The sequence below is a fragment of the Salarias fasciatus genome, chromosome 16 (genome assembly GCF_902148845.1).
Source record: "Salarias fasciatus chromosome 16, fSalaFa1.1, whole genome shotgun sequence".
Taxonomy (NCBI): domain Eukaryota; kingdom Metazoa; phylum Chordata; class Actinopteri; order Blenniiformes; family Blenniidae; genus Salarias; species Salarias fasciatus.
The window spans coordinates 10,311,436-10,453,075 of NC_043760.1; the positions used below are offsets into that span (position 1 = coordinate 10,311,436).

Below are 141,640 nucleotides of genomic sequence, written 5' to 3' on the forward strand. Positions count from 1 at the left end.
ATGTTCGTATTAAGCTGGGGTCATAAAGGCTTTGGCAAACAGACAGATTTTCAGATGGATTCAAATCATTTTGGAGTTTTACAGTTCCAGAAAAAAAAAAATCATTTTATTCAGTAAATGTTTAAAGATCACTGGTTTGTTTGAAGAGGTGAAGTCAGAGGTAGATTCCTCCTCTTTACAATGGAGTTTGTGTTTCCAGAGATGAGGCCACATCTACATACTGATCCTGGCTGCTTGTACAGCAGTTTGCACCAATGTGGCCCCACACAAAGCGTCTGCTTCAGAGGAAAAACTGCTGCGAGGTCGCCACATGAAGGTCGATGGCTTGAACCACATGGCGTCAGGAATATCAAAATGTATAAATGTATAAAGCTGAGCAGACAACAGTCTGCAGCTCATACATCTTTTCTGAACTCAACACTCGCCCTCCTCTTCAGGAATGTATTTTCGAGCCAAGGGTTGTATTTACTTTGACTCAGAAAAAAGAGTGACTAATACTTTTGACTGAATCTACTCAGTATTTTTAATGGATGAAAAAGATGACATGTTAAATTTGCAGACGATGAGCTGATAAATTTTGGGTGCTGAACTAAGAAGAAATTGAATTTAGCAAAGTAGAGACTTAGAATAAATGGAAGACCAAAAGGCCACTGGCTCATTTGATGAAATCCTCGCAGTATGAATCACTTCCTTGCAGGCTTTGTTGTAGATTTTCCTTGAACCACTCATCCATCAGTACATGTGTTCCCTGCTTTACTTCCTCTTCATTGAAAAAGGTTGAGATCACATGTACCCACAGCCGTCTTGTTACTCTCTATATGACTCTACGAATAGTCTTAAGTGTCTGTCAATCTCTCTTGCCATGTATTCTTCCTGTCCAAACTGAATTATTCGTGCCACAGTTGTTTGATCTGTAGTTTGTAAGTGTGCGGTCACAAACGTGCATCATCTCATTGTGATGTGACAGAATCGTGCTTTTCATGTTTATAGAGCTCCTACTGCATGCTTCGCTGTTATAGCAACACGGCAAGATGGTTGAATCAAAAATGTAACTTTACAGATGAGAGATGTGCAGCACTTCAGACATAAAGACTCTACATCAGACTCCAAAAGAAATGTAATGGCAATATATGAATTATTTGGATAAATCTGCCATTATTTATGGTAGATCTGGAAAAAGTTGGATTCTTTTGGTAAGTAAGGGATAAAAACACCTGACATAAAATCTCTTCCAGAAATCATGTGACACCTTTAAATTTCACGAGTGTAATTCTTTCATTCAGTCCGTCTTCTTCTCGAGAGGTGGGTGACGTTAGCATCTCAGCTCTCTCAGGCCCCTCCTGCTGCGTTATAAAGCTATGGCAGTTCAGGAAGGTGCATCGAAGAGCAGGTGAGACATCCTCAAAGACCTTTTCTCATCATCCTCAAGGCAAAAAAGATGATTGTTTCATTGTAAAGAGAGGCGAGGGGTCGAGCCGGGTCCTTTTTTAACTTCAGCCAGAATTTGGTGAAACAGCCAGAGAGGACTCTCATACTTTCAACCCAACAGTAAGTCTTTATGTCGGCTCAAAGATGCTTTAAAACTAGACAGTAAAACCATGGCGAGTATTGTTTGGATCTGAATCAGTTTGAAAAGTGTTCAGGAGGATCTGAAGACTCCTTCAAACTGATGACAGCTTTCTGCTTTTTGTCACAGATTGTGTTGGCTTTGTTTTTAAACTATAGCGGCAGATTATTGTGTTGATGCTGTCAGTGTGGTGTAAACTCCCCAGAGCTGGAATGCCTTTAAAGTCCAATCTGTCCTGACACAATGCTGAGTTTACATGTGAACACCGGATTGTTTCTGTCTTCCCTTCAGTTGGAGCTGCAATGAGGCGGCCAGCGATCCTCTGCGCTGCTGTGCTCCTGCTGCTGAGTCAAGTTATAAGTGGATTTGAGGAAGATGATGCAATGCTTAGCAGAAGTAAGGTTTTGTCAAATCTCCAGTGTTATGTGACTACACAGTGCACAAAGATTAGAAAAGTCAATCGTAAAATTATTTAACTTATATAAAAAAAGAAAAAAATTGTGTGTCCAGCATTTGAAAGCTGCAAATAAACACATAAACATACACATGCAATACATTAGAATACACCAAAGGTTCACTATAATCACATGGTTCAATGGATGGATGGTTTGATGGATTAATGGTTGGATGGATGATGGATGGATGGACGGATGGTTGGATGGATGGACGGATGGATGGACGGATGGATGGATGGATGGATGGATGGACGGATGGATGGATGGATATGGATGGTTGGGTGGATGGAAGGATGGAGGGGTCATTCCCCTCACTCTCCTTCAGAACCTTTTCAGGGTCACTGACCATCTCATCCTCCCATCCCAGGTGGTGGGTTTTCGCCCGTCTTTCTCATGTGTTGTTTTGTTGTCCGCACCGCTCAGGTCCCGACATCGACGCTTCCTGGTACGCAAGCCGAGGGGTCAGACCAGTTGGGAGGTTTGGCCGGAAAGTCCTGAGGAGCAAACAGCGTCTGACTTTCATACCAGGCAGAGTTTACAGACCAGTAGCAGTGCTTCTATCGAGCACTGAAGAGGACGTGGATGGCTGAATGTCTCCTTTGTTTTGGGGTTTTATTGAACTGGAATTACATTTTGGAGGTTTGCAAGAAAGCATGTTGAAGTATTAATATTACATACTATCACATGTCACATACAGTCTACATTATTTTTTTAAGGATGTTCTGAAGGAAATATATAAAAAACATAATGATAAAATCACAATTAAAATGCAAGTGTGAATACATGCGCTTTGTCTGCATCCTTTAATTGTTTTTTTGTTTTTTGTTGTATCCTTTAACTTTTAACCTGATCTCCTTCTGTGAGTGAAGAAGTTCACACAGTGGCGCTTGAGCTCTACTGAACGTTTCTCAGCAGCTGAACATTTCTTCTATATGTATGCATAGCTCGTGAGTATTAGCTGGCACAAAAGTACGCTGATCCATAATTTCCACTGTACTGAATGTGTATTCAACATATTCAAGTTTCCAGCCGAACTGTTGGGGGTTTTTACTGGTTCCATAAATGTGGGGCAGCGGGGCGGCGGCCAGAGATTTCACCCAGGAGACCTGTTACCAGTCCTGTGAGAGCATTCAAGTGCAAGTAATGCATTTTTCAGCTTAAAGTATGATGTTTTCCTGACCTTAACTAACTTTAGAAAAATGGAAAAAAAAATCACCATATTTCAGTAAAAATATCAAAAATACACCATTGTGCACCATTTCAGGTTGGCAAATAATGTTCACAGTAATGAAAATGATCAAAAATCATATATACATAACATTTAATCACTTCGAATTTCTTTCTATATGCATTTTGAATCTTGAATATTCCTTTTGTCATATCTTAAGCACGACACAGTACTGCTGTCCCCCCCTTGCATTCAACTATGTTCATGAAAAGGGCCAAATTTACCTCAACAGGATCAATTCACGTTCATAAATTAAAAAGACCAAAGCCAACAATTAAAACAAAATCTAGGACAAAGTCCAGACCTATTGTCAATACTGTTCGCTGCATATGTGTGTGGTTTCATTACAAAAACAACCAACAGACTTTGGTTTTCATCCAACCAACAAATTTTATATTAAAGGACTTATCGAAAGAAAGCAGTGTTTTGTGAAGAGGTTCATCTCCTTTATAATATCGACATGTTTGGGAAAATCTGGACTACAGATGTTACATTACTCAGCCTTTGAAAATAAAATGACTCTAACATATCCAGCTTTTTTAAACCAGGTATGTAGACAGAGGCTTTGTTGCTTCACAAGCACATCCAGCATGAGCACTTCTATAAATACACTATAAGAGAATGTAGCTGTGAGCAACAACTGGACATAATTCTCTAAGGTAGTAACATTCTCCACACTGAAACCGAACCAAACACTCCGTGAACACTATAAAATATTTGGATTTGAAAAGCTATTATCCCAAATACCTTGTGTTCACTAACAGCTCTGTATTAAAACAGAGGTCTGTCTGTAATGAGCCTCTCACATGCAGCTCTGCTCACCTACTTCATGACTCTCATCACACATTTTATAGCCTGATGCAAACTGTACTGAGGGTGTTTTTGCTCTTACCAAGGTTTCCAACATGATTTACACGACCGCTCCGCACAACAAAAAGCTTTTGTGTTATCTCAAAGGAGCATTTCATAACTTCTGAGTTTAAAGTTTAAAGCCTCCTCATTTCGCAAACAAAGCATCTGGTTTGGTTTTGTATTGTTTTTATGGTGTGTGCTTTATTTGTTGAGAAAATATGTTTTCAGTAAATTTGTTCCAACATACATCTCGCATCAGAAGCAACTCATGAATGCACTGATGTTTCCCCGGTGAGGTGACCTGGGGTCATCCAGTGTTTCATGAGTCGATCCGGGGTGGATCGCACCCGGACTCCCATCATACTGATCAGCCTTCACTGATCAGCCCTATTTTACACCCGCTGCTGGATGGAATGAGCAAATATTATGAGAAGATGGTTAAAGTCAGTCTCTATCATATTCAGAGCTCAGTGGCTCAGTGAGAAAAACAGACGAAACCAAATGAACCGTCTAACTCATTCATTCACTCATAAATGCAACTGAATCGTCACTGTGCTTCATTTTGGCTCCTCATTTAATGATGTTTCTTTGTAAAATCCATACCAACCACAGGGGGTCTCTCAGCCTCTCTGGGATCTGAAGGAGGTTTGGGTTCATTCTAATATCTCGTGTCCAATCTCAGCCATGTTTTAAATCAGTAAGCTGTAAAAACTTTCACTCTTGGAGGGAATCTGCTGAGAAAAACATGTGTGGAGAAAAAAATGCAAGAACATTGTGCAATTGGAAGATGCTGACTGCATGCAGGCTGAAAGTCCCTTTATGTGACAACTTCATGAGTCCAAATAAGAAAACAGAAGGATGATCAAATCTGATGTTAGGAAGGCCACTTTTGTTTTTTGGTTATTTATGATAAGTGCAGTTATTTCTTAGAATCATTTTGGTCATTTGACTGGTGATCACTAATCACTCATTTTACTAACTAAAAGATGTGAGCATTGGTTTAAATGTTATAAAGTAAAGAAGGATTTGAGGATTCTTAAATCCCAATGAGAATGATGAGAGCAAGACATATTCTAAAAACTATTCTGTCAAAAGATCAGGAGGAGAAAGCTAGTTCATAACAAGGCCAGTAACTTAATCACCAGAGACTTAAATCTTAATGACATTTAATGAGTTCGTATTGATACTCAGTATTAACAACAAGCTGAAGGTTAGCAATTAAATTCATACTCCTCCTTTAAGAAAGTAGTGTCAGTGTATCCCTAATTAATGTTTAACTGTGTGATGATTATTTTAATTAAAGAAAAAGAGCACCTTAATGTTTATATTTGAATTTTACATTTGTAACATGAAGACAAAGGAGAATCATGTTTAGCAACTCAGACGAATGATCACCAAACGTTTACGAAGGCCATTATACAAAAAGATTTTATTTATTTACTTCATTTGAATCCGTAATGAAAGAGTAGGACACTCCTTTAAATGCTCCTTACAGAGGGACCACACAGGAGGAAGACTGGTGAGGAAGACCACCAAGACACCTCAGACCACCCTTTAACAGCTTCAAAAAAGAGCGAGTGAAGCTCGGGCTCTTCACCAGCCGAAGAGCAGCAAGGAAAAAACGTTTCTCTGAGCTTCACCCAAAGGTTTGTGAACGGCTTCAGGATAAAGTATGGCGGTGGCAGCATCATGCCCACAGGGCGCTGCCTGCCAACAGATTTATTAAGACTTTTAGCGTAACCATTTGTCCCAGATTTTTGAAGAGTCCCTGATTTTCCTCCTTTAAAACATTCTGCTCCAACTCAAAATCCAGTTGTTATAGTAGGTAGTTAGTTACTGTGCTGACATGCTGCTACGGACAGCAGCAGAACACACACAGAGCTTGAATATAATTCACGTATACTCACATATGGATTAAATTGAATTAGTCAGTACATTCTTTCCCACCAGTTTGTATCACATATGCTGTTGCACTAAATTTCTGTGAACTTTTTTTTTTTTTTTCTACTTTTGAAAAGTCCGTTTCCCAATTTTACAAACATCAATGTTGTAAAATCTTGGATCAACTAACTGAATGACAGAGCCCTGATTTCATTCGCCACCAAACTGGGAAACCTCTTTTTTGACTTGGCCTCCAGTCAAACACACGTCAGATTTCAAAGTGAGAACTTCATGAAAGTGACAAGTCTTCAGCTGAATTTGTACAGAAGTACCGAGGTGTGATCAAGCTTCAGGATTAAAGGCAAACATCTGCAGAGATTAAGGTCCGACTTTGCAGCAGGAAGAAAGAGGATTGGAGGTGTCTCTGTGATACATCTCCTCCGGTAGCGTCTCCTTCCACTCTGTCAGTCCGCCCTGCTCCTCTCCAACGTGCTCGTACACTCTGTGGGCTGAAACACAAACACACACACACACACACACACACACACATACACACAACAACAACATGCACACACGTCACCATGCAGAAGGTTCAGTGGAAGAAAAGGAGACTCCTCTGACCTTGACTTGCGCTGTATTGTGTTATTTCTGCATGAAATCGTTGCTGTCTGCTGCACTCTTGTGGTACATGAGTTACTTTAGTTTTGACACAGATGGGTCAAAATATGGTGACAGGGGAACTGTTTAATCACCTTTGAGGAAACTCAGTAGTCTATAGAGCCTGGATCTGGATTAATGAGGAGTTCGCCACTTCTTTTTATCTGGAGGGCATATTGAAGGATCCACTCACCAACATCCAGCATCAGCTCGTTGACTTGATCCCCGGACAGAGCGGAGGTCTCTGTGAAGAACAGACTCCTGTCTTTGGCCAGCTTCTTCCCTTCCTGTCACATGACCCCAGCAGGTCATATCCTCTTGTCTCTGATTAAATCACTGTGTTTAATAGTAAGAAGTGATGCCTGTCACTGCACCTGTGCTGACACTTGTCGGTCCTGGTCCAGATCTCCTTTGTTTCCGACCAGCCATGTGAGCGTGGACCCCGGGACGGACTGTTTCTCCAGCTCTTTGAGCCACAGCTGAGCTCTGATGAAAGACTCCTGCAGGGGAGCACAGCGCCGTGTTCAGTAGACTCAGCGGTCTGTGGTCAGTCTCTTACCTCTGCCTCTTACCCTGCTGCTGATGTCGTAGACCAGCAGGGCAGCGTGGGCCCCCCTGTAGTACAGCGGGGTCACGCTGTGGTACTTCTCCTGCCCCGCCGTGTCCCAGATCTCAAAGCGAAGAGTCACCTCGCTCAGGTGGACCACCCGGGTCAGGTAGGCACCTGAGGGAGGGGGAGGGGCACACAGCAGGGGGGATCAGACTGGGTCAGACGTGTGGATGGATCATCATGTAAACACAGCAGTGATGGTCAGTGTCAAAAATATGTTGAGTTAGGTCAGATGAAGGACACCAGAGCAGCCAGATGAGCATTTTAGGCACCACCAGATTCGCCATTTCATTCACAAAAACTTTTTTTTTTTTAATTTGTCTTAACTAAAATCTGTTTCAGTAGATACTAAACTGTCAGAACAGGACTTGATGAAGTTTCACATATTTGAGTGAAATATGATGTGTAAAATACAAATGAAAACAGTTTCCAAAGATGCAGAATTTACTGATGTTTAAAGAGCAACTTCTGCAATACTGATTTGAGACATTAGGTGGTAGCAGTCCTTTCTTATTTTCTGTGGATGCCTTTTCCCATAATAGTAATCAAAATTGAGTTATGCTCAAGGTTAAATAATGAGTTAAACTTGTGACAGTAGCAGGCTGGAGACAAAGAATGACCACATATCTCATACTGAAACCCTCTAAACCTGGAAGGTGAAACTGATGGTTTTGGTTAGCTTTTAAAAAGGAGGTTGTGGTTTCCACTCTGCTTACATGTAGTATTTAGCATACAAGCAAGAGAAATGAGTTTTCATTAGGTTTAGTTACATAAGAAACATTTTGTGAGAACTTTCTGGAGTGACTGAGTTTTAAATATCCTCATCTAGTGAGCTAGTGAGAGGTCAGGGTCGTGAACTCACAGCCTACAGTAGGCGATGTACTCCTGAACTCATCCTTCCCAAATCGTAAAGCCAGACTGGACTTGCCCACACCAGAGCCTCCCAGAAGGACCATCTTAACCCTGAGGGTCCTCACAGGCCTCCTGAAAGCAGCACCACGCTCCTGATCTCCTCCCGGCACATCTGGGAGACTCTCCCCCATGAAGGAAAGCTTGGTTTAAACCAAACCTGTCAGACGACTCAGGCAGACGACGCTGCAACACCTCAGTCAAATCCGGATCCTTCTGTTGATCTTGTGGGAGAGAAGCAGCTTTAGAAATCAGTTGTCAGGGAGTAAATCTGCACGCTCACCTTGAAAGGAAAAGTAAAACCAAAGTCTGGCTTCACTTGTAAATCAGCATGAGGTTACTTCCTTGTGCACACCCACTGCTGATCTGTTAAAGCTCTAGGTCAGGTACAGTCGCCAACTTTAAGAGGGCAATCAATACACTCAGTTCCTGTTCATGACATTCAGCAAGATTCACTACAAGCAACCAGAGACTGAGATTAATATGGGAAGTCTTGATATATTCCAAGTCATCTTGTGCATGTTTAACTCTGACAGTCACGTTATCCGCAGAAATGCTGACTCGGTGTAATTAATTTGAGAAGTGTAGTGAGTTTACCCGCAGACTGCACACAAGCAGGAGGCTCTGCAGTCTTCAGCTGGTTTCCTCTTCCTGTCTGTCGACTGAACACAAGAGGGCAGCATTGTATATGTTACCGGGTCACTGTGTCATGTGACGGTCTTTGATTCACCTGTCTGCATGGTGAACTCATAAAGATTATTTAGGGACATAAGACTCTTATACCCGCGACCTTGAACAGGATAAGCTGTACAGAAGATGCATTGATGAATGAATGAGTGATTGAATGAATGAATGAATGAATGAATGAATGACATACATTTGTATAAACTTTAAAACATTTTTCTCACAACTTTTTGGTCATAACTTTGTGGGAATTTTTTCTGTTCTTCACTATACTCACAGTTTCTTGTTTTATTTCAGAGATGTTTTGAATTTACTACAAATTAAAAAGTTACAGCGAGTCCTTCATTACGACAACATCTTCAGGCAGTCTCACAATCCAGTTTGATTTAGTAATAAATCTGTTCATGCCGTTATGTCTCTGACATAATCAGTTTTTCTCTATAAAGCAATACATGGTCAATTTCAAAACATTGCTGTTGTGCTTTCATCAGTTTGTTTTTATATTAATCAACACTTCTACCCTTGCTATTTTCAATTTCATGCCCCAATCACTGGAAATAATAGTGTTTATTTGAACTGTCTTTGTTTGTATTATTATTTATTGTGATACTTGCACAGTTCATATATAATAGCATAGGCCTGCTGGCTGCTCTCCTGGCCAGGTCTTATTGAAAAGTGAGCTTTATCTCGATGGGACTTTGTGGTAACTTTTTTTTTTTTTTTTTTTTTTTTTTGTTAAATAATGGTCCACATTGGATCAGCAGTTGATTACATTTACTGTCCTTTCAGAAACCTTCAATTTCTTCAAAATTTTATGCTGAAAAGCCTCTGATAGTCTGATTTCTGACCTCTGCTATAAGTGAATTTCCACATATACTCACACTCGCGTTATATCAAGCTTGTCACTTAAGTATCGCTGGTTCAAATCCCAAGACTAGCAAGACATTTCCAGGGTTGAGGAGTAAGGTCCACTAAATCTTTGAACACTCCCCTGAAATTGCTCAGTGGCTCAGATGATTAAATGAAAAGGACAAGTTTATTGTGTGTTGTCACATACCTGACACAAGCCATGGTATAATCAGTCATACACAGACTGAGGTAAACAGTCAGGAGCTGAATATAATCAGATCAAGATGTTTTCTTTATGGATTTATTCACACACTTCTCAGTTTTCTTGAAAAAAAAAAAACAATGCCAACATACAAGTTTTTCCTCAGATTCACAGTTTTCTTCTGACTGAAGAAAATAAGATGATTCACAATCCAGGCAAAGTAGTGTCATTGTTTCACATTACAACCTGGAAAAAGTCCACAGAAGCCACTGATACAAACATGAAGTTCCAATTGTCACAGCCAAAAATGATAAAAAGCAGTTCATGAAGTCATTATAAACTTCACCGTCTGACCCTGTCATGCACACTTTACTGGACTATTACATCAAGTTTATGGTATCCACATTGTGTTTGACTGGCTGTGTGAGGACCCTGCAGTGGGAGGCCTCCTCTACCTCTTTAAGAAACGCAGGGCTGTTTTTAGAGCTGCTTGGTCATCATTAAAAATAGCAGAGGGGGTGTGACAGAGTGAGATAGCCCAGGCAGGAGCTGTGCTTTCTGCATGAAACCCAACCCCTGAACATGTATGGTGTCCCCATCCAGAGGTTGATGCTGCCTTCAAATGCTCCACTGAAAACTCTGCATCCTGCATGCTGAGACACAGATTGATACACTTTGTAGAAACTCATGAAAATATCTCACCTGAGTAAATATCTGTCTTTAGTTTTTAAAATCACAATTTCTAAGCAGATTTACTGTTGCTGATGTATTAGTCGCAATTAAATTGACAAATTTAAAGGCGTTCTTCCTAGTTTAAAAAATATGAAACTGGAGCTCTTGAAATATCAACCATTGCCGTCTCTCAGAAAAAGTTATATTTGTTTTTAACCACCTGTCCTGAGTCCCAGTATATAAAGGGAAGTCGGGCAATGAATAAATGGAAATCCACAATGTTGCAAAACTACAAAGACGTAAAAACATGTAAATAGCCTTTTTCAATCAAAAGGATGAAAGAAAACTACCTGTAGCGGTGAACAACTGTGCTGCACAGTGGTATACATCATGGCATGGAAATGGACAATTTCTCCAGGTACTCTGGTGTCCTGCCATCACCCAAAACATCAACCTGAGGCTAGGTTATGACCATAAGTTGTAAGTATGATTGGGTTTGTATATACTGGTCACTTTATGTTTACTTCTAAACTGCCTGTAGTCAACTGGAAGCAACAGTCAAATATTGGGGGAAATATGTGTGATTTGTGTCACTCTTATAGTCCAGCTCCAGAAATGACTTCTGAAATAAAATTTCAAATTGTGACTACAAATTTCATGGCCATAAAATATTTCATGCCCTCAAATTACTATTTTAGAGAAATCAGTTCAACAATCAATAGAAATACAATACTGTTTCAAGTGGACAAAAAATAATTTCATTTATCATTCATTAGTCATTTGTAGTCATAAATTAAAATTTTATTTCATATGTCATGTCTGGAGCTCTGTTGTTTTGTGCTAATATGCATGGGATTTCACAGTATAGCAAGAACGCAATAGCAGAGTTAGAGCCTTTTTAATATAAATATATATTTTATAACATCTCTTTAATTCACAATTGTTTTAATGAGTGCTGTATAAAAGATTAAATTAACATATTTATTGAATAACATGCATTCATTTGAGGATTTGTAAATCTTGTGATCAGTGTTTCAAAGTGAAAATATTAGATTCGAAGTCTGATTGAGGCTTGCTGCTAAAATAAGTAGCTTTTTCAATGTTTATACAGAAATTAAACATTTGAATTGAAGTTCGAATCGGTTTCTACACAGAGAAGCCAAATATCCGACAGGCCGTGAACGCGGCTGGTTTGCGCACAGCCTTTGAAGTTCCTGAGTGTCGCTGGTTCGAGTCTGACTCCGACAGGTGGTGGAGAAACACTGCCGCCCCACCACGCCGCTTCCACTGAGACAAACTCTCTCACCCCGCGTGGATTTCTTTTATTTCTTTTATTTCTTTTATTACTTTTCATTGATCGAGGCGGTTTAAGTCAGGTTTGTGGACCCGGTGGACCCCCGCGTGTCAGATGCTGCTGCCGCTGCGGGTGTGAAGCGGCTCGCGCCCCGCTAACAAACACAGGAAGACGCGTTAAACGGATGTGTGACAGAATGACCCTCGCTGTGTCATCTCCTGCTCTGCTTCTGTGGACCTGACGTTTTAGCGACTCTCTCCCGCTCGCTTTGGATTACTGAAGCGCGCTGGTTTTGTTTTTTTTAATTCCACTTTAAGGACGTTTGGAGCGCGTGAGGGGGAGACATGGGGACTCAGGGGACGGGACGGAAAAGATCCACCAAGAAGGACAGGTCGACGGCGGAGGACGATGCCCTCAATCTCATCGCCAGAGAGGTGAGTGTGGAGGAGATATAACACATTCAGGAAAGACTTTTTTAAAGTTTTCACAGTGGCTACAACTCCTTTAAACAGGGGGTTCAAACAGACGGTCGGCGGGCCAAAACCGGCCCTCTAGAGGGACCAATTCCGGCCTGTAGGAAGACCTTTGCAGAAATACATATCTTTTCAAATTCCCGTTTCTCCACTGGCAAAACCACGTGTCTTTAAAAGAGTTTAGTTTTCATTAACATTAGCCTGGGAAATGTTACCAAAAAAATCACTCTTGTCACAAGACTTTCATGGCTTCCCGCAGAACTGTAATAATTTGTTATATTTTTTTAAGGTTTCCACAGTGGCTACAACTCTTTGAAACACGGTCCACGGACCAAACTTGGCGTTGTACTTCTTTTTCAACTAAAAGTTGAGCATTTTTAAGAGTGTTGGTAGGTCATATCCCTTAAATTACTAATATGAACTCGTGCTTGTGGTGACGTGCAGATTATTGTTTTTATTTCACTGGTCCAGAACGACTGAGATTGATATGTACGTATCCCCTGAACTGAAATGAATTTGACACCAACCTGCATCCATGAAAGCAATTCTCAGGACAGGGGTCTATAGTTAACCTGTGTTCCACTTTAAGACCAAATAACATGGTTGCTCCATTCAGCCTGATAGTTTCCATTTACAAAGTAAAGCCTGCATATAAAGATAAAAAAAAAAAAAAATCTTAATCTTGTATAGTCATGGTTCAGACTGGCAAGAATATGGCAGTGTGTTTCATATTACACTTTTTCACAGCCAGAAAAGGTAGAGCTGGCTATACACAGTTATTCAAACTTTCATCAGTGCCAAGTTTAATGTAACACAAACTAATCAAATTAAGTGCAGCTCTTATGAAAGGAAAATGTGTTCAGCCCTCTTTAAGCCACTGGGAGCTAATGAGTGTTCTTAGCTATTTCTTCCACAGAAGGTGTCAGTGAGACAGGAAGTCAAGTTGGGCTATTTGCTCTAGCAACAAAAAAATGGAAACTGTGACCCTAGAGGAAGGTACACCCACCACAGTCTGACAGAATCCAGTGGGAAAATATATCGGTGTGCTGAACAATATGGCAGGTTAATGCCTTAGAGCAATCCTGAAACAGTTGCTCCTGGGGCACAGGACATGCACCTGAGCACTGGTGCTAGGAGTGGGATGCAAAATGGTAAATAACTAAATAAAATAATGAGTATATTTCCCATTTTGTTCTGGATATGTTGAGTTTGTGCTCAAGGATCCAGAATCCTCTGGCTCTTCAGGCTGTGCCTGCTTTTCTGTGTGTGATATGACAGTGTAGAGAGCTCCAGTCTGCAGTGACTGATCCAACAAATAGTCCATTTATGTTTTACTGATAAGTGTGTCATGCACTAACCTGCATGAATCATCAGGCTTCCCCTCAAAAATCTCAGACTGGAGCTGGCACTCGTTAGTTTGTAGTTTCTCCACAGTGCTGAAGGCGTGTTATGACAGGTTTACACTGTTTTCCAGTCTGGGAGTATTATGAGCCAAGCGCTGCATAAATGGATGTTTTGTTGTGGGAATAATGCCTAGTGTGAGTTCAAACAGGCTGCCTTGTTTGAAGTATAACACCATTTAGTCCACACCCACAATCCTGAGGCGTGAAACTAAATATTAATATTTTACATCAGTTAACCCCAAAACAAAATGTACTATTATATTCGTTAGGTTCAAATCAGTACATTTAAATACTGAGGTGCAAAGAAGTGTAGATATAGGTGGTGGCAAATTTTTGTGTCTGTATTTTTAGTGGAGGTATCAGGTAAAAATGTATTGACTTGACCAGTGCAGTGTTAAGCTTTTTAATCATTATGTGAGCTGATTTCAGTTTAATTTAATACTATCTTTTTCAAGTCAGCAATGGATTCCATGTTAATTGCTTTTAGCAATTGCTTTTTTTAAAATCTGATAGTTAGATTTAGCTCCATGGCCGTTTGTTGCTTGTTAGCCAGTTGGACTAATACCCAGAACGTGACTTGGCTTGACTTTCTGTTTCACTGACTTCTTTTCTTCCAAGAAATAGAAGAGAATAATGTGTAATGCTGCCACTTAGTGGCAAAAAAAGAAGGGAATTATGTTTGTTTTTCTTTAATAAAGGCGTATGGTTTCCTTGGCATGGGTTTTTCTCACTGACCCCAGGAAGTACGGGTTTCATAGATTTCAGTGCAGTAGTGAGATATGTTGTGATATTCAGCTCATTGTAACCCTGCACTGTCATACATATCTGATCTCCAGATACATGCAGATACATTTTCCTCATAGACAAGATGTTCTGCCACCTCTGAGGATGAGTGCCATTCAGATATTTTTCTAAAGTTGACTCCTGTTTCCTGTTAAACAGCTCTAAGAGCACAATCTGGCTCAGGTCCACGGCCATCATCCTGACTTATTGCAGCTTTGTCGCTTTCTTCACTCAGGAGGAAGTTAAGTCTGTGCTCACCACAACCCGGATGCTACAGGAAATTTACATATCGCTTTCAACTGGCACGCGCTCATGCTTCAGTATTTTTTTTTCTCTTAAACTGTGAATGGCTGCGGTGCCAATACCCAAGCCTACACAACTGAGCGTTTTCTTCCATTGACTGCGTGGAAGACCATTTAAACTCTCTGGGGTTGCGCATTCCTGTCGCTGATAAAGATTTCTTGTCGTAGCCTATTTGTGGTGGCAGGAATGTTGCCTGGCCGAGGTTTGTGAAGGAGCTCAGGAGATTGACAGAGCCCATTCAGGCATTAGTCAGCAGAAATTCAGAATACACAGAATCAAAAGGAGTTCACTTGGGCCAGTGACACCTTCCTGTTAGAGCTCCATCTCTAGCAACCAGAAGAAGAGTCACTGAGGCCAGGCCAGTGTGTCCCTTTAAGCTGCAGATGGGTCAAGTCCCTCACCGACGGCCCTTTGACAGGATGGAATGTCGGCTCTGATGAGCTGGCCCATTCTGCAAAGAGGTTTTAAAAATAGATTCTCCTGAAAGATCAGCTGTTGCTGCACCCCAGTTTTAGTTTGGGACTGTAAGTGGGGGAGGGGGAGGTTGGCACTGGATCACCATGTGGCCATCCCACCCGCACGGTTGCTGGGTACTGTGAACTCGTGTCATGAGTGTTGACTGTGGTCTATCAGTGTTGCGTTGCTCCACAAGGTTTGCAGAAACTGCAGCTTCTGTAAACCCAGCAGTTGGTGGTGGAGCAAATAAGAGACGACCACACAGCAGGAAAGAATGTAAACGCTGAATGCCCGGGCATTACTTCTGCTGTACATCAGGGAAGTCAGTGCCCGGTGTCTGTCAGACTGTGTCATTCCTACTGTAAGCATGAATTTGTATCGTGGTGTTTATGGTAGCACAATAGATTTAATTTCACTGAAGGGTGGAAATTGCATGGAGCTGTACTTTTTTAATAAAATAGTCCTGAGTATTCACTCATAAGTCCTTAATTCTCCAGAACTGATTGGTGCATTTACTTAAACAGTAAAACATTTAAGATAAGTGATTTCTTCTACCTCCTCTTGAAGATGAATTGATTTGACGAAGTATTCTGCTTCTTCTCCGCTAAATATAACAAGGTCAAAACACTGCCACTTACTGGTCAAAAGAGGAGAGGAGACTTTAAAGATGTTGTTCTATTCTCCTACAATGTGGTCTGATCTTGTTTCCATCTGTCACTGTGGACAGTGGGTGGATTGATCTAATAAAAAAAGGTGCTTCAGATTATATTCCATGTGGATTACCCCACACGGCCGCTTATGCATGCTTTAAAACAGTGCGAAAAGCGAGTGAGTCATCATTTCGACCTGTGGTTTTGAGGAGGAACCTCCCTGGACTCTACAATGGATATTAACCTGGACAAAGTTATTGCACACCTTCAAAGAACCGAAACTGTTGCCACATACCTGCTGAGTGACAATGAGGAAGAATAAATGGATACAGCAGAGAAGAAAGTTTGTAAAGTGGAGATGACACAATGAGGAGAAGCTGTTGAGTAATTTAACTATTGCTTGCATGCCATTGTGAAACTGTCATCAAGCTTATTATGCTTCCTCATGTATAGTTTTGTTGAGTAACTTTTTTTATGTTGCAGGTGAGCTCATGGGTTCATGATGCCTTTTTATAGCCTGATGATACATTGTGAGATCAGTCCGAGAGCACAGGAGGTCCAGATTGTTCAACTCACGCATCCATCCACGACTATCCGATGTGGCTTTTTTTTTTTTTTTTTTTTTTAAGCTCTGAGGAAAAAAGACAATGTAGTTAAAAGGATTAATCGGGATTTCCACCTGTTTATGTCCGACCGTCATCAGCTATGTAACTCCAGGCTTTGAAGAGTCGCTCTCTTTGATTTAATTTTCTGTGCTATAGAAAGCTGGAGGTCTGCCAGGGTAGCTCCGTCTGACTGCGCCAGTTATACCTGGGTGGGTATGTTTGAGAAACAGGCACCCAGCCTTCCCTTATTTCACAGGAGTTGTCTCAACTTGCTGAACACAATAAACCTGAGCAGATTTTCCTACCGATAAGCCACTGAGCCTGCGTGATACATTGCAGGCATAACAGATTTTAAAGTGTGGATTTTAGGAGATCTTCACAAATACATTTTTGAACCAATCTTTCAAAATTGGATAGTTTTCAGTTGATTTTATTCTACCATATTGAAATATTTTTATCTAAATACAACCTTGTTGACCAAGACACAAACCATCCTCCTATAGCAGTCACTGATTCTCAATATAAATGAATTACATGAAATTAAACCAAACAGTGCTGCTTCACGGCTGTGAAAGTTATACCGTCCATCGCTGTCTGGTTTATAAACGCACTGTAATTTAACACTCAAAATATTGAAAGTCCGCTCAGAGACCGGCATTTTCAGGGGGACCAGAGGTCACCCGAAAGATCCAGATCTTTGATCAGGGGGTTTTTCACACATGCATAAATGAAGAGGATATTCCCAGAAAGTCCTGATTTGGTCTATAGTCCAGATTGCACAGGGCTTCAGTGAAAGTACCTTAAGGGAGTTTGGTGGTCTGGTGCTGTTTCAACTTGCGTTGTCAAAATTTAATTCATCAGTTTCCACCATGAAAGATGCACTCAGTTTTAATTTTGTCCATTGCTTAATCTTTGTCTTCAGCCTGACAGGCCTCCAAAAAAATACTATGTCCTTAAAATGAAGAGAGGGCATGAACATTTGCCCTCCCCCGCCTCCCCAAAACCAGAGAAATATAGGAGGTATACAGCCTTTCTATTTTCATTTTATGTAGAGACACAAGATAGACAGATAAGGCCAGTGGGTTCATTGGATTTATTTATGTATCTCAGTATATATTTGTGTGCAAATAAGAATAACAACCATTAAGAAGACTTTGTGTCTTTTTTCGATGTTAAACAATCACATTGCATGTTTTTCTATGGTACTGAAAGGATACATGACCCCAAAACAACAAATGCACCCAATCAAACTTTAGATGTAATGTCTGGTTAATGGCCTTGTTGACATGTCCAGACGAAGAGCAGCTGGTTGAGAAAATAGAAACCATGTCAGTCATGTTGGCCCACTTTAGACTCCAGCCATGAAAATACAGAGCAGGGTGAAGATGTACATAAACGCCGCACGACATAGAGAAGACAAGCAGTTGCTTGATTTCCTAAATCAACAAATTCAAGATCTGAATGATAGGGGTTTTTTTCCAAGCTGGGACACAGCATTTGAGCCACAATGAATCAGTGGTTTTTCTAGTTACAGTGTATCACCCTCAGAAGTTGTAGTTGCATATTTTGTTGGAAACTAAAAGCTTGAAATCTCATTGATCCTTTGCTTTTGACCCATAAGCTGCAAGTCCATAACTCTGTCCAGTTATAGTCAGACGTGGTCACTTCCCTTTGAACCCAGCTGCTGCTCCCAGTTTGGTTCCACATATCAACTATCACTGCGAGGATAACAGAGCTGGAATTTGGCCAGAGGCCTTTTCTTCCGAGCTGGTCGCAGTCATTCTTTCACGAGTGAATTACACTCACAGATCACACCCAGATTTATGTGTCAATGGGTCTGCCTGTGAAAACACACTCAGCCCAATGCTGATGTTAAATTTAACGGGTGTTTTTAGGAGTTGAAGTCCTTACACATCCGTTACGCTTTCAAGTGTCAAAACAAAGGTTGGTCTCTTCCTGACGAAGGGCAGACTGCAGTTAAGGTCATCTCTTGCTCACACATAGCTTCCAGATAAAACTCTTTCTTACTCCGATTGCTATGCTGCCTTCTAGTTGTCTCAGAACTCCCTGATTATTTTATGGTGTTGCATGGTAGAAGAACGATACAGCTAAAATACAATCGGTAGGTTAACAATCTTGATGGCATGCACTCTCTTTGACTGAAAGTAAAAACAAGCCTGTGTTTTTACAAAATGTTTCGATCATTATAGTGATACACGTGTATCTCAGCAACAGCTGTTGCCTGTGGGACTGAAGTAATGCTGTTCACATGGATAAAATGCAATATAATCTTGTCCCTATTGTTTTCTGACTTACAATGTTAGCAATTCAGTTTTACTCACAATTCAAGTCATTCTAAGGCCCCTTTTGTATTGTTTTATATAAAAACATCGTTTTTGCATTTTCATTTAAAAAATATGTATAGCATTTACACAGCAATGTTTTGAAAATGTCCATTTATGTGGGAACGGTAGAGAACGGCTGAAAATTGTCTTGCTAGCATGCCAAGCCATGAATTGGTATTATTTGTTTTCGTGATGAAACCACACACACGTGCAGAGAGGAGTACTGTATAAACAATAATGAGTACACAGACATGTATGGACAGACAACCAAGTTGCATTGCAGGTGACTCTCAACAATAAAACTACGAAGTCCCAGGATAACATGGACTGGGAGTCATAACACTCAGGAGCCAAACATTGTTCTTATTGTCCATCTACTGACGTTTGTGCAGAAGAATTATTTACTACGGTTGCATGCGCAGAAGCAGTGTTTCAGAAAAGGTTTTTTTCCACCGATTTCCATTGAAGCAGAATTGGGTTTTCCATTTTCACTAGAAACATGGTCGTGTAAACGAGGCCTGTTTTAGGAATTTTGAGCTCCAAAGCAACTGGAACGTGTAGAGCCATATGAAATCCGTGTTAACGGAATCGCGGACGGAATCGCGGAAATGGCCAATAAAAACGGAATTGGAATAAAACGCGGAATATTGCGGAATTCGTCCTAATCTGGTCTGAAATTCAGTTTTCGGGAGAAAATGGAACCTTATAGTGCAAAGCAAACATACCGGGGGGACCGCCCGAGCTGTTGCAACGTGTACGTCACTTCCACAGCGCTGCTAACATGCTAAAGCTGCGTTCACAACGCCAAATGCTTTCCACGATTTTGCGTCAAAATACAATTGAAAACAAATGTGAACGCGCGTTCCAGCCGCGACGAGACGCGACGCAACAACACGATATCCAAGCGAGCTGCTCCCTCCCCTCTCACACATTCAAAAAAGTTATGAAACTCCACGCTAAGCGCTAAATACAGAGCAGAACAGTACACGAACTTTTATGCCTCAGGGGAAAAGCTTTTTTCGTAAATGCTGTCAACGTACTGTGGACTGGACCCGCAAAGACGCATGCGACTAATTGAAAATTATTTCTTTGTTGCAGGACTTTAAACATTAAATCGACTGTTATATCCTATTAAATTGTGTACATTTATTCATTTCCACTTACCAGACACCTTTTTTTATGGTAAAAATGAGCATAAAAAACAAAATACCAAATTCAGAAATATTAAAACAGAAAAAACGGAATTTGGGAAAAAATAAAACGGAATTGGGGAAAAAATAAAACGGATTTCATATACCGCTAAACGTGTGAGTCCAGTCGGGAATAAAACTTTCCAATATTTGTGGGGATTGCAGTTCTTTTTTGAGTAAAGCATTTTTTTTAGGTGCAGTCATCGTTTGCAGTTTAGATGGAAATACATAATAATGAAATGCTCTCATTTAGCATCAAAAATGCCCATGGAGTGTTTTGTCATAGTACTTTAGGATTCTACTGAGAACCGGGCGCAGCATTGGGGAGGAACACAATCAGGAGTTCTCTCTATACTGACGAATTCATCCAACTGCAAAGCACCAGAAAACTGTCATTGTCTCTGCTTGGACAGACATAAATATCCAGCACTGAAACTGTGTTGTGTTATGCTTCCCAAAGATGTAGCTCATATGTTATTTCACTGGTTAAAACAAACTGAAGAGAGAAAACCATGAGATTTGTAGCCGTTTCTATAAGCCACATTCTTCTTTTTATCATAACAAGATCTGGATCATGGCAGTATCACTCATTTTTATGTGGCAGTACAGTTTAAAAAGCTTTTTTCCCTGGAGATTTAATTCCTGCTTTTTTTTTTTTTTTGAAGCTCCTCCTGAGCATAGCACATGATCTTTAGAAATTTGCCTCTGAACTTGAATTACATGGAAGGAACTTCGAAGAGTTTCCTCTTTTCATTTCTCACATCATCAGCGTATAATTTCTGCTTGAGTAATGCTACAACATCGGATTTATTGAATAAAGTCTAGATTGCATTGTCTCATTGTTATGAGCCTGGTAATCATTTGACACAACAAATCAGTTGTAAGTGGTTTTGTTTAGAAAGTTAATTATCTGGTATGATGAAAGAACTATTTAGGAGACCTCGTTATCATATCAGCAGGCAGCCTTGGATGAATTTTAAATGTCAAACAGTCCACAGGTAGGAGTGACTTAATGCCCATGGAAAATGTTGCTTATAGTGCTGGCATTGTTGGAGTTGGGCATGTTGCACAGAGTCTGCTGACTTCGATAACGCAGACGTGGACATGATTCGCTGTTCTTGGACTCCTGCCATTAGCCTGGCTGAAAATGTTTTTTTTGTTTGTGTGGCAGTAAAGGCCGAGGGGCCAAAGGAGCTTAGTAAGAACAAGCTACACTGATGTTAGCTTTGGTACAACTTGAACTTTATAGCTTGTGTGGTAACTAGTTCAAAAGTAAATGTAAAGATGTGGAGTTTACATGAGCAAGGAGAAACGATACTATATATGTTTAGTTTTAATTTATGAAACATCATGGAGAAATGTTGGTTTTGCTTTGGTTTATCTGCAAGCACAATGCAACGAAAAATAAGCGGACCCCCTGAAATGTTCAAATTTCCTCCTAAAATCAATCATTGTCGCTCTGTAAATAGAGAAAGGAACAGTACAGTAAACTTTTGAATTATTCAATGTATGTGCTGTTCTGCTGCTAAAAGAAAACAGACTTTTAGGTAGTGTCTCCAGAAAGTTGTAATTGAATTCAACAATCCTTCCTGTGGGATTAATCATTTCCTAACATACCACTGAGATGAAGGTCTGCTAATTTTTTAATTGATTAATTTATTTTTATTTGTAATAGAAAACTTCTAAGGGTTCAGAATTTTTATTTGCTTCAACTGAACATTGTATTTGCACTACATTTGTGATTATAACATTCTAAGCAAAGGAAGTAAACACGGCCATGTTACTTTATCCCTTAAAAACCATTAGTATTGATATTTTGGGCTTGTTAACTTATTGTAGCTGATTTTCTTTTAACAAAGTACATCCTGGAATAGCTGCTCGAATGGCTCAAAAAGGCCCTGAAATTGGTCCAGGAGCTGCTGGAGATGTTCTGGTCTCAGAACAGCTTTAGGTGCCCAATAGAAGTGCAAGAGGATGTTACAAGGACATCTGCGCTTCTTTGCTTTAGACCAGACGTGGTATTCCTGGTCCTCGGAGGCCACTGTCCTGCATGTTTTCAGTGTTTGTCCACTTCAACACACCTGACGTTAATGGATGTATCATAATGAAGCTCTGCAGAAAGACTGATAACAAGCCAGTCGTTACTGTCAGATGTGTTGAAGTCATCCACACAGAATTTGGCATCCCTGGATTCAGCATCTAATAACAAACAGATGTCTATTCTTTATGCATAAAGCCAAGTGAGGCAGACGTTTGTTTTGTCCAGTAATGGTTGAAGATGTGCAACGATCTCTGCGGAAGTGGTATCTTCTACCTGTGTTTGTCTGGGTTGTCTACTCAGCTTTCATCCCACAATCCAAAGATGTGCTTGATGGTTTATTTAGTTGTTCTGAGTCAGTGCCATAGGTCATAGCCCTGCGATAGACATGTACTTCACCTTTTACTGGGATAAGCTTTCACACTTGTAACCTTTGTCTGAGTAAAGCGGATATAGAAGGCAGATGAATGGTTTACGATTTGGTGTAAGCTGAGGTTCTTAGCAGGAAGGCCATGGTATTACACCACACAACCATTAGAGAATCCATATAATATAACCAATTAACCCCAGTTATCAGTTCCAGACATTTGGCTTTACATCAGGTTTACTCGCTCCACAGCAGCTGTTCAGGTTTCTGTTGATTGTCTGTTTTGTCTGCTTAAGCTGGAGGAGACAATGTTAACTGGGGATTAACTTGCCAGGTTGGCGCTGCGTAGCTGTCAGAAGCTCAGTGAAGCGTTGAAGAGAACGGAGTCTTTAGAGGGGATTAGTCTGAGCCTTAATGGTGAAGGAGAGGAAGCCCACCACACACACACACGCATGCACGCACACACACTCACCACACTTCATCCTTACAGTCATCGAGGGATCGAGCCCAAAAACAAGTCATACAGCTGAGTTAATCTTTAATAATGAGACAAGCAGCCAGCACATGCTCAGTGAGGACCAGCAGTCAAAATCAGCACTGAGCAAATAGTGACGTGTGTACTTCTTTCCAACTTAAACATCCACTTTCATGCAGGTATTTTCTTTTAAAACGCCATTCAGAGTTGAGTGCGTCTGGTGCAGAGAGCTCTAACAGCTGTGCCACCCACAGTGTAGCCAGAGCACAATGGCATTTCCCTGTCAGCTCCTGATATGCCACAAAGCAGCCCAGCATTAGAGGACCAAACAATTACATGTGTTTTTCCTGATACGTGCAGGGCACTGGCTTCAGTGGAGCTTGGCCGGTCTGACTCATGTCTCCTTAAAAGGAAGTGGAGTTTCTGTGTGAGTCGGTTTCCTCTTGGTGACATCACCACATGCACAGCCCCTGCAGATTGTTATCACAAACTACTTCCTGTTTACTCAGCATTACTGAGTTTCTTCCAAAGCTCAGGGAACCATAGGGGGTGGGACCCAGGGGATCGAGTGCAGCTACAACAATTGATCAAATCGGGTACACCGAGAGAGGCATTGCACTAATGGCAGTTTATGGTGGGAACCAAGTGTTGCTGCCACTATCCCAGGGAAATCTGAACCAAAACTGCCAAACCAGATATACCGTAGTTTTACTTATGAGAAAACGAAATGTTTCAGTCCAGTTGCAAGTGGATCTCAGTCTGTTCCATTTGTGGTCTAAATTCAGCAAACTGGAAAAGCAACTTGAACAGCAAGTAGTCCTAAATTTCAAAGTTCTAGATGAAAATCAGACCCGAGGCCACACTGACCCAGAGCAACCGCTTTGCTGTAAAGGTATGATGTCTGCTTGATGTCATTCTGTTGAGTTGATTGATGAACAACAGCCAGAGATCAGATGGTATGATGTACATTTGAATTAGTGGGAAGCCATTATAACACAACAAGACATGAATATGTGCATCAAACATGAAAGCTCAAGAGTTTAATTTCTCTACGATAGTCGTAATGATCATCAATGATAAAGGCATCATCAAAATGGAAAATCTAATCAAATCTAAACTCAAGTTGAAAATGTGTAATTACCTTTTAGTTTGTTGACACTCATTGTTAGAATTAAAATTGCAGCAGGTCTTTTCTTTACTCCCCAATTTCTTAAAACTAGTTGAACAAAGTCTGTTAAGAATTAAAGGAGCTGTATCATGCAAAATTCACTTTATGTATGTTTTAACCTTGTTATATAGTTATGTACTAATCAAACACCCCCAAAGCGTTTTTTTTTTTTTTCCTTCGTGCCTGTGTGTTTGAGCTTTCCTCATTTTTCTGCTGCTCAGAGAGGCAGCCCCTCCCGTACCTGTGAAAACGGTCTGTTTTCCCATGTTGATGTCACTAGGAGAAGACGGCTCCCCTGAGGACAAATCTCACAAACACAATATATATTTTTCTGATCGCAAATTATGTCATTATTGCATATTGGATGCTCTCTTGATGTTGTGCTGCTCTGATTATATACATTTACAAATCTCTGCAGCCTCCTTGAGTGTTAAACATGCTAGTAAGGAGTGTGTGTGGATTCAGCTGCCAGCATTGTAACTACTCCCATCACTGCAAACCAACATAAAGCCTTGAATTCGAGGCAGATGTTAGTCCCATCTTTGACGTCACTGAAGCAGTCTTTCCTACTCCTCTAACTTGGTGTGCATCTGCTCTTGTGCCGCATGACGTCTCTTTTCATAAGCCCTTTAGCAGACCACACACTCAAACACTCTGTTTCTTGTTCTGGGGTATAAGGTCCACAGCATTCTGCAGTGAAATCCCTTTAAAGCAGTCTCAAGAAATAAATCACCTATTGGAAGTAAACATGTCACAGAAATTCCCTTCTGTAACTGATCTCCTGTTATTCACTGCTCTCCTTTGGCTGCATTGTGTAACTTCCTGCAAAGTATTGCTTGCTCCCATCATGCCTCAGCAGCATTGACAGTTGCAACATAAACTTGCTGTTGCCTCGAGCTCCCTGTTCAGGCAACATGAAGCTTCCTATTACTTCCACCAAGAGACCCAAGGAGGCCAAATGAAAACATGTGGCCAATATAGCAAAGTATCACATGCTCATCTTGTAAGGCAAACAAAAGTCTAGGTTCATGTATATTGGTTGAGTAGTTGAGAAATCTCAAGGCTTAAATGGCATTGAATATTCTGATCTTCCTGGACATGCAATATTTTGGACTTCCAAAGAAAAGAACATTCCAAAAGGAAAACCTTTTTTAAGATTCCTTACCCTGTTCTCTCTATACGCACACTCACACTCACACACCCACGCACTACTGTAGTTCTATTGGTTGCATCGGATGTCTTCACTGTTCAGATCCAGCTGCCTCCCTGCCTTTATTTATAGCAGCGTCTGCGGCACACTATTTATTTCATTCCTGGCGTGCGATAGCTTGCGCAGTAGCTGACCAGTTTGTTTGCGGAGCGCGGAGAGCTGGCTGTACAGCTGTTCTGTGGCGGGGTCTGGGGCTCGGTTGGCTGGCTTTGTTAGCAGACAAACACAGATGGTTCCTTTTTCCGAAATAGCTTGAAGTGAAAGGTATTGAGGAGTACGCCAGGTTAAGCATGGTGTTTTTCCTTCTTGCTCAGTGGAAGCGTTGTAAATGAACACTTGGATTTAAATCACTGGCTCATTAGTCAGACTGTCTTGAAAAAATCGAAATGATCAGCTTTTATACAGTGACATGCAACTTGTGAAAATGTATCTGCAGTGCGCAGAAGTTAACAATGCTCTATATCCCAGGCCAAAATCCAAACAAGCTAATCAGTTCCTGCTGTTCCCTTTACTGGACTGGCTTATAAGTACAAAACGTCTTCCAAAACACGAGACCAGTTGACCTGAAGCAGTTTCTTTAAAATAATCCCTGACCTGGACAAATGAGAATCACACATAAGCTTTGGCTCATATCCTACTGGTAAACATTAGGTCCTGGCATTTATGTCACTTGTTGTCAAAGTACCTTGTTGGATTATTCTTTTGGAACAGAAGGAGACTTAAATAACCGGAAAATAATATTGTCGCTCAAAAATAATGAGGAATTTGACTAAACTTGCCTTATGCTCTGATGAGACTTCCACTCGTGGTGTGGACATGGAGTCCCCCACAGAGTCGGGAACAACCCGGTCGATGGTATCATGACTGCACTCAGTGATGCTGAATGCTTCAGTTGGCTTAATGACATTGGGAGCGTTAATGTGAGGTGTTGCTACAGTGAAAACAACTTTATAGTTTCAGTAGTGGTTACAATTCTAATTAGTTTCAGTCCTCATGTAACCCTTTAAAAAAGTAGCTCATGACATTGCTCAGTTTAAATACACTGCATCTCTGTTTTTCCATTAATACCCCAAAGGGTATTAAAACTAATTTTTGACTTGTACATAGTTTCTGCTTTCGTCAGTTCGCATACGTCACATCATATGTTTTTTTAGAAACAAGGGCTGGATTTATCCACTTCTGCTCCACGAGTGAAAGAGACATCATGTATTTGGCTCATGCCTGTGGCTTTAAAAGGAACTGAGCTTTTTTCCAGCCACTCCCTTTTGAGGTCAACGTCTGAGAGGTTAGGAAGATTTTACTGGAGGAAAGTGGCTTTTTCCACCAAGTTCGTCATCATCACCCTCAACCGGATAATGTGCAAACTGTGCGTGTTAAAATCCACTTAATGGTCCCACCTCATTTTCAAAAGTCAAAACTCTGATCCAGCTCTATGTCTGTGTGCTCTCTTTGTCTGCCCAAGCAGCACTCGGGCTCATTAAAATACCCATCCATCCAGGCCGCTGAGGACTGGCATGCAGGGTGTGCATGGGAATTCAGCTGACTGGAAACTATCAGTCCAGGCTGGCATTCGATTCTGGTGGCACTCAAAGCTTGGTGCCCTTACAGGCTGTCAAGAACTTCAAGGGACCAGATTGACACGAGCCAGGCCATGGAGGACATTCACACCAATATGCTGACAGAATATAATGAACCTTAGCGTTCCTACAAAGAGCATTTAGGTGTTCAGGCAGGAACAGTTATGAAGTACATGTGTGGGATGTCAGAAGGCATTTGAACTAGAAAGAAAATCAGCAGCTGGATAGATTAGTGCAACAGTGACGTCTTTTTTTTTATTGGAACACCTCCATTGGCGTCGGGATTGGTGCAGAAAATAAACTGTGCTCACCAACAGTTTAATGGTCGTCCTGCTGAAGAAAGCACGTAGCTATCATCAACACATCATCATGCAGTTGGATGAGGCTGGAACTTAACCTGAACAGTAGCAGAAGCTCTCACAACTTGTAATTTAATGTTTTGGCCTGATGTGTTATTTTTAAGTTTCCTATTGTATATTATTGTCGTAATTGTAAAAGTTCATTATGGTATGATGTGTGAGACAGTTCTCAACACACTAGATATGGAGTAAAGTTGGACTTCATGATGCGAACCTCAACCGACATCATGATGTAAAGTGCATCAAGATACAAATGAAACACTCATTCTTCTCTAGCATTTATGTGCTGTAAAAATTAGATGAGGAGTTGGAGGATGTGGTTGTGGTTTTATAATTCACTGCCCACAGAATTTGGGTGCAGCTCCTGTGTCGGGTCATCATGACTTTCCGTGTTGCCTTTGTTTGGTAGATAGTTGTAACGGGTATCAATGGGTTATTTTTGATCGTAAAATCTTAAAACATCATGTTAGTCTGTCTCATTGTGCCTGGACCACTTTTCAGCCTTGTTGACTCGACATCGTTTTCAAGTGATACTGCAAAATTTTTGTTATTGGGTTTTGTTTTGTTTTTTTGGGTGTCTGTTTTGGAGATCGGCCCCTAAGGTGGAAACACTGCTACTGCAGATGTGTCCCACAGCTAGAGTTAGTAGTTTGTCTGCACATTCTCAGTAGATGGACAATAAGAGCAATGTTTGCTGTTTACAGCCATTTCTATGTAAATATACATTGTACTGCTGTCTAAACACAAAACTTTTCTGAAGCAACAAAAAACAAAAATTGCGTTTTCACTGAAAACATCTCGTCATCATGACCCTAAGGAACCTCCATGACCTTTTGTCTCAGACAGCCCATAATTTCAGTTGCTAGTGAGAAATGATAAAATCATCCGTGTGACGGTTGGACATCCAGTAGTTTGCAGTCTTATAAAGCCTAAACCTTAAGAGCAAAAGCTTCTTCTATCCTGGATTTAAACCTCTCAAACATCAGTTACAAAGAATCATGAGAATCAGGACTCATGAATCAGAAGTAGAAATCAAAACTTGTTCCAAGTTTTTTTCTGATCGTCCTCCAAACACTTTTGGTTTTATTTATGTAGCACCAATAACTCCAGAGCCCACCCTGTGACAGTCCCCCATGAACTAGCAAAGGAATTAATGAAATATAACATTTCTCTAGAATATGTCTATATGGTGTTTCCACATTGTTATACATTGCTAAAGCTTTAGGTTAACTGCATTCTTATTTGAATGGAGTCATGCAGGGCTGTTTCAGGGATAAAGGTGTCAGTGGGAAGACAAGATGTCCGTATATTACATTAAAGTTTGTATTTTATATATGACATTATATATATTTTATTGTAATTGTAACTTGGTAACCCCCAGGACTCCCTTGAAAAAGAGGTTTTTAATCTCAATGGGACTTTCCTGGTTAAATAAAGGTTGAATAAAATAAATATTCCTTTACAAAGTTTTGCAAGTCACCTTCCTGAACTCCTTTAAAGCTTGTGCTTTTTGTGTTTGTCTAACTCATAAGTATAGTCCTATTTTTGAACTGAAGTAGCTCACACTGTCTCTGGAGGTTGCTCACCCCATTGAAATGATGTTGAATTAGAACCAGGTCCATGTAGGTCGGTATAAATAGTTGTGAAAGAGGTGGGAAGGGAAAGGAAAGGAGGATTCTGTCTTTTGGCCTAGTTGGGTGCTTCTTGCTGACTCTTGGCCACAGTTCCCACTCATTTGACTGGTGACCTGTCAATAAAACATATTTTATTCTAATGAAGCTGGATGTTTGTGTTTTGTTAGCTGAGGTTTGACATCTATGTTTAAACTTGTGACGAAGTGAGTGCCATCTGCTGCTTTTAAAGGTTTTTAAGAAACTACTGCAACCTCAGACGCTCTGATGTCTCTGAGTTGTCTTTTCTGGTCTGGCAGTTTGCATCCGCACTGCTTAAATATTAAACAGAGTTTAACTATGCAGCCACTGGTCTGTTAATCCGTCTATGGGTCACTTAACGAACTAAAGAAATATACTGTCACTTTAAAAGGATCTCGTTTTAACCCAAAGTACCTCTAGATAAAGAACAACACATTGCAAAGTGCATTTCTGAACAAAACTATTTGATCTGAATGGATCTGCAATAACTAAAGAATGCAGAGGCTTGGTTGAGTCGGTAAAACATTGTCACACATCTTAACACATCCATCCATTTGCATGCAGGATGACACACTGCATGCAGAACTGCCTTAATGTTGGAAACTGAGTAGATAGTCTTATATTCAACGTGAGGTCAGGATGAGTCAGAATCTGGCACCTAAAGATTTTGTGTACTTTCCTGACATGTGGGCGGTCACACAGAAACCATTTATTACACTGCAACTGTCTGCTGAGCTCCAGCTGTCACTTTCACAAAGACTTTGCTCATCTGCTCTTGTGACCATCAGCAGGATCAACACACCTGAGGTATTAAACAGTGGCAGGCAACTCTTTATCTGAGGTTACACCCATAAATACGCCGTATGGTCGGCCTTATCCCCAGAGCGCTGCAAAATCTCATATGCTGAGTGCCAAAGAAGAAATACCAGTAACATTACCCTCTGTTGAATGTAGACGACAGAAAAATACCTTGATCAGTATTTGCAGACTCACATTCTCACTTTTGTATGTATGTGTGTTTTTGGTTTTTTTTTTTGTTTTTTTAAACAGAAAAGTATTATGTTTACACTGAAATGGAAGAAACAATGAAAATTATTTAGTTTGCATGCAGGCTGTTTTTTGAATGAAACCACACATGCATGCAGATAACATTACACTATAAACATGACTAATGCCGACGACACAGACATTCCTATGGATAAATGACCAAGTTAATTGCTTTTATGGATGACTGTCAACTCTAAAACTATCAGGTCTCTGGATAACATGGACTGGGAGTCATGACACTCTGGAGGCAAAAGTTCTTGTCCATCCTGAAAGCTGTCAAACTAAACCTCTTAAATTTATGATTTTGTCCTACAGATTACTTTAAAAGTGTAATTCTCTTCAGGAATTTTCCATTCCATACAGACATCAGTTTGCTGGGACTCATTTCTGTACCCTCCCTGTTTTAACATCAGCAGTAACATTGTAAAGTCTGCACAATGAGCAGTAAGAAGATAAGCATCAGACCTGTAAATAAGTCATTTGCAGGAAATTCTGCTTTTTAATGTGTGATTGTTTGCATGTTCCAATTATTGTCCCAGTGCTTCTGCGTCCCCCACCCATGTACATGTTTGAAACCAATTTTCACCCCTGGCTGACCGACGTCCATTAATCTGTCTGTGAAATGTCTTTCTGCTCGTCTTTCGTCTGGCTAAACAAACCCCTGCTTCTCTTGAGTCGCAGCTCTCAGGCCTGCAGCTTGTTATTAGAAGGAGAACCCGAGCGGGTGCTCAGCCTCTCCACAGAGCAGAGTGTTGGTGGTAATGGAGGCTTTCAGGAGCCGTATTTCTGCTGCTGGAGGCCAAAAAGACCGAACTCCCTCTGACACAGCACTTTAGTCTCCCTGCAGCGCTGGAAGATAAAAACGAGGTCTGAAAGAGAGACCCTGTGCAGACGCTGTTTGTTTATGTTGTGTGTTTTCAGTGCGACTCACAGTGATGTTAACAAGCCCAAGGACAAAGAGCAATCATTGACAGAGAGGAAATGCCACTCAGACACAGCCAGTCGATAAATACTTTCTACTGCTTCTGTCTGAAAGATTGTTGTGGCTTTAGCTTAAACATTAAGTTGCAAGTTTATATATTTTTTTATTTAAATGTCACTTTGTATTCCTACTAATCTCCCCGGTTGGCTTGAAGTTCATGCATATGCACAGAATGAAGCTCAGGGCCAGAAGCATGTCTACTGAAGCAGCAATGTGCCTGCTGTTTCAGCGCTCTGAGCTTTATTGTGCCTTTCTTCACCTCAGAAACATCTTTAAGAGCATGTCGTCCACGCAAATGGACACTGCAAGATCACTGGCTTGAGTTACATAACTGATTAAGAATAATACAAAACTGAGTGTAGTGGAGCAGTGCTGCTGCTGTGTGTTCATGCTGTAAGTCATGAAATGTTATGAAATCATTCACATCTGTCAGTTTTTTGACTTTCATTTGTGTTTTTCAGTGTTATCTGGATTTATAGTTAAAATATTTAAAGTTTTTCATAAGAGGTCATTATTTTAAAGCAATTAAAAAAGAATAGTAACGCAATTTAGAGGAAGAAGAAAATAAATTAAAAGCGATTAATAAACAACAGCTTGTTTTAAGATGCATTATTTGGGTTTAACTTTTGAACTCAGGTACTTTGAAGTGTTAAGCCTTAAAAAAAACATTTTGTCATAACAGTGTTATTGACCATTCATTTTCCACCCTTTGGGAAAAGCCTGAGGCCTCACCTGTGAGCTCTGGCGCCCTCTGTAGGAGGGCCCAGACCTCAGGTTTAGACCCGCTGGTATTAGTCATTAAAATGTGTGAGTAAAACTTTAATCAACCAAAGTGTGAAACAAGAGGAAGGAGGGTATTGTATTAAAAGAAATTGCACTGTTTAGCAAGGCACCTTTGTTCGTTTACTGCAGGAGACAAAAAACCAGGTGAAAACATCTGATTTTAGAATAGTGTTTTTTTTTTCTGGACTTTGTCTCAAATATTTGGTGCATGAAAACTAAAAGCAGCTTGTGCATTTTTGGCTCAGACTTGGGAACAAAAATCCCCGAGCCGTCTGGATGGATCAGAACATGACAGAAGATAGGAGATGTGTTTTGGGCCTGAATCACTCAGCGCTTCCTCAGCAGCAGTTTTATCTCCGAATCTATTTTTTGTGTGGCAAAAGGTCTGAGTGCCGGACTGGTGCAGTTGTTTTAAGGTGAAGGAGTTCATGATCATGAAGAGTGTGTGTGCGCGTGTGTGTGTGCGCGTGTGTGTGTGCGCGTGTGTGTGTGCGCGTGTGTGTGTGCGCGTGTGTGTGTGCGCGTGTGTGTGTGCGCGTGTGTGTGTGCGTGTGTGTGTGTGTGTGTGTGTGTGTGTGTGTCTTCCTGTTGCTCAGTCATGGTGACTGACGAGGGGAAATACATTAGTGTGCAACAGTTGGAGGCATCACAGTTACCCCACCCTGAGACAAACGGGCCACAGCCACACAGCGTCTGCCGCAAAGTTTGAGGAAGGAAATGCTTACACACACACACACACACACACACACACACACACACACACACACACACACACACACACACACTCTGTGAGAGAGTCCTTTTAAGGAAAAGGGTCCGCTCTAGTTCCTGAGTGCTGAGTGGAGCAAAGGCCGAGTCCCTCAAATACACACACACACACATTTACACACTGTTGTGACCATATTTCTGCAGGGTCTTCAGATTCTCACCACACTGTGCACTTCTAAATACAGTCCACAGTCCTGTCTGTGATATCAATTACTGAATATTTCAATATATTTTTGTCTGCAGGAGAAATTCCCACGATCCTCCAGACCTTTGTTTCTGCATTCCTGCATGCTGTAAACGTGTTAATGTTGAGCCTCGATGACTGCTGCTGTCTCACTTCTGCCTTATGCTATTTTCTCACACGATGCTGCTATTTTCTCTCTCTCTGTGCCTCCCTCAGGCCGAGGCCAGGCTGGCGGCGAAGAGGGCGGCCCGGGCCGAGGCCAGGGAGATCCGCATGAAGGAGCTGGAGCGGCAGCAGAAAGAGGTACGCTCGTCAAATCCACTACACTCCTGCAGATAATACTTACATTCAACTCCATGTGGCCGACATCTGCAGGCCTCTTCTCATCCGGACTTTCAGTTTAGACTGGGAGCATTTCCTCTCAGTGTTGCTCCTAAGCTATGACTCTGTGATCCCCGGGGTTAAATGTCAGCGTTGTAAACTGATTCTTGCAGAGGTTGTTGTGCACTCAAACCACAAAGAAACAACTATTCTGATTCCTGCAACTATTCTGTTTTCAATACAGTTTGAAGCCACATGAACAGTCCGAGCTTTAGTTTGGAACGTTTGCAGCTTCACAGCAGTCATTGTGTCACGTTTTGTGACAGGATATCTATTGATGAAAATCCTGTCCACTAATCTACTGAAGCAGCCTATCTAATTGTGTATTCCCAGTTTTATTTTCCATATTCAGTAACTTGCTCATTCTTCCAGCTCAATATTGATGAGTTAATGGTGACCAAATATGACACTTCTGCTCGAATGTTTTCATGAATTTCCATAAAGTCTGATTCTCCCTCTTTGTAATTTTAACTCCTTTTAAAGCATTTCCAGCTGAATTAATGTTCCTTCAGTGTCAAATCGGCAAGACTTTATAACTAATTTACATAAATGAAATTCTTCACTTGCCATTTGGAAAGCGTGTATATATTTCAAATGTGTCAACGATCAATAAATTGGTAACAAACTGAGGAAGCATAAAGGGGTAGAATAAGCAACAAGCAATAAATAATGGAGTATTTTTTACATCAGTGATAATTACACTGTCAATATATTTCTGATCTGCAGAGGGAGCCAGAAAAGTGATGTTACAATCAGTTTTTCAGTGTTATCAGTTTAATTATTAAGCTCAAGTAAAGTTTATGCTTTAATTTTTAATTTTAATTTTTAATTTTACTTTATTATTAATTGCTTCCTATTTAACACCTTAAATCCTATTTACTGTCTTCATTTCTTCACATTTCCTCCAAACTAATTTATGACCAATCACTGAATGCAGAATTAGACACTCTCTACGTAACTACACGAAGTCTACACCGTGCACTCAAACACGGACAGGTGTAGAACTACTGTCTCACTGTTGAATAGTCTTAATCAGGTGTGTGTGTGTGTGTGTGTGTGTGTGTGTGTGTGTGTGTGTGTGTGTGTGTGTGTGTGTGTGTGTGTGTGTGTGTGTGTGTGTGTGTGTGTGTGTGTGTGTGTCTGTGTGTCTGTGTGTCTGTGTGTGTGTCTGTGTGTGTGTCTGTGTGTGTGTCTGTGTGTCTGTGTGCAAAAATGACAGCATAAATTTTGAACAATAGCACGAGAAATAATGCACTGTATTTTATTATTGAGGTCTAAATTCTAGATTATGTGTGATTTTTTTTGGTCAGTTTTTTGTTAATAAAGTCCTAAAATATAATTTTCTTCTTGTGCTACAGCGCCTGTTTTTTAAAAATACTTGAATGATTATTTATCTGATTTTTCTCCCTTTCATTTGCTTTTTGTATTTAGCTTTATCTTTGGCATTTTTGTAGCAGGAAGTTAAAAGGAGACAATCTGATATGAAAATACATCACCAATGATTTTCAAAGTTTTGTTTGACTATCCTTTGAAAGTGATGAAGGCTTTGTTAAGTGTGATTTCTTTGTATTTCTTCCGCTCTCAGTTCCTTTCCTTCTTCCTCTGTTTTCAGTACAAACATCTAAAAGTCTTTGTTGTCAAACCTTGACCCTGACTTCACTCTGTCCTTTAGATTTATCAAGTCTTAAACAACATTTCCCAAATATCTGCAGGATTTACGTCGGTCCTGCATGTTTACAAAGACAGAAATGGGGTTATTTTAGTGTTTGAGGCAACCAAAGAGAGATAAACTGTCTTATAACAGTCAAAAGGACATTTAATCCCCACATGTGCTGCACAAGCATCACCTCACAGGTCTCTTCTGTGGATCAGACCCTCGGCACCATCCAAGCCTGGTAGTGTTGAAACAGGTGCTGTGCGTGTGTGTGGGTGTGTGTAACACCTCCTGACCCATGCTGTGGGGCATCGCTCTTTTCCAGCTCCCTATTCTTAGCCCCGAGTAATCCCAGACACACAAACACTGGGCAGCCTCTCACCTGTTGACCGGTGGACTCCTCGAAGTTTTCCGGCCTCACCCTGAGGTTAAGACCCCTGAGCCTGTAATCGCACTGATCATCGCTCGGGCCGACCCTGATTGTTTGCGTCAGGACGCTGCTTTTTCCAGGTCGTTGGAGCGAAATATGTAAATTAGGAGTGACCTTATTTCTGTCATTCTGCGCATGCTTGTCCGTTGGGATGACGTAATATTCCAAGATGGCGGCCCGCGGTTCAACTCGTGCGGACATGATTTATTTACCAGGAGCCATAGAAGAAATGGAGATAATGAAAAGAGCGGATGGACGGACGCATAGCAATGTGGACATTTTCAAAGCTGCAGCATCAAAGTTAATCGAGAAAGAAGGAAGCATAAAAAATAACCGGCAGCATGCTTTGTTTTCTTCCGGTGGACGTCGCTACGTCACGGCCGCCTCCTGTCCAATCAGAACGCTTCGCAGCTTCCAGCATTTAAGAGAATTTAATCCTTCGTTTTTCCCACGCAAACACCAAGTTCATAAATTTAATCCGGAATTACTTAATTCAGAATGCACCAATTCTGAATTAAAAACACCATGTAACCAAACTCGATCAGTTCATTTAAAATCACTTCAGATTTGTCTAAATCGTAAATGTCAGTTTGGTGCTACATAGTAGCTTGTTTTAGAAAAATCTGAATCTACTCAGTCAGTAAGCCACATAAAAGGTCCTTTTTTATAATGTGAATATTTTTTAACATTAGATATCAAACCTGTGGCGTGAATGATATGAGATATGGTAACAAAAAAGTGCATTTGCTGGATTTCTAAAAGGAAACTTTATTGAACACTGGGCCAAAAATGTTATGGAAGTGTTTTCTGATTAAGATGAAGCTCATTTCAAGCTGGCAGAACTTGAGGTCATAGAGAGGATGGCTGAAAGCGAAAGCTCCTGAATTAAAGTCATTTCTCATTCATGGCAACCGTAGTGCTGGTTTATGCAACAGTGGACACACACACACACACACACACACACACACACAAAGTCATATGTGCTGGATTAGCGGGCATTGTTAAGCTGAGTCTGGTGTGTGTGTGTGTGTGTGTGTCTGTGGGTGTGTGTGTCCCTTAAACCTTTTAGCCGAGTTCTAAAGTAGCTTAGCAGGTTGCGCTCCCTGCTCCAGCCTGCTGCAGCCGGCACTGGGGCAGAGTTGTTGTTGTTGATGTGAGCGATGGGTTGCTGCTCCGCTCCCAGCAGCCTCCGGGACGTTCCAATGTGTCCTCAATCTGACAGCGCGCTCGTCAGAGAAGCTTTCTAGCCGGACGCTCGCTTTCCACCACTCGGACCTTTACTTTCCACCTGCCTGCGGCGCGACCTGCCGACCGCCGGAGGATGCCCCCGCTCCCGGTCCCCTGAGGGCATCAGGACGGCCGGGCGGCGGCTGACGGGGAGGGGGCTGAGGGCCGCCCTCGGCGGGCGCCCGGGAACCCCTCCGGTGAAAAAGGGCAGCTCGGTGAGTGTAACAGAACGGCCGAAACGACCGGAGCTGGTTGTGTAACTGACTTGATGAATGGGCTTATGACGAGGCTGGGCTGGCGGGCTAATAGGCTGTCCAGACACGTAATGAGAGATCAGTGCGCAGACAGGTCTCTGCAGAAAGTTATTAATCTGTTTTGACTGTGCATCCATCCTTCATTTCTGCTTGGGATTCAGATGTGGGTGGTGTCAGGAATGGAAGTGGAGGTTAAAGGTGAGGGCTCATGTAGCACAGGTGAATGGAGGTCAGTGGCGTTCGGAAAAATGCTTCTCAGCTTCTGCTGCGTTTGCTCATACTGGTGACTGTTGCAATATATCACAGCTTCCTCCCTGGCTTTTATCTAAATAAACATGACCTCCACAACTCAGGTTAACCTCCCTGGAGTTTAGGAAGACCTTATCTTCATAACCTGATCTCAGGTCTTTGAGTGTGGCGTGCTTCAACCTTCCAGTTCAGCTCCGTGATGAATTCAGAGCCATGCCGACCACCAAGCAGGTCGTCTTCACGCTGACAGCCATCCAGCCATCGGGCAGACATTCAAGGGAGGCAGTGGCAGGAAATCTGGATTAGAGCAGTGGAACAGGGTGGCGGGGTGGAAAGGACAGTTGTAAGGGCGGGGCGTGCTTTCTGGTTTCTAGCCGGGCTCCAAAAAGGCAGAGCGTGCGCGGATTGGTGCCCTGATAATAGGCACATCAGCAAAAGTAACAAGTCATAGTGAAATCTGTCAACAGCTGGGTGAACGGCACTCCTCCTCCAAACAAATGCTGAGTGGATTTTGAAAAAACTTTTAATTGGTTGTAATTTGCGAACTTCCCTTCTTCCCTTTCTCTCAAACATTCCGCAGTCTGCACAGCAACGCCCACAAGTGACAACACACACACACACACACACACACACACACACACACACTCTCTCTCTCTCTCTATAGACACTGAAGGCCGCCACTGTTGTAATTGTCCATCTACTTTCACATGTGCAGAGGAACTATTCACTATGGCCATGGCACTTGTGTGCAATAGTAGCATTTCATAAAAGATGTGTTTTCACCCGTTTACACTGAGACTGAGTTGGTGCGTTTTCAAAAAGTTGGCTTTTCCCCCGTTTCTATGGAGATGGAGTGTTTAATACCTTAAACAAATACGTCCATCCGTTGTCATGTCTCAGTTGTTGGTTGGCACTTTTGAGACGTCCTTGGAGGAAATCATGCTCCAGCTTTAAGAAGATTTTATACAAATCAAACAAAGGAAACCAGCTTTGCTCCGAGCTATCAGTGTGGAAATCTTTCTTCTATTTCTTCCAAATAGGAAGTTCGTGAAACAGGAAATCAAACCAAACTGTGCTTCAAATCAAACCAAAATAAGTGTTAGCACAATCGGTGAACAAGCCACAAAGGGCTGAATCCGAACAAACTAATTGTTTCATTCATTTGCATATAGTGTTTTCGAGACTCACTGCACCTTCACCAGATGAAATATTGTATTTTTTAAGTGCATCCGGTTGTTTTTCACGTCCTTATGAAACTTGCACATCACATCACCTTTAATTTCAACATATCATACATATGGAGCAGGAAAAGGATGTGGAGGGATCAGCCCAAGGATTACGCCGAGTAGTAATGGAGAGGATTGTTTAGGGCTGCAGGCACTCTCTGCCAATAAAAATCATTCAAATGTGGTCAGTTTTCATAAATCATCTGCAACTTATTTTAGTCTGTAACTTATTTCATATTCTCAATTAGTTGATATTAGAACACATGAAATCATGAAAATGTGTGTTTCAGTGTCAATAGCAGTTTTACCCTTCACTGGTTTCTTTCATTCCTTGATCAATAGGGGCGTATCTTACTGAAGAAAAAACCTTCCCTGACCCACAGATTCTCATGCTGCTTCCTTCTCAGTCTCTTCTGTGTGCCACTTTCTTTAGAAACGCTCATTTAAGGGATTTTTTTTAAAAGCCTACGTTGGAATAGTCGAGCAAACCGACAAGTTTCTGTGGTTTTCTTTTTCACACACTTCCTTGAGATTTGTCATAAAGTTCTCATAACTTTCACTAAAAAAACAAATGTGAAAAGGGGAATTGTCTGTTGCTCAGTTTAAAAATGAATTCTGGTCCTGATGGAATCTCCTCGGCTCCTCTGGAACAGCAGAAGCTCAATGTTGGTCACATTTCTGAGGTACAGTCATGGGACCACATGGGGCTGTGTGAAAGTGACATTTTGGCCCTGGGCAGGTTAGCGCCAACCCCAAAGGATCATGGGAAAACGGCCTCAGCAGTCCAGTCTCGTAGGTCGTTAAATCTCCAGTGAACTTGTTCTCGGGTCAGTTCCTGTTGGCTCCGCTGTGTGGGCAGGATACTTCACATTCCTGACTTCTCTACTTTCTTTCTGACTTTTTACTGTTTGGCATTTTAAACTGATTCTTGTTTTGTTTTTTTGTTTTCTTCCTGTGTGTATGTTCCACACCTCCCTTTCTCTTCCCCCCACTTGGGGGTCCAGATCTTTCAGGTGCAGAAGGTAGGCCTGTTCCTCCTCATTTCCACTACATCGAAGCATGGTTATTTAATAAAATCTCAGACTAGATTCAGACTGTTCCCTGAAAGTAGTCAAACCGGTCAACTGTTTCTCCTCAGAAATACTACGGCTTGAACCCCAAAGTAGACGACCGAGCAGACAGCAAATGGGGAGATATAGAGCAGTGGATGGTACCGTTTCTAAAATCTGTCAAACTGAGCATGTGGTGCTGAGAGCTTGTTTTTTGAGTGTGTGTTGGAGGATTTTTCAGCCTGATCTGCATTTGAATTCCATTTAATTCCTGCAGAAGCTTTTTTTCCCCTCCCTCGTTTTCAGAAAATAACAGATTATAGTGATACAAAGCTCTGGCAGTGATGATAATCCACTTGTGCACGTTCTGCTGTGACTCAACATGACCATCTGCCCCACTGGGGCAAGACCGCAGGGCATTTACACTGTCCAAGTCTCCACTTAAGTTACTTAATTTGGATTGTTTCTAGTCATTGAGGTGCTGAAGTGCTGCAGTGTGCATGTGTAGGATGTGCAACTTGACTAACCATGGTGCGTTTCAATGCACTGAATGCCACTAAAAGAGTGGATGGTGTGTTCTCTTGATTCCTACTTGTTTGCTGTGGTTTGATTATGTGCCTTTTTTATATACCTGACCTTTAACACCGCGTGTTGAATAAGTTGATAACCCACTCATTGCTCTCCTCTGAGGAAGCAGGGAGCTGTTGTATTCCAAAGGTGCTCTTTATGGGACGTCTTTGGTTTCGACCTTCATCTCCGGGTGCTTGGTAGACCGCTTGAGTTTGAAGTTTCAAACTTTCATTCACCAGTTTTCCACCACAGAAGATGCATTCAGCTCTTATTCTGTACATTGCTTCTATGAAGCCATATTCTACGTAACTCTATTTTCTGTTTCGGCTGAACAACCACCATTTTTTTCCTCCCAGTGCTTTAACTTTTAATGTAAATGCTTAAAACTGAGTAGTTTTGTGATGAATTAAATGCTGACTCACCTATTTTTACCAATTGGGAATCACTGACCATAGGCATGAACCACAAAGAGATTTTTAGTTTGAATTCATTTACGCATCAATGAAATATATTCCAGATTTAATGTGATGAATATTAGGACAGATATCTAGAATAAACTGCTACTTTAAGGCTTTAGACTTTTACTAGAAGATATAGCAGAGTTGCTACTAAACATCTCAAAAAGTTCCGTGACAGATAAGACACTTTTTCTACTTCTTCTTGGACACAGGAGAGAAAATGGAGAGTTTCCCAGACCTCCTCTTCTAGAAGGTGTCAAATGAAGGTTTTCTTTAATTCTTGACTCCAGGTTAGGCACTTTAAGGTCAGATATTTTCTCATTATTGTTGCAGAATATGCAGGGACAGAGCAGTCGTTCAGTTCAGCCCGTCAAATGTCCTTGAGGTTTTCACTGGACGTGAAGCTTAAAGCCCAAAAAGCCAAAAAGAGGCAAAAGATTTGCTGCAGGATTACTTCATCTGCAAAGCTTAGGGCTGCTGGGGATTTTATAAAATGACTGTCAGAACATTTCCAAGTACGTGTACGTCACTGCGACTACTTAATGTTACACCCAAATTGAAAAAAAAAAAAAAAAAACCACTCCTTTTTAAATGCTTTAATGTGCACTTTTAAACTGGAATGGATGCAACTTCTCCAACTGGACACTCCAGAAGTCTTCTTTTACCCAGAGTGTTTTTCCTCTTGATCCTTCTGTCTCATTGATGTTTCACATCTCTCTCCCACCCTTCACCTCCTCTCATCTCCATCCTCACCCCTCCCCTCCCCTCTCCTCCCCCTCCAGGAGGACAGTGAGAGGTACTCACGTTCTTCACGGATACAGCCGGTTTGTAGTCCTCCCTCTCTTTCCATCTCGTCATGCTCTTCCTCTCTTCTGTTAAAAATTGTGAGAAAATTCAGACCCATAAACAGATGAGTGTCTCTGTGTGCATGTCTACTTTTATCTGATGTATTTGTCTTAATTTTATTTTAAAGGTTATTTTCACATGGTCACTGTGCTGGACCGGCCTGTCAGGTCACATGCACAATGAGTTTACAGGTTTTAGTAGGTAATTTATGCTTCATGCATGTTTTAGTCAGTAAGCGGTGACTGAACAGCTCATTCTGAGACAATAATGCAAATCTGCAGCTCGCTGGGGAAATATTACTCGCTAGTGTATTTAATGGGTGATACTAATTCAAGATTACAGAAGCTGCCTTTATATGGCTGCCTCTTTGTCAATCCCACTGAATTCTTTCCCATGGAGACTCCATAAAAACCTGCACCAATATCTAATTACTATAAATGCACCAATAACTAATTACTATAAATGATGTAAAATTATGTAAGTATAGTTTCCATTCGGTTACTATATTATTCCCATGATGCTTTGCACTGTGATGTTGGCAGTAGGTCACATATGCTCATGATCCAATGACCAGATTTACCTCTAAGCTGATTAAAGCAGAATTACCTCTGTTAAGGAAGAGACAACAATGTGTGTTGTCTCCTCGACCAACTGCCGTTTATCACATACATGAAGAGTCGCGTAGCGACGTTACATAACTGAGCATACGTCATCCAGTGTGCAGTGTACATGTACTCTGATTGGATCATCCACAGGATTTCTCCTGCTCTGATCCCACCATAACGTTTATCACACAGAACCAGTCTAATAAGATGCAAGTGTTTACATGATAGAACTTTAATCAGAACAGTAGTAAATCTGATTGCTCAGTGTAAACCGCAACTACTGGTAAATAAAAGAAAATTAATTTAGTTATGTACAGAATTTCTAGAAAAGCTAGAAGTGTATTTCTCGAGTATCTTGGCTCCTGTGTTTTGCACAGTGGCTTAATTTTTTTATCCATGAGAGTGTCAAAGACATGTGCTGCAGTGTTAGACTGAGTAGACGGAGACAAAAGTGTGCTGCAAAAGATATAAACTAACCATGATTTTACCATTTCGGGACCAATTTATGGTTTGAAAATACTCAAAACCTTGATCATGCCTCCAATTCTGAGGCAGAAAACTAAATAAATAAGATAAAAACCTCAAAGGTAGGATCGGTTTAGTACAAATAGAGGAACTGAAAGCTGCACTCTTTCTTTCTGCTACATTGAAAAGACAGATGCCAACTGAGTGTGGAAACACTACTTTCTGCTCCTCGTATCTGACATTTAAAAACCTGACCTTTGTTGATTTCTCAGTGAAGATAACGGAGAAAAGAAGCTCGAGTGTAGCCTTGCTTTATTTTCTCCTCTGTTACCTACTAAGTGAGGTATAAAGTATATAAAGTAGAGTTTCTGTTTTCAATCAAATGTGCAATAACTATATGATTTCTGATAAATACAAACATTGAAGTAGCTGACGTTATGTGCTTTGAAACTTCCTCCACTGAACAGCTCTCTTGGCCCTAATTTATTTATTCAGGGTTTTTTTTATTTTGATCTTCATTTTTTTTTTTTGGGGTTATTTTTTGTAGTTTTTCGTGCTTTTTGTCACATCTGTCCTGTGCTCAACAGGTGTAGAGTAATTTGAACTCCATACATTTGTTCTTGGTCAATCAATAGGTTTTGTGAATTACTCACAATCAACAACACCTTTTCTCATTTATTGTGTTCTGCCAGGAGGTACACTGAGGGGAAAAACACACTCATTTTGGTTGTCGTTGATATTCACCAAGACTATTTCTTTTGAAAACATGAAGGTCTGTAAAGCTTGAAACGTTGGTAATGAATTAAGCTGTCTTTCGATGGTGGTTTGAGTCTCTTACAAAGAAGTGGAGATCTGGACTTGTTGTTGCTCCATATGAAAAACAAATGTCCCTCAGAGCAGACGAACTCCGTTGAGCCATGATACATCAGTCCCTGTCTGTTCTCATAACTCTAATCGATTCGATCTCTCTCTCTCTCTTCCCTGCAGCTGTCAGACGAAGATGAGCGGATGTCGGTGGGGAGCCGGGGCAGCGTCAGGGTCAGTATCACTCAAACTGCACACATGCTTCAAATACACAACATATTTCCTCTTTCGCTCTGTTTTGATTATTGCTCTCCTATTCTGTTGATGCGGAGGCTTGTGTCCTCAGCAGCAAAGCGAGGTGCTGTCTGTGTGAACGACGATGATGATTTGATGATGATGTGTCTTTCATACAGTCTGATCTGGACTCAGTTGGGGCTTATGGCGGTGGGGTAAGAGTCTATAGAGGACTTTTTAACCTGTTCTCCTGACGGTTTGGTTTGAATGGATTGTTTTTTGATTAACTGGTGGAAGAATGGAAGTTACATGTTGCATGTGCATTTGAGTTTCCCCTGAATTGACAAGACTTTGGTGATAAAAATCCACTGCGTGGAAACGAGGCCTTTTATAGTTTCTGATCTGTCATTGTTGATACATTTGTGATAAATTGTGGGAAACATAACTCAAACGTTGACGTAACTCCTTCCAGATTGTTTTTACTGTTGTGAGGGAACATTGATTTCCTCTGATTCGCTCAGGTTTGATTTCACCAAAAGAACCGCTGCATGTTTTCCGAGTGTTCTTCCAACCAAAATGCAATCAGGACTATTTTAGACTCTGTTATGTCTCTGTATTTTTAACTTTCCTTTGTAATTGTGCGAACAGTGTTGGTACTAATCCGTCTGCCCTTGTGCACCAAAGCCTGTTTGTTTTTGGAGTTGAGCTCATTAGCCCAATCAGTTTTGCTTGTGTCCAGCCTGTGTGTTCAGTCCAGTGGTCTCTGCATGAAGTATCGCTATCTTCAGATCAACATTTACAATCAGGTGCAGGCTTCTTTCATAGTCTTATTCAAGGCTATTTTTAATTCACAAATGGGGATAAATAGAAAATCAAACTATTAGCTGCACAATATGGTATTTAAATAATATACGATAAAGGTACTATTTACAACAATACAAAGTAGATGCTGTTTTAATTAGCAGCACTCTGTTTTAAAGTAAAAACCTTTTCAGCATGCAGTGGCTGTGGATTTTTACAGTTTTTGATTATTGTTCTCCTATGGTCTGTTTTGAAGGTTTGTTTGTCTCTGCATGCTGAAGATTGCACAGATTGAATAACACCGAGGTCACCTACTCAAAGACTGATCCAAACACTTCACTTTCTTTGTCCTTCTCCTACTTTAAGGGCTCTTCCTTATATAAGAAATCCAAGAAAAAGAAGAAACATAAGCACAAAGACAGAGATGTATGTAAATGCTCCAACGGCTCCAACACTCCACACAGAAGAGGAAGTTTCTTATCTGTGTTCTTTCCTTCCAGAGAAACGGTTATGACGATGATTACAGCGTCATGTCCAGCAGGGTCAGTAGCTGTGTGACTGTGCAGCCTTTTTTTAATTTGGTCTGTTGTAGAATAAAGGAAGACGGTTAAGTCCCGTCACTTCTGACTCTCCTCTTTCTCCCGTGCCGTCAGAGCTCCAGACTGAGCGATGAAAGCCGAGTGTCTCGCTCCTCCAGGCTAGACCTCACGGTGCGTGTTGGACACCTCTGATCCATATCACTCAGCAGCTGGAGGCCTTTTCCCTACAATGATTTATAGCCTTTGCCTTTCATTTAGAGCACCGGATCAGCCACTGTTAAAGGGCAAACTGCAGCCAGAGGCAGAAAAGCTCAGGTTTTATGAATGAAATGCCTCACATGTTGTTTTTTTTTTAAAGAATTTTTTATTAGTTATCTTTAAGGAAAGACATTTTTCTTTTAAAAGTATTTGAAAAGTTATAATCGGCAGCCTAAGAAAGCTGAAGCTAATATTCTACTGAAGGAACCAATAGCACAATAATAAAAGCCTAAATCAAACAATCCTTTAATAAACCCCATGCACATATATCAGGTCTTCTGTCCATTATGTACACTAGTAGAAGAAAAAAAGACTGCCGCTTTGCAAAAAAAAAAAACCAAAAAAAAAAAAAACCTGCACACACAAAAAATCTGTAAACCTTGAATTACTCAGGATGGTTTTTCTGTGTCATTACTAATGTAGAATTATATCACTGTCTCGGTTTGTAATCAGAACCAGCTGTGCTGTGTTCGTCTCTCTGTGATGCTGAACTCACCTGCGTGGTGTCAGAGCTCAGGTACACCTCATTGTTGTCTGACGTTGTCTGTTGCCCCCCCCCCCCCCCCCCCCCCCCCCCCCCCCCCCCCAATATCAGAGCTCCATATTGAGTGACGACAGCCGGCTGTCTCGTGCTTCCAGATTAGACCTCCAGCCGGTGGGTGGCACTGAAATCCTGTGTATTTACTGAGTATACAGCACGTCTAACAGCACTTCCTTCCTGTAGTGGATGCACGGATTGAATCTCATCTGCTCTGAACTTCTGTCGAAGTTCCTGCAGAATATTTCAATAATCTTATAAGTGGATTTCTTGCTACATTTGCTTGACTGCATGTTGTCCTTCAGAGGTGTCAACAGCAACACACTCATCAAGATACTTAATTTATGTACAAAGCCATTGCTTCCAGGAAATCGGGGCAGATGCAGGCTGTGGTAGCAGGTGATTGTGGTCTCTCGTTTCACTGTAATCTGTCGTCTTGGTGCAGCACTCATCGCTTTGATCGTAGCAAAAATTTCCCTGCAAGTCTTTTTAAATCGTAGCAGCAGTTGCACTGTAGGCTGTAGTGAATGAGAAGGGAATTTCTGACTTTGTGTGAAGATGATATCAGGCTTTATGTACTTGCAGGTGTCTGTAACCCCCTTTAACCTCATGGCATAAGATCATTCATTTTCAGTCTTGAGCAGCTGAAATAGCATCTGGTCCAGGTGACTGTGGATATTTTTTATTTCCTGTACAAAATCAGACCAGGTTGCTCGGATCACAATGGATTATTAAATCCAAAAGAATGTTTCATTGATGTACAGAGTTCCCATTCTGAGATTTCTCATCCTGTGACAAGCAAATTTCTGAAGTTTTCCTTGTTTTTCATCATTACTGGATAGATACAGCGCCTCACATGGCACCCATGTGCAGTGGTTTGGAGGTGGCTGTGAAGCAGTTGTCAGAGTGGCAGTCTCGCATTCAGAATATTGTTGGTTAGATTCCCCATCATCCTCTGTCCACAAGTGGAGTTGCCCTTGAGCAAGACACTGAACCTTAAGCTGCTCCCATTGGATGGATAGAGCACCTTACACGGCAGGTGCATCCTCTGATTTGAAAAATCTCCCTGTGGGGTTAGAGTGTTGCTTTTCTATTCTATTAAACAAGTCAAAGCTTCAACAGTTGGTTAAGTCGTTGCAGAAGTGTCTGTGTTGTGGAGAAAAGGCTTGTTGGAGAACTGAATGAATTCCTGTTTGAAGTTTGAGTTTATCGAGAAGTTGACTCTTTTTGAAATAACTGAAATAATGCATCATATCTGGAAACGCAGAGTGTTAAAAATGTGAAGCTTGCAAATACCCTAACTCTGTAAAGTTATTTTCTTGCATGAATTTACCTGTTCCACATGACAGGTCGGCCTTTGGAACCTGGTCTTTATAAAGGACTGAGCACTGCTGCTTCAGAGCTTTACCATGTTAAAACTGTACTATCCTGAAAACTTATGATAATCTTGTTCAGTTGGCGTGACCCTGCATGGTTTTGTTTTGCTTCTTTACTCCACCCTCTTTTTATCTGACATTGTTAGGACAGGTGCAGCTTTAATAACGTACCTCATGAATCTGGAATCTTTCCTTCATTCATGTCGCACGTTCTCTCAGCTCATCACTCTCTCTCTCTCTCTCTCTTCCTCCCTCGCCTCAGGCCTCCTATGCTTCCTCTGACTTGTACAGCCTCAATGGTCTGTCCTCTTCCAGAAACCCGGTCTCAGCTTACAATGGTTATCAGGTCTGTAGAAGTTGAGACAGCTGCACAGCATGTTCTGAATCATTCAGATTTAGACCCCGTTTACACGACGTCTCGATTGAAAATGCATCATTTTTGTGTTTTTGTTTAAGAAAAGTTTCACATTTATGCAGCAATGTTCAGAAAACAATGTCTGTTTATGTGGAAATGATGAAAATGGAGTAGTTTTTGAGAGGAACCACTAGTGGGCACTGTTTGTTTTTGTAGTGAGACCACACGTACACAGAGAACAATACACCATAAGCGCATTTCCTTAAAGTTCTACTTTGGGCACTTTTTCAAAAAAAGTTGTTTAGCACCATCGTCATGTAAACAAACCCCCAAAACACTTCGAAAGTGTTGCGCTTCCACTTGAGATCGTTGTCGTGTAAACGGGGCCTTCATCTTGATGTGGCAGAGGAGTTCATTGTCAGTGATTCGCTGTCGTCCCTTTGTGTAGTTTTACAGGTCTCTCAGTCAGATCACCCAGCAGCTCTATCGGAGGGTTGGTTCCCTTCATTTCCAGCTCACCTTCCTCCCTCAGTCCTTCCTGTCCGCGTTAACAGACACATGCTGAATTGTGCTGAGTGATTCACTGCAGCTTGAATCACTAAATCTGCAGATCATTAGCTCACTTAAATCACCGATTCACATCAGAGTACTTAACTTGGCTTCAGGCACTGAGGACGCGCTGAGTTCACGTCTTGCCAGAAATCTGCACTCTGTGCTCACACTGTTTAAGTGTGATCCTGATCGTGTGTGTGTATTTGTTTGTGTGTGTGTGTCACATGTGCAGAGCTCCCTATATGAAGACAGTCTGTGCAGTGGTTCACGACGAGCCTCCAACTCGCACGTAAGACCTCAAAGGAACTGTGCACCTTGACGTGGCGCGCTGTCGAAGCATGAAAAAGAACCACCTGAACCTTAACATGTTTGAATTTATGAATCCAGTCTGGATCAGTAAGGCTAACAGTCATGTGACCACATGACACAGGGAGATCCGTGTGTTTTCAGTGTTTGTTGTGGTGCTGCATGAGATGTAAAATTTAAAGGTTTAAACCAACTTAAAAGCAACTTTGGTAATTAGAAGTTATTAAATTGATATTGATATTAAAGGTAATGTTATTGGTAGATGAATGAATGTTAACTAGACTAATATACTGTATGCTTACACAAAATTCAGTTATTTTGAAAAACTTCTAATCTCAACAGTTGTGTGTTTAAAGATAACGAGGAATCACTTCAAAATTGTTTTTCCCTGCATGTTTACCATTGAGGTGATATTAGGTGATGTTTAAAAATGGAATTAATTTGTGTTAATTGACCCGTTTAAGTCCCAGTCCTAATTCCTAATTTCTACTAAAATTAACAAACTAATCAACTAGTCCCACTTCGGTGACTTTTGTAATGCCACTTTGTACCTCAAGGTGGTGTTGTGAGTCACTCTTTTAGCTGAAAAACTGCTAAAGGTTTAAGGAACAGTGACTCCCTGCTGCCACCTATAGCTCAGATGTGGTATTACTTAAATATAACAAACTTGCACTTAAAGTGATAATACTGTGTGCGACCACGTAATGCAAAATCTTGTGATACGTGTCTGAGGAATAACAGATGTTTTTTCCTCTGCAGCCTTTAGACTACTCTAGCTATCGAAGTTCTGGCTCCCGAGCCTCCAGCAGGGCCAATTCAGCCCGGGCCAGCCCAGTGGTGAGCAGTGTGTGTGTCCCCCTACCTGCAGCCCCAAACTTAACCCGCATACATACTGAATGTTTTTTTTTTTTTTAAATAAACTCTCAAAATTACCACAAAAAAACTACTTGAAACTAAATCATGGAAGTCACAGGACTAACACAGGGTTCAGAGGGAGACTTTTTTTTGAGGAAAAACTTACATTACAATGAGAAATTAATCTGAAAATGCAATTTTGCTATTAGCTGTGTGATTGTCTTTACGTCAAGTAATTACATTTTTCTTCATCAAGAAATAAGTGCCACAAAACAAAACCATTCTGCCTTTGAATTTGATTTTTTTCCCTTTATCATGTTTTCTGGAAAAAAAATATAAAACCCCCCCTGCAGATTAGAGGCATTGTTCCCCTATAAAAGTTACAAAATGAAAAAGGTTGCTGGAAGTTTTTATCATATCAACCTTTAACCTTCAGCAGACGATCCTCTCCCTCTCAGGTGGAGTGAGACACATAATTAAGCCGTGTTCTCTCTGGGTGTCACAGTACGTTAACCTGGCTTACTCTGCAGAGTCATCACTATTAAAACATAATGTTCCCCGTGCAGCGCCTGATCGAGTATTTCCTGATGACCCAGTCATGTTCTGTGGTTGAAACACCTTTGGAATTGGCTGTTTATCAGTATTTAAAGCTGCAGAACCAGTTTTATGAGTCTTGGATGTGCTGCTGCTCATTTGTTGATCTGATTTTTATCAGCCTGAGAGCTTAATGTGGGATTATGAATCAAAAGTGTCTTTGACACGCGTGGACTGATATGTTATCCGTGTTTACAAAGCTGGGTTTTGTGCGTATTGTTGCTGCTGCTTCCAGTGATTACACATCATCTCCTCTCACATGCTGAAATAATTAAAGTGGATGTTTGGTTGTTGGCTTCCCTGCTGTGAGCCTTCAGTCTCTCTGTTGTTGTGTCGCCCCCTGGTGGCCGCTGTAGGATAACTCCGGCTCAGTGGCCAGTTTCCTGCGGAGCGCGGCCAGCAGCAGCGGGCTGCCCCGGGACCTGGACGACGTTACTATTCCTGACTTTTCTGATGTGAGTGTCTTTGCACGGCGCTGGGACGTGAGCCCACTTCCTGCCTGGCTGCTGTGTTGCCCCCCAGCCTGCAGAGAGGGGCCGATTGTGGTGTCAGAGGTCAACCTGCTGTTTTGGACTCATTACCTGCAGTGTTGGTCCCGTTTAGCTGTGAGATCCTGTCTTGTTGCGGGTTCACCAGGACATGTGAATTGTCAGCAGTGAAGGATTGTGGGACTTCCTTCCTTCCTTCCTTCCTTCCACACTGAGCCCCTCAGCCTCTGACTCTCGTCTTTGTCTCCACAGGTGGAGGACAGAGATTATCTGGAGAAGGTGAGTGCTTCCCGTCCGAACTCTGATGTGTGCGGCTGCCTCTGATGGATTTGAACTGAGCGCGTCTCTCCGTCTGTCAGGGATCTCGTGCTGCCTCTGCCTTAACGGCGGCCACGCTCACCTCTTTAGGCGGCTCGTCGTCCAGGAGAGGGAGCGGAGAGACGGCTCTCACTGTAGACGCCGAGAGCTCCCTACGAGAAATAAAGGTAGGAGAGAGAGGAACTGGGCTGTCCCATTGAGGACTATATAAGATTTACAGTTAATATGAATGAGAAAACACAGCACTTTAAACTTTATTTGACCCCGACCAGGTCAAGAGAATAAATCCCACTCATCTATATACTTTAGTATTAAGGATGGGTCTTATTTTGTTTTGGATGTGATGTTATCTCACTACTCACATCATACAGGAGATGAAATATTCAGTTTGACAGACTGAAAAACTGACAGTTTATCTCTTTATCATGACTTGTGTAGATATTAATGCTTGCTTGTAAAAAAACAGTGCATCAGTTTGTTAAATATCAAGTGGTTGTAATGTAATCGGCGGATCTCAGTATTTTATTGCCTGTCTCCCTTCTGATGTTCTGCAGTTCGTTTTACTCTTCATGCAAAGTTAAAGAAGCTTCTACCATTTTCACCATATATCTGTAGATTTATTCCAACTCAAGTGTTTAAATAGTTTGAGTCAGCACAATTCTGAGTTGACCAGCTAGAAACTACTTCTGTATGGAAACAAGAGCAACTAACTTTCACCAGGAATAAGAGTTTACTTCCATCCAGAGATGTGTGAAGAGAGTCAGGTTTCATAATCACACCACCAAACCATCGTGGGGTTTCTGTGTCTATGCCGTTTTCATTCTGTGCAACAAACTTTCCTCTGCCTCACCCTCACACCCTCTGCTTCACCTTCCTGCTGTCACGCCACTCGCCGCCGCTCACCCATCACCAGGAGATTCATGAACTCAAGGATCAAATCCAGGATGTGGAATCCAAGTATTCGCAGAACCTAAAAGAAGTCAAGGTTAGAAAAAACCCAAAATAATGACTTCCCTGCCCTCTAACTTGAGGTTTTTAACTGTTTTTAACCTTTTATTAACCCTTCACTGCACTTCACTGAAACATTTGTAATGGTTCCTTTAATCTAACAGATGGTTGATGGTCATGGCAGATTAAAAGGAATGTGCTGAACTTTGAGATGGATTTCTAGAATTCAGTAACAACTGCTACATTTTACACTTCTTACACTACATTACACTAATGTTCATTCTTAATTTTTTTCCATATAGATTTTGAGCTCTGTCCATCGTAAGGAAAGCGCTAATTCATTTTTATGTTTGTTTATTGAAAGATGTCCCTGAGTTATTGACTAATGAGGAATAAGATCTGCTCCTATTGGCAGTTTTTTTTTAAATTTTTTACATTTCATATACAAACATGAATGTGCTTTTTTATATTACTGGAACACTGCAGCCACCTTACAATGTACTGGAAATCCATCCTTTCTTTAAGAAACCATAAAAATATGGCTCGCTGCCTTTATGATTGAGTTTGGAGTGTCGTTGTCAAAGCATTAGAGCTGAACTGTTTTTCTTTGAAGTAGCTGCTTGCTAACTGCTAACTTGTGTGTGAAACGGCAAATTTTCAATCAATTTGTCTGTGATGCTGCCATCCGTCTTCACTCTAATGAGCTGCTTCATCTCCTAAGTCTGTCATTTGATAAGTGTGCATGTTTGAGTCCAGTGGAGATTCTCTCCTCCACTCTGCAAACATGCCTCATGCCACAGCGTGGACTCAACAGGGGAAAATGTGGCTCCACTAGTGGGTTATAGCTGATCCCGGCCAGTGGCAGCGACTTACTTAATCGCGTCTGACGTTCTGTTAGGATGCGTTAGCACAGTCGGAGGAGAAGTACCGGAAGGCCATGGTGTCCAACGCCCAGCTGGACAATGAGAAGAACAACCTGATGTACCAGGTGGACACGCTCAAAGACTCGCTGATGGAGCTGGAGGAGCTGCTGTCCGAGTCGCGCCGCGAGTACGAGGAGAAAGCCAAGGTCTGTGGAAATAAGATGGATTTGAGAGAATTCTGTCTGCAGTGTGAAGATGGTCTGCTAACTTTGCGCCGTTCCCCACAGGACTACGAGCGGGAGAAGCACGCTCACGGCGTTCTTCAGTTCCAGTTCAATGAAATGAAAGAGACGCTAAAACAAAGCGAGGAGCTGCTAAACGTGAGTATTTGTTCTCCGCTGTGAGCCTCTGTTACCATGGCCAGATCCTGATGTCAAACATTTCAGGGTTTCCCCCAGAAAACTTGCTAAGCCCGGTGGTTGGACTGATAGAGAAGCCCACCGTGTTTATCTAAAAAAAAAAAAAAAAAGTTAAAACTTGACAGAAATTTGGAAATTATGACTATTTTGTGTTATTGTAAGCATTTATTAACATTATTAACAATTTATTAACATTACTTAAATGCAGAGTCTTACAAAAAGGCATAATCTGAAATAAAGTTTTAACAAACACAAAAAATACAATTAAAATAAATATCAATTGTTTTCAATTAAGTTAAATCCTAATGAATCTTAAAACAAGGCATTGCTGTTCACATTTAAAGGTAAAATAAATAAAAAAATAAAAAAGTGCAAACATGATCAAGGTGTAAAAACAGGGCACTCAAAGGCTGAAGAGGTATCTGCTGGACTGTCTGACCTCGTCTACTTTTTGAATGAAAAACTAAAGAAAAATTACTGAAAAATTATTAGACTGCTTACAGTTATTAATATTCTTATGTTCTTTAAGTATTTGTTGTTTATATGGAGTCCACAGCAGTGCATAAGTCCAGCAGTACCTCCTTCAGTCCAGCAGAGGGCGCATTGTTACAGTTCGACGTATAGTGCAATGTAGAAGCACGTAGAAGAATGTGTATGAATGGAATCCCCCAGACTGATGAAGCATGTTGTTCGTGGCTGGTTCATTAAACAGAAGCACCACTGTTCCACCGTTTGGACAGTGAATCATTTTGAGGATAGAACACAAACCATTTTGGATTAAATCCGCTAGTTCGATGTTTCCCATCGCGGCTCACAGAAGGCTGCTCTGACGACGTGCTAACATCCATGCTACTCGCACCAGCTCTGCCTCATCAACGAGCCGCGGCATTCTGATGAAAACACACGTCACCTCTGACCCCTATGTGTTCACGTATCGACCATAAGGTGTCGCCATTGCAACCGTATCACCAGATGCCATTAAAAGCTCTGGAGACCGTCTTTGTTATCTCTGTTTTGGCTAATAAAAAAAAACATTTTTACAATTGAAAAAAATAAATAAATAAACACCGACGCTTAGCCTGGTGGGGGGGCAAGTAAATCCTGGCGGCCCGCCAGGCCTATAAAGCACTGAGGGAAACCCTGCATTTCCTACCTACACCTCAGCTGTTATGGGGGGTTTGCATGTTGAGCTGCTTGTTTTCTCTTCCACTTCCTCTGAATCCAGCACTTGTTCTCCTGTTATTCCTCACTCTTTCTATCCTCCTGTTTCCTCGACTGCCTCCTCCTCCTCCTCCTCCTCCTCCTCCTCCGTCGTGCAGGACATCCGTCAGCTGCGTATGAAACAGGAGGGATTCGTCAGAGAGATCTCTGACTTGCAGGAAACAGTGGAGTGGAAGGATAAAAAAATCGGGGTATGGTCCGCGAACCCTGAACAGTTTCCTTTTCATTTCTCCTTCACGTTCCTCACATGAGTTCAGTAACGTCTCTGCATGAAAGCTGATTTCCCTTCTCTGTTCACTGTCTTCTGCACTCTGCTGCCTGGGGGTGGGGGGCTTCGCTCAGGCCTTAGAGCGACAGAAAGAGTATACAGACGCCATCCGAATCGAGCGCGATGAGCTCAGAGAGGAGGTGGTGAAACTGAAGGATATTCTGAAGGTACTCGCCGTGTGACGCACCGCTCCAGTTTCTGTTTGGCCTCATTAGGAAATGCGAATCAGCGCCTCCTCTGGGTATCTGATGCTGAAGTTTGTTTTCCTCCTGTAGAAACACGGGATCGTTTTGGGTCCTGACCTGAACATCAACGGAGACGTTGGTGAAGCCGAATCCGAGGGGACCCCCGCCACAAACCCCGCCGGCCAGCCGGCTCAGGAGCCTCTGAGCAGCCCGACGGAGGGAAACAGCATGCTCGGTAAAACTCAGCATGGATTAAACACATCCTGTCTTCTGGCTCTGCATGAGGCACAGCCAAGGCTTTCACTCCAGGATGGTTCAGAGTACAGCCGTAAAAAGAAACCCAACATTGAAAAAAGAAAAAGTGAAAATAAATGTTTCTGTTTTCTTGATTGGAATCAGATTAAATGTCCAATTCTGGAGTGAAGTCTTGAGCTCCCCCTTTATCTTATTCTAATGCCACTTTCCTACTTCACTGGATTAAAAGATGAGCTTGGTGATTTTCAGTATTTTTTTTTTCCTGAGTTGAATCTTTACATTATCTGAGTGAAGTGGAGCCTTTGCGTCAGCACCGTGTTCTCTTTGCACTTCAGTCTTCTGTCACTTGATGCATTAAAGGACCTGGAAGGACAAAAATGAGCATAAAAGTGTTGACCACGGGCAAATGTTTGAGAAAGGAGCAGCTTTTAGAAAAGGTCAGAATGTGATAACGAGCTGCAGCTCTGGTGGGGTGTTGAAAAGGTCACTATCTCTCAAATATGCCGTGAAAAAGCGACCGGGTCATGAAAGAGCAAGGCTCATGGTGCATGTGGGGTGTGAAGGATGGTCTCTGTGATCAAACCCAAGAGCTGCAGCAACGCAGTCTGCTGAAGAAGTTAATGATGGTGTTGACAGTTTCCATGAAGAGGTTTCAGAGAATTACTCCGGTGGTTTTGGCTGATTAGATAGCTGCAGTGTTTTGATGGTTCATACAGGTCTTTTAACTTTGACCCGCATGGAAGCAAAACCTGTGTTGATGGTACATCTTTGTACATCAAAACTTGAGTTGTTTTTCTTGTTTTTCCTGAAAATTGAGTGAGATGACGTCCATTCTCATTTTTTTACTGATGATATTCATTTTGATCTTTGGTCAGTGCTGGGTTTGCTGTTCTATCCCTGATGTCAGTCTGTGAGGTGAAGCTTTCTTGTCCAGAATTGGCCATATTGGTGAAGTCTTTTCACCTTTTACTAAACAGTCATTTTTCTGAGGTGTTAAAGATGAATCTGATAAAATACTGGCTTTACGAAACACCAGAGAAAACTTTGTAATGGCTATGGATAGACATGTTGTGAAGGTTCAGCTGAATTCAGGCTTGTGATGAGCCTTGGAGTAGAGACCTATCGTGGCGATACAACAAGCACAATGCTGTGAATCATCAGTCTCATCATGAAAATAATCTTTCTTTCTACTTTACTTCATTGTCTACACTAATGCCATCGACCTGCTTTGTCTTCATCCTCTCTTTTTACTGATTCCGTAGCTTGGATTCTGTTTCCGTTGCACCTCTGCCATCACTGCTTCAGCATGCACATATTGCTTCTGAATCACAACCGCAGTAACTGAACACAGGAGCTGTTGGGCAAATGCAGATAGGTCACAGAAAAGGGTTTGACTTGTCTCTGTACTCTGTAGTTTGTACTCTGATAAAAATATTGATCCGGATGATAATGTGGTTACGGCTTAAGGCTTCTCTTCTTTGACACATGCAGTGGGGCTCCAGAACTTTCTTTGTTCTGTTCTTCCCGCCTTTGTTCTTTGTGTCCTCTCTGGACTTCCCTCTTTTCTTGGTCCTCTTGGTCCTCTGCTTTTCTTTCTGGCCACTGAATCAGCCCGGCATCCTGCCTTACCTCCTGACTTCTGCTGATGCGCTTCTTTATAAAGATTGAAAAAAAAAAAAATCTTTTCTTTGGCCTTTTATCACCGACTGCTCTTCATGATCTCTCAGGCAACACAGAAGAGACTGAGTTCAGAAGTAGCAGGAAGGACGATGTGGATCCAGAGCAGCAGAAGGAAATACTTGAGGAATCCAAAGAGAATCTCTTGAACTCTGGTGTACGCTGTGATGGGGCAGATGAGTCCACACTGGAAACATCTGAGGAAAAACATCTTCCAGAGACAGACTCGCCCATAGAAGAAGGCAGCGTCGGGGAAGATGGCATCCACAAGGACTTAATTATTGAGCCCGTCGCAGAAAGCAAAGCTGTAACTGTTTCCAGCTCTGAGCATCCAGACAATGTTACAAATCCTGAGGAAAGTCTTCCAGAATTAGCCGTGTCTGAGGAGAGGGGTTTGAACGAGACGAGATATCCAGACAGTGAGGAAACAGAAATCAAAAGTAGTGCTGAGACGCATGAGAGTGATTTTATAGAGAGATCCAACAACCTCTCTGAAGAACAAGACAAAGAGTTAGAAGACACTGAGGGAACAGGTTTGATCAGCACAGAAGCTTCTCAGCAGCAAACAGCTGCATGTGTTATGAAAGAAGGTCCAGTAGATGAATCTTTTACAGAGTTATTAAACACAGAACCCCAACAAGAGGTCAAGAACGCAGAGGAAGCCGAAAACGATGCGGCAGAGGAAACCCCAAGTAACTCCAACAAAGGAAAGAAGAAGAAAAAGAAGAAGAAAGGCAAAAAGAAAGGAGTGACTCAAAACAACTCCCAGAACCAACAAAGCAGTGGAACAGAGAAGGAAAGTGACAAAACTGTAAAACAGGTAGAATCAGGAGAAGTGAGTAATGAGAGTATAGTAGAGCCGCACGCCGACACTTCAGTCAGTGAAAACTTCAAGGAATCAAACGAGAATCCAGCTGAGAATGAGCAGGAAACGCAACAAGATGGAAGCACAGCCCAAGAATCTAATTCCCAGGAGAAATGCCTCGAAGAAACACAACCTGAATGTGAGAAGGAAGAGAAACAGGAAGAAATCAAAACATTGGAAGAAGTGGAAGCAGCACAACCCCCTGAAACTCTAATCGACACAGGTGACCACAGCGTCTCTGATGAACAGAAGAAGGAGCAAACTGAGGAAACGCCTATTATAGAATCAGTTGAGGCAGTCGTACTCTCTGATGTGGAAACACACAACGAGCTCAGAACAGATTCCAGAGAGAACGAGAAAGAGGATGAACTCAGTTGGGAAGGAGACAAATTACAAGCTGTTGACCCAGAAGCTTCCCCCGGTGGTTCTAACATCAACTCTAACAGTGGTGACAGCCTAAGCAAAGAGGGGACCGGTTTAGATAGCACTGACAACGCAGATCCAGTTCCAACCAGTACCAGCCTCATCGATGCTGATTCAAACACTGTAGATGAACTGAAGGATGAATCTGAGGCTGTTGAGGAAACGACGACTGAGTGCACAAATAACAGCCTTGAAACGGGCAGCGACGAAAACGGCAAACTAGAATCATTGGTTTCAAATGGAAGTGACGTTTCTGCCCCTGAATCCGAGTCCCTGCATGTCTCATCGCCACCTACGACTGACGCTTTCATGAGTTTGTCTGAGTCTGAGCTGTCTGACGCCACCAAATCAGACATTGATCCTTCGATTAATGTTTTTGAGCAAAGTCCTGAGGAGGGAACTGAGGCCGTCACTAACAGTGAGGCGCCGGGAGCAGAGGCGGAGGAAGAGAGTGCTGCTTCTCCAAGTCAAGATTCAGAGCTCGAGCCAGAAGAAACAGAAATGGAGGAACTGGATCAAGATGTGACAGAGGCTGGAGTGTCGGACGAGACACACAGTTCCTCCTTTGAGGAGAAGAGTGAAAGTTCCCATAGTGCACCAGTAATCAATCAGCTCACAGCTGCTGACACTGAAACTGCAGTGCAAAATGAACAATTAGAAGAAAGTGAGGGCAAGATTCCACAACATATAGATCAGACTGAGGAGACGGTTCCTGAAGAGAAGAGAGAAGAGGATCATAGTTTAGACTCTCAAGAGGAAGCCAGTAGGACTGAGATCGGTACCTCGATGGAGCAGGAGACAGCAGACGGAGAAGATGAAAACAGTCAACATGATGAAAGTGAAGCGCTTCCTGAATCTGTCCAAACCAAAAGTGAGAACATGGACTCATCACCGCCCACCCAGCTGGACAGCGATGAAGAGGACGAGGAAGATGAAGGGCAGTCCTTTGACTTTGACGATCTGGATGTGGAAGCAGCCGTCGCGCCCGACGTTTCCCACAATCCTGAGGAGGAAGAGTTCGAGGAGGGAGTTGAAGCCACGTCGGATGAAAGCAGTGATGGAAGATCGGGGCTGTGCCAAAGTGATGCTCAGTCAGATGGAAGAACGCGAGACGAACCGGCTGCAACAAATGAAGAAACACCGACAGTGGACAGACTCAACCAGGCAGATTCCAAAGCTCAGGAGAAGCAAAACCCTTTGGCTCACGGAGAGTCTCCGCCTGAGAAAGAGGAGAGCGTCCCCAAAGAGGGAGAACCGGGAGGGCCAGAGGGAGAGAAGGGCGACCTGGGCGCCGTTGTAGAGAACATCAAACAAAAAATGTCTTCACTCGTCGAGGAAGCGTTAGACGTCGTCAAGCTGGACTGGCAGAACGAAGCTCCGGCCCCATTAGGGAGCACGGACCAAGTGACTGAGAGCAAAGAGCCGGCACAGCAGGCAGGGAGGGGCGCGAGGAAGGGCAAAGGCAAGGGCAAAGGCAAGGGCAAAGAGGACTGCAAGGTGGCTTAGTCCACAGCCTGAAGGGACCGGAGATGTACCCGAGTCTCACTTCACTCGGTGGAGTGGAGCCTTTTACAACCATCGTCTGTTTGTAATGAATGGAGAGCAAATCAAACATGTTACAAAACAACTCATAGTCCATCAAATCTGAATCCATTTGGAGACCTTTGCACCTGATAAAGAACCCCTGATTTCGATTTGATGGATTTTAAAGTGAAATAATTTCAGGATGAACTTTTTCTTTACTATTTTTCAATTTCATAGCAAATTTGGAAGATCTTCACTTTCTATGCCATTCATAAAATGGTTACATCATTAAATTATTTATTATAGGCACCACTTCAGAGAGGATCAGGTGCTTAAAGGTCTGGATATCTACATACTAAAGCTTGGTTTACCTGGGGTTTCTGTATGTCTTTTTTTTTTTAATGTGCCTTTTTTGACTATCTGCAGAAGAAGAGTTAAAAATCTACCAGTGTTCACAGAACTATGACTCTTTTCCCCAAAAAGCATCTGTCTGGGTTCATAAATCATATTTTCATTGAAGTCATGTGTTTAAGGGGCAGAGGAATTGGAGTTTACTTTACTAGCATGTTGCACTTACGATAATGGGTAACTTTTATTATGAACGCACATTGGTCCTGCTGCTCCTTTTGTGTCACAGGTCATTTATGGTGTTGCTTTGCTAAAAAAATATTTTCGTTTTCACATTCAGTGTCGAAAGAAAAGTGTGTATTGGTAATTCTCATTGAGACTTTTGCTCAGAAATCCTCACCTGTTGATTCAAAACTTTAGACTTTGAAAATCAAAAAGGATGTGAACTTCACGTTTTCCTGAATGTCAAAGCACAGCAATGTATAAATTGAATTTTTCATTTTGTTACACTGATTGGAAAAGATTGAAATAAATCCCCTGCTGTTACCTATTTCAAAAGTTGCCCAAAACGCCATTCCTGCAGTTGTGTGACTTGTTGGTATTGATATCCAACATACTGAGCGTGAGTGAAGCTCCTCTCCACAGTGTGTGCATGCTAACATCCCTCCCTCCTCACACTCCGCTCCATCGCTCCCACACGGATGTCTGCTCTGTTGCATGCATCCACCTCATCACCCCCACCCATCACCTCCACCTCCTCCTCCTCCTCCTCCTCCTCGGCTCCTCCCACTCCCGGTATGTCAACTCTTTTTTTTTTTTTAAAGATGGATTCTCTGTGTCGTTGAGGGAAGTGGAAGTTTACTGGATGCACGATGCTCTTTTTCTTAAACATCCTCTTTACCTTTCAGAGATCCGCCTGAGGAAACTGGTGGATGAGCGAGAAAAGATGATCGAACAGGTGAACCACTGATTCCTCCGTCACCTGAGGCACTACTCTGTTCTTTTCCAATGTGTTTTTCAGAATCTGTGCTCGGTGTGCGACGATACGTTGATGTTTTTTTTGCCTCCAAACAGGTGAAGAAGCTGAAGTCTCAGCTGGACCAGAAGACTCAGAAGAACGGCACCGACAGCAGCTGCAGCCCCGACGGGGAAATCGTAGAAAACGGCAACGATCCCAACATCATGGAGCTGCAGAGTGAGTCGACGGGAGCGAGAACGGCTGGTCTTAAAGCTTTAAAACCATTAATACCTGTTTCTGTTCCGTCTCCATCCAGGAGACAACAACAGGCAGATCAGTGACTTGAAGTTCAAACTGGTGAAGGCGGAACAAGAAGTGACGGCTTTAGAACAAAACGTGAGCCGACGTCTCCCAGGCATCCCCGCTCACCGTCACGGCCGTGTTCTCAGCTCCCCTCCGTGTCTCTCGCCTTCCAGGTGACCAGACTGGAAGGTCAGGTGACGCGATACAAGTCTGCGGCGGAGAACGCAGAGAAGGTGGAGGACGAGCTGAAGGCGGACAAACGGAAACTGCAGCGAGAGGCAGAGTGTCGTTTCCTCCCACCTCAGAGCGGTAAATGCGCGGCGCTCCGGCCTTTTCTGACTCTCCTCCTCTCTGTTCGGTCCAACAGCTGCGCTCGGCGCTGGACAAGATCGACGAGCTGGAGTCCAACAACAGCCACCTGTCCAAGAGGCTGGAGAAGATCAAGACGAGCCGCGGCATGGCGCCGACGCCGTAGCGCCGACGACACATCTCTCCGCTTCCTCCGACCTGAACCGAGCCACCGCTCGGAAAAGAGGCGTCCGGATCCCGGAGTCCTCTCTCTCCTGCCTCGTAGCAACCTTAAGAAGAAGAACGAAACACATAGTTATTCACAGAATAGAAATCAACCAGCGATGTGCCATTTCTTTGTTTTCTCTGTCTGACGGGATTTGCCGGTGGCGTTGGAGCGGATGTTTCCGAACCTCCTGTAGGTGAAAGTTTCCTCCGAAGGTTGTCTCGGGACAGAACGTTGTTCGTCTGCCGCCCCTGCCCAACAGATCCGCTCGCCTCAGACAGAAGACGTGTAGGGATGACTGCGACCTGCAGGGGGCAGCAGTGGCTTGTTTTGCATTTCTTTTTCTAAATCCTGCTGGTTCCGTCCACCGGATGGGAACGTTTTCTCGAAAGCTAACAGCGACCCGCCCCAGCCAGTTGTGGTTTTTCTTCTGTAGGCGATTTACTGATTGATTTGATTGACGGTGTGTAAAAAAAAAAAAGGCCCATCGACCCGAGGTCCAGCCAGTCTCCCGGCTTCTCTCCGCTTCACGTAGTCACTCGCCCCGCGGCTCTCGTCACTTCACGTCAAAACGCTGAGGCTCGCTGAAGGAACGGGACGAACGGGAGCAAGAGATACTGAAGACACTGAGGAGATGCTGCTGCACTGTTTACAAAGCTTTCAAATGTTTGTAAGGAAACAACTGTATTCTTTGTGCAATAAAATTTGAAATGAAGGCTGTTTTTCTTCACCTCTGACTTCACACTCGTGCATGTTTTAAAAGAGTACTGACCTTTGTGAAAATGATTCAAATGTTTTTTGGACTTTTTTTTTGTAAATTTGGCTGAAATTATGGATGGGGCTTAATGAAAATGTGGATTTTTAATCGCTAGCTGTGTTTGACTCCAATATTAATGCCAAGATTTTTTTGTATTCTGATTACACCACTGGTTGCTTTTTAGTCAGTTTTTGTGTCATTGACTACAACTCTGAAGAAATGAAGATGCCTGGATACCTTGATGCCATCTAGTGGCTAAAAACATTTTTCTTAGATAACCGCTGATGTTCAAATTTCACAAACCTTGATCCTGTCTGATGTTGCATAATTGAGTGAAACTGACAAAATATTCCGATCTATCTGATGCAAAACCCCTAAAGTGTTGATTTTATAGGATTCAATAGCGCTTGCGGTGTACGTACATCGGGATTCTTGTTAAGCGTCAACCTTGATCTGACTTCAGGTGAGAAACGGACAACAGAGAACTTTTTGGAGTAAACTTTGTTGTATTGAGAAGAAAGACGAAACATGTCCATAAGTTGTGATCACATTGAACTTTTCTTCTTTTCCATCTCTCAGCAGACTTAACCAGGTTTTATGGACGGCCTGCCAGGTACCAAGGTATCAGAATCCTGTGCGTTTGTTTCCGTTGTATTGTCGTAAACTGTTCTCTTTTGGATGCGATGGATCATGCGACGGCCGTAGAAGTCCCGATAGTCGACGGGCAGCTCGTCCAAAGCGTGCAGCGCCCTCTCCAGAGCCTGCAGGGCTCGGCCGGCGGCCACCGGGTCCTTGTTCCCATACGGGTCCTTTCTGTCGTAGCTGTCAGCAGGCAGGTGGCGCCAGAAGACGTTAACGCCGACTCCGAACTGCAGCGCCAGCGTGTTGTGGAACCAAAGAGCTGGAAGACACCAGAGGAAGCACATCGTGTCATGTGATGTACATGGAAAACAGTGTCTGCATACAGGTTGATGCTTAAACCTCCGTTTTATCAAACATATTTAACTTATGCTCTGAAAAAGTTATGAGACGTTCTTACCCGGGATGAAGAGCAGATCTCCTGGCTCCAGCACACATTCATATCTCTTTGCCTTCACAAAGTCAGGAAACAGCGTCAGATCTGGATTATCAATGTCCAGGACCTCCGATTTATCACCTGTAGGGAGAAGTCAATCATATATGAATAAATAAATGAAATACTTGAAGCCTGAGAATTTTGCTTAATGCAGAAAAATTAGCAGGCATTTGAATTTGATTAGGTTTTTATCTTGATGCTCTTCTTGACTCGCCCTGCTGTGAGCGATGGGGCTTCAGACTGATTCAGGACCAGGCAGTAGGGTGCTACAGTCTTCAATAACGCAAGTAATAACTCTCAGTGAGGCATTGAGGAGGACTCCGCTCTTCTACAGCCGATTGAAAAGGAGCGTCTGACCTGACAGGTAGAGGTGCAGAGCGTCCCGGGGGCTGTACAGCACCACCCTCTTCCTCCCCGTCACCTGAGCCAGCAGGTTGTCCATGACCTGAGAAATCAAAGCCCAGAGCTGAAAAGATGCTTCTTTTGCTTACTTTTGCTTCTCGTTTCTCCATAATTAAAATAACTATTTTTTGATTTAATACAAATAAGAGAACCTAGCTGTGGCTCCTGACTTCATGTTCAGATTCCATCCCTTTTGTACAAATACACTAGTCGTTGCACTAGATTTCTGTAGAACGAGTCTCCATTCACAGGCCCAAATGAAGAACAATCACTGACGTTTTACTCATCCTGCAGTAAAAAAAATGTAAATACACCGATGAGAGAGTGAACCAGGCTCACATCGTAGTGCGTCCACAGCTGCAGAGCTTGGGAGCTGATTCTGAAGACGCTGGAGAAGAACTGATCCGCCTCAAAGAACGGAGGGACATGAAAATCCTGTGCCAGGTCCGGGAACTGTTTCCTCAGATCAGCAGGTTCCTGGGAGAGAAAGCAGCCGTTTGTTTTTATATTTTAATAAGTCAGGAACTCTGCTCATGTCTGATGGAGGATTTCATATTCCGTAAACTAAGAAAATGTGTCACTTGGCCTCCAACCCTAATCCCAACCCATCTCCCTTTCCAGAGATCTGGATCAACCTCAGCTCTATTTGCTCATTCCACAAATACATGTTCCTTACAAATACAATGACACCTCGATACCTTTCGGACGTCCTCCCCAAGTGATCGAAGGTAGTAGCTCTCATCCTGAAATCACAGCCGAAGTTTATGTCATTAAAAGATTAAACAACAGTTAAAAAAGAATTTACAATCTACTTTTGCTTCATGCTTACTTTACTGTTTTTACCTCACAAAGGAAGAAATCGGCATGTTTTGTCTCAGATGCTCTTTTCACAAATTCATTAAAAGGTAAAGTCCTGTAAACAGAAGACCTACATGAGAGGAGAGGCTGCAGAGAACCCAACAACAGGTGAGTACTCTGAAGAGTCAGATGTTCTTCTTTCAGAGGGAAACGGGCTCAGCTCATGGTTCTTATTGAGTTGTTGGAGTGCAAAAGCTCCTGAAAAGGAAGTGCACATCAGTTTATATGCAGACTCACCTGTAGACAAAGTTTTTGTGGAGAAAATCCATCTGAGGCACCGTGGACACGTGGATCTTCACCTCCCTGCAGCCTCCTTTCTCTGCCAGGTAGTCTACAGTCCACTTCTGCAGACACGGACCCAGACACACTCCTCTGAGCACGGCCGGTCTGCGCTGGAAACAACACACAGCACGAACGTGTCTTTCACTTTGTCTCTGTTTAAGTCTTAACAATATCACACAAACCTTGAACATTATGGTTCTGCATTTATTTTAACCATGCTGCATCTTTTTCACCTGTTTGCACTACTTGTCTTCATAGCTTTTGGAAAATGAGATAATTCAACTCAATGCATTTGTGAATGAATCACTTCATTTTCAAGCAAAGCTTAAAACAATATTATAGTAAAAAAAAATGTTTTAAAAGGAGTCGGTAGAGGGGAAACTTCTAGATTTCAACCCATTTCTATTTTTCTTCTATGAACTTCAATTTACATTTGCATTTAACAACACATTTATCATTTTAAATACATTTTCTACAGAAACATGTATGTCATTAACGTGTTTTTTTTATCCTCTGTTTATATGTACTATACTCAACAAACAGTGTTAAATAGTGTGCATGTTCGTATTTAATAGATTTACTTATATTCTGTCTTATTTATTTTCACGTTTCTTTTGTTTTTATTCTTTGTGGAGCAATGTTGTAAAATAATTTCCATCTGATATTAAAATAGTTCTATTCCACTCTAATGTCACATATATAACTCAGTTTGATGGGTATATTGATGACCTGTTACTTTTTTTGTCTTCAATATTTACTTTAAATAAAAGTGTGAACATTTGTGAATCTCCTCTGTGCCTTTGAATAACTGCTTATATTGCTCTTTTACAACACGGCTGCTCATTAATTCCTTTTTTGTGATCAATTTTTCAGTGATTAGTCTATCTTTACTCTTCTTCTCTGCATTCTCATTCAGTAGTGCAGCCTGTTTTCTGTCACTTTCTTCAGTATTTCTCCTTTCGTCTTACCAGCGGATAAACGTCCCGCAGAAACACGTCTCTGTCCACCTCCGTGATCACCCGCACGGCCTCTCTCTCCTGGAGCTCCATTAATTACTGAAACAATAATTAAAACACAGTTTTAGAGCTGGAATCACTTGAACAGAAAGTAAACACTGAGGGCTTCACCGGGTGTTTCACTGATGATGCGTCGACTAGAAACAAAACAGTGGTAAAAAATACATTCTGTAAAATTGAAGGTGACTCTCCCTTTGAGTTTACCCTGTTTTAATTACATTTTCCGTAATAAAAAAACGTAAATATTTATTGGATGTTTTTGGTAAATCTATCTATATATTTTGATGTTTTTTGCTCAGGGCCGGAACTCTGAGCCAGAGGAGGACACAGACAGTCGCGCACTCGTGCAGGAGGACCAACGAAGAAGAACCAGTAGCTGTGTGCACCACAGAAGAAGACAGGAGAAGAAAGATGGCGCTGCCCATGTTCAGAAGGTGTTCCAGGTTTCCACCATCATCCAGCTTTCCTCTTCTCTTTCTGAAAAAAGCTTCCGTCCTGAGCCGCCCCGGGACACCGCGGCTCCCCGCCGCGCTGCGGGCCTACAGCTCCAACAAGGTGGTGGTGGTCGGCCTCCCGAACCCCTTCATCTGGTTCCGGACCCGGATCTACTACTTTCTGATCCGAACCTACTTCGACAAGGAGTTCAGCATCGATGAGTTCACAGAGGGAGCCAAACAGGTCTGCCACACAATGAAATTATGTTCAATAACTACTCTTAGCTCACGCACACCCGCTACTTTCTATGTTATTACTACTTGTACTGCTCCTTTTCCTACTTTGACTGTTCGTTTTGCTAATATTACTGATCATTTACTCCTCCTACTCACGTTATTGCTTTTACTATTTCTCCTTGTACTTCTATTACTATTCCCCCCACCATTTTTACTGCTATCACTGCCACCACTAGTTGTAGAGGAAATCAACGCCTCAGCATCTGTCCTTCCTGAATTGCTCTCTATTAAGGCATACTGTGATTGTGCATCCTGTTTCATTTATCTAATTGCATTATGAGTGTAACACCTGCACCGCCACACCGAAATGTTTAGTCTTACTTTATTTCCATCCATATTTCCATCTGCAGCTTCTGTAAAACTGCACGGGGCTACAGCTGATGTACGTGTATGTTTTTGACTGGACAGAAATCATTCTTGTTTTAGATTTAATATGAAAGTAAAAGATTTGAATATACTAATTGATAACACAGAGGCTACATCTAGGTAAGTCATCAGCTCATGTCATGTCATGTCATGTCATGTCATGTCATGTCATGTTGTTTCTATGTGGACTCTTGCAGGCCTTCTCCCATGTTTCCAAACTGCTGTCTCAGTGTCAGTTTGAAGCTCTGGACGGGCTCGTAGAAAAAGACGTGAGTACCGAAGCAGGTTTCTCCTACACACAGTCAGACTGAACTCTCTAAACATTAAACTGTGTTCAGAGACTTGAGCTGAATGATTTGTAAAACTCATTGTGAGTTCTCCTGACTGCATCTCTCTGTCTGCTGCTTGCAGCTGGTTGGAAAACTGCAGGAAAAGTGCAGCCTGCTGCCCCCAAACTATAAGAAGGCTCTGTCAGCAGATCCAGACGACATCATGTACACTACTCCTGGAGACGTGGGCATTTTCTACGACGACAACGGTGACAAAACACAACATTCTGAACTGTTGAAGTTGTACACTGAATCTGACATCCTTCATTAAAATACATGATAAAATACAGAACACAGGTAAAATTATTTAATGAATCCTGCATGTAAACCCTGTTTGACCTCCTGGTGGCGTGACACTGAGCACATCAAATGTATTTTGAGAAAAATAAAGTGGAAACACTTTCTTTGTCACATTTTTCTTAAAATTGCACAAATAAAGTAATGAAGCAACCAAGGATAAAGTGTTATTCCCAGACAGTTGTAATAGTAAACTTTAATATATTACATATTAATCCCTTGCGAGAGCAGATCTTGGTCGTTTACTTTGCTTCGTTTGCAAGAAACAAACTGTCTCAGGATACAAAAGCTCGGAGGGATCCATGCGACAGCTTTTTATGTTGTTTTTCATTGAACTTTGTTCAGTTTTACCAAACTTTACAATAAATTCTTTAGTTATTTTATGAATTTTCTATTTGTTGTCCTTACAGAGAAATTTACAGAAATTGTGAGTTTAGGGAAATAAACTATGGTTTTAGAGTGAGTTCTTCCTAAAAATGAGTCACCTGCTGTGATAAAGACACCAAGAAGCAGTTTTTGCTGTTACGTCTTGTGCAGTGGTTTCTGCAGGAGCCCCTCCTCTGGGGGGCACCAGAGAGCTGCAGAGGAAATATCAAGGAGTCAGGGGGAAGACTTTTTCCTTTTTCAGCTCTTTTTTATGATTTGTAAAGGAATCAGGGTCAAAAGATTGTGGTGGAGGGTCAAACTGTTTATATGAATGTCAACAGGACCAAAGACAGTGTAAACTTTATTTTTATTTTTCTTTCAGGGAGGAAGTTCGTCAGCATCCTGATGCGGTTCTGGTATCTTACGAGCGCACGGCTTCCCGACGACAGCATGGAGGGAACCCGCCTCTTCAAAGTGTCCATCGGAGAAGGAACGGAAGAAGAAGAAACGAAGCGACTGCTGACGGCCATCTATGAGTGAGTGTCTCCATGTCCAGAGCCGTAAAGAGGAGAGTGTTTCTGTGAGCTGCGGCTGTAACCGGTCACTCTGTGTCTGCTGCAGATTTCAGAGGGAGTTCACTAAAGGAGTGCCTCCCAACTGGACCATCACCAGGATAGAGCACTCCAAACTTTTGGACTGAGGCTGACAGGCCAACAAGTGGAAACAAATGTTATCTTTTTTCCCCCCTTTGCAGTGTTTGCTTCTTTCTTTTAAGTTAGCAAAAACCGTTCACCCACCAGAGGGGAAACTCACATGTAGGTCCTCACAGGGATTTCTGAGGACAGAGCCGGACACAGAAAAAACACTGGAGTGAAACACAGCTGCTCTTTGATTGTTTCTTTGCTTTTCGAAGAAACCAGTGATTTCAAATATTAAACTTTCTATATGGTGATATCACCAGAGGAGTCAAGTGTTGTTCAGCTCGCTAACTTTACCACGAGTGTGGATGAGATGAACTCAACATTAAAATGTATAAAATAATATCCCAATAGGTTTCTCTGGCCAGTGAGAATCTGATGATGTGATTGAGACAAGCAGAGGCACAATTTGTAACATTGTAGTTCTAAATGAGTGTGAAGAATCAGTTATGTCTTCTGAAAGTCTGCTGCAGGATTATTTGCTGATAATATCCAAACCAGCTAGCTCTCCTGACTCGCAGTACCTCTTTTTATCACAAGATGGTGCAGTGAGTCACTCCAGCATCTTTGAGTTGTAGATTGAAGGCAGACCAGATGCTTCCCACTGAGTTGAAATGGTACTGTTAAACTCATGTAATCTGCACCTTTTAAATCTCTGGTGATTTTTTTGTAAATGTATTTACTCAATTTCAGATCTGTTGCTACGCGTCATGAATTTCCTTCAGGATTATTAATCTATGTATGCTTTGATTCTGTAGTGGAAGGTTAACCAGCAGGTAATGAGACTCCTCCCATCATCAGCTTCTCGGGGTAGGAGAAACCGTCCTGCGGTCTGGTTTCAGAGCTTCTGTGTGTCGGACTGAGCTGTGAAGGTGTTACAAGTCCAGATCTTTGCATTTCATTGTGTTTCATTTTCACAGGTTAAACACCCTGTTGCAGTCATTTATTTGAAGATGTGTTTGTAATGGTTGAGGCAGCTTCATGCAGCCGCAGCAGACATTTGATTGTTTTATTAAAGATTTGATGAATTATATGTGCTGTTTTTTCTCTTTTTGACAAGTTTGTTGACTCAGGCTAACAACCAGCAACCTTTCTGTCTGGATTTTGCCTGTTCTACATGTATTTTCCTTCCAACAACATAAACCTTATCTAAATTTGATAAAAGTTTAATGATGGCTTATTCAGTTTGTTCAAATCTGAGGCGAATTTCTCTGTGAGCTGGTCCAAGTTCCCTACTGTACAGTTTGTATCATCAACAAACAAAACAAATGACAGTTTTTTAGATCCCAATACTGACCTCTGGCGGACATCACAAACCATGTCTATTTTAATATCTATTATTGCAATATTTGAATAGTTTACATTTTAATATCTATTATTGTTTACATTTGTATTTTTCGTTTCTTTGTGCAAAGTGGAGCTGCAGTGGAAGTTGAAACTTGATAATTAAGCCTTGTTTATTTATATTATCTCATCAGGTCTGTAAAGGGTTAACGTGAAAACGGCGAAAATATATATAAAATTAACCTAAATAAAACCAATCAATAAAGGATAAACAAATCAAACGCATCCATTTCCGAAGTTGTAGACGACACTGGCTCCTTGCTTTCCTATTGGCTGAGCATTTCCAGAGCTCTCCTCTGATTGGAGGAGCGGCCCGCCAATCAGTGGAGCTGAAGGAGGTGCGGTTCCTGTTGTGAGGTCGAGCCGGTGTGTCTGACAGCCCGCACGGCGTCTCTGCTGCTGGCTGTCATGGAGCAGCAACGAGGAAACATGGACACCAGACATCTGTAAAATAAATAAATACATGAGAGCAAAGAGAATCAGGAGCCGGAGTCAGAACAGGAAGCATGAGACTCGCCGCTGTGGCCTTTTACGGGCTGGCTCTGGGGCTGCTGGCGGTCGGCCTGCGGGAGTTACTGACGGGCTTCGAGGAGAACCGATGCAGTATGACCTACATGTTCGAGTACCCGGAGTACCGGGTGAGTACCGGGAGAGTACCGTAGCCTGCGTATACCGTCAAAGCATTTGTTAGCGTGCTATGTTTGTTGCATGGTTCCAGAGACATGCCTTTCTGAGCCGTGCTCACGTTACCTGGCGGACAGGTAACGTGTTGCCTGGTTTGTTCCTGTTAGCACACACTGCAACTCCATCCGCTCCACCTGTGCTCCCGGTTCGTGATGTTTCGGGTTGGATTAGCCATTATTAGCCGGCTTATAAAAGCACGAATTAAGCTCTGATTCTTGAACTCTGGCACTCAGCGTGTCCTCTTCAGATCCGCTTTATCAGAGAGGGAATGGAGCTAAGCGCCGCCAGATAACCTAGTTTAGAGATGCTAACAGTGGCTGTCATCAGCTGGAGCCTTCTGAGTGGGTTCACTCCAGAGGGGGTGCTTTAGTAGGTTATGGGGCGAGAAAATAGGAACACAAAGAGAAACAGAAATGTGGTAATATGTACGATTTTAAAATGTGACGTCTAACAGTTTTTTCCAGAGTTCTCAGGGTTGCCAGAGCTGACTGTCAGTTTCCCCCAAATCACAGCCTCCCTAGAAACTCATGCATTGTGAAACCATCACGTCCTCACAAAATAACCCCAAGCATCCAAATTTCACCTCCCTTGCATTCCTACTTTGGAAACATAACAACCAAAAACAGACAATTTAAAACTCTGAAATGTGCACTGTACTGTTCAGTGTAGTCTCAGAACAGCTTTAATTGCCCATGCGTGTGAAATGTGCATCAGACCTCACTGAGATCAGATGTTCAGAGGGATTTGAAGCAGGGTCAGCTGCAGCAGCAAAATCGAGATGATGGCATAAAAAGGCTTTCCACAGAGTGCAGTCATCCAACCAAACAGCCATCAGTGATTTTTCATTATTTGCTCCTAAAAAGTATTCAAACAGTAATTTCAAAAGATACAACTGAGTGGATCACTTCATTTTCAATACCTAAATGTACCTCCTTAAGCATAGATATTGAGATGAGTACACTGGCTTCAAAAATGAAAGACTATCCAACAGTAATAAAACCATTCACTGGAAAGTGAGTGTAAATACCAAATATCAAAACATATTTGATTGCCGTATCTCCATGGGTGGATGGGATTTTTTCTACACCAGCTATCTCTACTCACACTGAGCTACAAGCAAGTGATGTATTATGACGCTACTTAAACTCAATCCATGTATTGAATCATCTCATGGAATTTAAAATGCTGCTTGGATCCTTAAAACTCAAAAACATCCCAAAGGAAAAAAAAAAAGAGAGAGAAAATTTAAAGTTGAACCAGTATCCTGATTGTTTGGATATTTTTTCTTCTCTTCTGTTTTTTCTTCTTCATTGTTCCTAATTGATTACTTGTATTATTACTGTTATGTTATTTTGTAGCTTTAAATATAGTTTTGTCCATTGCTGTTGAATTTATTCCATGGACAATTTGTAGATTGTTCTTCATTGTACTTTCTAAGTGAAAACCAACATGAATCGTGTTAAGATACTGAACCATGAAAAACCTTCAGCAGTGATATCTCAAGCTCATCTTGAGCCATGCATGCCATTCCTAGCATAGTTTTCATTTGTTTTAGTTTGTCTTTTAGTGGAGTTCCCTGCCTAACCAGATTCTCCTGGACAGCTTTGATTAAGGCAAAGTCCTACCGCATCTGTTGGCTCTGGGTGTTCAGGTCTGAGATGTATTCTAGGTGAAAACCACACATTTAGTGATGATAAAATCTGTATTTCAACAGATTTGTTAATCTATGGAATTAATCCCAACCTGAAACCTCTATACACGTAAATGTGGATTCATCTTTACCATCAGTGACTGCTGTCAGTCTATTAAAGAGAATTTTAACCTTTTGAGCTTTTGACTCTCGATCTGAATGTAAATCATCACAGATTCTGTTCAGTCCAAGAGCTGGAGTTTCGTGCCTTCCTTGTCATAACAGTAAACCTTCATTCAGGGATACCCTGCTCTGTTAGCGCCACAGTCCTGCATGTTTTCTTGTGTTCTGCTCCAACATACCTGAATTTGAACAATAATGAAGCTGCAGAAATCTGATAGTGAGCTGCTCATTGCGACTTTCTCCAGCAGTTGACCTGAATCAGTGTGCATCTTCATATGACAGATCTGCTTTTTCTCTACGCAATCATTGTTCCTAATATATACATCAGGACAGACTGTCTGAGAAGCAGTAAATCATCTTTCTACACTGTGTGTGCATAACTGACCAATCAGAGGCACTCCATTGTTCAGAGCAGTGTTCCCCAATCCTGGTCCTCAGGCCCCTCTGTCCAACATGTTTTAGATGTTTCCCTCTTCCAACACATTTTGCAGAGCTTGATGATGAGCAGGTCATTTGAATCAGGTGTGAGATGAAATCTGGCTGTATGTGACAGCCATGGTCTGCTCTTTCCTCCTGTGTAACTCATATCGTGCAGCTGTATTGTGGATCATGTTAATCTGTGATTGTGTGTGTCGACAGCGTGTGTCTCTGCCCCGCCGCGTGGCCAGACTCTACCCGGCGTACGGCCTCTATCTGTACGGCGAGGGAGCGTACGCCCAGGAGACCCGAGCCCTCAAACTCACCGGGGCCCCCGTGCTGTTCCTGCCCGGAAATGCTGGTAGTTACAAACAAGGTAAGAGCCCAGAGCAGAGCATTCCCAGACAAACAGCATTAGCATTTCAATTAGGAAGCAACAGAAAAAAGAATTAAGCAATCAAGGGACATGAAAGCTGTGCGTTGCCTCTGTAAAGGGCTGGAGCATTCAGATGGACCAACTCAAGGTGACCTCTTTCTTTAATTGGATGTCCAGGCGTTTCTGTAAGGACATGAGTGGACTTCATACTTAGATTAGATAAGCTGCCTGACTGGCAAGCAGACCACAGTTCTTCACAGCATAGATTTGTTGGCCTTAATTAATCTCCTTTAAGATACAGAAACGCATCTTGTGTGTTCAGTGAGTCGGCCTTTATATTCAAAAGTTGCTTGTATAATTTATAACCTTACTCATTAGTGATTCAAGTTGAAAATGTCAAGAGTTAACAGTGTTGCCCTGAGTTCATTCATTTGTGATTTCTATTTCTAAAACTGTTGGCAGCTGTTCTACAGATATCAGGACCAGAACAGTCGCTTTCCTCCTGTGCTGTATGAAGCTGCTGTTACGGAGTGATAGTTAAAATTAGATCTGCACATGAGGGAAAAAAAACCCAGCTTAATGAGACTTTTTCTCGTGTCAAACTAATTTTACTTCAGGGCCACATGCAGCGCTATTTAATCTCAAGTGAACCAGACCAGTAAATAATTACATTACCATATGTGAATAACTAGAACTCTTATCTGTCTTTTTCTTAGTGCAACAATGTATTCCTATATTAAGTATATTATTATTGAACTATCCTGAAATGTGAATAACAGAACTACATTTTCAACAATATTCTGCCTCAGTTCACCATGTGCTTCACAATTTACAGATCAGAGTGATTTTTTTATACTATTTACATCTTCAAAGGCATAAAACATTTGGACACATAGTTAGAACTCATAAATATAGAAGGCTAGTTCATATTATGATCAGAATAACTTTAAAATCTAGAAAATATCTTGAACGTAGACACCTTTCTATATCTGTGCATTAATCCTGATCACCTGAAAAGATTCACCACATAATACAAATTTAAGTGTGCCATTGGTGGTCAGATAAAAATATTCCAGTTAGTGTCATCATTTTTCACAGCTGGCAGGTTTCATCCTGTGGGCCGGATTGGACTCTCTGGCCGGCCAGTTCTGGCCTGCAGGTCATACGTTTGACAGCTTTGATCTAGAAATTAAACCAGATGTTTGTCAGTTTTTTTTTTATTGCTGCTTTTGTATGTCGTTTGAACCGTAGTATGTGGGTCAGTCTTAGCCTCACTGTGTATTTACTGTATTAATGGAAGCTTTAGAGGTCTTTTTAAGGCTATGAATGCTCAACATTTGATCTCACACAGAAGTTTTCTACCATGTTTTTGAAATGATGCGCTTAAATTGACACCTTGTTGCTAAAAACACAGTATTTACACTCCCTTTCCATTAATATGATTGTTGTTACTTGGTTTTATTTCTGTTGGATATTCTTTTATTTTTTAAGCCAGAGTGTACTCATCTCAGTGTCTATGCTTAAGGAGATACGTTTAGGTATTGAAAATGAAGCGATCCAGTCAGCTGTATGAATTGTTTTGTCCTGAACAGTGTAATTCTTGGATTGTTTCATTATTTTTCTGTCCTTTGTACTCGGTGTAAATCTGCAACACTGTCCAGTCACAGCTAGATTTGGGATTCTTGTTTTAAACTCTGTTTCCAAAAAGATGGTCTCGTATACATCCTCATTAACGGGATGTTGAAAATGTGTAACAATTCATTGATCTCAAAATATCTTAGCAACACAATGTCACTTTTACAATTTGAGAAAGTTAAATATACTGTAAGTTTTTGTACTGATAACATTTTCCACATATGGCATCTGTTTACCTTTGATCTCATGTATTTGCATTTATTTCCCAACTAAATGTGTCCTGTGCCTGCTGCTCCAGGGTTTTTATTAAAAGGACACTTCAATAATATATTTGTACAACACACACTTATTTGGATTCAGTTCTGCTCTAAACATCGCCGCCCTGCAGCCAGAAATACCCAGCAGAGAAGTAATTAGAGAGATTAGTCTGCAGCTGAAAATAGTTCCCAGCACACTCTGGGAACAGCTGTTTCTGGGAAAAGGAAATTAAAAACTATGTTTGATGACCAATTTAAAACATAAAAGCAAAACAATATGTGAAAAAAATAGTGAAATGACGATCATGATGCTGCTAAATATTTATTCTTCAGCTCCTTTTGACACATAATCGGTTATTTAATCGTCTCAATGCCAGTGAGTGTCTCAGGTAGCTCCATCAGAGGAATTCTTCTTGAAATGTTTTATTTAGCAGAGTAGCATTTGGCACAAGATAATTAAATTACAGAAATGTAATACAGTTCACGTATTGTGTATGAACTGACTCTTCAATCATGTCTGAAAAGGAAATGGCTCATGTGATCCTACCTATACGTAAAAAGTGATGAAATGTGTGTTGGTTGTTCATTTCTCATTATCTTCTGCCACACTTATAATGGTATGATGATAGATTTCTATGTTAAAGCTGAGCAGAGTGTCCAATAATGAAGCTTAAGACTTATTGTTTTGGATAAGCGCATGTCAACCTGTGATCATTTTGTCTTAATGGTTGTCTGCACAGCATGAATTATGCTGGTGTCAAATTACAAGCAGTGGATGTTGTGTCCACCTCAGCAGTTCATGGTTTCAAAGGTTTGACTTGGAACACTGATTCAGTGGCTATAAGATTAAACTGAAGCTTTATTTTTAGGTGAACTAAAAAAATTGATTTAAACTGTGGAATAAGTTCACTAATTGACCAAACGTGTGAGTTTCCACAGCTCCACTGACCGACCCAAATGCTCTCCTCCTGTCAAACAGCTCGCTCGCTGGGCTCGGTCGCGCTGAGGAAGGCGGAAAACATGGACGGCGGCGTGCACTTCAACGTGTTCACGGTGGACTTCAACGAGGAGCTGGTGGCGCTGTACGGCGGCAGCTTGCTGAGGCAGACGCATTTTCTTCACGAGAGCATTAAGGCCATCCTGAGGCTGTACAAGGTCAGGCCTTAAATATCACCTGCTCCTCAGGCCAGGTTACGCTGGTCGATGGCGGGAGTCACGTTTCGGGGGGGGGGTTGTCGCCTTCCACATGCTCCTAGGGGTGCTAATTGTGTGGCTTTCCATCTATGAGGGAAAGATGAATTTCACGGGTTTGGAGCTCAACAGTCGGGTTTTAAGTGTAGCCAGCAGAGCCGATGAGGGTCAAACATTTCTGCTCCAGCACACAGGTGTGGAGTGGAGGAATTTCATATGAATACCTGAACGCTGGTCCTGTTTGCGCAGCATGTGAAGACCCCTCCTCAGAGCGTGGTGCTGGTGGGCCACTCCATGGGCGGCGTGGTGGCCCGGGCGCTCTTCACCCTGCCACGCTTCAACGCCAACCTGGTGAGCCTCATCATCACCCAGGCCTCCCCCCACCTGGCTCCGGTGCTGGTCCTGGACCCCTACCTGCTGGGTGAGTGCATGCCGGTTGTCATGGAAACACGGGAGGAGCCGTGACCCCCGCCCGGTTTGGTAAAATGAGCTCTTTGTGTTGTTTGCAGATTTCTACTTGGCGGTGAGGCAGAAGTGGGTGAACCAGGCGAACAAGCTCAGGAACGTCACCGTTCTGTCTGTCGGGGGCGGTTACCGTGACTACCAGGTCCGCTCCGGCCTGGTGTCCCTTCCCTGTCCCCCAGGAGACCCCAACAAGCTGTCACTGGTGGTACGACAAGTTCCTGACACTGATCAGCCTTAACATTATGACCTCTGGCAGGTGAAGTGAAGACACTCATGTATCTTATACTCAATGTATCTTTCAGCTTAGCTACTACCTGTCAGAAATGGCTGTTGTGAACCGATGACAGTGTGGAGGCTGATTCTGATAAGAGGTGTCAGGACAGGACAAGAGAAGATGTGCCTTCATTTAACCATACAGTGCAAAAATATTAGTATTACAGCAGCTCTGCTGTTAAAGGTATCAATATAAAGACTTTACTTACACTGTAGTTAGACAGAGGTCTCTCTGGTGTTAGTGGATCAGTCGAATTTGTAATTTGGAATAGTAGGAGTTTCTTCTTTAGACTGATGTGAAGAAGAGACACAAGCATCACAGCCTCTTTTCATCTGTGAGTTTCAGTTTCTGTTTTCTTCCAGGCGACCGCAGTTCCCCGGACGTGGGTGTCCACAGATCACCTCTCCATTGTTTGGTAGTAGCCTTTAAAGGAACTGTGTTGATTATCTTATATACTGATTAAATATCACTGATTGTGTTTGGCGTTGTGTTTCAGGTGCAAAGAGCTTGTTCTCGCCACTGTCCGGGCCTTTTTTGACCTCATTGATCCTGATACAAGACAGGTGAGAACATCAAACATTTCATGAGGATTTAGAGTTTCTATCAGCTCACAGAAGTACAATAATGCTGTATATTTGTGATTAGTACATTTAATTATATTTTGTTGATAGATGTTGATATATTTGTGCTTTTTAAATTGTACTTACAAGAAACTTGCTACTGGAAAGTTTTTTTTCTCTTATTTCTACTCTTAAAGGTGCATTAAGGAGTTTGCACGTTTTATGTGAAACAGCGCCCCCTGCAGGCCTTGGGCGTAATGCAGCTTAGTGAAAAAATTGTGCCTGTGGCTTGCGTGCACGAAGAGGGGAACTCCTTCCTCGCTCTTTTAGTAGCGTTCGAGTAAAATGTAAGTTTCTTTTACCTGGTGGAGTCTGTGCTGGAGCTGTGGCAGTGCTAGAAGCCGGTCTTTTCTTACTTTCTGGAAGCTCCTGCTCAGTTGTTGCTCACTAAGCATCTGGCGGAGTAATGGCGGGCATAATGAAACCTAACCAGCCGGAGCGCGCATTACTTCATTCCTTTCAAATTCTCCCCAAAAAAATGCTGGTGCCGGACCGGCACTGCAACTTTCAAGTGACAATATAGCGCTGTTAGAGGTACTTGTAATGAATATGTCAGGGCACATTGTACACATCATTAAAAATGTGTAACATTTTTATGGTGGAAAATAAGTATTTTTAAGGTTGAAAAACTCCTTAATGCACCTTTAAGAAATTTGTAAAAAAAAAAAAAAAAAAAAAAAAAAAATATATATATATATATATATATATATATGTGTGTATGTATATGTATATGTATATATATATGTCTTTCTTTGAAATTTGAGCAATTTGCTTGGTGGCTTGGCAGCCAGATTGGAGTCTCTTTTGTGTCAGTTGAGGCCCATGAGCCTAACGTTTGGCACATCTGTTGTGGACCTTTCAACACAGTTCAGTCAGTCTCACAAGTTGATACTGTATCACATTAAATTTGTGATATATTGTTGCATCTTGAGAATAAATGGTTGTGTTATTATAGATGATTTGTACCATTGTCACTCAGATTACACTCTCAAAAGAAATGTCTAGACTCAACAAAAAAAATCAACGCAACAGTTTGCATTAGTCTTTTTAAGTTATGGCAACCTCAGAAATTACATTGAATCAACAAACTATATTACTTTGAGTGAATTCATTTTTTGTCATCAGGCAAAGATCATTTTAAGTACTGTTTACTTAATAAATGCAAGATTTTTAAGTTGATAACTCAAATAAATTGGCTGCCCACTTTTAATTTGTTAAAATGGCCAGTTTCTGTTGAACCTTAATGATGTGAGTATTTGGGAATACGATGCTGTCATGGGCACTGTGGACTGATTCTGCACAGGCAGTATCAGGCTATTAATAAGCCCAGCAGCAAAGTGGGAACTGTTCTGTGGATCTCTGTGAGATTTGGAGTAGTAGCAGGACCAGATTAAATGCTCAATACTTCTCATTCCAGGTTTGACACAAAAAGTAACTAAACTATTTAGATTAACTGAACAAGAACACAACCAAACACAACTACCAATAACACTATTAACATCAGAACATCGAAATAAATAATGAAATCAATGTTTAAATCTTGAATATCTCATCCCAAACTCCCACGATGCATTGCGGCACTACCATCATCATTGTTAAATTCTTCAAAGAGCCTGTTTCCTTTATGCTGTGACCAACCCTAACCATGCCGATGTGGTGTCCTTACCCTACTAAAAATGAATTTTAGTCACCATGAAATGTTGCTTGTATCGAGGTTTTTCATCCTGCTAACCCACTGTCGAACTTGTCCAGGCATGTTGTGTGGCGAGAGGGAACTTAAAATTGTGAAGTCAACGTTGACAAAATCAAATTATCAAGCCAAGTTTGTTAAGTTATTTTGTTTTAAACCTATCAACAATTAATTTTGAGTTCAAACTGCAAGCAAAATTAAGTTGATGTAATTAAGAACATAACAACTTTTTCATAACTTGAAAAAAATAGGTTTGGAACTTAGAAAGTTTATTAAAATCAACTAATTACAATTTTTTACTTGGATCCATGTATTAAATCAAGTGGTGTTAGAAGCCTCTCTGAGTTACTTTTTAGAGTGTAAGACTCATGACATGAGCGTGTCTGACAGTTAATCTCACAGTTGATCATCAGTTCACAGTGAACCCTGAGAGGAAGAAGGCCGTGCTGAACCATCACTTCATCAGACACCCTGTCAGGATGCTGGGAGATGCTCAAGACACCTCCATCTCCATCTCAGGCAGGGATCTGGACAGGCTGGAAACATTTCTTTTCATTTCTAGTGGTGTTTTATGAGTGCTGTTTGAATTTAATGACATTATTAATGAGTTCCTCTCTTGTTCGGTTGATTTGTCCAGATTTCCCTGAAGCCTGGAGTGAAGTTAACACACTCCGTCTGGCTTACAGCACACCCAAGGTACCACACCTTGTTCATCTACTAAACCCTCTTCTTCCACACATTCAGAAATGTAATCTTCAGTGGTGTTCTTCTCTCCTCTATGCGACAGGAAGGACAGCTGAAGTACTTCCTGTTCGCCCTGTCGAGCCGCAGGAAAGCCTACAGCCACTTCTACTGCCGGAGCAACAACCTGGTGAGCATTTCACCACCGCTGGCCCCATTCACTGAGATCTGCGTGCATTTACTGAGAAAAAATAAGGAACAGTTCCAGTTTCAGTGTTGAGAACTTCAGAACAGTTTTGTTATTTTTTACTTCAAGTTAAAGATGCATTCTCAGACCGATAATTCAGATCTCCTGTTGTTGCCTCAGGAGATGAGCAGCTGGGTGTACGGCTGTGTGCATAAGAACGGCTCCTCATGGTGAGTACATCATCAACATACTGCTTGTTTCTTCAGATTTTCTACCTTGAGGGATGTGCTGTGTTTTAACCTTCTGATGGATGACGTCTGGATTTTTAAATTACAGTATGCGTGCGGTAGATTTGTCCATGGAAACTGAGCTTCTGCCACCATACAAGGTACTTTAAAGAGATCCCAGGTTATTCCACTCAGAGATTTTTGGGTTGCTCCTGACCGATTGTCATCCTTCTCAGGTTCTGATTCTGAGTCTGAACGACTTGTCTTCAGTCACTCATCTGGTCGTCTCAGCCTCCAACCTCAATGGAAAACAGGTAAAATTGAAAATACTGGCATCTTATAATATATAAATGCAGTCATAAAAGCTTTTTTTTAGCATGTTTGAAACAGTCCAGGCCTGCTTTTTAGGATGTCCCTGGCTGGTCTTATTTAACTGCTTTAATCAGCTGGTTTCCATTATTTGGCTCACATTGACAGCACATTTACAAACATCAGGAATAGTTTGTGTTGTTGTTTTAGTCTCCGCCTGTGGAAATGCAGTAGCCTACTGTCGGCATGCTGTCTGTCACTGGCGCAGGCGGAATTAGAGAATTTTAAACAAAGAAATCATTACAATCAAACCATTAATGCTTCAATAAATCACAGGGGATTCATCATCCCATTTTTCCCATCTGTAACCTCAGATTGCCTTTTAAGAAATCCTGGGGAACCGCTCCACGATCTCTGATTTATTTATAACTCACATTGAAGCCACACTGGCAGACAAAGATCACTCTCACAAATATGAACACAAATGCAACAGGCAGATCCCAGGTCTGCTGTAGAGTCTACGAAGTGTCTTATCATGGTTTTCTTTGACAGATGCAATCCTAATCTCTCTGCCCGTCCTCCATAGTGGGAGTCCTCAACCTCTGACTGAGGCCATTATGCAATGATCATCAAATGAATACACATGAAACTGTAAAAATTGGCTTGTTTTAAGTGAAAATGTTAATTTCTTTTCTGAATGACATGCTGAAGGTGTGTTTGTTGTCCACAGTTCACTGTGGAGTGTGAGTGGCAGAGACAAGTGTCTCAGACTGTGTCTGTCCCAGTGCCTCATGTCCTGTCTTTTGGTGAGTCCTCCTATTTCTTACAGTCTCACAACCATCTTGAAGTATTAATCATGTTGAGTTTGTCACATTGCGAAACGTGGTTTTACGTACCAACCAATTTTGAGTGATTAATAATATCAGAAAGTGTTAAAAAAAATTACAGTTTCCTCTCTTAAGATTTGCTGCTGCTTTGCTTTACCCTTCAATGGGGGTAGTAAAATAAAAACTGGGGGTGTTTTGACACTGGCCTGTTTCATTTTTTTGTGTGAAAGCATTGCCAGGCGACTGCAGACTAAATTCCCTGCATATGCCACAAGTTTGAGCTGAGAAGGCTCCCGTAATAATGCATATTACTTTATAAACATGGAGATATAATCAAAACACACAAGAATAACAATGTCTGTGCTGTTTTCACAAAAAGCCTCTTAGATGGGAGTTTTCGTCACTCTGGATCACAAATTTCTGGTCTGGTGAAAAACTATTGACTGAAAACGAGAGCTCAAGCTATTTTATCAGTATTCATGCAGTGATATTCAGTGTTTCATGAGGGGCTATTTTCAATAAATGTGTCAAAGTTTGCAGGAGTAGTGGGTTAATGGTGGAAAAGTTCAGAATGGTTAAATCAGACACAACTCTGACTCCTTCCACATGATTCCATGTTGGTTGTATTCAGAAGCAAACATTCGATTTTACTTTATTCAGAAGACTGTAACAAAATGAGGTTCATTAAAAACTTGGTTTTGTTCAGGTTTGACTGCCAGTGACGCCACAGTGAGCTCATCCGGGCTGCTTCACACCATCGAGCTGCAACAGTTTCACCAGGTAACTTTCACACTTTCTGTCTATATTCAGCATCTCGGTTGCTTCTTCATCCCTGAAGTGTGAACGCCTCTCTGTCTGCAGGTCTATCAAGCTTTCAGAATCAGTGTTGCCAGCCAGTGTAAAGTAAATAAAGGTAAGTTTCTCACTGATACGTTGGCCCTTCCTCTGCCTGTAGTGCTGATTATTTCTTCTCTGTCTGCAGATAGATTGCCCAGCGTGTACCGGATGAAGGTTTCGTGGTTCAGAGAGGATTCTTTAACCACAGTCAGGTGAGTTTCAATGAAATCTGCTGGCATTTTTTCAGGCTGCTTTAACGTGTTCTCTCCTCTGCCTGCCAGCGTACCTTCAGTGACCGAGATCTCAGGGATGCTTCATACAAGTCGCCCAGACAACACCTCAGGAGTCCTCCTGGAGCTCCACACTGCCCCCAACTGTCAGTATAAGGTACTAACCAATAAGTTTACTGTTTCACCAAAAACAATTTTAAGTGTCTGGGAGGCTTGTGGAATTAATCCCTCACTCTGTGGCTCAGGTGTCGGTCAGGACTTCATTACCCAGAGTCCTCGGGCAGGTAACGCAGTCATCCTCTCATGTTATTAATCGGCTGTTGCTGCCCTCGTGTTGGAAGCCTTTCTCTTCTCCCACAGATACTGAGGTTCTGTGGTCCCATGGTGCCCGTCTACACCGCTGTAACTCTCCTGCTGGCCTGTGGGGGGCAGCTGTCCTCCATCCTGAAGTCAAAGAGGGCTGCAAACATGAGCCAGGTGGTGAGCAAAGGCCTGCAGCCTCACAAAGTCAACTTGTCTGTGTACATACTGCACAGCTTACTCAGGTAGGAGAGCATTCACAAGAGGTTTATTCTTAACCACTAATGAAGCCTGGAGCAGGGGTCTGCAACCTCAGGCAGGCACGCCACTGTTTGATCACTGGCACACTTGTGAAGCCCCTCTCAGTATGCATGTTGTTGAGAATCAGTCCTCATCCTGAAAATCCTGCCCATGTGTGTCTGTGTTTTCCAAGTGCTCCATTTCCCCCCATAGTCCCACAACATTCAGGGTGATTGTGTTAACTGCCGCTCTGTGTTTGTCCTGTGATGAACCTTCACACATGTTTATCTGGGATCAGTTCCAGGCCTGGAATTTGAAATGAGTTTTCCAGTCGCTTGCTGAAAGGAATGCGTTGAAGTTACTCACTAAGATTTTTAAAATATCGATTCGTACTGTAGTTTGTTAGTCTTCAGGTGACGACGGCACCCTCAATGACAGTAGCGTTAAGAGGTTGCAGACCCCTGGCACACAGCCTCTGTGACAATGCACCATTTTCTGACCGTGGCGTTGGTCTCTTCAGCTGCGACTGGTTTCAACAAGTCTGGTCCGCTCTTCGCCTCCCGCCGGTGGACACACTCCCCCCGTCTTTCCCTGATGGCTCCTTCGTTAAAGAGGCTGCCCCAGCAGAGCTGTGGCCCCACCTCCTGTCCCCCCTGCTGTACATCCTGGGGGCGGCTGTGGCGTACTGGGGCAGCACGCTGCTCCGCCTCGTCATACGACTCATCTCATTAATGCTCGCGCCCCTGCACAGGTGGGGCTGATAGTCACGGCCGGCTGGATTTGTCGGCGCTGTCGATCCCTCACACCGTTTCTTAATTTCTTTCACGCGCAGACCGTGTGTGTCCAGAGACTGTGGGACGCTGCGACTGCGCTCTCAGCTCCTCATCACTCTGTGTCTGACGGTAACAGGAGCAGCGTCCTGTGGAGCGCTGTCCATCTGCGCTGCCTTTCTCTTCCACCTGTACAGGGTACATCTCTTCAAAATCATATTATGTTTGTCAGATATACGTCCTGCCAAGATACTTTATTTTACTGTTCAGCTGCTTTCTCAGTCGCTGGAGGGTTAGTAGAGAAACAAGACATCAAGAAATGTACAGATTATTATTTCAGCTGGTATTAAATGAGTAAAAACATGAAAGCCTTGAAAATGTACATAAACAAGTAAAACGGAGACAAAGGTTATTTAATATAGTAAAAGAAATCATCACCCTCTCAAACTAACAGCTGATGTCACTTCTCAAGTTTATTTTTTTCCATGCAATTAAAATAATATTTGGTACTTAAAACGCTGGATGAAGGCAATGATGACTGCCAATTGAGTGTGTCAGAACTATACATAAATACAGTTGAAGGTACAAATGGCTATCATTTAAAAGTCAGCCTGTAAAAGCCTTGTAAAATTACTCTCGTTCAGTTTGAGAAAAGATCTCCATGGTAGAAAACTGGATGAGTTTTTTCAGGTCCTTCTGAATATTCTTTAGAGTTTATAATTGACAGATTGAGTGGACTGATGTGACGATGGTGTCTGATACAACCAGTAAGATTGTACCAGTTGCTGCGTTTTGAAGTAGCTGGAAGCAGAAATAAAAAGATTCATGTTTGAGGTCAGCATGTGGGAAGTGTCAGCAGTATGAATGAGCAGATGAATAATCATGTTCAAAACTGTATAACATAGAATTGGTTCTTAAAAGGTAACACAGTTCAATATAATAAGAGGAAAAGACTGGAATAGTTAAGGTGATATATTGGTCGAAATTAGGATCTCAAACAAAAAGTACAATTGCAGTGGAGAAATTTACTTGTAAACTGAGATTACAAAAGGGTAACTTTTAAAAAAAAAAAAAAAAAAAAAAAAGGGACAAATAGACTGGATACAGAGCCATCACTCCTGGACAGGACGCTTATCGACATGTGGAGAATTGTTTGATACCTGACAGCTGTGCCCTGATAGTGTAGTTGTAATAAGAATATTACAATGTTATGTGGCAGATTGCATCATTTTCTCATCCACCTGAACTTCTTAGGTGTGTAACTGTCTGTCATTGTGTCTGTTCTTTTCAGGTTTTAAGGTTGCAGATGACAGAAAGATCTCTCAGTCACATGCTCAATCTGGTAACTGTCTTTCTTTAGATACACCGCCATCTCCATGTTATTGTTTACGAGCCCTGATGCGAAATATAGCAAATGTGCCGTTAGTTAACTCTGTAAATAATCCATTTTTGACACTAACTTTGACTAAACAGGACTTTTTTTGCTCCCTTGTTAACTTTCAGAAACAATCATCAGAGCTTCAGACTTCACTTTTGTTTTTTCCTAACATCAGAAATCAGTCAGCACGATTTAAATGAAATGTTGAGTTTCCGATGCTGCAGTTTGAGTCTAGACTATAACCAAACTCCTCCTCGATCTCTGCAGGCGCCACGAAAGCACAAAGACACAGAGAACGGCTCGGTGGACGGAGAATCCCTGAGCAGGACTAAAGAGAGTGGCGGCACCCCCTTACTGTCCGAGTGCGCTCTTCAGGAGGTGAGGGACGACCTCCAGCTCCACCTCTGCCTGTCGGCGCTCTTCACTCTCCCCGTCATGCTCGGTGCGCCTTCACTCATCCACTGGATCCGTAACCTGAGGTACAGTATCAGAGCTCGGGAGGGAGAGAGTCCTCCCCACTGAACTGAGCTAATCTAGCTCTTTCATCTGATTTCTCTTGACCTTATGTCAGTGTTTGGTCTAAAGTTGTTGAACTGGAAGCAGAATGAAATGCTTTTAGCGTTGTTTGACTCATAAAGATCACATTTTTAGCAACGGAGAGGAGAAAAACCCACGTAATGTCACTTAATGTTTACAGTAACATGATTTAAATGAATCTTTTTGTGTTTAATGCGTTTTCATTAGTTGATGGCGATCTAACTATTCTGGCTGACGAGTGTTATTGCTGTTGTGTTCACTGTGTAGTCCAACTATAGGACTTCTTAATAATTCTGTTTTCAGATGCTCGAGTAAGTTAATAGACTGATATTGTGGAGTTGATTAGTCATTCCTGCAGCATCATATGTGTCATTGGACAGATGTAAGGGTAGAAATAATCTGGATTGCACCTTTAAGTTGTTTGAGTTCACAGTCAGAGCCTGAACGGTCTGAGATGAAACATACGCTGTGCTCTTCCCCAGGTACTCCACCCAGCTGGATCCTGATCCGTGTTGGCCACACGTAGTGCCTCTAATTATTGCCTTCATGCTGCTTATTAACAGTAACACGTTAAAACTCAGCAACAGGTAGGAAATAAGCGCCTCGTCGATCTTTCTGACTGCTCGTTCCGATGAGCAGGCACTTCACGTCTCCTTGCTTGTCTCCCAGCAAACTCCTGCCTCTGGCGTCCTGCCTCCCCCTGCCCCTGGCCGTGGTCGTGGTGACCTTCTCTCCACAGCACCTCTACAGGATCAGCTACTCGCTGCTGGCGGCGCTCGTCCCCCTGGCCTCGTGCTGCCTCCTCTGACGGTATCCCCACGTCGCCCACGGCAGGCCTGTCTCCGGGACCGATGGGTCAGTGTGTGAAGCTGCCATGGAGCAGAGCCATAGACATACACAGCCTGGGGAACTGCCCGCTCGATGTTAGCACTAAAAGCTCCAAAGCGATTACACTAGCTTTAAAACAAGGAGAGGATGTAATGGCCTTGGAGCGTTTGGTGTGAATACGGCTCGTTTGGATTGACCTGAAACCATGTTTGCCTTACTCTGTATATCTATAGCTCTGCCTTCAGGGAGCAACAACTCCACAACCAGTGAAGCTACTGATATTAGAGATTCTCCACAGGGTTTTACACTGAGTCTTGTTGTTTCTGATGTTTCTGCAGTGGCTTTGCTCACTGTGGTCACTCCGCTGTAAACTTCTACACTGCCTACTGCTTAGCAAAGACTGTAAGTCCCACCTGACGAGCTTCTGACACAGTGTCCTGCATTCATTCCTAAAGAGAGCTGAGGGAGGGTGAAGGGCCGCACTGAGGACGTCGGTACCAGTAAAGGTCCCGGCGTCAGTCGTGATCGGCTTCACGGTCCCGACAACACAGTCTGAATGTGTGGTGGCACTGAGGCTGATTCAGCCTGAGGTGCATCTCAGAAAATCTAACGTAGGATCGCTCAGACTTCATTCACGGAGAGAAAACCATGACTGTTAATGCTGACATGATGTTAAACCTTATATCCCTAAAATCCAGTTTTTATCCAGAAGTGATTTGAACCCTGATCACATTTCCACCTGGCGTTAACGTTCCTGTCTCCACTGTCACCTGCATTACTCTACACGCCTCATCTCACACCTTCTTCAAGGCATAAGTTGAAACACATTTTTTTTTTTTGTAAAAAATTACTTCATTTCAAGCCTGAAACTGCATCCATAAAGTTGCCAAGACTAAAAGTGACATTATTTCCTTCATTACTCCTCTAATGTGCTTTATTTGTGTGTCTGTGTGTCAATATGATGCACAGACACACATGGAGCACACACACTGTTGCTGCTTCATGTGCAGCACGCTCATTAGTTTCTTACAGATTCGTCTCAGTTTAATTTACTCCCATCTTAAGTCATTAAAGACACAAATGTCCTCTTTTTCAAAAAGCTAAAACTTAAAAAACACTGATTTCTCCATAGATCACTCACAGTATTTCAGCCCTACGTAAAATGACAAAAAATTGAATCAGTTTTAGGGTTTTTCCTTTTCAAATATGAATCTGATTACTTGATGTCACTGTTGAAAATAAGCCGTTTTCCTCATAACGCATGCTGGGGGCCTGGGATGTTTTCCTTTATTCAGTCTATGATGTGTTAAAAGATTCACCAAACTATTAACTTTGCTTTTTAAATTTGTGTGAAGCATCAGATGAAAAATTCACTGCCTTCTTCATTCATTATGGACCAAATATTCCTGTTTAGTCCCACTGAATCTAACAATTTTAATCAACACTTGCAAAAATAACCAGTTATATCAACATTAACTTAGTCGCCAACTATTTGTTTTCCGAGCTTCCACATCTCTGAACCATATTTCAGCATTAAAACAGACAAATACATAATAATACATACGTACATGATATATCAGTATCACATCATCAAATGGGGCAAAAACTTCATAATTATTCAATATTTATTAGTTTTAATCTGAATTAATAGCTTCTAAAAACTTGCCTGATGTCAGTCCAACACCGCAGTCATGCCAGAACACGCACAACTCACGGCAGTGTGGTTTTTTTTTTTCTTTTGTTTTTTATGTTTTATTGATTAAACTCTAAAATGTGCCCAATCCTGAAAACCCAAAGTTTCCAGTTGATCCAAAAGATAAAATATGACTGAGTTTCTGGAAACTTCTTGTTCAATATTGTGTGAATTTTTTTCAAATAAGATTTAACTCCATTTGTGAATCTGAATTTAAGATATTAATGGTGTAAAATCTAATAAACTGTCCACTGTGTGCAGCCAAACAACAGGCTCAACATACTATTACTTATATTCAGGTGCATCTCAAAAAATGCACAATGCCTTATTTTTATTAATTTGATGTTGAGATTATTATGCTAAACAAGAACGATTCACATCGAGGGGACGGGACAAGACATTAATATTCATCAACTCATTTTCATTGTCATATAATAAATCACCCTGAAGGAGAGTGAAGGGGTTCCTGTTATGTATTACATCTGTTAAACATATACAACAAATACAGCTTCATCATAGCCTCAAAGAAATCTATAAAGCTTTAGATAATCTCTTACAAATTAAAATGGGTTGAATTTTTTACTGCAACAATATTGACATTAATAGCAGTTTTAGCTGTCACATAACTCCATACATAAGTATCTCCAAACACCATAAAATAAAAGGAAATCATTTTAAAAAATATTGCTCTAATCTGAACTACTGTATTTTCTAGACTATAATAGACACATTTTCTTGTTTGACTGGTCAAGTAACCCTTATCAAGACGCGAGTTATATATCAAAATAAATGCCACATACCATCTATGGCCACTAGATGTCTCTGTATGACAACAGAAAGCTGCTGCAGTACCACAGAAAAACCTCCATTATTGCTGTATTAGTCTGGCAGCAAGCTAAATATCTCCAAAGAAAAAACTTCAGAGCAGAATTTAAGTTAATATTATTAGCGGCGTATCAGGCAGAGTTCAGTGTGTCTGATGTATTTTTTTCACAGATGCTTCTGAGAATCTGGAAGATATGGTAAACAACTGTAGGTTTCAGTATTTAACTCAATAATTAAGTTTGTGTTTTTGTTGCGTTCACCAGTTGTGAAAAAGAACATGCTTGATGCCTTTGTTTTGTTTTTGTTCCCAAAGCAGTTGGACAGTATGACTCACTGTTGTTGTTGTTTTTTTTTTTTTGTTTGTTTTTTGTCTTGATTGCATTTGACAGAAAAACACTGTTAGTATTTATGAAGCAGTTGAAGACAAGGAGACAGTTCTTTCTTCACTTTTTTTTCCATGAAAGTGGCGTTGAAGTGTGTGTCTTATGTTTGAAGATGTGTTGTTCGTGATGCTGCAGAATGACACTCCTTTACACTAAAGGCTAGTGAAGGTGCAATGTGTAGATAGTGCCAGTTTTGTCCACTGGGTGGCAATGAAGTCTCACCATTACTCAAATTTTCAGCAGTTAGCTGATTTTCTGTTCTGGCTTTGTGTGAGAAACTTCTGCTTCTCCTTTTCTTTGACTGAATACAGAAAGAGTATAAAGTGACTCACTGCACCATCTTGTGGTACAAAGTGGTATTACAAGACTGATCAGGCTACATGGTTTAAGCTTATACAGTCACTAAATTCATCTCTCCCTCCATGATGACAAATTTTAGCTCGTTTTGATTAAAGATACTACATGCTGCACCTTTTAAAGCTGAAAATGTTTTAGTCTTAAAGCTAATTTCAAACTAATGCCAAAAAGAGGGTTTTGTGACACTGCAGAAGTTCTTTCCATCTATTTATTTTATGAATCAGTTATTATGAACCTTGGTTTGCCGGAGTTGTGGGTCTTAATATGCATTTATTAAATTACAGAAGCCCTCTTTGAAATGAATTCATGGATTTACATGACAATTTGTTCCCAAAATAACAAGCAACGCAATTCACAATCAGTGATTTAATTTGTCAGTTATAATGCTAAATGCTATTGATCACGAGTGGAGTCAAATCAAAGAGACCATATCTATGGAGCTGCTTTTTGTTCTAACTTTGGATCAGAGAAGAGCATACAACGTATTTGCATCTTTTCTGAGGATATGAAAAGGAGAAATCAGTATGTTCTATGAGTAGAAGAGCGTAATGTGTTTTCACATATTGAACTGTTCTGACTATACAATCTGAAGACTGAAGCAAAAAAGTTTAACAAGATTGAAAACCTTGTGAGATTAAGTCCTTAGATTCATAACATCTGAAAATCTGAAGAGATGTTGACTTCAAATCAGAATTCTTGGTTCGTGCTTGTGGTGCTTCTGCCTTTTTCTCTATTATCTCTATTGATCAGGTGTCTCCCACCCACCAGGTCATTCAGCACCGGGCCGCAAACAGAGAATAAAACATTTTATTATTCTGAAAGTGTATTTAAATATCCATGAGTCTGTGTTGATTTTTATTTTGAAAAACACTTCACTTTCCACCAGTGCTCATTTTCTGTGTTTAACTCCTTTTTTTTGGCAACATGACTTTTATATGTACATTTATTGACAACATAACTTTATTTCAGTTATTAAATGATCATTGAATGTGAAATATTGTTCCGTGAAACTCTAACAAATTGATGATTTTGCAGAAAAAAATAGTAAAGTTTTCAAAATTGTCCCATTTCTGGCTCTTCCTGGTGCAAAATACATCGAAATGCCCTTAATTTGCAGCACTCAGCAAAAAAGTTGCATTTATGTTGAAAAATGAAAAATCTAATCATTGTTTTCTAATTAATAATTTTCTCCATAATGTCATCCTGCGGGCCACAGTGGACTGTATGTTGAAGACACACTCTGGTCTCTATTGTACATTAGAAATCAGATTCATTGCTTACAGGAGCCACACTAACATCCAGCCGACTCCTCTTCATATCTGCAGAATAACAGTGAACTCTTTGTTTTCTCCTGACTGTTGTAGACACAGTCAGCTCTTGATTTGTCTCCACTATGTAAACTCTATTTCAATGTAAAAATTTGACATTTTAAATCCCACTTCTCTTTACATCCATGGTTCTTTTTAATACTATCATACCTGAACAGTGAGTTCTGCCATTTACGCGTGCAGCTGTTTTTTTTTATTTTATTTATTTTATTTCGATGCCTCTTTCTGTTAACGATGTGTCTTAAACTGCTGTTTACTTGTGTTTTACTTTCTGCTGCTGCTCAGACTTCCTTCCCGCCAGCCAAGCAGCTGCTGTGCCTTTCTGTTCCCTCATGTGTGCGTCTGTTTTACTCCTTCAAACCGCTCAGCAGCTAGAAACAAGCCAGGCCAGCAGCGAATGTGTCCACCCCACAGAGATCCTGGACACTGCAGGGTGGCTGCAGGCTTCGTGTGACTTTCTGATCAGTAGATCCTCAGTAGAAGCTCAGTAGGGACCAATGGAGCCGCCATCGTTCTCTATGTGAATGTACCCGCACTGAATGTCTCTGTGAGTGTGACTTTCTACCGTTGCTCGTGGTTGTAAGTGGTCAGCTCGTGCTTTGAGGTGCACATCGTCGTGAACCGGTGGCATACACTACTTTGTAGTAATTAGTAGAGGCGAGAGTTTTTCTATGAATATACTTGTGATTTGTATCGGTGTTCACTGTGATCACGTCCTTCCAGCTGTTCCCATTCACACTTCTACAGCGTGCCGTTTTAGAGTGTTTAGCACTGAAAATGAGGTGACCCTTGTGCGTTTTGTGTCTTATCTAGAAGTGTAAAGTCGTCTAAAATCAGCCACCAGACAGGACAGAAATGACTTAGGGAGGTGGAATTGAGCCAGGGACCCCTTGAGGAGGAGGGGTTACACTGCTTTAACTGTGCTCGCCAAAATAGATTTGCAAATGTCAAGCTGCCATTTGCTTTTATATGAAGGATTTGTATGTTTGAGAGTGGACACGTCCACCAGCATCTGGCTTTTCTTTTCAAATCAGAGAGCAGAAAAGGGTTCCACAGAATTTCTTCAGCCACGTTTCAAGTGAAAGGTGCGTAGTTTTTATGTTTTCGCTTTAAAAATGTTTCATGTTTATTAATTATTAATAATATGCTATAAACAAACAGTGGTGAGTGCAAGGAAGCTGGGAGAATATGGATTGGGCGTCAAGGCACTCTGGAGATACTCTCACATGTGCAGAACTGATAACTTACAGCTGTGTTGTGCAGGAGCAGCGTTGTAGAAAAATTGTGTTTTTTGGCCGTTTCCACGGAGATGGAGTCCTGGCATTTTCAAAAAGTTGCATTGTCAGTGATTTTGAGCATTTTTTTTTTTTCATGTAAACAGACAAAGTTTTGCATTTGAACGTTGAAAACGTTGCGGAAATGGGGCCTCGGAGACTCTCCTGAGGAACTTCAAGGCATCGTTCACTACGGCCTCCGTCTCACTGGGAGGCAACACATTACAACTGCTTTTCAGACATTCGTACAAATAGATGTAAAAGTTTCTGCACTGTTCACAAGTCACTCCAGGGTTTGACATTCCAAGTCTTTATTCTTTATTCTTCATTAGATTAAATGACACATTTTTTTGCACGTGTAACAATCTTGTGATATTTTCATGCATCCTGTACCACAGTTTGCACGACTGCAAAATAATAATCAGCAGACCTTAGTATCTATTAGAGTGTCTGTACTTTCCCAACATCTTGACACCTGATCAGTTTCCAGTTGGTTCTTTTTGGATTACCTTTCTTTTTCTCAGTCTGTTTAAATCAGACCTCCCTCTGAACCATCATCTGCTCTTCTCATTCTCACCCAGAAAGTGTAAAGAAAAGTCAGAGGCTCCAGATTTCCAAACCTCTTCTCTTAAAGCAACAATTTGAACCAGTCCTGCTTTTCTCAAAGTTTTTTTTTTTTTTTTTTAATCTGATCAAAAAATATTGAAGTTTATATGAAGGAAAGACGGTTGTAATCATTAAACCAAGTAATAAAAAGTCATATTTTATGTGGTAACATTGAAGTAAATGCTTATTAAATGTTATTCAGATCTATAAGTGCTTAGAAGTCTGGTAGCTCCTCTTATCGTGCTTCTACCTAGAGGGCCTCTGAAGCCTCTGGCTAGTTCTGCTACCGTCTGCTCACACGCCAGGCAGCCAGACGGAAGACTTGAAAATATGCCACATCTTCTCCTTCATTTCCATCTCCTGGTGACGCTCTAGCGCGAAAGAGTATTTAATCCTCAGGTTTCTGCAGAATTGTGTCGAAATCGGTTGCTTTGATGTTTTTATATTCCTCACATTTTTATCTGATGTCAGTGTAAATGAGCAATTTTTTGGCTCCATTGTTGTTGCAATAAAATCCAGAAAATGAGTGTGGCATTCTTTCCTTGAGTCCATGAAGTTTGTCTTTGGTAAATTCATATATGTGGTTTTTGAATGTTGTCTAATCGTCTGAAATCCTGACTGTTATCCCAGGAGAATACGACTAACATATTGCTGAATTCCAGAAACGGGCAATTCAAGACATGTAGATGCACACGAGTCTATCTCTGCTTTGTCTATTTTAATAAGAGTTGCAAACAAAACACAACACTGAGACCAGAGCTGATAAATCATCGATGCTGACACTTAATGACTGGAGTAGCGTTAGCATCCAATCTAAACTACTCATATGAGAAAAGGGTTGCATCAAAATGTTTAAATATTTCACAGTGTTGTCATTTTATTTAGCAGTTTGAAAGCAACCAAATGTAAAAGATGATCCACCGATCAAAGACATGTTACACCATTTGATTTTCTTGTCCAGTTAATTGACCAGTATGAGGCCCCTGAATTAAATTGAACAGACATTTCCACCCTTGTGGGAAGAGGTAAGAAATCGTCATGATGAGTGAACTCACTGCTAGGGATGATTCACTTGTTGCACAACTACTTATTTAAAGGAACCCATGCTTCAGCTCTTGGTGAGGCGTCTGAGCAGCCAGCAGATGGCTCTGTGGTGCTTCCTCAGCTTTCAGTCAGCAGCCCCCTGTCTTCACAGCCTTGTCTTTACCCCCCTGTCTGTAGCCCCCTGTTTCTTTTCTCTCAGAATCTTAAAAGTCATGTAAATCTTCCACAAACACATGCACATTAGTGTAATATAATACTGAAGCCAAGCTGTTATCACCTCTGATCGCTGCGGGAATACCATGTTGACTGAAAACTGCTTTTATTGTTCGATCCTACCTCTAAATGTTTGCCAAAAGAATAAGAAGCGGATTTATCCAACACAATCTTAAGCAGCGTCCGTCTTGTGAAACAAAACTGTTAGCTGGCATGGGCAATAGTTGTAAGACTTTGTTTGAAAATCTAATTATTTAGGGACTTTATAAATAATGAATGACAACAGATGTTGAGCTCTCTGAGCAACAAACCACCTTTTTGTATGCTGTTAATATATTTAATGCTGATATTGTAAATCTAGAATGACAGATTGTATTGATCCGGGTTTAGCTTTTGCCCATAATTTCAGAATTATTTTTAAAAAATGTATTGAATTTGAGTACATGTTCATATTCAGGTCATCTCCTCAACATATGAAAGATGGTTTGGTGAAGCAGTTTTTTTCAGGCCTGGAACAAACTGCCAGTTAATCCAGGAGAAGCATCTCTTTGTAATCAACTTATTTTTATCCATCAGCCATCCATGCTCTGAACAGAGTGTTTATGCTGCCACACACTATTCTGTGCTTTATCCAAGTGCTTCAACTCCAGTCTGGTACTTTCAGATTGGACTGATCATCCATGTTAGACTGAATTTAGTAATTGTCCTGTCCTGTTTTTATGACTTTTAGACATTAAACCATTGAATGATAGATTGTTGGTTGGTTTGTTTCTATCCTCTTGCTTTTAAAGAGCAATCTGAGTGTTATGCCGTTTCCTCTTGAATCTGTAAATTTACAATCCAGAGTAGTTTAAATAACATTCACGTCAAATATTATAATGTATATTGCACACAAAAAGCAACTAACTCAAAACACAAAAAGCCAGACAAAGTTCCAAAAACAAGATAACATAAACTCAACCTGCATGCAGAAGCTGAGAGAAAGTGCCCAAATTGACCACAGGAAAGCTGCAAATAGGTGATAAATCACAAATAGAGATGTTAATAAAATCAAAGAAAAACCAACAAACTGAGAAAATACCCATGACTAATCTGAATGACAAGCTTTCCTGGATGGAAATTCAACACAATTAAAAACGCTCATGTTTTGCGTCTCTTTCAGTTAATAGACTTAGTCCTCAGAGGTGTGAGCTGAGTTCATTTTAATTTGACTTTTGATTTCAGGAGAGAATAGCAGCAACACAGAGCCTGCAGCGTACAGACAGACACACATGCAGTCCAGAAGTCTAAATATGTGTCTGAGGTAAATCTTTATCCATCCATCCATCTTCTGTACCGCTTTATCCTGTGCAGGGTTGAACCTGTGACCTTCTGTGATGGACTCCAGCAGGATTGTGGACCGCAGTGCGGGTTCCTACTGGTTCAGATTGGGACTGTGAACCGGTGCTTCCCAACCTTCCAGTGCCACAGATCACAGGAAGGGTTCAAGGCTCTGCTCTGAGGTTGTCAGAGAAAAATATTGTGACACATGATTTCAGAACTTTCTATTACTTTTACTGTAAGGAACACTATATTTATGTGCTTGTTGGAGTGTGTGTGTGTGTCAATACACAAGGTGGTGAAGTTCCACCAAGACACTGAGCACTGACACTTCAACCTCTCCATTGATCTCTTTCCACCAGGCAATGCTCATTTATGCTCTATAGCTCAAAAAGTCTTAGTTTGCAGTCACTTACTTTCACGCGTCCAGTATATTGGAGAGAGTGACTGGCATCAATTCCACCAGAGGGCGCCACTCTAAGGCCCCATTTACACAAGAACATTTCAAGTCAAAACATCATTTTTAAGTTTTCATTTCAGAAAAGTTCCATAATTAAACAGCAACGTTTCCAAAACAATGTGCATTTACACGGAAATAGGCAGAAACGCTGAAAATTACATAATTAGCATGTGAGTCCACTAGTGGGTGCTGTTGGTTGTGTTTGGAAGAAAACCACATAGAGAGCAGAGAACAATACCCTGTAACCATGAACAATGGTGTGTACACTGACATTAGTTTGGACACACAACCGACTTGGATTGATTTTCCAGGTGTTTGTCAACACTGGACGTCCCAGGAGAACATGGCCTGGGAGTCACGACACTGGAGGACAACAACATTGTTGTCATTCTTCATTTTATTGCGCAGAAGAACTATTTAGTACAGCTGTAATGCTCATGCATAATAGCACCATATAGAAAGTTTCCTGAAAGTAGCATTTTCCTCCATTAGCACAACTATAGTCGCAGCATTGACTTAGCACGGTTGTCGTGTAAGCGAAACGCAATAAAAGTTTTGTTTTTTCACTTGAATATATCATTCAAACAAAACTGCCCGTTATGAATGTGAGACTGGTTGTTTGTTGCTGGCCTCTCCAGGGTGTACAATACTTGTACCCAGTCTGCTTAAATATAAAATAAGTAAAAGAGCTGATATCTAGTTCAGACTTTTTTCTTGCTGTTTCACCTTATTTAAGTTGCCTATTAAAAACTAATCTGGTGTGCAAGTATAAGACAAGAGTGTTAATTTACACAAAACTGGAAACTTCAGAGAGACCCCTGTGTGGCCCCCTGATGTCCGCCAGTGCACTGGATGTTTGCGTGTTGTTCCACAGGTTGACTCTCTCTCTCGCTCTCGCTCTCTCTCTCTCTCTCTCTCTCTCTCTCTCTCTCTCTCTCTCTCTCTCTCTCTCTCTCCGCCCACTTTGGCATTTTCCCACGTTATATTATGCGCTGCATTTTCTGTATCTTCTCAAGAGAGAAAACCTCCATCCCAGCCTCTGAGAGAAATAGAGAGGAGCCATCCTCTCTCTCTCTTTTTTTCTCTTCTTCTTCCTGTGGACTGGCTTCAGCTGCTCAGTTCTGTGCCCACAGTCAGATTGAGAGCATCTGCTGGGAGGACTGCAGTGCATTGCAATGCAGAGGGAGGATAAGGATGTGTGAGCTGCACGCCTGAAGCCTCCAGCAGCAGCAGCGGACACAGTGCGGTGGTGGAGGAGCTTCTGCGCACCTCTGGACGCAGCCGCCGAGCAGCAGCAGCAGCAGCGCGTGCGTCTGCAGCGCCGCAGCTTTTCACAGGGAAGCCGTGTCGATACGTGACTCCGAGCCCAACGCTGCCCTGGAACTGAGAGGGAGGGGGGCCCTGCCGCGGCACCCCGCCCGTCTCGCCTCATTTGGACTGCAGGGATAACGAGCGGAGCCGTGATATCCCCGCGCAGCAGCCACCGAGCAGGTGCTGGTGGCCGCCGCCGCCGCCGCCGCCGCTCCGCTCCTCTGCGCCAAAGGTAAGCTCCGCCGCCCGGAGCGGCTCGTGGAGGTGCTCATGGCTTCCAGCAGCGCTGCTGATAATAATGATGATGATGATGGTGGTGGTGATGATGGTGTCATTAAACCTCCGCAGCGGCGTCTCCTGCGTGTCGTGTTGTGTTTTTGTTGTTGTTTTTTGCACCGGGGGGGATAATTGATCGACGCTGGGCTTCATGCCTGCGTCTTGCGGGAGAGACGCATAAAAAGAAAATGACGTAGGGAATTCCCACAGTAATCCAATAGTGCGCGGTGACACCTGCACATTCCGCCAGTGCGGTCCCTGGATGGCCTGCTCAGTCATGTGCGCATAGCGGCGGTGCGCGCGGCGGTGCGTGCGGCGGGGCGCGCGGCCTCGGCGGCGCACGGATTGACTCCAAATGATTAAAGTCGGAGACGAAGTGTTATGTAACGTGATTTTGCTGACGTGATTTTGCCATGAGCGGGGGTTACCTTCACGTCTCTGTCGCTCCAAGATGCTGGGAGAAGCGGGCCTGTGTTTACATCCCCCTCACCTCGCTCAGGCTTCTAGCTGAAAGCCTTTTAATTAGAGCTTAATCAAAAATTTAGTGGTCATAATTGAAATTAAGTGCTCTTGGGCTCGCAGTGTCTTTGACAGACTCCCCTTTGAGATCTTTCTGGTTGACTTGTTTATGCCTTTTTTTGTTCTGTCTCTGTGATGTGATTTCAGGGATTTCAGTGAAATCTGCAAAGCTGCAAACAAGATGTGAGACATTAAACAAATGTGCTATCTGATATAAACTGGAACAAGCGGAAAACAGATCTCATACATTTTGCTCTTGCAAGGAAAAGCAGATCTCCTCACCTGACAGAATTTGAGTTGGGTGTAGTGGTTAGCACTTTCACCTCATTCCAAGATCTGGAGCTCAACCTTTTGTGCCGAGTTTGCATGTTCACATTCAGTATTCCTACAGTCCATAAAACATATATTTAAGTTTAATTAGTGAGCCTTAATTTCCTCTATGAACATGTGTGACCTTTTTTCTCTGTATTTGTCCGGGTTGTACACTGCCTCCGCTCATCATCATCAGCGTTAGAATCGTTTGGAGGTGTGTTTAGGAGTGTAGATTTTTAATTGAAAAAGGAAAACATTTTAGAGGATGACTAGGTTCATCTATATAACCGTAACTATATGTTCCAAACATGTATTAAACCTAGTTTAATGGTCATTTATTATAAAGTCATGTGTTCTTCAGCTCATTAACTGCAGTTCCCAAACTAAAGTGATGAAATTGGACAATTAAAGTCACAATGGGGATCTTGGATGAATACCAACAGTAATATATCTCTTCTGGGGTTCGCTTATACGCATTGTGTCACACTAGTTATCCAACAGAATTCATCCATCCTCTGAAATGATGAGTGAAACTTAGCAAGGGTCTGATTCCCAGAAGACACAGTGTGAAATGCAGGTTACACCCTGAACATGTCACTATTCCATCACAGGACAAACAGAACAACAAGCAACCACACGCTGGCTTCACACCGCCTAATGCAGGGGTGTCATACGTAAGGTCCGTGAGCCAAAACCGGCTCGCGGGAGGCTCCAATCTGGCCTGCCAAACCACCAAGCTCATGGTAAAAAAGCTTTTTAATTTTTTAATAAATTTCTTATCAGACATAACACAGCACTGAGACCTGAGCTGAGATGTCAGTGACGCTGCTATGAAAGCACTGCTGTCAAACCAGCCTCAAAGTCATCCTGTCACAGTGACTTTTTAAAACATGCACATATAGGGGCGGGTTTTTTTTGGACATTTCACTGCATTTTGCTCCAGAAAGTATCTTTAAAATTGACTTTATGTTTCATGGACCTCAAGATTATAAGAACTGTCTCCAACACACCTGACTGATGGAAGAGTGCACCCACAGATTAGCACTGAATCAACACTGGTGTGATGAAGTGGTGTAACATGGTTGAATATGCTTGTTGAGTCAGGTGATGTTTTACGACCTCGCCGATATGACGGGCTGTAAATTATCAAGCGGAAATAGAAATAGTTAAAGCAGGTGATAAAATGACACAGCAGTGATGTTTGTAACCGCATCCCTGCGTTCTGTTGAGGCCATCATTAATCCATCATTAACTCCCGACGTCACACTCCTCCCCCTTTTGTTTCTCCTGAAGCAGCAGAAAGGTTGGCTTGTTATTGTTCGGTGAAAGTAGGATATATTGTGTATGAGCACATCATGCTCGTATAAAATTTATGTCTATGTTAGTCGGCGAAGCGTGAAGTTCACATTGAGTGAAACTTTCATGTCTTTGAAGCTTCTGTTGGCTTCACAGCTTTTTAAAGTGACATTTCTCATTGGATTTCTACATGCCAACTTTTTGTTTTTCATTAATTTTGATTAAATGAAAAAGCCCAGTTTAGCTAAAATAAAATTCTTTCAGTGAGAATGACTGAAGACCAGAGATTGACCATTTTACTCAATAAAGATCAAATAACATTTCACGGTTCCTGGTTAAAATTGTCACTCTCTTCAGCTTTCCATTATCCTCATCTTGAAAATCCTAATTTATTCTGATTTGTCTGTTTCTGGCTGTACGGTGATATAGTGCGTATCACTCTCCCCTCACTGACTGAAGGTCTCAGATATGAGTTTGGGCTTTCGGGCTTTTCTGTGTGGAGTTTTCATGTTTCCTGTGGGAACACGTGTGCGGGATCGTCCCGTTTCCATCACAAATCCAAAAACCTTTGTAAGTGTCCTGAAGTTGTGTGTGCGTGTGTGTTTACTCTGGATAGACTGTCGAGTTGTCCTAACCTGCTTCCGCAAATATCACAGTTCAGACTAAAGCACTAAAGAAGATGGATGCATCAGTGGTCTGCTTCAACACCTCTTTATGTACATGTTGTAATTTGACATCAGCTTCTGAAGGTGCAACGGACGTGGTGAAACTTCCACCTTTATTCTCACCCTATTGAGGTGTGATGGGTGGGGGCAGGTCATATGTTCATCATAGTACAAACACAGAGACATCAGGCAATTTCTAGTCACCTGTTAACCTCAAACTGGACTATTGGAGAAACCCTCATATGCTCAGTGAGAACATGCAACTTCGCACTGAAAAACCCAGATGGAAGCAGGGATATTTAAAGTTTGAGGTAACAGTCTTAACCAAAGACAGTACATGACGTGTTCCTTATGAATGAATGAAGCAGAAAGACTGGAATAATGAGCCAAGACATCCATCTGAGTGCAGTTCTGACGCCTCCCACCAATCCATGCACAACCCACATGCCCATTTATAGCAAGGTCAGCGTTTTAAACTCTGGGAGAGTGATATCAATCAGTCTCTCAGTGTAAATGCCATTTTTGACTGGCTCAGGCCTGACATGGAGGGATACCTCCTGACGAGTGACTCATCCCAGACAAGCACTCTCAGGGCGATTCGGAGTGATATGAGCTGTCGGGGGGGAGGACAGGGCCGGACTTTTTCTGGGAAACAGGAAGACTCTGGCACCCGTGCCGTCACAATGACTCACGGAGCTGCATCCTCCACCTCCGGAGAGGCCTCGCTGCAGTGAGTCGCTGTCAGCCTCCACCCGCCTCCAGCTTCATGCTCGGCGTGAATGTATTTTTCAAGAATTGTTTGAATACAGAATGACCCGGAGTGCCAGTTTGTGTGTGCCGTTGTGAACAGCTCCCTCATGCTGGTTGGGCGTTTTGTTCTTAACTTTGTGTCGGTGAGGCACAATAAGACCTGGGTGCTACTGCGAGTGTCAGGGAGTGTGTGCCAGCTCCCCAAGGTGCCCGTTCTATCAGGCTGTAAAGTGCTGCAGTCACCTCCACGGGGGCACATAAGGGTCCCTGCGCTGACACCGGGCAGGGAAACAGAGAGTGAGAGGTGGAGGAATCCCTTCACTGACATCACAGCACCTACAGTTCACTGCACACTTCCCCAAAGTGCAAACACAGATGATTATATCATCCATGATTCATCGCAGTCTTTATTTCACTCAATATTTTCCTCTGGCAGCGATTAAATGTCAGAACATGGTGAGAAATGTCCATTACAACACCCTTTACTCTATTAAAAGCTGCAGTTTATAAAGTAAACAGCATTTTTGAGCTTCCTGCATTAAATGTGCTGCAACACAAGTGAGCAAAAGTGTCTTTAATAGTTTTTAAAGAGTGACCGTTTCCTGTCCAGGACCCGCTGTTTAAATAACAAATGTAGTCGTGGCCATCTGTGCACCCATGGGCATGTTGGTCAGAAACTGAGTCACATCGGTGACTGATTGCTATCTTGTGGCTAAGAAAAGCGATTCTGTTATTGATTGACCGACTCAAACCAGCATTTAAGTCAGGGGTACAGTGTACAGTTGTACAATTGATGGATGGCTTCAATCACCATTTTTTGGTGGTTTTGTTTTCTTGTGGGACATTTAGCATCAACGCCCCACTGGCTAATAAATGACCCCTGAAATTAGCTTTATCTGACAGTAGCTTTGACACAGTTTATTTATCACTCAGCAGCTTTTCATCTGACTTTCACGATGCCAGAAACTTGCAAATATGTGCTAGTAATTGGAATTATGCAAGTACAACAAATTTACTTTTTCATAGAACTTTGAAAGTTTCATAAGTTACCAATTGGTTATTCAAAAAGGAATTTTTGGTTCATGTGAAAAACCCTTTGATCGAGCAACAGCTTTGGTAAATGAGTGCATTTCTTGATTGTCAAGAATGATTAAAAATTTGAATTAGCACAGCTCATCTTTCTGCAGAATCCACATTGTTTCTTGATTTTCCGTCAAGGAGGCCTTGAAGGTGGAAAGTTGGAGATGGGATCATCTGGTTGGAGGAGCGCATGAAGGAAGTGATACTGTGTGGATGAGAAAAGCTTTTTAATTTCAGACTCAGAGCTGTTTACATGCAGGCAGTAAATGGGCTTCAGATCTGGTGTTTTTCTTGTTGTTGAGATTAAGTTTTTATACCTTTAAAGTCTTCTCAATGTTTTTAACAATAGATCAAACAGAAGTAAAGAGTTGGTTCATTGAGGATAGTCTGTGAGCTTTATTGATGTGTAGAATCAATACTGTTTGGTCAACAACGGAGTTTTTTAGTAGAGAAGAAGAAGAGAAATCAGGTATTGGTAAACACGTTTTAACTTTGATTAGAACACATTCAATTGATCGTTTTGTTTTTTTTTCAAGTAATGACAAAAAGAAAATGCCCCTTCTTAAGTCTTACCGTCTTGTCTGAATTTCTTCACTCGCTCTTCTATTCACCACAGCTTTGACTTTCTAACAGATCATATTTCACACCGTGTTTATCTGTCATTCTTTTTGCCACATTCGGATTTGTTTGCTGTAACACTCCGATGTGTTTGACAAATTCCTCCGCCAACACGCTCAACTCCATGCTGTCACCTTTGATTTTGTGGATCTGCTCAGCGTTCCATCCAGTCACCTGAACACAAAACCGTCCTGTTTTCAGTCGGTTGTTTGTGCGTAAGCAGGGTTTAATTCACACAGAACCCTCATCCTCTTTGTGCTTGATGGTATTATTACTCATGGTATTAATCTTTGTTAATCATCCACAAAGCTCACATGAAGTGAAAGTTGAGTCTTTTCGACATCTCAGCATATCAGTCCCTTAGTTGTGAAGGTTAGGGTGGGGATTGAGTTCAATACAGCCTGTTAAAAAGGCCCAAAAACTCATCACAATTAATGGAGCAAATCTACCGTGTTGCGCCAGAATATAGGGCTACACAAAGATGACAGCAACACAAGTGTATGTGTGTGTGTGTGTGTGTGTCTGTGTGTGATAAGGAGGATTCAGCTGGTTGTGGGTTGTGCGAGGGGAAGCCATAATGCGACCGTGGTGCCTGTCAGTCATGCCTGTCACACGGGACACTCGACAAGACAGACTGCATCAGCCTCTGCATCCAACAAAGAAAACACACAGCCCTGTCACATAGAATGGCATAATAGTAATGCTCAAATACCTCGAAAACCTCAGAGCCACGTCCTTTTCTCCTAATGTTCTCTGAAGAAATTCTTCCTGACAAGATATAAGTAAACAGCAATCCGGCACTGTCTGGCACACTCCATCAGATCCAGTGCTGCAGATGTGTTTCTTTTTAATATTCACTGCACAGCGGCACAAAGTACAAAGTATTTGCAGCCTAATAGCAGAGCACGACTCAAATAATGTTTCTTTCTTTGCCAGACAGGTGTCAGATTTAATATTGTAGCAAAGAATGGTTTGGGTTTAAGAAGTTATTCCTTTTGGGTTAGACTGTGATGAGCGGAAGGCACTGGGATTACAATGGGAAATGGGAGTCCTGCAGGAGAAATTGCTTAATACCTGCATCCTGGGGTCATGTTTGGGTCTGTTTGTATCTGATGTACACACTCCTCATCCTCTCTGCTCCCACTCAGGCATTGACAATGACTGGTAAACACAGGAGAAAGAGGACGGGTGTGCGTCTGTGTGTGTGTGCGTGCGTGGGTGCATATGATTGGACCGCAGGAGCACTTACATAACTACCGAGCAGTTCCAGATAAACTTATTTTTGTTTCTTTCATACCAGAGTGAGCGCCCTCCTGCTGGTTTATGGACATGACCCCTCCCCTCCGGTTCTATATGAGGCCATGTGCACACGTGAGCAGGATTTACGTATTCCTGCATCAGTGATGAAGGTTTTATTCTGTCATAAATCCCTGTATGAGGTTTCTGTGTGTGTGTGTGTGTGGGAGGGGAGGGGGGCCGCTTTGGTAATCTTGTTGAGTCAGGGACGTCCAGGCTTTCCTCACGTCAGATGCAACAGATCTCATTTCAGTGTGCAGCCCCCAGTGATCCAGAAATGCAGCCAATCCACATACATGAGTGCACAGGCCGGTTCATCATTTCTGCTCAGTCGCTTCAAAATGCAAAGTGAATTGATTCTGAAGCTGCACGACCATATATATCGTTAATTAGACAATTCTTCATACAGGTTACAGCATGAGTCACCATCGAGATGAGCCCCCCCCCTCCCCTCCCCGGCCGTGCACCTGTTGGAGCTCCGTTTGAAGATCAGTGTGAATTAGAAATGGGGATATAGAGACTGAAAACAGACGAGGCTGCAGACGAGAGGAGACATCCGTAACAGCAGCTGGGAGAGGTTTTCACCCACCGTGAAGCAGCGCCGGCGTCAGCTCCAGTTTTATTCACTCTGTCACTGTGATGGATGCAGCAGAGACGGATTGTAGTGCAGTGAAGCGAAGGTGCCGTTCCGATGGTAGGAATTAACAACCAATGCTAAAAAAAACTGGAATTGTTGGGTTTCTCTCTGTAAAAATGTCTGGGATTGCTGTGCTGTGCAGTATTTATGAAGCTGAATTAAATTGTTTTTGGTAAGTGTGTGCAGTCATGACAAGACTTTACAAACTCTCTCTGTCTGGTTACTGTTGTTTCTGCTTTTATTATAAAAAAAATAAATCAAAAAATGAATTTGTGAGATTTTCAGTCCGAATAGACAGAATTCATTTATTTGTCTCCACGGGCAAAGGGACAATAGAACGGTGCATCATGTAAAAATCTCCATAGTGCAAACTAAGCTCCAATACATGCTGACAAGGCAGGATAATGAAGGAGCTCCTGATGCTTCCTTTATGGAAGCCTCAAACGGTCCTGAACATGCTGAAGGCTTTCAACAATTTTTCCTAGAAACCCAGATTGTGTCTGACAAATTGTGTGCACTCTCCTTTCTAATGCTCACATTTTCCAAAACAACAAAAGCAGAACCTTTCAGTATTTTTCACTTTGGTTCTCTGTTAAATGAAAGCAGATGTGACCTCGGACATTCTTCAAAGATCCTGGACACAGGTTGGAAAGAAACCACTACCTCAGTGCATTAGTCAGGAGGACAGCTGATTCAGCCAACTCATGAGCCATCGTTAACTATTACTTGAAGGCAGAGTTTTTAGATATAATCGTCTTTGGTGACTTGTAGCTTTTGCTTATGTGTAAATGAAAGGCCCAAGAAAAATGAAATATCAGTGTTTTTGCTACGTGTTAATGGGCCCTGTGGTGGTGGGGCGTGGCTGAGCTGGAATGCAGTGGGGAGAGATGGTGGAGCTGGGGAGGGATAATTGGGATCACCTGTGGCTGATTGTTGATTTTCTTCCCCTCCCTCTCTCAGTGCTGGCTGAGGCTGAAAAGAGAGCCGCTCCAGGAGGGAAGCGGCAGAATACTGGAGATGTTAGACAGATGACAGACAGACTGCAGGTTTTGGTGTGGACTGGAGGTAGGCCTGAAAAGGCTCTCCAGGAGTTGTTTGCGTTAACTGGGGGACGTCTGAAAAGGCTCTCCAGTGTTTGTCTTGTGGTTTTGACCCACAAACCCAAATAAAAGAAAACGGGTTTGATCCATGCTGAGAGGAAGAGAGTCTGTTCCAGACAAGAAGAAAGCTTCGAAAGCAAGCAAACCAAGTCCATGTATCAAAATATAAAGGAATAGACAAACTGCAGCAATACGTGTATCATCCTCATATAAGTCTATATTGTATCCACATGCCTGTAACCCATACTGTAGTTTCAAATCACTGCAAACAGCTCACCTTCTGAAATATAATTCACATAGCACGTCTTGACTGAGACTGAAGGCTGCTTCATTTTCCAGTGACTGCCCAAGACCTGAATGAGTCTCACCAAACCTTTTCTCCTTTTGAAAGAAATAAAAATGCCTTCCTCTTGCTGGCTTCAGGAATCACAAGCTGCTCTTCCTTTAAATACAAAATGGCTGTGGTTGAGGCTCAGACACGGCTCCCCTGACACTTCCCAAACTGGCGATGGCTGATTGAAGAGCTTCCTGGGAGGCAGATACTGCCGCCTGTCTCCTCTCTGTTTTTCCTTAAACTGAGGCAGCCTATACTGACAGAAACCATAGATGTCCCACTTTAGAGAGGTGTGTGTGTGTGTGTGTGTGTGGTTGTTAGGATGAGTTAAAGATTTCCTTTTCCACTGCTCTCATAGAGATAATGGATTTTAAATGAAATCAGTTCAGTCTGCTCTTCCTCTCTTGGGGGAAAGACTGTTTGCACAACTGAGAGGAAACAACGTCCGTATATTTCATTAACCATTCAAACAAGATCAAATTATGCCTGCCAGGTTGCAAATAGGAAGCATTAAACTACAAAAAAAACTCCATGGTCCTTCCTTAATGAGGGTTACCTTTCCCATCAGGACTGTTGTCAGAAGGAAGGATGGAGTATAACGGCTGCATGGGGTTATTTGTGTAGGTGACGGTTCCTTGACGGCAAACAATCCCTCTGATGATGAATGCTTGTTCACACATCTGTTGATTGCGACTCACAGCGTGCAATCATTGCTTCGGTTGAGTGGGAGCAATTTTGTAGTTGACTGATTTCTGTCTCTCTCCTATTTTCAGGTTCTCCTCTCCTCTTGAACAACATGATCTAAGATCGTGACTGGTGCTGCTCGGACATCATCAGAGGACCAAAACAGTCCACAATGGGAGCTTTATCGGAGAAGGAATCAACGCCTCATTTGTAGTGTTTCCACTCATTTCCTCTTATAAATAGCTTTTACTCTCCAGACATCAAAAAATGTCATTGCTTTGCCGATCGACTGATTCGATGAGAAGCTTCAACTCGCCTCCGTCTTCTATCGATTTGTAATTGTCCTCACTGGTCGGATCTTCACCATCCACACAACATGCGTCCTTCCCTCGCCACGGCGGTCCTTCCCCCCAGGACCCGCAGCCACAATCCACCCAACCTGGCAGTGGGGGGCCGTGAACATCTGTCTGCCCCCCGAAGGCGCAGCCCCCATCTCCGACACACCCTCAGCCCGGAGAACCTGCGGACGCTTGCGGAGAGAGGCGGGGCAGCCGCTGACAACGCCTCTGTTGTCAGCGCTCCCATCGGGCTACCCCGGGCCAACAGCGACACCGACCTGGTGACCTCCCAGAGCCGCTCCTCGCTCACCGCTTCCACGCTGGAGTACACGCTGAGCCGCGGCCAGAACCTGGTCATAACCTGGGACATCAAGGAGGAGGTGGACGCCACCGACTGGATTGGGCTATACCACATTGGTGAGTTCGTGGTTTTTGCTGTCTGTTGTCAGGAAGGCAGAATTCAACTGTTTTGGGAGAAGCCGAGGTCAAATGTCAGGTCAAGTCACGAATAAGCAAATTACGATTCGACATGCTGACAACATATTTCTCTCAAACAGTGGTCACAGTCTTCCACAGGCGGTCTTCAATGAATATGAGTCAGGTGGATGTTTAGCTGTTTATCATGTTTTTTTATGCTCAGGTAGAAGTGATGTGGCATCATCATGCACAGTTATTTCAATAAAACTTTAAGGAGTTTTCACACCTGAATTTTTTTGACTGGCTGCATAAAGTTTTGGGACTGATGCTTTGAAGCAGTTTTGGTGTGAACGCAACACTCCCTGGTGCGTGGCTAAGGACCGTTTATACAAGAATGTTTTGAGTGAAAACACTGTTTCTTGTGTTTTCAATTGAGCAAAGTTTTGCATTTACATGGCAGCGTTTTTAAGACAATGTCTGTTTCCACGGAAATGACAGAAATGCTGAGAACTTTGTAGCTAGCATATTAGGTGGATAGCTAGTGGGTGCTGCTGTTTGTTTTTGTAATGAAACCAAAGAAGAGAAGATTACGCTGTAAACATTCATCTGGACAGGCAACATTAGATTGCTAATATGGTGACTGTCAACTACAAGATTACCAAGTCAAAGGAGAATATGGACTGGTAGTCATGCCATGATGGAGGCTAATGTGGTTATTGTTGTTCATCTACATCTATTTGTGCATGTGCAGAACAGCTATTTACTGGTACCGATGTGCAGAAGCAGCATGTTCTCACATGTTTACATGGAGAACGAATCGGAGCATTTTCATAAAGTTCCACCTTGGGAGCGCTTTTCAGGATGTTGCGTTTTGTGTGGCCCCGACCACTATTGTCATGCAAATGAACACACAAAATACAACAAAAGTTTTGTGTTTGCATGTGAAAACATGGCCTTTAGAACGACGCCCCCTCTTTAGGCCGGTCCTTGTGTGGCTCAAGTCGCTCTCTACTGTGATGTGAAAGCAACCACCCCAGTGTATTCACCTTACAAAAGACTGGCAAAAAGTGCAGTCAACATTCTACAGGCATGACCAACCTGCTCATGTGTCAATACGTCTGTTTGATGAAGACTTATAAGATTAATCTTTTAATATGCTTCCTCCCACATCATGCTGATATCAGCATGCAAGTTTTAGTAGTGCATTGGAAATATTCCTGCAGCCTTTAGCTTGTAGATTCTCACAAACTCACGCTGATAGTGTGCAGTGTTGGGAACGTAATATATAACTTTCACTGGCCATTGTTGTGCAACCATTGACTGTAATATATTACTTGCACAGCACTGGCCATTGCAAGTAATATATTTCATTCCCAACACTGATATTATGTAGCATGAGAGCTACAGTTACTTCGTTAGATTTCCCTGCTGCGTCATTTATCTGGACTCAGGGTTGATCAGTTCATGTCGCAGTGTTGCATTATGAACCCTAGTGTTAAATAAGCAGTGCGATATATAACAGACAAATCAGGATCAGCACTAACTTAAAATAAGATAAGATAACAAAGATAAGACAGATTGAAGAAGTTGGAATTTGCAAAATGGAAAACTTTTGTTGCATTTTGTGTGTCCATTTACATGACAACGGTGCTTGGAGCCACTGAAAATACAACTTTCTGAAAAACGCACTGACTGTGTCTCTGCAGAAACAGACAAGAACCAACTTTTTGAAAATCTGTTTCTGGATCTGTTTCTTGAAAATTTGTTTATGGCTGAGATGAAAACTAACATATATTAGCGCTGTAAAGACGTGATGATGTCATCAAGTACGCTGATTCCAAGTGCACATTAACTTCAATGCGTTCTCGCGGAGTTGCTAGTCTGTACTCGAAGTATGAATAACTAGTGTGTTCTCGCGAAGTACACAGGTATGCACTTGCATACCAAGCATAGAGAAACGACCTGACTCTGAAATGAAAATGATGCATCTTCGCTTGAAACGTTATCGTAAACATCGCCTTAAACTATTGAAAGTCATACTGCAGGCTTTATATTTACATTTTATCTGGTGAACTGCTTTTGACCTGCAGGCTTCATATTTAACAATTCTAGTCTGTTGTTGCATTTGTTTTTAAGAAAATATTATGTTCCAAAATTTTTATTAAATTAACCCTAATCTTTTTGGTCTTTCAACTGTTTTCCTCTCATTTTGTATCAAACCTCTCCCTCACTGCCACAGTTGAAGACATCAACCATCCCGCCTTTATCACATAATGGACCCTGACAATAATACTCAAAAATAATAATGACTATGGCACTTAAGTCAAGACATTAAGTGGATCCAGGTCATTTTGAGGACAGGCCACAGTTCAGGTGAGGTAATGCTCACTCCTGAGTTTCCTTTGCCATTAGCCACTTGAACGAAAACAGTAATATTGTGATCAATCAAAGTGGGAAAACAGCAAGAAAAGTGTTAGAGTTCATAATTAATGTTGCCTTAAGTTCACTACATTGAGGTAATGTTATTCTCACAGTGTCTGAAATTGACTCCCAGCTTTTAAAACAACACAATTTTTCAGAAACTAAAAGGTTTTACTGAAAATGCTTTATATCTCTGAACGGCGAGCGGCAGCGCTCATTTGGAATTGTTAATGCACACACAATACGCACAAAGCATTCCGTCCTTACTCGTTTATTTTGTCTTCATTACTGTCCGTCTTCTGGTGACCTACGGAGCAATTTCTCCAGTAACCGTGGAGGGGCAGTGTTGACGTTAGAATTTTATAAGAAATGCTGAAAGTGTTAGAAGATCGACCTTGTGACCCCTCAAGATGTTTCTCACAGCTTAGAGCTGCCTCCCAGCGCTTCCTCCAGATGTCAGTATCAATATCAATGTCACTATCTTCTCTTCTTCGTCTTTCGCCGATATGCTGATTTAGACCTTTTTACATGCAATGTTTTTAAGTGAAAAACGGAACACTTTAGTTGCATTTTAGTTGCATCTGTTTACACAACTTTTTGAAAACACTCCAACTCTGTCTTTGTGGAAACGAACAACTTATTTGAAATGCTAATATGGTGCATGTCTACATTGGCTACAGTAAATGTTTCTTCTGCACATGTGCATGTAGATGCACAATAACAATGTTTGCCTCCTCAGTGTCTTGACTCCTAGCCCGTATTCTCCCGGGATTTGGCAGTTTTAGAATACACATCGTTCTGAAAACGTTGCCATCTAAACATGAAACATGTTTCTGACACGAAAATGCAATAAACAACACATTTTCACTTGAAGCATCACGTGGTAGTGATGGGCAGATGAAGCTTCATTTATTTTCTGAAGCCACTAGATGGTGCTATCTGTTCAAAAAAATATTTGAGAGCACACTTCATTGCCAAGCCTCCAGCCTCTATCTCAGAACCAAGAGTGCCATCTGGTGGCTTCAGAAAATAAAGACAGTGGTTCATGAAGCTTCATGAAGCTTCATTGCCCATCACTTGTAAGTGGGGCCTCAGAGTGGCGCCCTCTGGAGGAATCAATGTCTGTCATGCTCTCCAATGCATTGGATGCATGAAAGCAGTAACTTTGAGCCTACATAGAACATAAATGAGCATTCGGTCAGAGCCTGGACCTTCAGCTTCGTATCCTTGTAGTCCCAATAACAGCCAGCTGTGTGCTTCATTCTGATGAGTTACTTTGTGACTTTCAGCTTCATATTTTGGAAGCTTATACGCCTCCAGGGGGAGAGCTGACTTTACCCCACCTGTCCTCGGACCTTTTCAGCTGATTGCAGTGTTTTGTGATTGGGAGCTGAGAATAGCTGCTGGAGTCTTGTGCAGGAGCTTCCAACTGCGAGTCAATACTGAAACCTTAGCTGTTGAGACTTCACACAGCACTGGAGGCTGAGTCGACATGTCACAGCCCCGCCTCGGTGTACGATAACACACACACCATCACAAACCACGCTCGTCTCCGCACCCGGCGCGGTGGTCTTCGATAACGTGCGCTAATCCTGCTTAGAGACAGGAATTTGACAGGGGGGATATACATTGACCGGTGTGCTGAAGAAAGCGATCAGGCTCAACCTGTCAGGCAGATCTGTCCATGACGGTGAAAGCTAATACAGCAGCGATTGTGAACCTACAGCATTTCTTTGTTAGAGGCTTTCATTTCTACTCTGTTTCGCTCACACATAAAGATGTGTACTTCTCATTAGCTCATGTCTATTCCACTGCAGTTCAGAGGTCTGTAACCTGTAGGACCACAGGAGACAGTTCTCCAGACTTTCCAACAAAGTAGTTGGTCTTGAACAACAGAACATTTTTAGTTTTTAAAATAAAGATAGAAACATTATTTTCTCATTTTCACCAAAACTAGCTTTAATGAAATAACAATTATGGCCTGCTGACATGTTATTATATTGAAGAGTTCTCACTATTTTAATTATAATTTTTGTTCGCTGCTTTGCACATTTGAGGCCGTTTTAGGTATTTCAGCTGTTTTATTTTATTTCTTTAACAGTTTTGATCATGTTAGCTCTTTTCAGTCCATTTCAAGCTGTTTCAACTGTTTTTAGTCCTTTTTCCTATTTCTCTGTTTTACCAGTTTGAGTTTTATCTTTCTGGCACTTAGTGCCTTTAGCAGGCTTACCTTTTCTTGTTTCTGACAGTTTCCAAAGTGACACATCTTTTAGCTGACAAACCATTTACCAACATTCTTTTCAGAGTCGCATTGGTCAACTCAAAATGTGAAATAAGAGTCCTATGGGTTCATCACACAGTTTCATTGTAAATTTTACTGCTTGTTGCACCACACTCGACAGTGTTTCTTCCACTTTCAGTCCTGTCCAGTCTTTCTCCCTGTTGGTTGAAATCTGTGTGGAGTGAACTACTTCACCTTTCACTCATGTTTGATTCAGAGACCTTGGGATCAGGAGAAATGATGTTCACGAATAGCTGCTAAGCATGAATATCAAAAAGCAGCGCCGATTTAACTAAATTTACACATGTTTGATCATCTCTTAGGTTTTTAGGATCCAAAAAAGTGCATTCTTCTTTAAAATGTCCTGTTACACAGTATATTCCAGCAGCATCACAGAGCTCAACTCTGTTCAAACTGGTTTTTTGAGCATGTCAGTGATTTCTCTCAAATCAAGAGCTACCAGATTTTTATCCAACAGAGCTGCTTCTGGATGTTGTTGCTAGTATTACTTTATTAATCCCAAACTGGGAAATTCCAGGAATTTTGTTCCCATACCAGGAGTCGAACCCAGGCCGCCTGGGTGAAAACCAGGAATCCTAACCGCTAGACCATATGGGAAATTACGAGCATATAGACACATTTAGCACCAGTCGTATGCATTAATTGATGAAATTTTGTTTTGATGACAATAATAATCAAGGAACAGAAAGCTGTTATTAAAGCAAAACTTACCATTTCTCATAAAGAAAATTGCACAATGGCAGTGTGAGCTTAGATTTATATTTAGGAATTTTACTGTCAATGTATACAGTATGTCCGATCTGGAGAGGACCCAAAAGCAGCCTGAGACAGGAATAATGTTTTCAAGGAGTTTATTGTGAATGTCGAGCCCAGGCAGAGGGATCCGTCAAGGAGTAGGAAACAGGCATAGAGTCCAGAACCTCACAAGAAAACACACAAGCACACAAGAAAGTACTGGATATCGGCATGAAAGCGCAATCATCTGGCAACAGAGAGACATACAGCGGAAGACTTACTACTCCGGGACAATTGGATAATTGAAAAACGTGAGGAGACAGGGTGCAGGAACAGACATGGACAGAAGGTGAAGGTGAAAACACAGGGAAGTCAGGGAGGAAAGGAAGGAACAGTTAAGCGTTCTTTCAGTAATGTAAGGCTGGAGGCGCTGGAGCCGGGGCCTGGAGAACAGAAGGCCGGGCCTGAAGAATGGAAGGCGGGGCCTGAAGAAAGGAAGGCAGGGTCTGGACAGCTGGAGACTGAATACCCAGAACCTGGACCAGAGACTGGGAGGCCGGAGCCTGAGCCAAAGACTCTGGGGTCTGCCATTGTTGTCATTGTTCATCTACTACCTCGTGCCTAAGAGCTATTTCTATGGCCTTGGTGCGCATGCGCAGCAGCAGTGGTTCCATCGTTCTCATTAAAATGGAGCATTTTGAAAAAGTTCAGTCACTCTGAGCGCCATTGCTGTGTCAACAGACCATCAAAAATGGAACGTAAGCTTTGCATTTCACTTGAAAACGTTGTTGTGTAAATGGCGCCTGAGTTTATCAATAATTGGCAGTTTCCCTGTCATTATATGAGAGTTAGCTGCTCTGCTTTATTTTTAGCGCACGTTTATTTGATGTGTTTTTTGCAGACTAATAGGGAAATCGATTGAATTACAGCAAGCGCTAGATGGCTGTATATTTTTCCCTCCTTTGGTAAAAATAAAGGTCAAAACAGATGAGTAGATGTGAATTTAAATTGTATGATATTAAATGTGTTCTCCCTGTCTCCTGGACCAAATTGGTCCCTTCATATATCCCAGATTCAGAAAATATGCCCTTTCATTGTTGAAAGTTTGCCTTTTTCGACCTTGCAGACAACTGTGCGATACAGTGACATTCAGGAAAAATTCTATCCTTCAGAGTGTATTGTGTTGGCATTGGATAATAGATTTCTTAAAACAATGGATGCATTTAACTCTGAAAGGTCAAACAAAGCAGATCGTGCAGTTAGAAAGACTTTCCCAAACGACTGAGTTCATTTGCGCTGACCCCTGGGATCGAACCCATCTGGAACACCTGATAAGATCTTCCAGAAGTTTCTGTGCTGGGTGGGAATGCTGCCTGGGATCCAGCGTGAAGTGCAAAGTGCTGGTGTGGCGCGAGGCGTCAGGTCACTTCATATCGATCACGGAGCCGCCAGGACTTCATTACCTGCTCCAGGGTCTTATACCCCAGAGGAGCTACCGCTTTCCTCGACTAAGCAGACATTCAATGATAAGCAAGCTGCCCTCCCCTCCTCGACTCCCCTTCAAATGCACACACACACACACACACACACACACACACACACGCACACACACGTGGTACACACGCCTCCCCGGACTCCCTCCACCAGTCAGCTGAGTTTGGTGCTTCATTAATCTGTGTGCAAAAGTGCTACGTACAGCGGAATTCCCCCCTCCCTGTTTTTAACTCAGAGGAAGTTTGGGCTTTGTCCTTCTGGTTGGAGGTTGTAGCCAAGCTATTTTAGGAATGGATTTCACTGATTAAAGGCAAACTCTATGAAAGCAGACTAAACATACTGAAAGGAGGATTTTTTTTTTTTTTTTTTTGCACTACAAGAGCAAAATGTGAAGCTTGAGCACTAACATCTGTTGTTCAGCTTAACATTCTTCAGTCAGACATTCACACAATACCAGTGCGTCTTCCCGTAGAGTCAACAAACACTCCAATGTGTTGTTTCCTTTCTGCTTCAGATGAAACTAGTCCGTCCAACGTGTGGGACTGCAAGAACAGAGGGGTGAATGGTACCCAGAAGGGTCAGATCGTGTGGAGGCTGGAGCCTGGGCCCTACTTTATGGAGCGTAAGTTTACACATTCCCACAAAACAGGATGTTTCCACTGAATTGCTGAGCTGTTCTGTTGTTTTCCTGCCATACAAAGTTTGCCCATGTGTTTCTGTTTCCTCCAGCCGAGACCAAGATCTGTTTCAAATATTACCACGGAGTGAGCGGAGCCCTGCGAGCCACGACACCCTGCATCACTGTGAAGAATCCCACAGTTCTGGTAACTGCGTGTGTGTGTGTGTGTGTGTGTGTGTGTGTGTGTGTGTGTGTGTGTGACAGAAATACCTCTTTTAGCTACTGCTGTGAAGGGTTTATGCTAACAGACTGATGTACAATGCACAATGAGATTTACAGCGTCTGAAAACACTTGTGTTGTTTACAGTTGTGCCTGGTTTCAGTTCATTTGAAAAAGAGTAGAGATGCTGGTGATATTGTGCTGAGAAACATTTCCTCATCTGACTCCCCACAACTTTTATTTGCAGAGTCTATTTTAAGTTTCTTTCTATCTTGTTACATCTTTTATTTTTCAGTTGCTTGTCTTCTCCTATTTATTAAGTCTTTGGGAGGTCTTATCTGTTTAATAGCCACGTTCTTTCCTCAAATTCTGATTTATTTGCTGTCACACTCGTATATGTTTGATAACTCCTTTGACTACATCTAATGTCTCCATTGAGAACAAGCATTGCATGTAAAACCCTCATTTGAACAGTTTTTTTTGTGCATGATTTCATATTTCTTCCTTTTAGTTGATCATCTGAAAAAAAATGTAATGTATTTGCAGGAGTATTCTATTTAGCTTGACTCAGGATCTTTAGAAATCAGGCTCATTGTACTTTATTTAGGTTTATTTTCGATCCAGTGTTTATTTGTGTGTATGAACTGTGAATCCAAAATTCAAGTTTGGATTGAAGAGTTTAACAGGTTTTCCACATCATTTCTTTTTGAATGTATGTGCATATGGAATATTAAGGACATATTTTAGCTGATAAAGCATTTTGTCTTTGGATAGGTCAAGCTAAGTTAGTTTTGGGAAACAGGTAGTTATGATTGGCTTTAAAATATGTTCAGTCTTAGCCATAAAGTGTCCATTTACAGAGGAAATACCCAAAAATCACAAAAGAGCAAGCATAGAAAACAGAACTTGATTCTAAAGCAGGGCCTGAAAAGTGTAAACACATCATACTTATATTGTCAGATGTGTTGGTTGATTATTAAAAAAAAAAAAAAAAAAAATTCCACTACATCAATTCAAAGAATTATCGGGTGAAAACATGTTTGGTTCAGTAAATGTTAATTAGGTGTAAAATTTTTGAAGAAAATGAACGGAAATCAATGCAATGTCTCATCAAGGCTTAAAAACATAACATGTGTGTAACGACTGGCAAAGGCTGAAATGAAACATTGAAATGTTTCTGACTGACAGCCTGTGTTTTTCCCCTCGTGTGTATTAAATCCCACCCGACTCATCAAGCATTGATTTACCTGTAATCTGGGCGTCATGAGGATCCAGCTGTGTGTTGCTGTGGTGTCAGATGAGGAGCATGAAGCCCTTCAGCCTTCTCAAAGTGGTCGGCTTGCCGAGCAATCTGCTCCATCTGAAGTCTGCAGTGTTTGCTCCTGTGTTCCCACCATGCAATGAAATCCTCCTCAGATCCAACATCTAAGCTTCTGAGTCACAAACACATTACCACAAGTCAGAAAATGAGTTTTTCACTGAAACTCATCTTTCCTTCTATTTCGCTAACTTTGACTTTGTGTGGAGTTTAATCACAAGTTTTTATAGCTGAACTGTGGTGAGGAATACTTCTTTTTTTTGTGGGATCAGACTGAATTCCCAGGGTGAGATATTTCCATTTTGTGAACAAAACTGCATGCATAATCCGAAACATCAGTGAAGCATTTATTTGTTCTTTAGACTGAATTGCTTTCCTGCTTGTCCTATCTTTAATACTGCTACTACAAAAAAAACCCCTCACAACTCATCAAACTGTGTACCTGACGTGAGCTCATCCTGAAAGAATGTAACAGCAGGAGGAAAACAGGATCTGGAGCCCAAAAAAGATCTGCATTGACGGATTTTCTGCCTGTTCTGTTAGGATGTTGAATTGCTTGATCATGATTTATTCATGCAGAAAAATGAGATGATCCACAGGCTTCATTAGCTTTTTTATAGCAATGTCTTTAATCAAAGGAACCAAGTCTTGGGCGTCACAGGATTTTGTGTTTTAAGAAATTGCAAATAAGATCACCTGCTGTGGTTGGTAGCAAATGGGTTGATGGACAGGTTGAAAGTGGCAATTATGGCATTAAAACACCACAGTGCTGTTTATATTGGGCCGGTAGAATTAGCACAATTCAAGCACATGCAGCACACTGTAATTAGAGAGGTATCATACATATGGACCAGATTTGTTTCACAACTGCTCAAAACAGAAAATCCACTTTATATTTATATGGCAGCTGTTAAACCAGTTTCACTCATATTTTCTCAGTGTCACGTTTTCATGGTTAAATTTATCTGAATTACATTTATATTAGATAATTTAATTTACTTTTTCGGTTCACTTGCACATATTATGAAAATTCAAACCATTGAGGCATTCTGACACTAGCACCAGTGCATTTTATATATATATTTTTTGTCTGTAGCAAAAAAGTCAATCACATTAAAATGGATTTCTGCAAAGTAATGTTAGCTAAATTTAAATTAATGTAATTGTATTTACGATAGATCTGTTGATTAAGATATACCAGGGGAAACCATCCAGTGGGAGTATTAGATTTCGAGGATTCTTTATGCTGTTTAGGATGCAGTCTTTCATTGATGGGTGATATTATACATTATGGTGACGATTGCACGAGAGAATTATTGTTTTTGGTCATTACATTGTATGATTACTTGGAATTGAAAGCCACCTGTTGAAAACAGCCTAAAGGTTGGATGTGATATAATGATATATTGAGCTACGTATAACCACCAAAAATCCCCTCACCGCCACCACCACACCTGTGATCAGTGAATTTGAGTTGTTTAGTCATTTAAAGTTACAGTGGGAGTAAAGCAGGGCAAATAGAGGTCAGTGGCATTACGACCTGATGGCCTGCTGCTCCTGTAGGGTCCGGTCTTCCCCATGGGGACCCAACAACTACATTAAGAGAAGGTTTCAGCGATAAAATGTAGTAGTATTTCATTAAAACACAGATTTCTTTCAGCTGAATTCATTGTCAGTAAAAAAAACAACAAAAAACAATGAAATTTAGAAAAATAAGCTTTAGTTTAAACTCCTGTAACAGTATGTAAGAGTCTCAACTGTTAGAGAGTACATAAACACTGATCAGACATTTTTAAATTAACAATTATAAAACAAACAAAAGAAAGCTTTTTGTTTCCCATTCATACCAACAGTGGTAAGGAATCGGATGAGAAACTCTTTAGGTTTAATGCTCTCAAGTATTAATTCCTACCATCGTACAACTCATTCATACAGACTGACCTGGAACGCTCACATTCAGCACAGAAAAAAAACAGCAAATTACTGCTTTAAAGTCAAAATCTGTGTTTTCACATGAATGATGGTGAGACTATGGGTGACTGACCACCATCCAAATAAACATTACTAAATCTTGGAGACAGTGGAACAGCCGGGGTGCAATCTGAGTGGGTCTCTTTCATGTTTTAAAAAGTTGAGTTGACAAGCTTGTTTCGAATGCATTGTGTCACTGGGAGGCGTTGTGTGTGTATATGTGTGTGTTCCTTAGTACACAAGGCTGGATCCTACAATGTTTTTTTTTTAATGTATAATATATATGATCTACTGTATTACAGGGTTAAGAAATTGCTTCAGGGCCAAAGTGGCAATCAAGTTAAAGCCAGAGGAGAGGTTACTGGTGACGTTAGACGCTTGGTAATAATGACTACAGTAGGAGGTATTTAAGGCTTTACCTCAGTGTATGGACACTCATTTGTAAGGCAAAGGTTCAGGGCCCTGCAGTGCTTTAAATGGATTTAAGGAGTACAATGTTTTTCTGCAGTTAGGATTAGATATTCAGCTGTGATAGCTCGGGGTAATGTTGTGAGCACGAGCTTTCAGTCTGTGTGTGTCTATAAACTGACTGTTGCCATGTCTTGTCTGCCCCAGGTGGAGGGGCTGGCAGAGCAGGTGGGCATCGAACACCCCCGGAAGCTAATCAGCTTTACTTTGACTGGTGAGTTGAGATGTTTCGAAGTGGACTTGGCAAATGAGTCTATTTTTACAAACCTTTAAACACCCAGGCCAGTTGCTTGGGTTTTAGCTGAGTGATTCCATCTTATCTTCATCTTCGTGTTACTGCCCCTCTGAGAAATGCACCAGTAAATGTTTACAAGGAAATGCACCCACCTCGGAATTTAAAGAAGTGTTTTCCTTCCAGAGAAAAGGATGTTTATCTTTTTCTACTGTTATCGTTACTTAAATGTGATCACCTTTCAGCTTATCCTCAGTTAACTGCTGCAGGCGAAGCATCGTATCACAAATCAAATCGAAAATCTAATTATGAAACATTATCTGGTTTGTTCTCTTTCAGATCTGCGTGCCACAGGCTTGAAGAAGGGCATGTTTTTTAACCCTGACCCGTATCTGAAGATGTCCATACACCCAGGGAAGAGGAGCGTCTTCCCTATTTTCAGTCATCATGGGCAGGAACGACGATCGGCCATTATCGCGAACACCACCAACCCCGTCTGGCACGGAGAGGTGACCATATACTCTATCGGTGACCAGTTGTCAGTTTGGGATTTTTCTTCCTCATGCATGAATCTCTCATACAAAACAATTGCTGGTTTTGCAGAAATACACTTTTGTGGCACTGATGACCGACATCCTCTACATTGAGGTGAAGGATAAGTTTGCGAAGAGCCGACCGATCATCAAACGCTTCCTGGGTCAGCTTACGATCCCGGTGCAACGGCTCATCGAAAAAATACCTGGGTAGGTGACAAATACTATCAATAATGACCCAGACTTCATCTAAAAGACTCGTTTCTGACTTGAAGACCTAAAATTTAGCAATGAGCAGTGTCTTGCATGTTGTCTGTGCCTGTGCAGGATCCAGCCGGTGAGTTTCTCCTTATGTCGACGACTACCCACTGAGCATGTGAGCGGCCAGCTGCAGTTCAAAGTTGAGCTCACCTCGACTGGACCGGATGGTAAACCTGCCTCACTTCTGACTGTAGACCATCTTCATCTATCTTCCTAAAATATTAAGACTTTCTCTTTTGAATTCAGGCGCCTCTCCTGACTCCATCATTGGAATATCATCCTTGAATGGAGCCCCAGGGACTCCGTCTGATGATGAAGACCTTCCTCATCACCTTCCGGGGGTAGTTTCCTCAGGACCGTCCCCAACAGGCTCACACGTCTCCCAGAGTTTGTGGGAAGGTGGAGCGGCGGCCTTTCCAGAAAAGGACTTCTCTCTGGTTGCAGCTGAAGCGAGATTTGTGGAACCACAAAGACTTTCTGGACATGAAATGCTCCAGAGGTCGTTTACGGAGGGTCTGGATGCCATAGAGGCCCCTAAAGGTCCTGGTGAAAGACCACTCGGTGCCGCTTCACCAAAACTGTGCTCCAGCTTCCCCACGCACACTAGACTCAGTGCCATGCTGCATATTGATTCAGACGAGGACGAGGAGAGGTCTGGAGCCAACGATATCTTCCCGGTACCACTTTCCCCTCTACTGATGAACGGAGAACCTCTGGACATAAGTGGTCCTGACGACGAAGACCCTTTTCCAGAGCCTCAGCAGGACCCCGAGCACCTGGAGCGCTTCGTACTGGAAGAGGAGCCTGAAGGTGCAGCCACCCTGCCAGAAGACGTGCCCCCGGAGGCAGAGGTGGCCCACGGCGTGGGGGCAGGTCTGGACTTGGAGGATGTTTTGGAGGCTGATGTTTTCCTGGAAGTGGAGGAGGCTCCATTCACAGAAGCAACATCCCATGATGCCTTGCCAGAGGCTGAGGAAGGGCCAGAGCAGGGGAGGGGCCCTGTTGAGGACCCTTCATCAGAGATTGACAGCTGCTCAATGGCCACGGCCCCTCAGACGGTCTTCTCATCGTCAGAGAGCTGCCCGATCACACTGACCACGGCTGTGGTAAGACCACTGTCCTCATGTAGTTGTAATATTTTACATTCTGTTTGCATTTATTGTAAACAGGGGGCTAATATATAGTGAAATTATAAACAAACAGATGACACAATGACTTTTGTGTTTAGTAGCACCTGTTTGTTTGGCTAAGAATGCTTTGCGTACATGAAATCTATTTTCACTGTCAAGTCTATTTTTTAGTTTCCTGAACCTCTGATTTGTGACCAACTGGTGTCTGATTGGAACTTTCAATGCAGAGCGTTATTAAAATGAAATCCGGCATGTAGTTCCAGATCTCTACAGTCTGAGACCAAACTCTACAGTATCTTCCTGGATGATAATACTTGCCACCTCGCAGAGTGTATCAGAGACTGAACCCAGGATTTGATAGTGGAAATGGTGGAATGGAGCACTTGTGCGATCAGTTTGGGTTTGCTGACACAATCACGCTGGCTGACTTGTAGAAATTGCTGGTTGAACAATGATATAACATTTCACAGCAACGTGTGCAGGCTGGTGACAAACTGTTGTTGTGGCTGTCTATATTCCACCACACCGTACCAAGGCTCTTTTTCTTTTTTGTTGATAAAAGTCACGGTGTAAAATGTTAGGAAATAGCAAATATATTATTGATGTAAACTCAAAAAACTCTGAAATTAGATCCTCGGTACTCTTATTCAAGTTATGAGAAACTTAGCAATTGAATAAAGTCAGAAATTACTCACTGAAATATTGTGAAGGTACTTATACATTTACATCTGATCAGAAGTAACTTACTATTTAGGAAAGTCACTGTAGTTTCTCCTTTAGTTGAATAATATCAGTACAGCTTTATTATTGCAGTGTTGTTTTGACAGATTGGCACTTTCAGGGTTTAATGAGTGATCCTGTTTCAAACTTCACAAATATATGAACTGATGAAACAACATAAAAGCTGACATGCAGGCAGATTTCAAAAGAGAGGCTCATGTTTATTTAAGCTACTGTGGATAAAGGTTACTGTTAAGGTTACTGGCAGAAGGATTTCATGTTGTTGGTAGATGGACAGAGTTTGTTCAGAGTTAACGACACCATCTTCTCCCTGTAAACAATAGTTTGGTGAAATAGTAACATCAATTATCTTCACTGCAGACATCTTTCTGTACATGTTTTTGCTGCACTAACCATCACTTACACAGTCTGGCCATCAGACTTTAGCAGTTATGTTGAGGTCTGTTCTTGCTCCAGGGGGAGCATTGAACATTCCTTGGATTACCTCTGATAGATAGATATGATAGACATTATTCCTTCTAGACTGACCAGGAAAACTGGCACTTGAAAAATGAGATTGAGACTGAGATAAATCCACTAAACATCAAATAAAACAAGTGAATACTTGATGTTGGACATTTATTTATTACAGCTGGCTCTCCTCAGCTTCAATTTGTTCATTATCATTTATTCGTTTTTAACAGATTTCCCGTATTGTAACCTTTCTTATGTCTTGTAATCTTTTCTGTGACACCTCTTTTTCTAGTTATGACTGTTACAGATCCTCTCCCATATTGTGTTTAGAATATCCTTTGTCTAATTCAGTTGCTGTATTGCTTACTATGTTTCATAATTTCCTCAATTAAAATTGCTATTCATAGTTGGTCTGTAGTCATAGTGTAATCGATGCATTTTCTCAGTGAATCAGGCCCTGAATCCAAACAGGTCCAAATTAAACAAGGTATCTAAATGTCCATAATGGTAAACATTGCAAACAATACCTATCGGCTACATTAGACCACTGCTGACTGCTGAGTAGAACTCACATCAATCTGAGCAAATGACAAGGAGGGAAGCGATAAGTTGACCCAGAAACCGTGTGAGTAACCTTCCCTGTGTGCCGACTGCTGATATATTTTCAGTGTAGGAGAATGAGATGAGACTGAACTCTAATTTCTCAAAATTCATGGATCACGTCCCGAAAATTGCTGGATTGTTTTAAATGGCATTGGAGGATATTTACTTTGCAAGGATAAAGATATAAATAAATAAAAAACCATTTAGGAATTAGAAACAGTGTAATGTTGACGTTTAGTTATTACTGAACTCTGCAGGTAAATATCACTGCTCCAGTTCAACAGCTCCACTAATTATGATCAGAATTTCACAGGAAGCAGGCAGTGTGTTTACTTTGTCACGGATCTATTTACGCTGCAGTTATGTATAGTAAGATTGTTTTGCTGGGGCAGCTCCCATCGTTGGCTTCCTCTGGGTGTTTTATCCTTGACTGAATCCACTCTGCTGTGCCTGAGGGTCATTAACGTCCTCACACTTTGTACCAGAGCAGCAGTTTCCACCCAGCTTCAGCTGTTTGTGTGGATCTCATGATTGTGGAGGCCACAGGACTTTCATTTTAAGGACACACTCCTGCAGTGCTTCCCGCAGCACAATCACTCCACTTAATACGGCGCGCTGGTAAACACTCTATCTTATGCAGACAGTTCGGTGGAGATCAGTTTTTTATTATTTTTTTTTGTCTGGCCTGTTTTGATGAGTGGTGATTTTCCCGGAACAGAGCGTGAGTGGGAACGAGTCATCTGCATCCACTTTGCACCGAATTTATGAACAAATGTTCTGTGATTGTATCGAGCTGCCACGCCAACGCAGTTTCCATGAAGCTTTGGTTGGTTGCCGTGGTGATGGAGCCAAGGCTGTTTATGTTTTGAGATGCTGCAGAGACTGGCTGACCTGGTGTCGTTTACTCTGCAGAATGAATACCGTGCCACTGTGTTTTCTTTGGTGTATTCTGCAGGAGGCAGAGGAGGGAGCGGAGACGGCCATAGACCCAGGGGGAGCGGTGGAGTCCACCAGCTCACCAGCCCATCAGGGCGTGGATGACGAAGGGGGCGGGCAAGTCGTCACCACTGATACTGAAGGAGAGACGGCATCGGCCGCCGAGCACGAGGAGGCGGAGGAGATCGGCGTGAGGAGGCTGAGCCTCCAGGCTGCTGGGGGAGGGGCTGAAGAACCGGAAGAGGAGGAGAGGAAGCCGCCCCATGAGGAGGCGGGGTCAGCCGATTCGGAACAAGTTACCACGGAAACAGATGGCGAGGAAGGTACTCGGCTTTGAGCAAATCTGCCACTGCAGTTTGTGTCAGGAGGTCTGATTCACTGTGCTAGTCAGTTCTGAACAACACATTCAGATGATGTTCAAACCAAACTCCTCCTGCCTGTTGGATGTTTCTCTGTGCTCAGGTACTCATGTCAACGGCCATCCTGTCCGCTCGCTTCCCTCTGTGCGCCATGACATCCACAGATACCAGCGCGTGGACGAGCCTCTGCCTCCCAGTGAGTGTGTGTGCCTGCATGCACTGCTCTGTTGGACTGTAACCGCACGTGTTTGTGTGTGTTTGAGTGTGTGCGTGTGGCACTGTGTCACCGTCTTTTCATGGAATTGGTCCCGTGCTTGAGTGTGAATGACTCCATCAGTACTTTGTTTCCTCACACATGAATGATATGTGTTATTTTTCTTCTTTGCTGTGAGTTTAGGAAGCTTCAGTTGATTTTAACGCTGCTCTGATTTGATAGAAATGCAAAGGTTTGGCGTGTCCTCCTTGTTCCCTGATGATTCATATTTGTGATCTCAACATTGGCCTCATATAGAGAACAAGAATTAGCTTCATTGTTTTAGTTTGGAGACAGTTTATATTCTTGATTGGATATAAAATATCACCATGTTGTTCAACCGTAAACATATCCAAAGTTTGCATAGTTAGAATGATATAAGATTATATAGTTGAACAGTGAGGCTGATGTCAAATTACAAGCTCTCTGCACTGCATGGAGGCTTCCTGGAAGCCAGGACTTGTTTAACATGAGGCTATAAACTCATTTTGAGTCATTTTAGTTCATGAGCCACATAATCTTCAGTTCTGTCTCAATCGGACTGATAAAAAGTTATCACCATAACCTATAAATGTCAACAATTGAATAATTGCTCCTTTAGTTTGGTACAAAAGAACACAATGCATCTCATCTAACGATGGCAAAATCCTTTCATTTCTTTGGAAGTGCAGCCTGTTGTCTTTATGTTAATGCTACTTGTCCAGTTTCTGGTCTGTGTAACCTCTTACGGAAGCAGTGTGGCCCCCAGTGGATAGATTAGGAACAGCAGAGTAGCCGCTCCATAAGACATGTCATCAGTTTTATTGATTTGTCCGTGGAGCACAGTTCAGAGGTAGTCTGAACTGTGGAAACACTGCAAGTACGCATGCAAAACATTTGACATTATTGGTAAGTGTAATCGTGATAATCATATCTGAGTCACGTGATAAAAAGGTTTTGCTACACGGTTAAAAAGAAATCTGATTTAGACGGCAAATCCAATCTGGCCATCAAGACTTGCAGTGTAAATGTGGCCGAAGTCACGATTCTTTCAGACGTTTGGCCGATCATGTGACGTACGTTAGGAAGCGAGTTATATCAAAGTATAGTGGTACATACCATCCAGGACCATTAGATGTCACTGTATGACAACAGAAAGCTTTTATAGTACCCCCAAAACCTCTGTTCTTTCAATATTTGACTGACAGATCTAGAAAATATAAAATGATATGGAGATATATATGCTGTTATGCATGAATGGAAAGTTTGCCATTGTTTTTTGACTGTTGTGCACACGTTCCAAAAGATTAGGTGAAAAATTGTATTCTTTTAAAATGTGTCTCATTCTGCAAAAGAAATTGGCTCATGTTCTTTAGGCTAGTGTTTCTTGATAGATTTCAAGAAAATTATTTTCATGTATTTTTTGCAATAGGTACTGAAAAAATAAATGTCTGTACTCTCTTCTAGTGTGATGGTTTGATACCCATGAATTAGAGAACAAGAGTATTTATTCCTCTTTAATGAATGAATTTGGATCAAACTCTGAAACTACGTGGTGAACAGTATAAGCATCAGATTACTCACTGTCTGCGGTTTATACATCACATTTTTTCTGGTTTGAACCTTTTTCCCAGAGTGCTCGTGCCTTATCCCAAATTATTCTTCTTAGTTTATCTGCTTTCTTTTAATTAGCTGTTTGAATATGTGTGAACATGACTTCTCTCAATGACCTGGAACACTGTCCAGAGTGTATGGAGAGTAGGAATTCAATCAAAGGTATAAAAAAACAAAATCTGACTCAAATTTTCTTATTTCAGTGTTTTGCAATTGGATCTGGACAAACTACAATATTCACTTTCACAGGTTTATGCCTTCGAGCAGTGAAACATTCCTTTGTGTGTATTGTTATCTGCTTCTCAGACTGGGAGGCTCGGATCGACAGCCATGGCAGGATCTTCTTTGTGGACCACGTGAACAGGACGACCACGTGGCAGCGTCCCACCGGCCCACCGGCCCCGCAGGGCCTGACCCGCTCCAACTCCATTCAGCAGATGGAGCAGCTCAACCGCAGGTGAAAAGACCAACGCATGCATGTGTATTGGGGATACTGCCATCAGCACAGGCTTTTTAACCACAAAACCAAAATAATGCTTGGTACTCTGAACAATGTGCTCTTAGACACCAACATTTATTTTGCTTTTGAAATGATTCAATAGGATGATGTTTCTTTTTAGCCTTTTTAAGCTTTTTACCTGATTTTTAAAGAAAGTCACTCAGTGGTTTCCACTGTTAATTGTGATCACAGATACCAGAGCATCAGAAGGACCATAACCAACAGTGACCGGACTGAAGAGAGCTCTGTAGACCTGCTCCCTGAACCAGAGAGTGAACTGCTGCCCCACTCCATTTCTGGTGAGTTTGTGAAAAAACAGCTTTGTCTTTCATCTGAACGATTCTTTTCTTGAAAATAATCACCTTTTGAACCACGATGGATCAGAATCACTGTTTTTGTGCATAAAAAAAAAAAAAAAATCTCCCAAAATCTTTCAGTAAACACCTGTGATGGTTGAGAAACTAAACCAGGAAAGATGCAGGCTTCTGTTTTCATGATGTTGTTTTCCTCATTGTGTGTTTCCTGTTTGCAGAGTACAGACGAGAAAGCGCCGTGGCTCACTCCAGCGGTCGCTCGCGCCTCTCCCTGCTGCTGCAGTCACCCAGCGCCAAGTTCCTGTGCAGTCCCGACTTCTTCACCGTGCTGCATTCTAACCCTGTCAGTCTGAGCTGAGTTGCTGTCTAAAATATTTCTGAAGAAAAGGCTTCTTTTTGGTGTTTTTAGGATACAAATTGTTTAGTGAGAGACTTGTATTCTATTGTTTTCATGCTATCCTGATCTCCACTTCATAGTAATGTAAACATTTGTTGATTTGTTGCCTGTCTTCGTATTCAGAGTGCCTACCGCATGTTTACGAGCAACACCTGCCTGAAGCACATGATCAGCAAGGTGCGGCGAGACGCTCACTACTTCGAGCGCTACCAGCACAACCGTGACCTCGTCACCTTCCTCAACATGTTCTCCAACAAGCAGCTGGAGCTTCCCCGCGGCTGGGAGATGAAGCACGATCACACCGGGAAGGTTTGTGATTCTCTCGTGACTCTGATCTCAATCATCCAGTAGTTTCATTCCAAATCACTTTTGTTTCTTTTGCATTATCTCCATGTGACGACTGTTAACGTCACCCATTCATGACGGTGGTGTGTGTGTGTGCGTCTTAATCCTCAGCCCTTCTTCGTCGACCACAACTGTCGCTCCACGACCTTCATCGACCCGCGGCTGCCCCTCCAGAGCTCCCGCTCCACCGGGCTGCTGGCCCATCGCCAGCATCTGAGCCGCCAGCGCAGCCACAGCGCCGGGGAGGTGAGAGACTACCCGTCACTGCAGCACTCATCACCTGGAGTCAACCCCAGCCTCACACACACACACACACACACACACACACACACTGCAACGCTCACACAGGCCTTTCTGAGGGGGGAAAACGCTTAGTGAGCTCCTGAACTGTGAGCACAGCCAGGGTTTCTGCAGAAAAACCCACTGCGGCTCTCTCTCACAGCTCAATCCTGCTGCAGAGACCGGACGTCTCCCGGGAGAAACTCAACTTCTCAGGCACTTATCGACTTGAAGCTGAATAAGCTTTTTGAAACATTTTTATGTAAAATGATGATCTTTAGCTCTTGGGTCACTATTCTGAATCAAATCACATGAATCAGATTGTGTTCTGTTCTTCTGAAAGAGTTTAATAAGAAGCGATTCATAAAATGTAAAATTCATTAAAATGTTTTAGTAACAGACATTTTTAAAACGTCAATATTCAGGACAAAGTCAAAGAAGAAATCACAAGCAAAGAAGCGGTGTCAATCCTTAGACTTAAAACCAAAGGGAAAGAGTGACATATAAAAAGAGATCAAAACTGAGGAAATATATTATTTGTAAAGTTATAATTGTGAGAATAGTTCAATATATTAAATGAATGTTGTAACTCATCTAAAAAAATAATAAAGTGACACTATTGGAATAGTAAATTGTAACAAAGAATTGTGATTGTGATAATAATGAAGAAAACTGAGTTGTTATATTTTTATGTTGTAGATCTTATGTAATATTGCTTTAAAATTAAAAGTACCTGCGATGCTTTAAATGTGTAAAGACAAACTACTCTTATTTCTTCACCATTTCTTTTTTGAACTTGTATATTCGGATTGAGCAAGATTTAAATTGAATTTAAAAAGAAAAAAAGTGAATCTGAACATGTCAGAAAATTATTGCTTATCTAGACTTTGAAATACATAATAAATAATCCTGAAACCAAACATTTTCATCCTTCCTCCAAAATGTTCTCATGAGAAAAAGTAACCTGGTGTTTAACCTCACTGGTTTCTTCAGACTGTGAAGAGTTTCACGGAGAAAAATCACTTAGTCTTTAAATTATTATCAGGTTTTACCCCCAAAACAATCATTTATTTAATTGCATGTTGACTGTTGACATTTGAGACGCTCAGAGTTTCCACAACTGAGTTTTAACAGGAAAATACACTAGATTATAATTCAGAAATGAAACTTTGTGACAAAAAAATCTGGAGAAAACCTGTATTTAACCGTCACAGTGCCTGTCAGTCATATCATTTCCTCTCTTTCTATCGCCTCACCCCAACCAGAGCGACAGAAAGCCTCCACCTCTGAGCCTGGTTCTGCAAAGGGTTTTTTTTTTCCTTTTAAACAGATGTTTTTCCTTTCCACAGTTGCTTATGCTTGCTCATGTAAAATATCTGTGAATTTGTTGGAATGTGTGAAAGCAACTTAAATTAGACTGTATTTCACAAGTTAAAGTTTTAAGAGTCCAAACTCTCACTTTTATAGTTCTGCTGTTTAATTTCAGTGATGAGTTTTGACTGAGAATGATCAAAAATTAGAAAGAAAAGTGAAATATTCCAAAGCATTCCGTTTTTTCCCCCATATAGACGTTGACGTGCGGGGGAGTCGGTGTCAGAACTAGGATGCGACCTGAACTGTAGTGCTTCCTTTTGTCACAGGTGGTAGACGACGCCCGCCAAGCCAACCCGCCTGTCATGCCCCGCCCCTCCAGCACCTTCAGCGGCTCCAGTCGAAGCCAGTACCACGACGTGGTGCCCGTGGGTACGTCTGGAAGACACACACGTTCTTGCACAGCTCCAAACACACATCTCTCATTTTCTCACCATTTTATTTATTTTTTTTTTCTTCTTCCTGCCTCCAGCCTACAACGACAAGATCGTGGCATTTCTACGGCAACCCAACATCTTTGAGATACTGCAGGAAAGGCAGCCGGAGCTCGCCAGGAACCACTCGCTCAAGTATGATCAGTCTCCGACCTCCATCGTCTTCATCATCATCATCATCATCAGTTAGCCTGAACACACAGTCAACCTTTAATTCTATTGGATCGTGTCTGTATAGCCTTGGTGCATCAAACATAAGGTCTGAGGGCCAAAAACGGTCTGCAAGAGGCTCCAATCTGGCCCGCCAAATTTTGAAAATTGTAAAGATTTCAAAGAAGACTTTGATTTTCGAAAAGATTTCTTAAGAGTATCGAACACCACACTGAGACCTGAGCTGAGATATTGATGATGCTGCCATGAAAGCGAGCAAAGTAGGAAGGACCTCAAAGCCATTTTGTCCCTGTGAGTTTCTAAAATCAAGCATCATGCCACAGCTATATGTGACACACAGCTGTGTGTGTGTGTGTTTATTTATGATTGCAGGGAGAAAGTCCAGTTTATCCGCAGTGAGGGGGTGAATGGGCTGGCTCGGCTCTCGAGCGATGCTGACCTGGTCATGTTGCTGAGGTGAGTCCCGCTCTCGTACCTGAAGTCGCCCATCAATCCCTCACATTGGAGCCGATCCATCACATGATCATTCCAGCTATTGACAGCGGCGATAACCTGCTGAGTCATGCCGTGTGATTTCAGTAATAGCTGCCTCTGAGCCAGCCTGCTGATTTTTCCGCTTCATTACACCTCATGCTTGTGTGTGTTCAAATGTGTGTATGCGCTCATTTGAACGCCATACAGCTCCGGGGTGTGTCGTTTCTTTACTGTGAGATGTGTATTTGTGCCTGACTCGCTCTCTTTTCCCGTCAGTTTATTTGAGGAGGAGGTGATGTCTTACGTACCGCCGTTACTCCACCCGGGTTACTGCCTCTCGTCCCCCCAGAGCTCCCCCGGTAAGACAGCGTCTCGCTCTCTGTCTGCTTCAATACAGCTGAAACTGCTTTATTAGTCCTCATGTCCTCGAACGTTTTTTTTTCTTTCTTTCTGTGAGTTGAATCCACCTTTAAAGATAAATATTAATAAAGTCATAATAAAAAGATATAAAGCCTCATTTTATTTCCCTCTGTTTGCCGGATTTTATGTATCACCTGTTCTTCTTCCTTATTGACTTTCATTTTACAATTTTCTCTGCCATCCTCGGTTCCCCTCTGACTCTTCTTCTTTTATATCTCAGGTACGCAGCGAGCTAATGCCCGAGCTCCGGCTCCATATAAGAGAGATTTCGAGGCCAAACTGAGGAACTTCTACCGAAAGCTGGAGACGAAGGGCTACGGACAAGGGCCAGGGAAAGTCAAGTAGGTTCAAATAGAACAAACACAGGCTATATGAACCCGAGCTCTTCAAGAATTATATTTCATTATGACATCCTCTTTTATGAAACCCACAGAGTTTTTTTATTTGTCTCTGTTGGTTAAAAACATCCGACCGCTGTTAAACCAAATGAGAATTAATCTGCTGCTGAAAATAAACTTCATCAAATGAACTATTTCCTCCCAGTTGATTAATATTTGCTTGGAGCTTCAGTGTCCGACTGCTCAAGGAAATGACTGAGCCTCTTTAATTATTCACATCTTCATTATGAATGAACAGGCTCGGGGCTGAGAGCCACACTGAGATTAGGACCGACGAGAGACGGACTCTCGCATTAAAGGTTTCTATCTTTTTATAGAAACTGCTCATGTCAGGCTCCTCCTTTAAAATTCAACTATGTAATAAATCATGAACTGACCAATCCTTTTTTGGAAGTTCACCGTGAACAGTTTGAAAAGTTAGCTCATCCTGCCTTCTGATGGTCGTCCTGCTCTTGAAATATCAGGAATAAGTTTCATCCCATCCGGTCAGTGTTCACGTTTCTTCTTGTTCTTCTCCCTCCTCAGGCTCATCATTCGCAGAGACCACCTACTGGAGGACGCTTTTAACCAGATCATGTGCTACTCTCGCAAAGACCTGCAGAGGAGCAAACTCTACGTCAGCTTCGTGGGCGAGGACGGGTGAGTAAGCCTCAGTTTATGAAATACACAGATCAGCCACAACATTATGACACGATTACCTCTGGAGGTTTATGACACACCAAGACCCCATTTATATCACAACATGTTCTAATAAATACACTAAACTTTTGTTTCCCAATCACACATCTACAGATGTGGTCAGTGCTGGTTTAACAGTTAAATGAGGACCTACACCGTAGTGTGTGTCATGTGTGTCACTCATACCTGTGTATCCATGATTTTGACTTCATTGTTTGGGACATTGTCGAGTAAATATTTAGTGATTCACAAGCGTGAAAATGCTAAATTGTTAACAAAAACTACAGCTCATGAATGCATCATAAGCTACAGTTTGAGTAAATATAACAAAAGTTTATTTGTTTTAATTCTCTGTTTTGCCAGTTAAACATGTTCTATAACTGAGTGAATTGTATTTAATGGAAAATGTCAAAAATATGTTATAGTCATAAGTTTTGCAGCCAAAACTTCCATCCAAGCTTTCAAATATCTCACAATCTTATACAGCAGTAGGAAGGACAGGAGTGCTTTTCCTGAATTTATTGTGTCTCTATATCCAACAGCTGAGCCAGAGTTTCTCGCTGTGTGTGTTTGTTCCAGGTTGGACTACAGCGGCCCCTCCAGAGAGTTTTTCTTCCTGGTCTCCAGAGAGCTGTTTAACCCGTACTACGGTCTGTTTGAATACTCAGCCAACGATACGTACACCGTCCAGATCAGCCCCATGTCTGCCTTTGTAGACAACCACCACGAATGGTGAGTGTGTGTGTGTGTGTGTGTGTTTGTGTGTGTGTTATCTGTTCCTGTTGGCCAGAAAGTGTTAAGTCTGAGTGGAGCGTGCTGATCCCAAAATGGAAGCAATTTGCAGGGTGTGGAAATTTGGATCAGCAATCTTTGGCTCATGAGTCGATTCTGCCCGGGAGCCGGTGATTGGACGTGTTGATGGACCCACGACTGGTCTGATGAATGGACGGGGAGACAGCTCTGTGGGAAAAAATAATCATATCGAGGGCCAAGTGAGGAGGAAAACAAGCCTTCAGGGGTTTGTTTGTCATCCTGGACAGAAGTCAAGGCTGTTATTAAACTGAAGTGGAAGCCATGTTTGTGATTTTAGGATGTGAGGACGGACAGGAGGTGGAGGTGTCTGAAAAAGAGGGATCAGTGTTGGAGCGCCGCAGCTCTTTATCCTCCCTGCTGTCTGGGCTCTGCACTACAAACTGTTCTCGCTCAGCACTCTGCTCTCCGACTAAATCTTCAGGATTCACTTTTCTTGTCATTATCGTGTCGCCATCTGCTGCCTTCTCAGTGGGAAGAAACTTCCAGCCAGGCCCAGATTTTACATGAAAACACACAAATTCAAACTGACGGCCTAAATGTCTTTAAATCTTTAAAACGTTAAAATGAGTTCACACTAAAACTTACCTGTTGGGGTGTCAAACATTTGGCTCTCTGACCAGAACTGGAAAGAAACTGATAATGTCGACCATTGTGTTTTAACAATGGGAATAACGCCATTGTTAGATTACAGCTTACAGCTTACATCAGACTTGAATTTCCTCAGTTATATGTAAACGTTTTGGAGCATATTTTACATACGGCTGTTCTTTACATCATTGTAGCTTAAAAAATGACCACAATTTCTTTTCAAGGAAAGAAATGCTTACTGTTGGCTGAAACCACCTCAAAACAAAAGAAGGCTGCCGAGCAGATAACGTTCTCCAGCTCTGCTCTCTCTCTACACTCAGCTCTTGCACCACTTAATCTCCTCAAACACCAGACCGTCTAGACCCACAGTGCCTTTGGAAAATAAACTTTTTTACTGTATATCTATTATTTATTGGTTATTATTCACTCATTTTACTGATCCAGCAAAATTGAGGCATTTATGGAACCTGAACTAAAATGAATTGGCGTTGAAAATATGGTTCTAGAATATTTATCCAGCTTTGCATCTTGGACAGTGGGCAAACAGACACTTATAGGCAGTTTCCACATCACTAGTCATTCTCAACTGCATGTTTTTAGGCTGTGGGAGTGTCCTTGAAAACTCAAAACAAATATCCACATTTCACTCAGTCCGCCTCTGCCTTGATCCTGTTTACTGGATAGTTTGATCAGAGAAGACAAGGATGGATGGAGGACGTGCTGTTATTTCTGAATCTTCTTCCTCCGTCTTCATGGTCATTGCATCATCAGATAATACGTTTCATTAGCTGGTAGGCAGTATCACTGAAAACGTTAAACTTTGTATTAATTTGACATCCGATGCCTGTTTTATTCTCAAAGGAAACCTCACTTTGTTGGTGTGTAATCTAAGAGGAAATTGTAATTCCAGGCTAATACCAATGAGCTGCAGGTAATGTGATGACTTTCTAATTCTGCCCTTTAAACATGGTGACAGCACTTGTATTTTCCACACAGGTTTCGCTTCAGCGGGCGCATCTTGGGGCTGGCGTTGGTTCATCAGTACCTGCTGGATGCCTTTTTTACCCGACCTTTTTACAAGGGGCTCCTTCGAATGTAAGTCCCTCCGTCTGCTCCCCTCTGATTCCTGCTGGTGACTCAGCCTGCTGGGCACCAGCGTTTCCACTCACACCCCCACCCTCACCAACAGAATGAAGCCTCGCTGAGAACGTGGCTGTTTCTGTCAGATCCTCTCCGTCAGCAGCTGGCTGTGTTTCCTATCTGTGCGAGCAGCACCATTATTATTAATAGCCGTGTCCAAGCAGCCTGAAGCCCAGCCAAATGTCTGCACTAAGGATGCACATTTAGTCAAGAATTAAGGTTTTTCGCATTTTTAGCAACAGGGACACTTTTTGGGCTTTCAAGACAGGCATATTTATCAAAGAAAAGGACGTTTTATTTGTGCAAACCTCATGAAAAGCTGTCAAAATAGACTCATTTTAACATTTAACAGCAGTAAAAATGCCAGAAATGTTGATGAAGTTTCTAAAAGTGACCCAAAACACACAAACTAATGTATACTGTTATACTTTTTTTTTTTTGCCTTTTTATTCTGAGGCTGTTCAGACTTGACTTTTTTGCTTAATATGAAATAGTGCATGCCCATAACAGAGTCAAATCACATTAAGTCAAATCATTTGTAGAATAGAATAGAATAGAATAGAATAAACGAAAGTTTTACAATACTACTCCACAGAGTATTAATTTACAGTTAATAAAAATATTAAGCCTAATAAATAATTGAACAGTGAATAAATGATACAATGTGTGCAAAAAGAAAGCCTGGACAGGAAAAATGACTATTGCAATGAAAAAAATTTGGAACATTATGTGAGGATTCATATCAGATCTGACCTGTCCTCATTTCTCTCATTCGTATCTTGAAGTTAATTACTTCATATTGTCTTTGCACATGATATTTTTTAAATATAAGTTCACCCTGAAAAACCTAAAGAAAAATTAGTTTTAAAATAAAGCAAAACGATGCATTATTGACTGTAAAAATTGACAGATTGATATTACTGAAATTAAAACAAACTTGTGACAGAGCTGAACATTTTGACACTTTATAAAAGTGTCACAAAGTAGTGAGACTTTAAATGAAAAAAAAATCTATTTGAGTGTGCTGTTTTCCTGAAAGTCAAGCAGTCAGGTAAAAATGTATTCTTATTACACATTCAAATAAGCAGGGGATATATCAGGCAGCCTCTCGCCACATGGTGCTGCTCACACACTGTTTATACAGTCAAGTCAGAGGCTCCACAGTTAATAAGAGCATAAGGTTGGACCGTGTTTGACTTCCAAAAGTTGCATAATGAGATAGTAATGCCAGCGAGGGATCACCTTTTGGATCATTTGTGGACAGGTATGACAGTCGAACAAATCCCATCGAAGAGTGAAGCGCTTGAACACAACTGATGAGATCATGTCTAAAGCTGAAGTATGCACATTACATCCAATTTTATTTATATTGTGCCAATAACAGCACAGTCATCTCAAGGCACTTTTACAGACAAGTATTTAACAATTCCACTTGAGCAAGCAAAGCAGACAGCGAAAAGGAGAAGCTCTCTTAAAACAGGAAGAAACCTGCAACAGCAGCTTCCTGTTCCAATGCAAATGCAAAGTATTTATAAAGCCATGTTCAGTATTGCAAAAAGGCCACTTGAAACCTAAATGAAATCCTTGTGAATCAAAAGGGGACTTGAACCTATTTGAATGTATAGAACAAGAGAATAAATGAAGTGATGGTTGTGGATTATCGGCATTGCCCATCATTAGTGTTATTGTCATACTAAACCTCAATTTAAGAATAAAATGTGAAGTTTGAATTGGATGTGGATATTTAACAGTTCGGAGTTCCACATTAACATGTAAGCTATGCAATGAATTCAAGAGCAGGATTTACAGAATTTGCCTGTTTTAAAGTGCAGGATTGAACATCAGCCTTCTTTTTCCAATAAGTCATGTTTTAAGAGTAGGATGACACATCGTTGACCCCCGTGTGACCCCTGTGTGACCCCCACAGCCCCTGTGATCTGAGCGACCTGGAGTTCCTGGACGAGGAGTTCCACCAGAGCCTGCAGTGGATGAAGGACAACGACATCGAGGACATGCTGGACCTGACCTTCACTGTGAATGAGGAGGTGTTCGGACAGGTGCAGGACCCCCCCCCCCCCCCCCCATTCACTCTGAGGTTTTTCAAAGGGTTAAAGGTCAGCCTGTGTAATGAGATTCCTGTGGGTCTGCAGATCACAGAGCGGGAGCTGAAGCCCGGCGGGGCCGGGATCCCCGTGTCTGAGAAGAACAAGAAGGAGTACATCGAGCGGATGGTCAAGTGGCGCATCGAGAGAGGCGTGGCCCAGCAGACGGAGAGCCTGGTCCGAGGCTTCTACGAGGTACAGCACAGGAATAAACACGCTGGCGTGAAGCAAACAGTCTGGCAGATCAGAGCTTTTGTCTGGGAGGATTTTCAGCCATCCAAGTCAAGTTAGAACTTGTAAAGGTAACTAAACCTGCTCATGTCACGAGGGAACGGTTAATTTCCTTCATAATCCAATCAGAAACGAAGAGCTCCGATTTGCTCTCGGCATGGCTTAAGGGATTCTGACACTGAATATGAAACAACGGGTCAGGAGTTCAGTCCTCAGACAGGGTGTGACCAGTGTTGATGGATGAGTGTTGTTGTCACGCAGAGGCGTAGCTCAAGTCTGATCCCAATAATGCAAAAACATGCATTTGAGGTGAGATGGTGAATCTGAGTTGCTTATACGTCATAATGTGAGTGTGTGTCTGTGTTTGCTCTGTGACGGACTCCCGCATACCGGATGAAGCTGTTCAGAAGATGGCTGAATGATGTTAATATCCCTAGTGTTTATGCATGCTATTTAAAGATATAAGCTTCAGGTATTAGTCAGAAGGAACCGAATTTAGCCAATCCTCCCTTAAAAATCTGAAAAGTGTCTTTAAATAACCACCATAAACAGAACGAGTGATCAGAGCTGACAGAAGTGGCTTCCTGTAGTTCACTGAGGCAACTGAGTGTTTGAACGACTGTAAGGTGTCAGTCTTCTTTACACCACATAATATCCTCTTTAATAGAATGGCCTGATCACTGACTGACTCAGCGTGGCTGCATAAAAATGCTTTACAATATGTTTTTTTTTTTTTTTTTTTTTTTTGTACTAGGTCAAACTAAGAGTGACTTGTGGCATTTTGCTGTGGTGGGTGATGATATTTAGAGCAGGCAGCTCGTGTCACAATAGATCTCCTGCAAAGGCCACGAACACTTGTGATCAAGCCAAAAGAGCAAATGAGCTCATGCTGACTGAAGATGTCCGCGATGGCGCTCAGTGCTGGGAACAGGTCTGATTTAAGGCCACAGCCCGGTGTGTGGAGTTTTCATGTGTCTACTTGGGTCGCTTTAAGATTATTTGCAAGATTAACTGGAGGCTTGAAACTACATGTAAGTCAGTGTGTCTGTGATAACGGGGCCCTGTGTGACTGTCAGCTCTCACAGGGTGAAACCTCAGTGTGAACTGGAGGAGGCTCCAGCCCTGGTGACCCTGATGGATGAATGGATGGATGGATGGATGGATGGATGAATGGATGGATGGACAACAGATGGTTGAATGGCGGGTGTATAGCAGAACAGGTGTATGTTTATCCGACTCATGTAGCTGTGTGTGTTCCCTCACTAGGTGGTGGACGTGCGGCTGGTATCCGTGTTCGATGCCAGGGAGCTGGAGCTGGTGATTGCAGGAACAGCGGAGATCGACCTGGCAGACTGGAGGAACAACACGGAGTACAGAGGAGGTATGTGGAGCTGGAGGGCAGCAGGCACAGTACCTCCTCCTCTGTGTTACATTGACAGAAATCTGTGGGACATTGTATGCCTCAACACATGTAGAACAGCAATCTTATCATGAAATTTGAAACAGAAGAAAAATTACTGAGCTGCTTTTCACACAGTTAGACAAAAAATGTATTCCGCGGATGCTTCCTTAAAGTCACACTAGAACAAACTCTGGTCTTTTTTTTTTTTTAGAGAAACAAGCAACCACGCTCCTGAACAAGCTCAAAATAGGCAACTGCCAGAATTAAATAATAAATTAAATATAACAAAAAAGCACAATGACCTCCGAAATGATTTGCTGAAGGTTCTAAACCAGAGACGTCAAACATAAGGCCCATGGGCCAAAACTGGCCTGGAGGACAGTCCATTCTGTCCTGCCAGGGCTCTAAGAAATTATAAAAATCTCTAAGAAAGCTTTATTTTTTATTTTTTTTTTATCAAATTTCAAAAAGAATAGCAGACAAAACAAAAGGATGAGACTTTATCTGAGGTATCAATAATGCTGCTATGAAAGCAAGCTAACTAATTAGGCTCAAAGACATGCTGCTAGAGGGAGTTTGCAAAAACATGCACGATGCAACAGCTATAGGAGACGTTTTTGAACAATTTACTGTATTTTGCACAGTTGCAAATTGGTTTGATGTTGAGATTGTAGTCATTTTCTAGAGAAATTGTTTGTTCTTGTGAAAATATAGAAATGTTCAGTACGTACACTCTGCCACAAAAAAGGAAACATTTGTAGTTTAAAGTAATGGTTATTCTGGCAATATTTCACCCATATGGCCCACTCAATAAGAAATTCTTCTGTATACGTCTGCCCTGAATTATGATGTGTTTGACAACCCTGGGGAAGAATATTGCACTTTAGTTCAAGTCTTTCACTGTATACAAATAGCCGAATGTTTCAAATTCTTCCAAATAGGTTAAAATGCCCTCGTGCACCTGTTGTGCACACAAGTTGCGTTCCTTCCCACAGACTGTCTCAAACTGCTGTGTTTCCTGATAAAGTGACACCCTGTGCTGGATGTCATGTCCATCACACGTTCATCCTCTGGATAAGTTCTGTGGCTTCCTTCAAGTGTTAATAAGAATTTTAATCTCCAAATATTAACATCAGCATTTTTTTCCTTCACCCAATAAAGCCAAAATTATTGGCTAACAAGTTTTTCTCCTTCATAAGTCCTCCAGACCTCACATTTTAAGAGTACAGTCATATCTCTTCCCACTGGAGTCACTTCTGTAATGAAGCGTCTCTAGCGTTTAGATCCAGAAGTAACAGGTCAAATCCTGTTTCTGCTTCTTAATCAGGCAGACGCCATGAAGCACACTCTCTCAAATGTGATGGAAGTTAATATTTCCAGCTGTTTCTTAATTCCAGAACCTTTCTTTCAAAGACTATTTCGGATCTGTTGTTGAAATATGTCTTTAACATATTTTTTTTCTGTTCTGCTTGAAAGATACAAAGAAGAAACCTTTGTTTTTTAGGCCGGAGTCAATTTTTATGATAGAAAAAAGTTCAAGGAAAACAGGCCATTTCAAAAATGTAAATTAAATAGTTAAAAAATAATCTTTTGGTTAAAATCAGTATAATGTACAGATGATGAAAAGCTGGATTTCAGTACAGCAGAGAAGTTTTTGCTTCTCTCCTCTGTTCAAACCAGATACTTTATGTCAGTTTTAAGGGTATTTCTGATTATATATCTGGCCGTGCGCGTGCTCCTGATCTCTGTTACATGTCAGACCTCTACTCTTGTCACCATTAATTTCAACCACAGTTATCCAGAGAGGTCTCAGCAGAAGAAGAAAACTGTGATTTTAAAGAAACTGCTAAAATCCTTTAAGGGACAAGCAACCATAAAGTCACGTCTTATTTCTTCAAAACTGCTGTAACTTCATAACATTCACAGAACATCACTTGTCAGATAAAAACACATTTTTGAAGGACACTAATACCACGTGAACTCTTTTTGATAACATTAGGTTTTATAAGAAGTAAATACTGTAATTCCAACTAGGCTTGTAATGAATGGATGCCCGAGACTTCATATTTGAACTTTAGACTCTGACTTTATAAACAAATATTCAACCATAATATATAAAACAGAGGGTTGAGATCAGCTGCCACACCCGCCTCACCCACAGTGTTACCAAGTTATAACAGCCTGATCTGAGCAGGAAAACAGCAATTAGCAGGGGACCACATACTAACAGAAACACACAAAATGCTGGTTTAATCACAATTTAAAGCAAAGCCAAATAGTGATGAACATAGTCTTTCTTTGTAAAGCTCAACTTAATCAGGTTGTGTGAAAACATAACTTTCATTCTTTACTATATGTCTTTGTACTGAAGCAAAGGGACGGCATTCAGAGCTGTGGCTGTTCAAGTCCAGCCCTACTGCACATGAAGTTGTCTTCTGAACAAAAATCTTGACCTATGTTGAAAACCCCCCACTTTGTTCTCGGGAAGTTTCCAGTTCGATGTCAAAACTTTCCCACTTGTGAGTGGATCGTACCGCTAATGCTATTTAATTATTGGAATCCATCTTGCGCCCATTGATGCGAGCATCAGTGTTCAGAGAACTTTATGAGAGATCAGATTAAAAGGCTTTTTAAGGGTCGGGCCAATATGGTTGTACAGCCGCCAGCAGCCGGGAGGCAGGAGAAGTCGAACTGACAGTGGACCATGAGTCAGTGTCAGGCTCTTTTAATAGAGGAATCGACTGAGACGGACCAAACTGCCCCGTCCATTAAACATTAACCATTCAAAAATCACAGCGGAGACAGAGTCGGGCTGGAAGGTGGACGAGAGACCAGAGGCCTCATCCCTTATTCATCTGACTCATGCACCATCGTCGTCTGCCTCTCTTCAGGTTACCATGACAACCATATAGTGATTCGCTGGTTCTGGGCGGCTGTGGAGAGATTCAACAACGAGCAGAGGCTGAGGCTGCTGCAGGTGGGTCGCTCAGCCAGCTGCACGCACACAGGCTGCCCCCAAGTGGACGCTCACTAAACCAGCTTCAGAGCTGGTTCAAGTGACAAACCCTCCTCAAAGATGTTCACTTCTTTCATCTTTTATCTGCGCAGTTCCACATTTTGCACGCTCAGTTTCAAAGGCTGATGTTTCTTTTTGTTTTAATGCTTATAAGATGACAAATCTGTGGGAGCTTCCATGTTTTTCCTGACCTTTGCGTCCCTCCTCTGTCCAGTTTGTGACAGGCACTTCCAGCATCCCCTACGAGGGTTTCGCCTCTCTCCGAGGCAGCAATGGGCCCCGCAGATTCTGTGTGGAGAAGTGGGGGAAAATCACCTCCTTACCCAGGTAAGACCAGCATCAGATGAACCCAGCATACAGATTATCTTTATGAGACTACATTTCTATTGTTTTCAGTTTTATTAAAATAGAAGGGTTATTCAGAACACTATTTCATGTTTCCTTTTTTTAACTGGTCAAGTAAGATGTGATATCAGTGATTTTTTTTTTTTAGTAGTAGTATTTAGATTTTCTTTACACAAGAGGTTTTATCAAGTTCTACCTGTACCTGTATGAGTTTTCTGCAGCTAAAACGTGCAGATTGAATTAGTTATTGTCTCCAAATTGAGGATGTAA

The 141,640-nt window shown here is 41.9% G+C and overlaps 6 protein-coding genes and 1 non-coding gene across 12 annotated transcripts in view; 4 read left to right on the forward strand and 3 right to left on the reverse strand.

Moving 5' to 3' along the window:
• Nucleotides 1-6,047: 6,047 nt before the first annotated feature.
• On the reverse strand, nucleotides 6,048-8,807 carry LOC115403240 (ras-related protein Rab-17). 2 transcript variants are annotated; one of them, XM_030112093.1, is made up of 6 exons: nucleotides 8,757-8,807; nucleotides 8,113-8,383; nucleotides 7,213-7,364; nucleotides 7,015-7,140; nucleotides 6,834-6,927; nucleotides 6,048-6,492 (listed from the first exon to the last, which is right to left on the reverse strand). In XM_030112093.1, exons 2-6 carry the CDS (start codon nucleotides 8,291-8,293, stop codon nucleotides 6,362-6,364), a joined length of 684 nt encoding a protein of 227 aa, XP_029967953.1. In that variant the 5' UTR covers nucleotides 8,294-8,383; nucleotides 8,757-8,807; the 3' UTR covers nucleotides 6,048-6,361. The 2 variants fall into 2 exon arrangements, with proteins under 2 accessions (XP_029967953.1, XP_029967952.1); XM_030112092.1 differs by lacking the exon at nucleotides 8,757-8,807 and having other exon boundaries at nucleotides 8,113-8,534.
• Nucleotides 8,808-11,787: 2,980 nt separating this feature from the next.
• On the forward strand, nucleotides 11,788-61,618 carry lrrfip1a (leucine rich repeat (in FLII) interacting protein 1a). Of its 2 annotated transcripts, XM_030111688.1 has the most exons (27): nucleotides 11,788-12,294; nucleotides 32,895-32,981; nucleotides 39,104-39,121; nucleotides 40,959-41,000; nucleotides 43,080-43,130; nucleotides 43,310-43,345; nucleotides 44,298-44,357; nucleotides 44,432-44,473; nucleotides 44,585-44,641; nucleotides 45,324-45,383; nucleotides 46,905-46,988; nucleotides 47,782-47,838; nucleotides 48,615-48,699; nucleotides 49,677-49,759; nucleotides 50,045-50,071; nucleotides 50,152-50,277; nucleotides 51,024-51,095; nucleotides 51,957-52,127; nucleotides 52,209-52,301; nucleotides 53,660-53,752; nucleotides 53,904-53,996; nucleotides 54,105-54,249; nucleotides 60,015-60,064; nucleotides 60,181-60,301; nucleotides 60,381-60,460; nucleotides 60,541-60,645; nucleotides 60,735-61,618. In XM_030111688.1, the coding sequence occupies exons 1-27, from the start codon at nucleotides 12,205-12,207 to the stop codon at nucleotides 60,840-60,842; spliced, it is 2,136 nt and encodes a 711-aa protein (XP_029967548.1). In that variant the 5' UTR covers nucleotides 11,788-12,204; the 3' UTR covers nucleotides 60,843-61,618. The 2 variants fall into 2 exon arrangements, with proteins under 2 accessions (XP_029967548.1, XP_029967547.1); XM_030111687.1 differs by lacking the exons at nucleotides 39,104-39,121; nucleotides 40,959-41,000; nucleotides 43,310-43,345; ... (11 more) ...; nucleotides 60,541-60,645; nucleotides 60,735-61,618 and adding an exon at nucleotides 55,997-59,797.
• A 525-nt stretch (nucleotides 61,619-62,143) lies between these two features.
• On the reverse strand, nucleotides 62,144-65,382 carry tyw5 (tRNA-yW synthesizing protein 5). Of its 2 annotated transcripts, XM_030111690.1 has the most exons (9): nucleotides 65,228-65,382; nucleotides 64,502-64,505; nucleotides 64,211-64,365; nucleotides 63,959-64,028; nucleotides 63,814-63,858; nucleotides 63,455-63,592; nucleotides 63,071-63,158; nucleotides 62,678-62,794; nucleotides 62,144-62,539 (listed from the first exon to the last, which is right to left on the reverse strand). In XM_030111690.1, the coding sequence occupies exons 1-9, from the start codon at nucleotides 65,302-65,304 to the stop codon at nucleotides 62,223-62,225; spliced, it is 1,011 nt and encodes a 336-aa protein (XP_029967550.1). In that variant the 5' UTR covers nucleotides 65,305-65,382; the 3' UTR covers nucleotides 62,144-62,222. The 2 variants fall into 2 exon arrangements, with proteins under 2 accessions (XP_029967550.1, XP_029967549.1); XM_030111689.1 differs by lacking the exon at nucleotides 64,502-64,505 and having other exon boundaries at nucleotides 65,224-65,382.
• Nucleotides 65,383-65,642: 260 nt separating this feature from the next.
• On the forward strand, nucleotides 65,643-69,090 carry maip1 (matrix AAA peptidase interacting protein 1). Its single transcript, XM_030111691.1, has 5 exons — nucleotides 65,643-65,949; nucleotides 66,566-66,637; nucleotides 66,780-66,906; nucleotides 67,743-67,896; nucleotides 67,982-69,090. The coding sequence occupies exons 1-5, from the start codon at nucleotides 65,683-65,685 to the stop codon at nucleotides 68,058-68,060; spliced, it is 699 nt and encodes a 232-aa protein (XP_029967551.1). The 5' UTR covers nucleotides 65,643-65,682; the 3' UTR covers nucleotides 68,061-69,090.
• A 679-nt stretch (nucleotides 69,091-69,769) lies between these two features.
• On the forward strand, nucleotides 69,770-93,167 carry pgap1 (post-GPI attachment to proteins inositol deacylase 1). Its single transcript, XM_030112386.1, has 26 exons — nucleotides 69,770-70,040; nucleotides 72,539-72,692; nucleotides 75,564-75,739; nucleotides 76,025-76,196; nucleotides 76,285-76,445; nucleotides 76,877-76,929; nucleotides 77,011-77,077; nucleotides 79,238-79,343; nucleotides 79,462-79,520; nucleotides 79,612-79,695; nucleotides 79,873-79,922; nucleotides 80,029-80,080; nucleotides 80,156-80,233; nucleotides 80,959-81,034; nucleotides 81,762-81,835; nucleotides 81,917-81,968; nucleotides 82,038-82,104; nucleotides 82,174-82,279; nucleotides 82,368-82,406; nucleotides 82,483-82,667; nucleotides 83,183-83,413; nucleotides 83,495-83,630; nucleotides 84,724-84,774; nucleotides 85,078-85,289; nucleotides 85,830-85,934; nucleotides 86,017-93,167. Exons 1-26 carry the CDS (start codon nucleotides 69,909-69,911, stop codon nucleotides 86,153-86,155), a joined length of 2,817 nt encoding a protein of 938 aa, XP_029968246.1. The 5' UTR covers nucleotides 69,770-69,908; the 3' UTR covers nucleotides 86,156-93,167.
• A 13,482-nt stretch (nucleotides 93,168-106,649) lies between these two features.
• Nucleotides 106,650-141,640, forward strand: part of hecw2a (HECT, C2 and WW domain containing E3 ubiquitin protein ligase 2a) — a 37,715-nt gene continuing 2,724 nt past the window's right edge. The window contains exons 1-28 of one of the 3 annotated variants that reach the window (XM_030111595.1): nucleotides 106,650-107,311; nucleotides 114,778-114,885; nucleotides 114,993-115,087; nucleotides 119,007-119,073; nucleotides 119,431-119,600; nucleotides 119,695-119,834; nucleotides 119,952-120,052; nucleotides 120,132-120,991; nucleotides 123,768-124,071; nucleotides 124,211-124,303; nucleotides 126,260-126,410; nucleotides 126,645-126,751; nucleotides 126,985-127,109; nucleotides 127,287-127,472; nucleotides 127,620-127,754; nucleotides 129,410-129,530; nucleotides 129,631-129,727; nucleotides 130,136-130,219; nucleotides 130,514-130,596; nucleotides 130,878-130,998; nucleotides 131,581-131,694; nucleotides 132,313-132,465; nucleotides 134,131-134,229; nucleotides 136,202-136,331; nucleotides 136,425-136,571; nucleotides 137,874-137,988; nucleotides 140,901-140,986; nucleotides 141,240-141,352. In XM_030111595.1, the coding sequence (XP_029967455.1) occupies nucleotides 106,933-107,311; nucleotides 114,778-114,885; nucleotides 114,993-115,087; nucleotides 119,007-119,073; nucleotides 119,431-119,600; nucleotides 119,695-119,834; nucleotides 119,952-120,052; nucleotides 120,132-120,991; nucleotides 123,768-124,071; nucleotides 124,211-124,303; nucleotides 126,260-126,410; nucleotides 126,645-126,751; nucleotides 126,985-127,109; nucleotides 127,287-127,472; nucleotides 127,620-127,754; nucleotides 129,410-129,530; nucleotides 129,631-129,727; nucleotides 130,136-130,219; nucleotides 130,514-130,596; nucleotides 130,878-130,998; nucleotides 131,581-131,694; nucleotides 132,313-132,465; nucleotides 134,131-134,229; nucleotides 136,202-136,331; nucleotides 136,425-136,571; nucleotides 137,874-137,988; nucleotides 140,901-140,986; nucleotides 141,240-141,352 (4,484 nt within the window). In that variant the 5' untranslated portion in view covers nucleotides 106,650-106,932. The remainder of the gene's footprint in view (nucleotides 107,312-114,777; nucleotides 114,886-114,992; nucleotides 115,088-119,006; nucleotides 119,074-119,430; nucleotides 119,601-119,694; nucleotides 119,835-119,951; nucleotides 120,053-120,131; nucleotides 120,992-123,767; nucleotides 124,072-124,210; nucleotides 124,304-126,259; nucleotides 126,411-126,644; nucleotides 126,752-126,984; nucleotides 127,110-127,286; nucleotides 127,473-127,619; nucleotides 127,755-129,409; nucleotides 129,531-129,630; nucleotides 129,728-130,135; nucleotides 130,220-130,513; nucleotides 130,597-130,877; nucleotides 130,999-131,580; nucleotides 131,695-132,312; nucleotides 132,466-134,130; nucleotides 134,230-136,201; nucleotides 136,332-136,424; nucleotides 136,572-137,873; nucleotides 137,989-140,900; nucleotides 140,987-141,239; nucleotides 141,353-141,640) is intronic. The other 2 variants (XM_030111596.1, XM_030111597.1) reach the window with 2 other exon arrangements.
• Nucleotides 112,560-112,631, reverse strand: trnae-uuc (transfer RNA glutamic acid (anticodon UUC)). The gene has a single exon. It is a non-coding gene; the product is annotated as a tRNA-Glu (tRNA).

Coding starts and splice junctions, on each gene's coding strand:
- maip1 (XM_030111691.1), top strand. CDS start 65,683: ATGGCGCTGCCCATGTTCAGAAGGTGTTCCAGGTTTCCACCATCATCC. Junction 66,907..67,742: donor CATTTTCTACGACGACAACG/GTGACAAAACAC, acceptor TTTTTCTTTCAG/GGAGGAAGTTCGTCAGCATC. Junction 67,897..67,981: donor CTGCTGACGGCCATCTATGA/GTGAGTGTCTCC, acceptor TGTCTGCTGCAG/ATTTCAGAGGGAGTTCACTA.
- lrrfip1a (XM_030111687.1), top strand. CDS start 12,205: ATGGGGACTCAGGGGACGGGACGGAAAAGATCCACCAAGAAGGACAGG. Junction 50,278..51,023: donor GCTCCCTACGAGAAATAAAG/GTAGGAGAGAGA, acceptor ACCCATCACCAG/GAGATTCATGAACTCAAGGA. Junction 53,753..53,903: donor GGAAGGATAAAAAAATCGGG/GTATGGTCCGCG, acceptor GGCTTCGCTCAG/GCCTTAGAGCGACAGAAAGA.
- tyw5 (XM_030111690.1), bottom strand. CDS start 65,304: ATGGAGCTCCAGGAGAGAGAGGCCGTGCGGGTGATCACGGAGGTGGAC. Junction 63,859..63,958: donor CCGATTTCTTCCTTTGTGAG/GTAAAAACAGTA, acceptor CTGTGATTTCAG/GATGAGAGCTACTACCTTCG. Junction 63,159..63,454: donor AGCTGTGGACGCACTACGAT/GTGAGCCTGGTT, acceptor TTGATTTCTCAG/GTCATGGACAACCTGCTGGC.
- LOC115403240 (XM_030112093.1), bottom strand. CDS start 8,293: ATGGGGGAGAGTCTCCCAGATGTGCCGGGAGGAGATCAGGAGCGTGGT. Junction 7,365..8,112: donor TACATCGCCTACTGTAGGCT/GTGAGTTCACGA, acceptor CCCCTCCCTCAG/GTGCCTACCTGACCCGGGTG. Junction 7,141..7,212: donor TCTACGACATCAGCAGCAGG/GTAAGAGGCAGA, acceptor GCTCCCCTGCAG/GAGTCTTTCATCAGAGCTCA.
- pgap1 (XM_030112386.1), top strand. CDS start 69,909: ATGAGACTCGCCGCTGTGGCCTTTTACGGGCTGGCTCTGGGGCTGCTG. Junction 72,693..75,563: donor TGCTGGTAGTTACAAACAAG/GTAAGAGCCCAG, acceptor CCTGTCAAACAG/CTCGCTCGCTGGGCTCGGTC. Junction 77,078..79,237: donor TTGATCCTGATACAAGACAG/GTGAGAACATCA, acceptor GTTGATCATCAG/TTCACAGTGAACCCTGAGAG.